We start from the raw sequence: 140,633 nt of genomic DNA, 5'->3' as shown, positions 1-140,633 counted from the left end.
ACAAGGTAATGACAGGGGAAAGTGACAGATTATGCCTCCGTGTTGCTCCATCATGCTCCAGTCTGGTGAAGAATGGAGGTAGCTAAACATCAGTGCCTCTGGGAAAATCCTTTGTATGTTTTTTTTTTTTTGTCCTTGTGTTGGGATCTATATGAACAGTATGTAAGGATGTTCTGACAGGAGATGATGGAATAGGGATAGGGCAGATGGATGGCTTCTCAGTAGATAGTAGCCTAACTATGTTTTTCAGCTTCAGTGACCACATATAACTTCCTCCTCTTGGTGACATTGTTTTTGTTGAACTGTACTATTTCCTCACTCTTGGTGATTGGGAACATTGTTGGTATTCTGGTTCTCTCCTTATTCATTGTCTGAGCATGATTGTCATCATTACTGGCCCCGCTAGCTAAATGATCACAGGCTTAGCAACAGCACTCATAGATGCTCAGCTGTTTAGCAAAAGCATTGAAGTTATTGATATTGTCCCTAATGTAGTGAGGGACAATTGGGCAGGGGGGATGATGTGTGTGCTCACCTCTGAATTTAAATAAGGCCTCAGCGTATAAGTAATTGCTTTTGTGTGATTCATACCAGCATCATGCATTCGGCTGACGTGAGTGAAATGCAGTTGATTTAGCCTCGCTTAATTCAGAGCGTGGTGTGTTATACCTTGAGGATTTACACTGCTCATTTCTCCAGGAGCTAGTCTCTAGTTATTTACTATACCTCAGTGAGTGTGTTGGAGATGATAGAGGGGATGTTGAAGGGGTTAGTTTTATATTACTTTATGTTACGCATGCCCAAAATCTGAGCAGAGCTTTGAATGTGTCATCCATCATAAATATTTAAATCTGTGAATGTCTTGTTTTCATTCATTTCCTCCTTCTTCCTATTGAAACTACATTACTTTACAGATTTATTAGCTGTATCTTGGACTGTGGGTCCTAACCTTTAGCATCTCCTACTGGCATCAGATTGATCTTGTGTTTTTCTTTTACCTTTCCCAAATGCAGCTGATTCTTGACCTTTCTTCATAGTAGCTAAACAATTTTACAACTTATCAACAGTCAAAGCACAAGTAAAGCTATTAACAATGATGGGTCCATTCAAACAAATATCCCACTAAAATGTACCAAATAACATGTTATTAGTTACATCTGTGCATCTCCAAAATGTCTACGGTAAAATGCTTTTTGCCACTTGAGTGCTTGAGTGTTGACATTTTACCTTGCAGCTTTAAGTTTCACTCTGCAGTACAGCAAAACGGTGTAGTGCCTCTTCAATGGTCCACACCAAGTTTGAATACCACTGAAGAGATACTTTTTTTTGTATAATTACCCTTAACCCCGTGTCCTCAGACATGAAACTGGGCAGGAATGTGGCTCGAACCTTCCTGGATTATTACAAACTCAACAACCTTATCAAGGACAACAGACCAACTCACATTGAAAGGTAAAGCATGTGTCATGAATAAATACTTGATTAAACTAAAAGGATTATCTAAAATAACTGAACTCTTTTGCATGTTATTGAAGGAGTTGTTGTTTTGAAATTCCTTGAACTTTGTGCAACGATCTCAGTCATTTTTTGTGAATATGTTTTTGTCTCCAGCTCTGAGCTGATGCCCCAGACAGGCAATGGAAAGGGCAATGGCGCTGGCAGAGACGCAGTGGACAGAGAGAGGGAGAAGAGCCAGAGTGTCAGGCACTAGACAGAGAGACGGACAGACGGACACAGACTGAGCATGTATAAAATGCAGAGCACCGTGGCAGGCGAATCCTTCACACTTCATTGCCTTTAGAAGCTCCACATCTCCCTGGTTATAAAGCCTTATATTCACAGATTTGTAACAGTGTGGCCACTGGCACTTGAAGGACTGAAATCAGAACAAGTTTCCTCCTGGGTTATTTAATGACTATGAAATATGGACTATTGAATGGCAAGAGGAGACAGACTGGTTACTCATCTAAATTCCAGCTTTTTTGTTGTTGTGTTGATACAGTTGTAAAAAAAAAAAAAAAAATGCATGCTTTCTTGCATGACTTGGATGATGTTATTATCTCTGTTGGTATTACTATTAATTAGTCATTAAACACTTCATCACTTAGTCATAATGTTGTACCTGTTGCTCTATAGCAATAATGTGACTATTAATGATTGCCTTAAATGAGATATCTACAATTAGTTATCAAATGGGCCTGCTGAGCACAGGCACAGCGACGTGACATGTCGGGGGAGACATACAACAACCACAAAGAGAAAATGACCTTGAAGAAATGTATTCACATGATGACGCAAAATTAACATCAAGAAATGTAAAATAACCACCAACAGACAATCTTTTTGTTGTCTGAATTGCCAGTCAGATAGATTTCTAAAAGAACCACAAAGGCACCAAAGAATCATGAAAACAATCATAAACAGACAAAACCATGAGGAAACAACACTATGGGGAAGTCCTTTGTGGCTGCTCAGCCCAGGGCCATCCAGACAACCTGAATTCATACAACTGTGGTGGTTACATTCAAGGTTTTATGATGTTGGTTTTAGCTCTGGACTGGTCTCCATATTTCAGATACACGCTTGTCTTTTTCTGAACTAAACTGACATAGGCTACACCTGTCGTAAGGAGGTGGAAAACATATCTTTAATGTGGAAAAGTTACATATTATAACTTTACATGAAAAAAGAAAGACATTTTTTATTTTCTCAAAAGCTTATGTGCTGCAGGCAGAAACCTCTCTGTGTGTGTGTGTGTGTGTGTGTGTGTGTGTGTGTGTGTGTGTGTGTGTGTGTGTGTTTTGATTTGCTACTTGTTGGTCACGTGACTCCACATCCTGTGTGACTGTTGCTGTTTGGCAACTATGACAACGAAGTTTGAAAGTTGGATGAATGGCCTCTGTGAAGAAAAAACTCTCCTCTTCTGCTGAAGTTCATCACAAGTCTCTGAGATGTGTCGTGTACGTGGATATTAAGGCAGTAAGTCTGACTTCATGATGACGCTAGTCGCCCCGACGCTAACTAAACGCAAAAAACGCACAAAGCGACGTAACGTTACAGTTAACTTAGCTAACGTACAGTAACGTTAGCTAGCGGGCTGAAACACTTCCTCCCTGGAGAAACTACACAACTTCTGCATGTTAACATGAAGCTAGCGCTCCTCATAGGTTGGTCCTGTGTTTTAAACTAACTAAGCACCACGTTGTTGTGTTTTAATGTAAAACACGTATCATTAATGTTTCGTTTTAAACTCGTGCAAAAGCCGTTTTGTTTTGAAACAACTTTAGCAGCTTAGTTTTACTCTTCCTGCACAGGTCACTTGTCCCGGAGTACTTCTGTCCAACAACAACGATGTCTACCTCAGTGTGTGTATCCTGGGCCAGTACAGGAAGACTCCCTGTTTGGCCCCAGTCTTTCCTTTATTCTTCCACCACAAAATGGTCTTTGTCAAGGTGAGAGTGACAGTTTATCACAGAAATCAGAGATGCCTCCCCAGCTGGGACACAAGCTGGATCAGTCCCATCTGCTGGGATGGCTAGTCTGTGTTTTGTACAATGTCAAGAAGGGATGCTTATTGTACTTTATCTTCATGCCTTCATGTCACAATCCTCCGGGGGCTGTAACATCTATTCATTTTATTATTATCTGCACTATAATCTGCACCAGATTAATCACAAAAATCATCTTCCCAATCTTTCCTTCTCTTTTTTTTCTATGTAAATTCTCGTGCATATGTTTATGGTTTTTGTTCTTGCTTAGTTGCATTTGCATTCACTTGGGGCAGCTTTCTTTTATAATTACTTGTCTCTTTTTGAGTAGCAAGAAGCTACTTAAGCAACAGAGCAGATTTTTGCAATACACACACGATTGAACAAGACTACCCCAGCTCCTGATAAAAGATACCTACCTCTCCTCGGGGAGAATGGCAGAGTTAGATACTGGGCTGTCTGTGTCATGTTGTTATAAGTATTGATTTGTCTGTACTCTGCCTGTTTTACCAGACTTTCCCTGGCGTAGTTGACCCTGCTGATGTAGCTGACCTCCTCGAAGGTAAACGGCCATCTGGGATTTGCTTCCTCATCTCTTAGTCCTGAATTCTCTGCTATGCAAGCTTATAGGCTATTAGCTGTGATACTGATCATTAGCTCCCAGTCAATTTGTGCTTTCCTTCCTCTTAGCTGACACAACATCTTTTGAGCTGATTCAGTTGGTGCCTCCAGGTATGCTTTCTGATGATGCCATATGGGCATGTTAAGTCCCTGCTGTATCCAGTCATTACACTGCAAAAACAGGATTTCTGTGTGTGTGCGTGTGTTCCTGTTTACTGCCTCTTTGTGTATGGTTTTCAGAGGGTGAGATCCTAGCCACGATGGAGGAAAGCAGCCGAGATTTCCTGTACCCTGGTCCCAGACTGTGTTTCAGAGAAGGAGCTGCAGACAGAGAAATACTTATGAAGAGATCCTCTTCCTTTCCTGTAGGCTATTTTCCATTTATTCCTCCTATTTCTTTCCTCCTTTTAATATTTCAGCCAATATTCAATAAACCTCTGAGAATTACACTTGAATGCTCTAAAAAGTCAACTCAGGAGAAAAACATCTTAAACTGTGAGCAGTATGATACATTTATTAACATTTATTAACATTTATCACTTCTTTTTACTGTTTAATACAAACGTAACTTCAAAGATCAGCGAAGTAATCACATAATACATTTCATGTATGCTCAGAGTAGGAGCAGCCAATCAAAAATATGGATTCACCCCACCTCTGCTTTATTGTATTTTTTTTTATTTTTTTTTTTTAAGTAAAACACATACAATTTGAGATTTTAAGTGTTCATTTGTGTGAAATCCCTAATATCTGCAATGGTACTAAATGTGAAATTGAACAATGGCCACAACAATTCTGTTGCAAGACTGTTGGTAGAGAAGGTACGCCAGATAAATTGTATAATAAGGAGAATTTAGTACCACACTGACAAGTGCAGAAAATGAAGATGCATGGAAAGTGACTGTAAACAAAATCAATTCCATATTTATTCTTGTTGTTTGCGCCCCTGATAAATGCAAAACAGAAAAAGGACAGAGTGGTGTTCTATTCCTCAAATGCAAATAATAGGCTAAAACTACTCTGTTCTTAATTACACTGCCTCAGCTAACGTATTATTTATTATGATTAATGATATTTTGCACAATTACACTGAAAACAGAGGTGTTTGCCTTCTGTGTCTGCACTGCTGTTACTGTATGTACAACAGAATCTGGTCTCTGCCAGCATTAGAGAGTATTTTTAAATTTAATGAACAGCTTTTATTCTTGAAGTTTCAAAGGAGTAAATGTGTGGATTCTGGAGTCTCTGCCTGAGTGATGTAAACCTTGTCATTAGAGGATGAGTGACTCTGTATAGCCTTTACTTTGTTGTTCCCATAGACACTAGGCTACAGGGGCACCATCTGTGTATGCCTCCTCCAATCAGACTCCAAGTGGACCAGAAAGTTGTACGATAAGAACAACTACACGTCTGTTTGTTGTGACCACAGCTGCCCATGTGTGTGTGAGTTTAATTGAGGCTTAACACATGTCGCAAATGTACCTGGGCTACTGTGCACAGCTGAGTCTGCGAGGTTATTCCTGTGGTAATATTACATGTGTCATTCACACACTGAATAAGGTTGTTGCTCTAAGTCAGTCTCCTCCCAATCTCAGTGGCTCTTATGTCTGTGCACATGACGGACATGTACTACCAAGATAACCAATTCAAAAGCACCATGTCTTAGACAAAGTGAAGTCATTTCTCCAGGATAGATGGCATTTTCCTTCCTTCTCATCTGTCATCTGTCTTTCCTATACAGCCAGAAAAACTAAACCGAAAACCTCCTCTTTTTTCAATCACCGCAACTCCTCTTATATCATCTTTTTCCCTCTCTGCCTTCTCCCCTCTTCATTGTTTCATCTCTCTGTGGCTGTGGGTTGCTTTTCTTTCTCCCCCTTGTCCTCTGAGGCACTAACTGACATATTTAAATGTCTTTAAACACTATTCCCCTCACCGCTGCTTTTATATGTTTGTGTTTGAGGCCTACATAGCAATTTAGATGTCTCTCTCCAAATGCCATATTATTTAAACATCACTGGAGCCTTTCTCTTTTCTTCAATTTGTTTTTTCACGGCAGACCTCGATTGAAGAGTTGTGGTTGTAAATTGATGTTTCAAGCAGCTCTGTTATCTGTCCTTTTGTCTTCATCTCCTTGTTCAAGGTGTTGTGTTTGGTCCTATTGTCTCTCTCCCTCTAGGGAATCTCTCCTAAAGTGGAGTTTACCACAACGTCAGTCATCGAGGAGAGTGATGGAAGAGACAGCCGACCTGCATCGCCTGTAAGATTGATTGATCTTTTATCACTCACACGCACACACACAGTTTACAGTTTTTATGCCTCTGTGCCATTGATAGTCAGAGGCATATGAGTTTAGGTTGCCCATCCATCCATCCATCCATCCATCCATCCATCCATCCATCCATCCATCCATCCATCCATCCCACTGTTGTAAATGTGATATTTTAGTATCAACTTGCACAAATGTTCACTTGGACTCAAGGATGAAATGATGCAATGATGAGATTTGGGCGGTCAAAGTTCAAAGATCACTGTGACCTCACAAAAAATGATTTTGGCCATAACTCACAAAGTCGTATACAAATCCTGAATTTGACACCAGTATCCACTAGGGATAAAATGATAATGTGATGACAGTTAACTTCACAATGTCACCATAGTGTTTTTAGAACAACCTCTTGCCATTTGTAACTCAGGTAAGGGAGACTGTTGTCCATGCACACATATGTTGTGCTTTGTGTTTGTTGTTGGTTTACTTGAAAACATCTGTTGTTGATCTGTAAAGTGCTTTGGAAGAAGTCAACCTTTTATAGATAAATGTTGCAGTGCGTTCATGGCCATTAGAGCAGCTTTGCTTCAATCTAAACAGTTAAAATCCATTAGATTGCCACTTATAGATCAAGCGAAGAGTGTGTTTATCATCTTTCCTGACAGTTGAAAATGTGTTGAAAATACATCACGGCCACATGCTGCTCAGCATCTCTCTAAGTGTTGACCACTGTTCCAGCAGCGAGGACTATTCTCTAGAGCGCTCTAATGAGTGGTATCGCTCACCATCAAATTTGTCTGTTTCCACCATACGTACCCACCTTCTATTGTTGCCATGGCTACTGCATCTATCCATCCATACTGGCAGTGTTTCAAGGATATCTGTTCTCTCCTTGTGAATATAATTACATGGAGGCAGATCTGTGTGGCTGATAGCGAGACTTCTCTCACATCCCCGACTAGCTGGGAGTTGACACCATTTTTGTCACACAACCAGTCACTCGGTCAGGCAGTCAGGTGTTTTTTTTTACATTAACTATCCAGACGATGGGTCACTTCTATCTCTTCCACTGTGTCTTTGAGAATTTGAAAGGGTAACTGTGGTCTGCTGCATGAAATCACATATTAGGTTTTAAGAGATTTATTTCATTCTGACTCTTTCTCCCTCTTCCCTTGCGTGAATATTTCATGTTTTACGTTCCCATTCGCATTTGCTGTTTTGAACACAGAGCTGAAACAGTTTGATGATTAATCTATAAGTCAGTCATCACAATGAAAACAATGAAAACACTTTTGAACAAATGAGTAATACTAGTTTTGCAAACACAAAATACCCCACTTTAGCTTTTCAGTTGTGAAAATTGATTGACTTAATAATACACTTGTGATATTTTATTTATGCACTGTTTTTATGGACAAAAGAGCAAGTTTGCAGACACTAATAGGGCAGACTACCGTGTGTGAGTGCTCGTGTGTTGAACTGAAGAGACTGTTATTTTAAAAAAACAGAATAAAGAAAGGTCCCGTTAGTAACATATGATCCATCACACAGCAGTTGGCATGTTGTGCCCAAAAACACTACCATGGATTTCCCAGGTGCAGTAACCTAAGCTAAGCTATTTGTTTAAATGGGATGTCATTGACAGCGAAGAAGATTGTCAGAGTGTTCTGCTGGCCCCTCGGGGGATGTCTGGATCAGAGCACTACTGTGGCTGTCAGGAGAATTTCTCCATTTTTGCTTTCCTAATGGCTCCTCAGCATAGGCATCTGCCTGCCTGCCCACAAACCATGGCTTGTTTTAATAGATTTAGAAGGATGGCAACTTCGAAAAAAAAAGAAAAACCCCTTTGAAACTCTAGTGGTGATATACACAAAGCTTTATTCTTTCCCACCCAATTTCTTATGCCTCTGTCTTCTGTTAGCTGCCATCATTCTCATTTAAATTGCTAGTTTTTAAGCCTTCACCACTCAGGAAAAGTGACTTCCTGTCATGTTCACCCACCAGAGAAGAGACGACAAGAGCAGAGCTGAGGGAAGTCTGAGATGGTGGAGGTTGTGTGTGAACGAGGGGCAAACTTGTCTTAATTCCATTAAATAAGACCATTCTCAAATGGCAGCCTCAATGAGGATTTATTCATAATTTAGTTTCTCTTAAAAATAGTTCTAATGTTGTGTGATTTCCTTAATTAGCATTTAGATTATCTTTGTTTTACAGCCAGGTAATGCCTCTCTATAATATTAGACTGGAGATGGCCATCAAATGCAATTAACATTTTATCTTAACTTATTTATCCCCGGTTGGCATTACCCGCAGGAAGAGGGATATTGCATCGGAGAATGATGTTAGTGGCCATTAGAGTTATTGAAGTAATCCTGCAGAGGTTGTCTCCATGGCAGTGTCGACTGCGAGAGCCGATGTTGTTGTAACACTTAAGCTGGATGATTTAGCTAATGGTTTAATGGTTTTGTCCAGGGAGAACAAGTCTGTGTTGAGAGTGAGAGCGGCAGCCTTAATTGCTAAAATGGCTGATGTTTCTGTAAAGGCAACAACACCGTGGTCTGCAGAGAAATCTGAATTGCAGAGAAGAATGTTACGTGTCACTTCAAAATGGAGGCATGAGAGTAACTTGGACATGTTTGAACAACACGTGAACATCTCCCTCTGTCTCTGTTTCTCTTATATTCTGTCCTCATGTCCTCAGAGCTGTCTCTCTCCAGTGAAGCCATCTTTAACCCCATCCCGACAGAATTCAGCGAAAAAGCCTTCACCGTCCAGCAGGCATTTTTCCAGAATAGACGACGGTTACTGTATCTCTTTGAGAGGTGGAAAGCTAAACACTGAGGCTCACATCACAGACTTGGCACCATTGTCATCATCATCCAGACGCTCTCCTTCTTCATCTTCGTCTGGCTCCAGTCCCCAGAAAAACAAGAGGGAGAGGAAACGTGCTTCTCCCAGGGCGTCTGTAGACTCTGGCTACCAGCAGCCCACAGTTTCCTCAAGGGCACGAGCCCTGTCCCCTTACACTCACCGCAAGATGTGCCAGCTTTCAGAGGACGCCAGGCAGAGGCTCAGCCACCTCCAGCTGGGGCCTCACTACTTCAGGAAGGAGACAGAGAGTCAACCTCCCTTCTTGGTTAGTAACATTCGATATATTCTTTCAAACTCAAGACTAAAAACAAGTGGTGTGGCAGGTTGTTTGTTGCCAGCAGCGCGCGAGTTTAGTGGATTGTGGGTTATGACATTAATGGGATCCTGAATTGATGCAGTTCAAACCTCAGTGGGAGCTTCCCCAAATTTAACTTAATCTATTGGGCAGATTAAGTGGAGGGCATAATAGGAGCAGTGCTAATCTTTTTACCTGAGCTGTTAATGCATTTTGACGTCATGAAATGTTTCACCATGTGCACATTTAATATGGCCTATTATCCTCGCGGAGCGGCTCGAGTGTTCCTTAATAGCACACACACAACCTGTATTTAGGCGGGTTATTTGTTAAGGCTTTAATTATGACCGTATCACTGTTATGAGATATTTGCATATAAAAGGGGTGATTTTCTGATCACACAGCCTTGGGGAATAATATACAGTCGATGGACAAGAACAACACAGCCTCTAGTCCTCTGCTCCTCCCTCCCCCTGCTCCCCACTGTATTCCTGCTTCTTCATTTACATCAAATCTAATCCTGAGGTATGAATATCAAAATCCACTTGCATGCTGTTATTAAAAGAAATGATTAGGTACTGAGTTGTTTGTTTCTGTCACACACATGAATGGAATTTACTAGAATACAACAGGCGTTTTATTAAAGTGAGGAGCATGCTTTTCCCGCTCGGGTTTTCCAGGGGGAATCTTCTGTCGACAATTAACCCTGGTAATTGAGAGTCAAGCTGCAATTAACAAATAGATACCTAATGAAGTAGCTTAGCCCCATGGTGAATGCATTATCAGTGCACGTTTCAGAGCCTCAGCTTCTGGTTTGTGGTTTGTGCGTAGAGGAAAGCACTTTCCCACAGATAACCTGAGTTGTGTCTGAGATACTGTATGTGCTTACTCCGTAAAAATCATGTCTTTGTCTCCTCCGGGCCTCATTTTCTCTGTGAAATGCTGAAATCTGCCATTGTGTTTTTCATTCAAAACAATATAACAGACGATGTAGTCTGTTTTAATCATGGCAATTTAAACTAGGACACTGTCAATTATACTGTTTAACCTCAACTGACTTTTTGTCTGTGGTGTTTTCATACCAGGTCCCTCGTTGCGATAGTGTTTCTGGGATGCAGACTCCCTCCTCCTCTCTCCACAATGGCAGCATGCATCGATGCTCTTTTAGCTCCTCAGCTGATCAAACAGGTATTTTCAGCTAAAAAAAAACAAATGCAGCTAAAGCCATGTTTTACTTAAGTATCCACATGATAATATCACATGAAGTGTTTCTGGATGAATCGTTTTCAGGTTTCAATTGTTCAGTGTCACTAAAACTAACTTGTCTTTGTTGAATTAGATTCTTCTCTCCTGGGTAGCTACAGACCAAGAACAGACAGAGTAAGTCTAATTACAACGTGTCGAACCAGAAAATACAATGATCTACTGTTTTGATCAGTAGCATAGAGTCATTGAATGGGGATTTGCTGCCACAACAAAGTGCGTCTTTACTTTGAGTCAAATAATTTACAAATTCTACAAACTAGACTTGCGGAGTGTTTTTGTGTGTCAGAAAAAACAATTCTAGTATCATTCTAGCTTACTGTGGAAATATTTTTTATTTCCTAAATATTGCAAAACATATTTCAGTGCAAAACTAATGGAAGTAGTTAGACCTTGATGTAATGAAGTCCTTACCTAACGCTGTTGTTCTGTGACCTCTCCCAGGTGAAGCCAGGTTCTAATAAGGTCCAGTCGTCTCTAGAGACTCAGTCCAGACGTGGAGCGCGGACCAGAGGCCCCACGATAGGTTCTGCTCGTGCACAGACAGACTCCATAGGTCCTCTCAATCTCAGCAACCATTCCCTCAGGGAAAGGTAAAAACCCATCTCTTAGGTCTGAGCTTCAAAATGCTCCAACGACTGTTGAATCTTTTAAACTTGGTAAAACTAATGATTACAGGGTCTTTACTCCGTAAAGGTTTGCAGAGAGTTGCTCTTTGGGTTCTTAAATTGGGCTGACAAACAAGTATCTGTTGATGTCCTGACAATGGACGACAATGAAAACAATGGATGCTTGTCTATAAGCTTGTGTCTCTACACGTGGTAGCTGTACATTTGTACGGCGCTGTCAGGATCACCTCTGAGCAACACCAGTTGATTTTCTTCAGACTCACGCCAAAGAAGGGGGAAACATAATCCTCTTTTTGTGTTGTTTGCCATGAATTTATCCTGATCCATCTGTGTAAATCATTGATGTTTGCTCAAAAGATCTTAAAAGCAAAAGAGACACCTGTATGAGTTTCAGATTACTGTGTACGGCAAATACATGGCGATCCCATGAGACGTTAGTCATACACTGTCACCGCTTCGTGTGCACGTGTGTGTGTGCGCTCATACACATCCAATCTTTAATTTTGATCACACTCGACAGGCAGGATGAATTCCCCTCCACCTCTTAAATTACAGAAGCTGATGTCTTGTCATGTTTGTTCATTACTAAGAGAGAGAAGGCAGAGAGAAGGGAAAACAAAGAGGAAAATGGTATTGATTTGTGTTTCAGCTCGAGTCTGATGCATTTGACCCGATGCACGCTTTAATACATTCAGAGAAACCTTGTCATCGATCATGGCAGCTGCGAGTTGAACACACCGATGGGACTGATATTCCGTTTTGTTTGTTTGTTTGTTTCGGCTCTCCTTCCCCCCCCTTCCCTTCTGCTCAGTCCATAAGCAAACATTAAAATCAATAGGCAATCTTAAATTGCAAAGTAAATTGTAGGAAATGAATGATACTTTTCTCTCAATTGAAAACGCGACAGGAGTTGCAGGGTGGGAGATTAGAGTGGGCCTTTGTAGATTCCCTCCGACAGGGAGAGGGGCACGTCTTACCACAAATCTTTGATCTATAAAGAAAATGACAGATGCCAGTGGCAACGTTTGCCCCCTAAGCCCCGAAGTCTCAGTCTATTCATGTCTCTGGTTGATTTGTCCTTGATGACTTTTTGAAGCAGGTAGTGAGTTTATGTGATTACAGATGAAAAGCTTCTATCTCCACACTGCCGGCCTGGCCAAGACACCAGTCAGTCATCACCCCTCCACTCACAACAAATAGACAGAAGTGAACAGTAATAAATTGCGGTATTGCCTCTCATCCACGTCTGCCTGTCAGTGCAATCTGTTATTTCAAAACTGCCTTTGGCCAACTCGCAGGCACATTTATATTGTATTGATGAAGCACATTTATGCCTGTAGGTCAAAAGGACGGCCGGTTCTGTCAGTTGTGAAATTACTTTTTGCACAAAGGGGCTGAATGTACAGCAACGTTTTATGTGGTGGGAACATTGATGTCAATGTTCAGGTATTTTAAGATTTTGTTGTTGAGCACAGCACACGCTGAAGCATGTGGCATGTCAGTGTCCTGGTAGCTGCAGCTTTGCAGCACCTCACTGTGTCTTATGTGAGGTTACAGCACAGACTAGTGGACAAAGGGAATAACTATGACATCTTCAAAGGAAGTCTGGCAGTGGTTGTATTATGTTTAAAGGTTAAACTTTATTGACAAGGTTGATTGGCAGACCTTTTTTTTAATTCAATGGTTCCAGCCTCTTTTATGTGCAGTTTTTTTTTTTTTTGCTTTTCTATACATATGTGTCCTGGATTGATAATTAGTGTTAGAGATGTGATAGGCATTTTCACTATTTTCTGACATATTAACCCAAGTCGTGTCTACCTGCAATAATCTGAAATAATCCAGTAATCCTTAAGAAAATGTTGAAAAAAGAATAATCACAACTCATGTAAGAGAACTTTATATATTTACTTTTCTATATTTGTATAATGACCTTTGACCCCACAGATCATGTGAGGCCTTATGGGGGTCTAGATCCCTGGGCTTGATTAATCAAGACATTAAAACGTAGTTGTGTGGTACATGAAGATGTATGTGAAGCAGATTCAGATAATGGGGTTTAATTGATTAATTGATTTGCAGTGCACTGTCTCTTGGTCTTTGTTTTCTTCAGGCTCCAGACCAGTCGGACCCACTGGGAGGAGATCCACAGCCGCGTGCAGAGAATCCTGCGGACACACAGAACCACTTTGGACCACAGAGTGACCTTTGACCTTTGAACTTCTGATGTAAACATAACCAAATCATTTTCAGTGGCACTGTTAAAGGCTGCACTAACCTGTTGACTTGTATTGCACACACTCATCAAGACAATACCACACCTTAATCTTAAAGCTTTATCATTCAGCGAGTCGGACCATTTCACACGTGTAATTCATTCATCTTAATTTAATATTCATTTACATTTCATATCTTCCCAGACACCTGCGGAGCCAGGTTTTGTCATCATTACCTCTTTGAAAAGACAGGAGATTTTCAGGAGTTATATTCAAACGCATATCAGCACAGCTTCCCTCCCACCCATCAGCTGGGCTGCGTTTTAAAACGGCCCGACGGTGACACGGATCTGAGACGTTGTCTAATTTCTCTAAAGCCATGTGTGAAATTGGCTCAGCAATAAAGAAGCAACATTTTGTGTGTATGTGTGTGCGTACTGAGTGTGGATGTAAGCTGCAGCTGTTAAGGGCTCATCTTCCACAACACAAAAGAGAAACAAGAAGGTAGCCAAGAGCCACAGTTGGGAGCCAAGCTAAAAGAGACTGAGGAGATTTAAGCGAGAAAAGAAGAACAAATGTAAAATCCTGAATGAAAGCAGGAAACACAAAGAAATTTATCCTTAAACATACATTAAGACAGTCCCTCAGATCCAAAGTGTTACACTGAAATGTCTTTAATATTTAAAATCAAAACTGTATTTTGAGTATGTGCATGTGCTCTTGACATGGGAGTTGTCAGCTCTTTATGATAAACACGTAATCTCTTAGACAGTGTTTCATTTAAGCGTAGTAGCTTACATCTTTTATTGCTGCTAATTAAATGAAGCGCAGCCACAGTATTAGCTCTCCAGAGATTAATTTTAAATTATACTAAATGAAGAAATGTATTGTGCTTTACAGGAGGCAATTGGTAACACAGCAAATGATCATCTGATTTCCTTCAGTGCAGTGGGTACAATTTAACTACATGTGCAGCAAGAATATAATTAAGAGTCAAACTAAAGCCCTTGTGTATTCCTCTCTTTGGCCCATATTGACCAAAGTCCATCTTTACACAGAGCTGGGAGGAAAACTGTCCCTTCTCTCACTGAGTCAGCTTGTGCCACATCGAGTTACAGAGCAAAACATTGAGATTTTCCCAGAAACTCCGACCACTGTCCAATCTGTAACAGAATCTGGTAAAAATCATATGAAATTATAATGATATACAAAAGATGTATCTTCAAACATCCGATCCTCTGTAAATGTGTTTACAGAGACATTTCTCTTCTTAGCAGAAAGTTTTAATAATCCTGCTTCTGTATTAGCATCTTTAACACCAGACCACAGTTTGCATTTTTAAAACTCATATTTAGGCATATTTAAAAATTATTCAATTAAAAATTGTGTATAAATTGAGTTTGCCTTTTAAATATTATTTGTAGTGATAGTTATAAAAATTAACCCAGCTATTTTATAACCATTCATATAAAGTCATGTCTGAACATGCTGTCCTAATTTCAACTAGTGTAACCTTCAGTTCATCCTTCGCTCATTCTGCGTTATCTTTACACTCATTTTGTTTCCTGTATTTCAGCCAAAGCTTATTAAACAATCACTTTTTAAAAACTCTGGTTCTCCCTCATTTCTGTGCTTGTTTTTTAACAATTATGAATAACAGTGTGTAAAAATGTTTACAAAAGTGACGTTGACATGGTGTGAACTCATCATCTTTGTATAACACATTCTAATAATAAATCTTTTTTCTCATGTTACCTGGTCATTTCAGACCCATTACAAACATCGTTGCCAGCCAAGAAAAAATATTTAATTCTTTGATGCATGTATTATTTTTGAATGACAGATTACTGCACAGCAAAACAGAGGTGTATGTGATTAAAAATCAGTTTTAGTTGTAAATAGAAGCAGCAAGTACACCATATTTACTAATAACTGTACAAAATAAGACTTTTTTTTTACATCACTCTTACTGAATCCACTCGACTCCTATCATCATTTTCAAACATGAAACAGACAGCTCCTTCATGCAGACAAACTCAATCCACCTTTAAAGATGAAGAGGAATGATTGAAAGGGATTCAGTAAAGCTTGTTATCTAGTCCCAAAATATGATTGATGCTCTCTGATCATCAACAACAACCCAGCCCCTTGTTGAAGAGCTGGAGTTGATACCAGTGTCTGAAAATCCACAAAGTCTTCAGATTTACTTCTTATGGAATTTATTCTTCTTCTTGTTCCTCTTGCCAGCTCCCTTCGCCGCTCTCTCTGCCTGAATGTTCTGGTATTTCTTTTTGTTGTTGCTGGTAAGAAAAGATGAAAATAGATGTTATATTTGATTGTTCCTCAGATCCTTTGAATCCACTTTAAAAAATGCGGTGTCGGTGTGTTATACAACATATTTCTATATTGATGCCACAACAGTGTAAAACTTTATAATAAACAGATCCAGGCCCCTTCTCTGAAACAAACCACACTAATGATGCAGTACATCCACACACTAGATACACCTGACATTATACTGCAGACCAAACTAACAACAACACTGTGTTGCTCACACAGCCCAAGCTCAAGCTGCTGTACTGTTACACCGTGTCCTCTGACCTGTCAGATTCAGTGACATGGTGAGGAAATTCAACTGTGCAAGTTGACACTGGTTAGAAAAACAGTGATGGTAAAAATATTTCAAGCATGTAACACTTAACAGTACAGTGACACTGGTGCCCTGTATATCACTGTCACATTTCTCAACATTTCACCTGTAAATGTTTCAATCTCTTCACTTCACTTTTTGATCTATAATCTTTCAGGATCAATATTGAGGATTGACCCAATAGACATGAGCAGTATCTGTCTCGTTATTTGCTTCGACAGCTAAATATGATCAAAGTGTTAATGCAGACCATATATGTGCTGCTCTTTGGTCCACTTATACTCGTGTTGCTAACCTATGTGCTATGTGGTAAATTATTACTTAAAACAGGAGCTTTCATTTGAAGCGAGAGACAAATTGAGAGGCAAAACCTTCCTGAGTGTCTTCGATGTCCAGTGGACATGGAAACCTCGGCAGAGATGTGGCGTGATCAGCTGCATGTGTTGGTGTTTGTGCGACTCCACTTACTGTCTGAACTCAGCATCAGCCAGCAGCTCCTCCACCATGGTTCTCTTCCTCGCCTTCTTGGGAATGCGAGAATGATAAAAGTCCACTGGATTGTCCACCACTGTGCCAACCTGGTTCGAAATACACAAACATACATGAAGAAGAAACAAGACAAATTCAGGAGGATGGCAGATAATATTTTTGCCATTTCTGCAGTTTTTAATATACAAATATCTGCTGAAAAGTTTAATTTGAACATTGAAAAATAAAGATTTAGAACCATGTCTCCAAATATGAAGATTTGTGTGTGTGTGTGTTTTTTTTCCTGACCTGAAAATACTTGGGAAAACCATCTCGGTCGTTCTTCTTGTAGAACCTCTTTGGGTCCATGGAGCCTCTCATCTTCAGGACTTGGAGGTCTCCTTTCAGCTCCTGAGTGACCTCGGGGGCCTTCATATTAAACCAACCGTCTCCTGTTGATTTGGCCCTCTCTTCCTGTGAAACACAACCACTTCAGTCATTTCAAATTCTTTTTAAAATATTATGGTTGCACAGACTTGGGATATAAACTGCCAGGGTTATTAAGTATTGATGCGTACATGTTGGGCAGTATAACTGATTTCACAGACGATTTATGATAGCAGTGATTAACAGAACAGCTATAAAACCAGAGCGTTACAGCGCAGAACTTACTCTGCGTTTCTGTTTTAGGGCTTGCTTGGATTCGCTGTATGGAGGCACCGCATCCTTCTTTTCAAAGTCAGGTCCAATCACACTTTTCTTCATCACCTGGGAACCACAAGAGAAACTTTCATCAAATGCAAAGACACCAAACTCTGTCAACACTTCACTGCTTAGAAATAAAAGGACAAAGTCAAAATGAATTGGGAGGCAACCCATAAATAACAGTCTCAGGTGTTATTGGATTTACAAAAGTAACTAATTACAGTTCATTATTAATTCTGCATCACCAATCACCTTCAAGGGGAAAAACAGAAATCAATCACATATTTACCTCATCTTGGATCTTCTTTTCCTTTAGTTTCTGCAGCGAGCTGGAGACAGGTTTTGATTTGCTGCCATCAAAATTGATGTATAAACCCCCGAGCTCCTTCACTCTGATGCCGGGGTCAATGCGGCTGGACATCTCTTTCCTGAAACAAATTGGCACAGAGAAAATTCCTCAGGAGGAGCAGTCATGTCTCATTTCTCACCTCGGCACGCCGTTATAATAATGAAATATAATGATGGTGTGTCTGAGGAGTGTGGGTGCACTGTCTGTATGAACTCAGCATTTAACCAGAAGATTGGCATTTTCCTTTTTGTCATCAAACCCATAAAAAGCCCCCAAACAACAAATGAACTTCCTCCTACTAGCAAATGTTGTCTGTGTATCTTGAGTTTTTCTCTTATTCCTCTGTGCTATGGAGTTCCTCTAAAAAACATTTACAAAAAATGAAATTTCATTGTGACCTGTTTTTAAAGATGTAATTGTTTATGATAATGGATTTAGCTGAGAGCCGAGAGCCACAGACTTAAAAGCGACAACAAGTATTAGGAGACATCAGTTCTCTGTTGGTTTTGGTCTTTTGGAGGATTTGCTGAAAGACAAAATACACTTATTCACTTTCCTACCAAGAATCTGATAAGAAGACACCATTTTCCTGTTTATCCCTTGAATATGTAATTAAGGGCTTTTATGAGAATATGTGGTTTTGTGTGGGACTATTTCTTGGCCGAGCGCAGAGTTTTCTTGAACTTTTACCAGCAGAGAATCCAGGAGGTTATTGTGATATATAAGCACGAGTTTGTGAGCTTAAATGTGATCTAGGTTTGTTTGAATTTGTTGTGCCAATCAGCTTCTGGTTGGATCTGAACACTCTGACAGGTGTGAGTGGTGTTGATCTTCTCATCTTACTCCCAGTTAAAAAAGAATTAAAAAGAAAAAGAAAACAAGCTGGGAAAGTCTATTCATGAAACGTTAAACTATTCCCCTCAGCAGGACATTGCTTACAGACTGTTGCAGACTCGACAGTAACATTATACGTGTGTGTGTGTGTTCCTGGGCGAATGAACCAATCGCAGGCCGTCACCTTCTCATACACTTACAGCTGAGGATTTCGGCTCCAGAAGAGGAGATTTGCATCATCGTCGTCGTCGTCGTCCCCTTCCTCATCCACAAACTCGTCTTCGTCCTCCTCCTGTTCAGCCTCTTTCCTCTTGGCCTCCTCCTCCTCCTCCTCCTGCTCGGCCGGTCTCTCCCTGTAGTAATCTTCATCGGCCTCTTCTCCCGGTCGTGTGTCAATCATAAAGAGTCCGTCAACTGGAACAGCTGCTGCTCCTGACTTCTTAGAAGGCCCTCCTCTTTCCTCCTCCTCCTCCTCCTCCTCTTCTTCCTCATCCACATTGCTCTCTTCATCCTCATCATCGCTGCTGTCCAGAAGGCTTATCACTTTTGTTTTGCTGACGATGACATCTTTAGGTTCCTGTTCGGACTCAGAATCCACCGTGATCTTGTGTTGCTGGCTGGATGTCACCTGTATGGACTTGACCTGGTGGACCTCGCCGGAGCCCACCGCCTGCTGAGCGTCCGTGTTCAGGGGGATGACTTCTATTTTTTCCTCCACGCTGGGCTGGGTTTCCATGACTGCATCCTCATCCTCAGCTTTGTCTTCCTGTGGTGAGGGGGCGTCCACGTCAGCCACCTCCATCGCCTCACCCTTCTCCTCGGTGATTTCAGGGGCCTTCTCACATACTGTTACTGTAACTGATTGGCAAGGCTTTAATGGCTCTGCTGGCGGGATCCCTTCCTGCATCACTTCCATCTCTGAGGTGTCCTCGTCTTTATTTTCAGCAGACTGCTCCTCCTGCTGGTCCCTGACCATCACTGCAGGCTCACTGACGACTACATCCTCTTCCACCGCTTTTGTATCGGCCTCTTTTGATGTGAGATCAGCATTATTCACATCCTCTTTTTCTTCTAATGTTTGGCTCTGTTGTTCCTCCACCAGTGTGCAGTCTGCATCCTCAGCGATCACTGTGCTCTCTAACCTAGAGTCATTCAATGACCTGTCGTCTTCAGGCGGCTCTCCTGATTTTTCTAGAACGACGTAAAGGTCTTTGACCGCAGAGCCTCGACTGCTGTTCCACGAGCCTGTGCGGCTGCTGCAGGGAGTTCCTCTGGCTCTCGTGGAGCAGGGGCTGCCCATCGGGGAATGCACGTCTGTTAGATCAGAGTCTGAGTCCATGGGTTTGGGACCTGTGGGCTGGGCCTTGCCCCGTCTGCGAGTAGCTATACTGTAAGTGGGCCCGGACTCAAATCCTTCAGACTCACAAGATGGGGGCTCGCTGCCTTCCACACCGGCCGATGCCTTCTTTCGTGTCGACCTCGTCTGTCGAGTGGTCGGAGCAGGGGAGCCGGAGCGCTCAGAGGACTCGTCTAAGTGTATGGGGATGGGATTCGTTTGCCTTCTGGATTTGGCAGCTCTGCGGGTGGTGGACTTAGAAACTTCAGCTCCTGAGACACCGGATACGCAGCTGTCAGCGTCTGAGACCTCAGAGTCCTCCGTTTGTTTGGCAGAAGATCTGGTGCGAGTTTTTCTCTGACTTCTGGTGACTCTCTTGGTTTCGGACACCACAGGGGTGCAGGACTCTGTCTCCGGCACCTGGTCCACTTTGACGTCTTCAGCCCCAGTACTAACTTGGTCAGACGTTTTAGGCGCGGTCTTCCTCCTCGTGCTGCGGCGACTAGCCTGGCCAGCTCTGGATGCAGATACTGCAGAAGAGCATGACTCCACCTCAGATATCTCCTCATCTTCCTGACTGCTTGCCACAGGGGGCTGTCTCCTCCTACCTCTGGTGCGTGTCACTGGTGGCTCCTTGTCGGACAGCGCAGAGCAGCAGGACTCCAGATCCGATACGTCTCCTTCGTGGGTAGAGCCCACCGGTGTGCAGGGCTGCTCTGGACTGTGCAGTCTGGAAGCTCTGGCGCATCTTTTTAACAAGGGGGTCTGTGGAGATCCTGGAGCTTCTCCCTCGCTTTTCTCAAGCAGGCTGCTGGCCTCCGTGAGGACCTGAGGGGCAGCGTTGTCTGCCTCTTTAGCAGAGCTCCTGGTTCTCCGACCAGTGGAAGGAGTGGCCTGTGTGGCAGAAAGAAGATAAAGTCAGTGAGGAGGGTGGTTCAAGAGCAAAATGTATCTCAAAGTCCAGGGCTGCCTTTTTCTTTTCTTCCCCCCCTCCAATACCAACAGAGACCAAACTGACAGTGTATTACTGAATACTGGGGACTATCCGCTGTTTTCCAATATACATATCATGTGTTTTTTTTTAGCAAAACCAAGTAGAAGCCAAGTCATACTGTGGGGCCATGAACTACTTTACTAGTGATAGCAGACTGCTGGATAAGATCTTAACTTAACATTGGCAGACTGGCTGCATGCAATACAAGTTTTTATTTATTACAATCTCATATTAGACTAAATAACAGCCTATATAACTTATATAATACATTTTTTTTCCTTACATATTAATTACTCTGCACAGTGCATTCAGATTGTCTGAACCTGTCTTTATAAGTTCGTCCATCTGCATGTTTCTGCAACAGCTCTGACGACCCATAACCCTCACAACTATACAAGAACCCGGTTTTGCCCTTTTAGTTTAATGCCTGTTGACTTAGAAGACAAAACAAAAAGTAAAAACAGTGGCCTACACTAAATCTCAAATATCTGTAGTTCGGTCACAGTTACTGTTTCAGTAGATATTAGAGGAGGCTTGCTCTTGATTTTACAACAGGTGTGAAGGTAAACACATAACTCTAAATAGAAACTTTCGTCAGTTTGCAACAGGATCTGAAAACGTCTCATCTGATTTTAGTGGCTGTTTAAAAAGTCAATGAACATAACGTTAGTGCGAGCACAGCTGAGTCAAGAAGAGTTTATCCTGAGATTCACTTTATCTCGAGATGAGCAGCTGCATTTCAGCTTGTTAATTAGACTTTAATATATAGTTTTGTCTCCATTAAACAAAAACACCAACATCAACAACACCCAAACATTTACAAACTCTGCTCTGCTCAGAGTTTGGCTCATCCTGTCCACGTGTGCCCACTCGCCACGCAGCTGCCACGTGACAGGCTTCATTCACCTCGGACTGAACCTTTATACAATCCCTCAACTTCAACACATCTAATTGTCCAATGTCTTTCTCACGTACCGGGACATCGGAGGACTGGTCGGGGTCTGTTTTCTCTGGATAAGTCACGCGTACCCCTCTCCTGGTGGCCACCATCTTGTTCGCTGCTGCCGCTGTTGCTGCTGCGCTCTCACTTCCGGTGTGAAGGCTAGACTCGACTAATCGATTCCACTCACCGAAATGATACAGGCCTGAGCAGTCGAGCGCAGAGCTGTGATTTATCAGTATATTCAGTATCAAAATGTTAGATTGTTATTTACGGCGTTATATTATATTTATATTTACGTTGCACCTCTGTCTATATATGTAGGACCCCAGGAAGAATAGTCGCTGCTGAGGCAGTGACTAATGGGGATCCATAATAATAAACTAAACTAAACTCACAGTGGACAGTGTCTGCAAAGAGATGCAAAATGTTCGCAGACACTGAAGAAAGAAAAACAAGATGACATCCCTCCAAGGATACACTGAATACACAAAATTTCACATACTGTCCAGGTTTTAAAACAAATTGCACCAGTTTTAAAGTAAAGTGAACATGTATTTAATCATTTTAATAAAGCCAATTCATGATATACAGATATATGACAACATTAAATATGTTTACAGTACAACAGAAAATTTGTCTTCATGAGATGGACCCTGTCTGGAAAAACAAGCACGGTTCATAAATAAAAACTTCTTCCTCAGAGTAAACGATTTCTCTTATCTCCTTGCCACAGTGAGTTTTCAGTGTTATAATAACAACATATATGACAACATCTGCCTTATATTTTTGTTAATCTCAAAATATTGCTGTATTTTCAAATGAATCTCATGAGCATGGGGGGAATATTTCATTGCATCGTCGAAAAGAGCTCATGGTTAGAAAAAAAGCATGATAAAATAAAGTTATATACTCACAAAGTTTTACCAGTTAAAGTCTAATTCAATCTGCATCATAAAATAAACATCTCATACGTAGTTGGGTTTGAGTTAGTGCATCATTTTCTCAATTGTGGAATGCAAATGTTATTATATACAGCAGGGACAACTGAAACTGAGTAATATCAAACTTTTTTCATAGAACATGGGTTTGATTTCACCTTTCAAAATGTTTGGAATAATTCAGAACTAAAAACAAGACACTTCTAACTTTTTCTTTTGCTTTACCTGTCACAATCTTTTCACTCGATCCTACATGTTTAAAGCTTGATTCACACAAACACAGTGAAGACGAAGCAGGTATGAGGATAGAAGGTTTCGAAGATGAGAGGCACTTCACATCAGAACAAGGTTAAGGAACCTTCACACAGGATCAGAGTTAAGAACAGCCGCTAGAGTACTGATTAACGGATGATCAACCTCCACACTGGTCATGGTGAGAGCTGCCGTCTGTGAAACTCACAATTTCACAGTTTTTTCTCTCAAAACTGACACTGGGGTTGATCTTGCATGTTCATTTCCTATTTTGATCTCACTGAGATGATGGCAATGAATCCTGCATTTGTTAGACTAAACAAATCAAACATGAAGATGAAACCCTGCCTGTAAAGATAAAACAATTACTTCAAGACTCATTTTGATTGGCAGCATCCAGTATTCAAAGCTGTTACTTTGCATGTTGTGTATGTGAATGGAAAAAAGGAGGAAAATGGCTTCATCCCTGTGTCTTCTTCTCTGATGAGGTGTGCTAGGGGGCTGCCTTCCGTGCGCTGACAAGGTAGCCCTTAGACTTGATGATGCCCCTGCTCTTGACAATAATGGAGTAGCGCAGGACCCACTCCAGCCTCCAGTCAGCCATTTTCAGGTCCTGTGTTCCCTCCTGCATCGCCTCCTGGAAGGTGGCTGCTGACATCAGCTCTGAGGGCAGAGGCAGAGGGAATGTGAACTAGGCACCTTTTCCTTTGCCCCTAAAATGAAAACCACTGATGCTGCAACTAACCCTCACAAGGATGCATTCATTATTTATTAATCTATCATTTATTTTATTCTATTTCATTTATTTATTAAAAAAAAAAAATGGACAGAAAAAGCTTTTAAATGCTAAGGCTGTTGTTTTTCCTGTAATATTCGATAATACTGTTGTTATCAAAACAGTTTCTATGTATCTTTGCTCCTAAAACTCAACGGTATAAAGTAAATCTTAATTTGGATACTTGCATCTTTTTTAAAAGTATGCAAAGCCACGCAAATGTTACTAAAACTGGAATAACCATGGATTAATACAAATTAGAGTACTAGTAAGGATTATTATTAATAGGCAATGAGAATGACTCAAAAAAGTAGAATCCATTGTTGGTTTTGGTGTTTTGTGAATCCCAAACAGCACATCAAGCTTATTCTTATTGTGTAACCAAGAGTTAAGAGTGCTTGATCTGAGAGACACACTCAACAATGTAATTATAATAAGGTGCAGGTCTGAATTGATACCAAAAATCCACTGAACCAATCTGACTGGCAGAAGAAGTTTCATTTACCCTTGGGATCATTGTGTGTGAGTAGCTGGATGTCAAACTCCTTAGCGAAGGCTGTCAGGTCCGGAGGCATCACGCAGCAGGAGGCCAGGTTTACCTGGTTGCTGCTGGGCTTCACCTGGTCCAAGAGGGGGAACATGGTCAGTGACTGGCATCAACACAGAAAACAGCCCTGAGACAACAGAGAAGCTGCCATCCTGCCATAATGTCAGCAGTCAACATCAGTGCTACCTCTGATACACAAGTTTCCCACTGACCTGAGCCCAGTTGTAGAGCTGCTCCAGCAGATCTTTGTCCAGGTCAGAGGTGCCGATGGCAGCAATCCGCTGGCTCCTAACCAGAGTCTCCAGCTCCTCCCAGGCTGGCTGAAGGTGAGCCAGAGTTTGGCTGTCACCCTCCTGGAGTCCAGGTGGTGCTATAATAACAGAGTCGAGCTGGGACACTGCCAGTGTCTGGCAGGCTGGTGAAGAGACACAAACAGAGCTGTAGCACGTGTAGAGATCAAATCAAAATAAGCTTCACATCAGTTGTGATTTTAAAAAAGGTAGATTAATCTTAACTCACCCATTTCCACTGCGTCTCTGATTGAGGACTGAACCGACTCACAGAGGAAGAGCTTGACTGAAAGAACAAAGCAACCATAAACATCTCGTCCCCCACATATTGTCATTGTTTTTAAATAATTTATTACTCATTACTCACTTAATACATTTATTTATTCTTCATTCAACCAGTCATTAAGAAGGGCTGTGTTCAATCGGCCAAGGACTGAATTTTCTTTACAAATGATTTGGTGAGAGGTCCTTTGAGAAGGTGAGGTAAATAAAAGAAAACTTCTGTGACTCTAAGGTTAACAGATAATTTCCAGTAATTCACACATTTATCCAGTGTACACCAAAGTTCTGTTTGACTGGGAATAGTAAATATTTATTCAACTAACTAAAAAAACGTTCCACTGTAGACTTCATATTCCTTTTACAAACTCCAAGAAAGCAGTACTGACCTGAAACCTTCACCTCCTCCCTCTCCTCAGGTGTGATAGCATCTGTTTCCTGGGGAATGGAGCAGTCCAGTGTATCTGGAAACTCCTAATGGACAGGGACAACACTTTAACTAGGAGTACCGGTATATGTAATATAAACACCCATCCGTATAGCTATACTTAAAAGTGAAGAGTAAACTTCGACAGGAGAGAGCCACAATGCTTGAATGATAAGTGGCATCTGCTGTGCTAGGGGGAGCATCGGTGCCACAGAAAATCAGCTCCCATTTTAAATCTCATGAAGACAGAAGAGTTTTCTCCCCCTCACAGGCTGCAATATATTGCAATCCAAGTCTGAAACGCTCCCTTTGGTGCTGTTGTCACTGTCTGGTACAACCATTTAAGTGATATAGACATGTAACTACCTCTGAGCTGGTAAAGTTTCTGTTGTGACTTCAACATAACAGGGGCTGTGCATATTTAGACATGATACAAATGTGTTAAATATTAATCAGACTTGAATAATGCTGTGCATGTCTGACAGAGGATTAGTACAGCAGGACACACACACTCAAACATGTTGAACTTTTTTTTTTTCCCTGCAGGGGATGTGTCTTATAAGCTTTGTATTTTCAAGTATTTAAGACCCCTGAGTTCAAACCTCCCCCATCCCTCTGTGAATCCAGTGGGCGTGGTGATAGAAGCTGAAGCAGATTAGCTGAGCCTAGCAAAAACAGCCGGAGCAGGGGTGTGTTCAGCAGAAACGATCGGCCACTACATTGGATCCTGCAGCCTTTTAAAATTTGAGTTCAAGATTTTCAAAACATTTTAGTGCGATGAAAGCAAATTCTCCTATGGCTTCCATTGTATAGAAATCATACCACAGCTAATGGACAAAAAACTTTTCTGAGTACTTTTTTTTTCCTTTTACCCCCACCCTCACCTACCAGCCAGCCCTACAGACAGACGCACATTTGGAATGGCGCCTTTGGCAACCAGCACTGCATGAACATTCATCATGACAGCTTCTTTTCAGTCAGCCTAAAGGCATCCTTTGATGTCCATCTCTATAGTCATTTCATTTTCCTAAGCACTGGAATCCTTCTGCCCGACAGCGTTGAAGCACGTTGTTGTGTAACTGCAGGTCTGGCCACAACTGTCGATGCAAATACTATTGTGTTCATTTCTCACCATGATAACGACATATATGCAAAACTGGGAGACACCATGTTTTTTTACTATTTGGAGAGACTGGATTAGGTGAATTACTGCACTCCCACGAAAAGAAACCAGCAGTTGCTGCATGAAAACATCAAGATAACTATAAATGTTTCCCCACCTTGAGTGGCTCCTTTGTTGTGGAAAACCAGTCAGTCAGTGTGGCTTGAATGCAGTCTTGAAGCTGGAAAACAAATAGAAAAACATGACGTCAAATTAAAATCCAGTTGAAACACCCCTGAAACTCAGTCGAGGCCGAGAGCTTTTTATTCACAGCAAATTCCACACTAGCATCTTGTGTGTCTTAGTGCATTATAAACAATGAAATCAGTTAGATGTACCGGTAATAATAATTCATAATGTTGGTTTTACATCATGACTCCAAGTGTGGAACCAGGCGGGAAGTTAAGACAAGTTTAAGCACCAGTGAAAGTTAGAAACTATTTATGAAAGGATAAGAATAGGGTGTGTGTGTCAGTAGTTTAAGAGGTGTGTTAAAGCAGAAGTAAGCGATCCGGTCGTTTTGGCTAATGCTGCGTTCCAGGCAGGCTTTTGAAACCGTAAATTACAGCTTCAAGTCAAGACTTACGACTTTGTAGCGTTCCAGGCAACCCACTCGTGTTTTTCTGACCTGTTTTACCTGTGAAAGTCACTATAACAGCCACTCGTAACTTCCGACCCGTGAACTCGTACCAGATCTAACTGGTACGACTTCACAGGTCGGAAAAACACGAGTTACGGGTTGCCATGAACGCACCATAACGTCTTGTCAGCCGATGGAGTTAGCAGCCCCCGCCCTCGTCATGGACGTCACCACATTCAGGCGCATCCCTTGGCTGCACACACAGCCCTTCATGCCGTTCTCTCTCCTCATTGGATAAAACTTGTAGGATACAAGGAAAGTTTTCTCCTCGGCTCAGAGCAGAGCAGAGGGACTGAAAGACCCGTGTTTCAGTCCAAACACTCTATGTAAGTGATTGCTGTCGGAAGATATAACTATTTAAGACTTATATTAACACAAATATATCACTTACTTCTGCTTTAAGGCGGAAATACAAATAGTATGGAGCCATATAATTAATGACAATACAGAGTTATCTTCCCTAAGGCTGATTTATTTTAACTTGAATGGTAGACATTGGCTGACATTGCATAATGTGTTATTTATGGTATAATTACATGTTTCAAATATCTGATAGTTTAATTACGTCCTTGAAAAGGAGGAAGAACTGCAAGAGGAGATGAATGTATGTTATAACCATGTCTCAAACTGTTTCTACATGAATCTAATTACAGTCTATTAGAAGAATTTAAATGGTGTGTATAATCTCTAAAGCAGTTGTCAAAAAAGTGGCATATCTGACCAGCTCCTCCCAGGAAAAAGGCGGGTCACCTGCATATGACGAATGCAAACATATATTCAGTCAGATGTTTTGATAAACCAGTTATATTAACTATGCAGTTTTACTGTTTAATATTACTGCGTTAATACTGAATATTACTGAAGCTATGTGTCAGCTGAGAGACAATGAGGTCATTTTAAATGAAAAAAGTTTTACTTTTAATGCCAAACTTGTTTAACTCAATAACGTGGACTGTATTTTGAGAGGTGGCTCGTCGACACCGTCATGGTTAAGACGGAAAACCAACACGGTGTCAGTGCAGCACCTGACTGCAGGTGATGTAGATCACCTGTCCCGGTCTGGTTTCATGTCAATAGCCTCAAACAATCACTCATCACCGGCTACTGTCTGTGAACCAGTCGCCTCAGGCTGGACCATAAAGTTACTTCATACCTTTCTACACATTAACACGACACACTTGGACTGCTGAGCTAGTCCACTTTAGCTTAGATACACTTCTTCTCCAACTACAAACCTCGACAATGTATCATAATAATTGAAATATGTCGTATAAAAAATAATTCCCGACTTTTTCCCCATCTTTGAAAAATGACTGATAACGATACAACTCATTACTCACATTTTATTATCAGTTAACACACACTGATATCACTTGCTGGTTAAATATTCAGCCAGGTAGCCTCACATTAACTTGTAGGCTAAGCTAATAAGCTACCACGGTGAGTGAACTGAGAAGTAGCCGTGTTTACGTGTGTCGGACGCGGGCTCACCTCCTCGCTGGGAGAGCCGGGACATTTCTTTTTCAGCCGGCTGCGGTTCACTAGGTTCCCGGTGTGGAGCCGGAGCGTCTTGGCGTGGCTCAACAACATCTTCGCCTCGGTGCTGCTGGCGGTGTCGGTGTTTTGAGGATCCATGTGCTTCCCCCCCCCTCAGTAGCTAGCTCTCAAGTTGCTAAGTTACAGTGTCTGGTGAGATGGAAATATGTGGCCGCAGAGCAGGTGCTTCGGTCTGTCGCTGACCTGTCCCGCTGTGACCACCGGTCCGCTACCGTCTAATATAGCTGCTACTACTGTACAACCCCCGCAACTATTACAAAAAATGATGTAGTCAGGATGACTTGCACTCGGTGTTGACTTGACTTGCTGGTTTGGTTGGTGGTGGTTGCTTAGTGGCTGTTATGAAGGCAAGCCGGCCGGTGACGCCCACATGGAGGTGTCGGTGATTGTCCGGTAAAACCTGGTCAGGATTTACGTGTAGTCACGGACCGACCGTATCCACGCAACTGGACGGGATCACTGGACGGGATCTGCACACTGCGGCGCTACCTGTTCTGGCCGCTAGATGGAGCCGCAGTGCTTCTATTAATTCACTTCTTTTTAGAGCTGAGCTGTTACCTAAACCAAACCAGCTACTGACTATTGTAAAAGCAAAGCAAAACAAAACAAAAAACATCAGCAAACACTCCTCACATGTTTCCAGGTAAATAAAGTGAATTATTTTTATTGATTCTTTTATTATGTATGGGCATTTTTCATAAAGGCTAGTTACTACAGTCTGGGGGTGTGGACTGAATGACCTCCCCACCCAGTTAGTCATTACAGTAACTCATGCTGAGGCAGCAAAACATGTTTAAAACTCCCAGAACTTTCTGTCAAATTCTAGTCAAGATCTTAGTTTTTTCCCCCAAAGATATGTCAGGTGCCTTTTGGGAACAGATGTTGAACTATTTTCCTAGGAACCAGTATAGAAATAGAAACAAAGTCTGGGCTGCAACTGTAATAAAGCTATATAAAAGAATAATTGGAAAGGAGTCAGTTTCCATAATGACTAGTGTTGTTCTTGGTATAGCCCACTTAAAGTAAATGTGTTGTTGAATGTGTTTTTATAGTATGTTATTAATACTTTAATTCAAGTAACAAAACTGAATGCTTCTTCCATCCCATTCCAATGAACATGTAGACGAGATCACAATACACAAAAATTAATTGACAAACTATAGTATAGGCTAGTATAATTTAACAGCAGCATAAGAAGTGATAATGACCTCCAGCCCACTAAATGTACAATATTCTGTAGCCTACCTTACTCAAGAAACATTTTGAATACAAGGGTTTTAACGTCAAACAAAGTTGGATCATGATACTGGTATTTTTGCTTAAGGAAAGAATCTTAAAAGTTCCACAAGGCAGACAGGCGTAATAACGTTGTATTCTTTATTCAGAGGCTGTTTAACATAGTTTTCTTCAATTAAATAGAACTACACTGAACATATTATGACATGTCATAGATAAAGCACAAGAGTGAATGATCTTTCGAACAATGGCTGAGTTCCAAAAAGCAGGAGTCCTATATTGAGGGTGCCACTGCTGGTATTGACATGCAAAGTCATCATTAGTAGGCTATTAGTTACACATGTGTTTAATGGAGTTTTAATGCTCCAATTAAATCTACATTTAAGATGACAGCACGCCAGGCTTTCTTTGCCAAGAGCTATAAGAACTGCACGAACATTTTCAAATAACTAAAAAAACAATTTCTTTAACTTGGCTTTTAACCAATCGTCCCTTTTCTCCTATTTTTTGCTGTTAATGTTGTCATTGATTGTTCTCTACTGGCCTGATCTCCCTGCCTTCCCTCCTACCAGAAGCTGCCTTCATCACATTCTGTGCTATAAACTGTTTTCTTACATCTATTGCACATCTGTACGTCCTGGGTGAGGGATCCCTTCTCTGTTGCTCACCCGGTTTTTCCAATTTTCCCTGTTAAAAGGGTTTTCCATGGAGTTTTTCCTCAGTTGATGTGAGGGTCCAAGGGCAGAGGATGTTGTTATGATGCCATGTTAAGCCCTTTGAGACAAACTGTTTGTAAAAAAACGGGCTATACAAATAAAATTGCCTTGCCTTGCCTACTGTTTTTCCATTCTCTATTTCAATTTCCCTTCAACTTGTGTAATTAAGGACTCACTTTGCTACTTTTTTTTTTTACATGTAGGCCTATGCTTTAGTTACCAAAAAATATTACCCAAAGAAGGTGGGCTAATAGTTCCCAGACACCATCATTTTGTTCCAGGTTTTTCTAGTTGACAATGTTTCTCCAATAAATTTTCACAGGTGTGAGAACTGCTGTGAAGTACATGTGTGCTAAAAGGGACAGGATGTTATTTAAGTTATATACAAGTTTGTGTTTGCATTTGCTGGTCAGTGCTTGTGAAGAACACTTTGACCTCGTATAACTTTCATTTTGTTTTTGGGTGTTCCAGTTGTGTTTTGTTGTTCGTGCATTTTGAGGGGGTCTTCCTGTTTCAGAATGACATTGCCCTGTTAACAAAATAGGTCAGTGAACAAATGTTTTCCCAGACTGCAGTGGAAAATTTTGCCAAGTCTGAACCTCAGTCCCATTCAGTATCTTTACGGACTGGAACTGGCTGCAGCCCTGACCTTGTCACCTACAATTAGTACCTGACCTCACTAATGCTCTTGTGGGTGAATGGCAGGAAATTCCAGCTGATAGGTTTCCAAATCTTGAAGAAGTTGTCTTTACTTGAAGAGTATTTGTCCTGTCATTAAGTGTCAAGTATTAATGTCCAACAAAGCAAGTATGTATGATGTCCCTGCAGTGACTTGATTGGTGTCAGGTCAAATATTGAAAGTGAGCAGTGTTGTGAACCAGTGCAGATAAGTGTGTCTACCAAAAGCCAAATATTTTTAAGATGTTTGTGTAAATATTGAAGGATCTATTGATGTTATGGAGATTAATGTGTGACACATTTTATGGCCCCCAAACAATTTCTTCGGAAAACACTTACAACACTGAGGTTATGTCCTGTGTGTGTGTGTTTTTGCCAGGAATTTGGAGACTTTAGTAAAAACAGGAGGTATTTATGTTTTACAGGTATTTTATTGGCAGATTCCAACCTTTTAGATCCAGCATAATGTTGATTAGGATAAAACAAAATGTGTAGAATATATAGATAAAAGGTTCACAACAAAACATATAACTTGCAATATGAAGTCACTTTTTTGTGACTTGTCTTTTTGATAGGAGACATGAGGAATGTCACCCCACAGTAAACTGCATTCACAATTTTAATGTTTCTTCATTTCTGGCTATGACCATGATTTTTCATTCAGTCATTAAGTCCATGGGCTGGAAACCCCCTCACTTAAGGTGTTATCTTAGCCCCCCAAAACCATGAGGAATCACTCACTAACATGTCAAGCTTATTTGGAGAGTGAAATCACTTTAGAAAACATCTTGTGAGTCTTTCCGGGAACATGATCCTTCCTTTAACCAACCTCAGGCTGTTGTTTTTTTTTGCTTGGAGCTTGTTTCAAGTGTCTTTTTTTTTTTTTTACACAAATTCCCATTTCTGAAAAAAGCTCAGAAAATGTTCAAAGGTTTGTTTACTCCCCACCAACCCCACTGCTGCTATTCTAACCAAATACAAAATAAAACTAATATACTTATCAGTTACATAGTTTCATATTTATATGCACTGCAGTCGTGCACAACCAATATTAATTAGTTAAAAAAAGCTAAAAACAGCTGCAGAGGAAACCAATACTGCACTGATCTTGCTCATTAAATGTAACTTATACATAACAGACGGTCAATAAACTGTGCCTGGGAGGGTGTCACATATCTGAACAACTTTAGTGTGTGTTTTCCCACAGCTGTGGAAGACACAGACAAACATAAGAACATCATGTTTCAGTGGCTTCAGTTGAGTTCATGTGTTGGTTTTTGATATTGCCCTTTGTCTCAGTTGCAGTATTATTCCCATGTCCCTCATCAAAACACACCATTGGTGCATGTTGTATCAGTCATCGACTCGAGCAATGAACAACCCCAGGCAGATAGCCCGTAGGGGATAGAGATCATGAGATGCTTGTGTTTCATTTGCCACATGGGACAGTGTGAATTTGTACACTGTGTTGAGGAGGTGTGGTAGGACAGGGTGTTGGGGGGAGGGCAGATTTCACATGCTCACTATAAGAGTGCAGAGCCACCTCAAGCTGCACTGGATAAAGACTTTTCCTCCCAGGACACCCAACTGAATGTGAAGAGGTAAGTTTCTCAGCATGCTCCCTCATTTTATTCTTGATGCTTTTGTAATGCTGATTTAACAGACATGCTGCAGTGCTCTCCAACTATACCGAGTTAAATAATGTGACAGAAATAGGTGCATTGAGGGGAGTCAGTCAGTCATAATTCATCACAAACTCGCCTGGTTTCAGTAAAGCAACACTCAGAGCGCTTGAGATGAAACAGCTGCACACAGCTGGGTAACAAGAAATTTAATGTTTTTAATGATGGGTCAAAGAGAAAAACCTTTTTCTTTCACAAGATCACAGATGGGGGATTTGTGATGAAAAACATTAACAACAGCCAAAGTTTATAAGGCAGCGGGGGGCAAGGCTGTCTGCTGCCAAATTTTGGTCGGTTTTTGATTTAATCTGTTTGTTTCTGTGCAGCGAGCCACACAACAAGAACAGCAACAGCAGCAGAAGCCATGAAGTTTCAAGCTTTTTTCTTCCTTCTGCTCCTCAGCAGCATGTGCCTGAGTCTAGCACAAGGTAAGAGTATCAGATTGGATGTGATACCACAACTATGATATTGTAACTGCAGAATGTGAATTTAACTTCTTTACAATACTGTGCAGGCAAAACTTTGAGCTTTTTTGTTTGTTTGTTTTTTGGTGAAACATGAGAGTATCATGCATTTCCAAATGGTGTTTTATAATCCTCATTCCTTTTTATGTTTTTGCAAAACCCCTTCTGTCAGTGAGGCAGATTGTTCTGTTGAAAAAAACATTCACCACAACACTTCATACCAAAATGTAATCTTTTTAGGCTTGCTGCCAGAGACCGCTTTCATGTGGTTACCTTGTGATATGTTTGAATATCACAAAAGAACATACACAGCTAAGTGTACAGATGCTGATTTTCATCAGCCACTCACACCACAATTGGGGGATTTTGAATCGTGGACGAGCTGCATGAACACCAGAGTAAAACGATCAAATTCTTAATCAGTACATCTGTACCTCATCAGGTGCTGATACCAACTGATTTTTTTATTTTATTTTTTCAGTCTAAACTGTGAAACACTCCACTGGCCTTTTTACACTCTGGATAATCATTGCACCTTGTAGCTAAGCTCACTGCTGACTTATTGGCACCATTACAGCCACATTTTTTAGTCATGAGAAAGTCAAGATTACAAGTTAGGATAAGATAGACTTTATTTTCCCCATAGGAAATTAGTCTTAGACCATTCAGTGAACAATAGTAAAAAAAAAAAAAAAAAAAAACCACATACATCTATGTTCCAAGGAACAATTAGTCATTCATGATAGATGGTAAATAACAACCCTTTAACCCAAAACTGAACTGAAATTATTACAGTAGCCTAATCAGGGCTTAGTTATATACAAATCCTCACAGTGTAATTTCCCAACATGAAGGTGTAAATCTGTTTCAAAGTATAGTAATAATCTCAATGCATGTGAACATTATATAAGCCTAAAATGTCTAGTGAAAACCACAACCAGCAGTGCCAATGAGGCAGAGATGGTGAAGATGAGCCAAAGTGACGCGTTAGAAAGAATGAAAGAGGAGAAGTTGGTTTGCAAAATACTAAATTTCAGTTCCTACAATGAATTTCAACTTGGAGATAAGGAAGACAGGAGATGTTGCAGTAATAATTTTATGATAGATTATTGAATTAACAGTGATTTGTGAGATCCATGATTGTGATTTTCTCATAACTTTGAATAATAGTCCACACATATTACAAATATTTGACAACATTAAGATTTAACAGTGTTCATTCTCGTACATAGACAATAGACATAAAAACTGAGGTCAAATGGAGCTATAATGTTTACTTTACACTAAGCAGAGTGTACACATGTATCTCTAATAGTGACACTTTAAAGAGGGGGGAGTTTTTCCCCTCCAACTCTCACTAACTTTATCACTCCCACAGGATCCTACGGTAACTGCTGCCTCGGCTATGTTCGAGGGATGAAAAAGAACGCAGAGAAAAACATCGTAAGTTACAGGATTCAGGAAACAGATGGCGATTGCAACATCAGAGCGGTTGTGTAAGTAACAAATGCTATGCCCTTCATTTTTGGCATTTACTGAGTACTGTGTTTACACATTGTTTGATACTTCCCACTGTAAAAAATTGGCAAAGACTAATGGAAAAACAAAGAGCCTGATGAATGTGGTTGAATCAAAGTTATAGACAGCATGTTTACAGTAGGATGACTTTTAACTGGTTGATTTGGGTATACTTACACGTTTTTTGCATTAAGCCTGACACACTTTTGATTGGTATGTGCAGGTTTCAGATGAAGAGGAGGGGTGGAAAAAAGAGATTACCCCAGACTGTCTGCGCTAATCCACACCAAACTTGGGTCCAGGAACTGATGAGAGCTGTGGATGAGCGTGCGACAAAATAGGTAAAAAGGCGCAACATACTTACACAATGACTTGCACTTGCACTTTAGAAACTGGCACTTTATACCAGGCACTTTACAGATCACATGCACTTTATGTATAGGTATGAATGTGTATATGATTGTGAACCACTGTATAATTCTTGTGTATTTCTGTCTGTTTGTGTGTTACCTGCCAAGGGACTACGGATGCAAATTAGCAAATTGCTAACTCTGACGCATTTACATTTGTGCACACGTACGAATGTTCATTAATGTGTATTGTCCCTTTTAAATAAATAAATAAATAAATAAATAAATAAAATAAATAAATGACATAGGCCTGCTTTAACTGTTTAACCCCTCACTGACCGTGTAAATCCTCCATCATCAAACTGTCTTTGTAGGCAACACAAAGGAGAGACCGAAGAGAAGAATGGGAGAGGAGAGCGGCTGTTTGACCTCCCTCTCATGCATCATATATCACCTGTAACCACATGGATTGTGTTTCAGTAGATTAGGAATTTCCTGTTACTGACAGAGAATGTAAATCATGTACACAGTTCACCAAAAACATGTAGCTACTTCACCATATGTTAAAAACACTATTGCAAAACCCACTTAAATGAGCCAACTCTATGTTACTGTTATGTGATGTTTAGAGCCACCAAGGAATGAGCCACTATCTGGCAGCTTTGAAATGTTTGTGTGGATGTGTAAGTGTGTATGAGATGTATATGTTACACATATGGGGTCAAGATGAGAGAGATTTTTGTAGCTATATAGAACAGATTTCCATATTTTTGTATACTGCACTCTGTGTTTTTATCAAATAAAGAAACAACAATACAAAGACTCTGGGTTCAATTTTAGTTCATCAGAAAAAACATTCAATGTCAAGATGTTTTAAATCATTTCTGTCCAAGCTTGGTCAACACAAGGTTTTACAGCATATTAACGAAAACAAACAGGTCTGTATTTATTCCGGTGATCTCTCAGTCAGTTTACATTTAGCATCAACTCAAGCCAATAACTGAAAACATGATAACAGCTGTGAACACTTCAAAACCTGGCTCAAGCAGCAGTTGATCAACAACTCATAAACACAAACCTGAAATTTCATATGTTGGATGATGACAATGATGGCAAAGGGTTGATGTGACAGTTGTGACAGATCCAGTCAAACACGGCTAGCTAGATTAAAGGTCGACAATTCACAAAACAAGTCTAAAAGTATCAGTCATATTTTCATATGCAGATTTTGTTCTCTTGCTGATACTGGCTGTAAACAATTTGTCCCTCCAGTGAATGAAGTAATGGTGGGACGAAATCCACAGACCAAATTCAGCTATGAAATGTTACAGTTTATATGAAGAGATTATAAGGCTTCTGCAGCATCAGTTTCTCAAATAAAGTGAATAACTCCTTGTTTGTTTTGTTTGAAGTTCCGTCTTTGTGTTTTACCAGACAGTGTCTCCTTGTTGAGCTGCTTGGAGTTTCATGCTAAAAGAACGTGGACTTTGGAAGACACCCGCTCAAGGTCTAAACTTTTCAATGCAGGTTTTCTTCGCGGACTGGAGAAATTGTTATAACAAAGTGATGTTGTTTATTCTACTAGTAGTTGTTGGTGGAGAAGAAGTTCTTTAAAATCTGTCGCCATTGAAATCCAGTTCAGTACACACAGGACACCATATTGTGGATGGCAGCCTCCTTGTCATTTCTGTATATCAAACATAACTTTATTTAGAAAAATGAACCATGTAAGAACATGCAGGGCCCCTCATTGGGAAGAGGTTTCAAGATTACATAACAGTGCAGGTGCCAGGTAATAGATTTGTAGGTATTGACACGATGTGAATTCAGCCATGGAGCTTTTGGGAATGAGAAATCACTCACCAAAGACATCACGTATTTAATGCTGAATAGAGGGATTGTGAAATGTCTTCAAACAAACATAACCAAGAAGGTGAGGGCTTCATAGTGGCCTAGGGGTAAAGACATGTACAATCTCAACCACACTGTCCCTGGTTTAAAGCCAGCTGTCAGTTTTTCTTGTAAGTTGTCCCCTTATCTTACTCTTCACATTTCCACTTCGACTCTCAGCTGAATTATAGACAAAAATGCATGAAAAGTAAGAAAGAAACCAAACCTCTGCTGCCCTTTACTCTGTTGAAATTTACTTAACTTGGTTGTAATGTCTTACAGCTGTGAGTAAGGACTCTGTTTCCTTTGAGCATTGCACTGGGACAATGGAGTACATCAGCAGCACAAAATTATTTGGCTTTTTCAGTATACTGTACTTGTTTTTGTAACTCTCCCCATGTGAAAGCACACAAAACCTGCTAAGAATTATGAGTATTTAGGGTGGATTTCACACACAGCAAGATAATCTGTCTGCCATGTTAGCGTGTCACGAAACCAAGACCAGAACTACTAGGAATGAATTTAAGATTTCAAAACTTTGGACTCCTTTGGACACATTGTACACAACTATACACACAGTTTGTATTTAATAAAACTATTCAAGAATGGAAAGCACAACAAGTCTCCAGACTGTGCATTGTGCCCGTCTGCATGTTTAGAAACAGAAAAAAAGAGTTGATGTGGCATTCACTGGTACGCCTACTGGAAAGAAGAGAAGAAGACACCAGGCCAGAAAAAGCAAAATACAGTCATCACATTAACAAAGCACTCAACAATTACCAGAGTGGTGCAGTTGACCCAGTTGTTACAGTTCTTATTAATGACCCAGTTGCAACAAAGATTAATACAATATAGACGATGACGGAAGCCCTCGGGTTGTTTCTTTCATTCTCACCGCTGACTCACCCAAAGTTTTGTGCTAGTCCTAGAACTAGAAATATGAATGGTTGCACTGTGTGTGCTGCATTCCCAAAAGCACATTTACACATTTACAATTCGTTATGCGAGAGTTAACAGGGATGTGTTAGATCCCGCTCCAATTTCTTCTTTCTTTCTACGGAACATTACGCATTTACAGTGACTTGCAGCGTCGCCAGCTACTGACTGGAAACAAGACAACAAGAAGAAAAAAAAAGGAGTCATGCACTGTCAAATGTAAAAAAAAAATTGGGCCAGTGTTTGTGTCTAAGATCCTGATGTTATCAAATTTGAATCCACATCTGAGGGTGAAATGGTTTGGGATAACAATCTTTCGAACACTGGTAATCTAATCTAATCTATAATCGCTTGGATTCAAAGAGAGGGGTTAGCAGAGTAGTGGATCATAAACTGCTGTACACACAATTAAATATATTTTACTTTTTATTTTATTTTATCAGTAAATTCCCAACAGTGAATAAGAGATCAGTAAATAAACAGTGCATATTGGCACAGAGATGCCTGTGCATCAGAGCGATGTGAAAGGAAAAGCACAGAGAGCTTCTCTTCTTCAGGTGACTGAAAACGTCAGTGCAGGGCATTGTAAGAATGTGTATGCAAAAAGTCCATCAACAGCTAAATAGAGGGGATTATCATAGTAGGGTTGCAGCACATATCCATCTTGTTACATAGATGAATGTGTAGCGGATGTGCACTCACTCCACCCATAAAAGACGTGCTAACCAACCTGCCAAGTGGTTGTCAACCTCTTGGCGAAGAGGTTAGCATCGTCGCCTCCGGTGCGGGAGGTCGTGGGATCGAACCCCACCTAGGGCAGGCCGTGAGAAACACAACGCAGAGGGCCAGATATGACATCGGCTACAAATGCACTTACAATACAAGAGCTACGTGGTGCATAAATGCAGACATGTGGGAAGAAGTGATAGGATCAAGTTAGTCATTCTGTGAGGGGCCACTGAATGGTCTGATGAAAGTCTCATCTCAACACAGTTGAACACCTGTGGGAGAATTTGGCCAATGTGCTGCAGACTGCTCTACACCATCATGAAAACCCAGAATGTGCTAATATCTTTAGGAGGACTGGTTTTGCCACTTGAGATAGAGTTCAGAGACAGAGTCAAGGGGGAAGTGAAGCTGTTCTGGCAGTACATGGAGACCCAGCACCTCACTAAGACACTTTGTATTGTTTTTATCTGAAAAATGTGTGTGTGTATTTGTGTATAACATATGAAAGGAAAATGTCTTAATATGGTAGGGTGCTGCTCTTTCGCAACCATCTCTGCCCTGTTTTTATGAACTGGTCTGTGCTACATCCCGAGCTCAAGGCTGCTCTTTCACTGCCAAATGTAATTACTCACAAATGCTTTGGCAGTAAATCATTTGGCTTGGCATGGCATTTCCAGGGGTGTATGGAAAGGTACAGATAAAGATAAAATATATTTTGTATGAAAAAGTGTTTTAGATAGTCATAGATTGATGCATTATTTCACTCAACAGTTTTTTTTAACTGGCAGGATTTTGTGAGTGAATCAAAGATACAAACAACAACCACACAGCAAACAGCAGATTCTACACAAATCAAGTTTTTTTTTCCTCTGGACCTAGATTCAGGCTTTAAAGCAGAAGTAAGCGATCCGGTCGTTTTGGCTAACTTACTGTCAGCCGATGGAGTTAGCAGTCCCCGCCCTCGTCCCTACGTCACCACATTCACGCGCATCCCTTGGCTGCACACACAGAGAGGACCGCCCCTTTATGCCGTTCTCTCTCCTCATTGGATAAAGGTTGTAGGATACAAGGAAAGTTTTCTCCTCGGCTTACAGCAGAGCAGAGTGACTGACAGACCCGTGTTTCAGACCAAACACTCTATGTAAGTGATTGCTGTCGGAAGATATAACTATTTAAGACTTATATTAACACAAACATCCGGCCGTTTTGGCTAACTTTTTGTCAGCCGATGGAGTTAGCAGTCCCCGCCCTCGTGATGGATCTATTGGTCCTTGTCCCTACGTCACCACATTCACGCGCATCCCTTGGCTGCACACACAGCCCTTCATGCCGTTCTCTCTCCTCATTGGATAAAGGTTGTAGGATACAAGGAAGTATACAAGAAGTTTTCTCCTCTGCTTACAGCAGAGCAGAGTGACTGACAGACCCGTGTTTCGGACCAAACACTCTATGTAAGTGATTGCTGTTGGAAGATATAACTATTTAAGACTTATATTAACACAAACATTCCGCTTACTTCTGCTTTAAAGTAACATTGCAGAGTTTTTCGACCTTAAAATAATGTTTCCAGACTCATTGCAATGGTAGAAAAATGGTTAATAGGATGAATGGTGCTGCCGCTGCAGCCTGAGCCAGGTCGCGTCGGCTTAAACTGCACTATAACTTCCCTGCACGGGTACGAAACACCGCCCCCCCTCCTCCCCCTTCCCCTCTGCGTCGAGGGAGAGACGTGGTGGGTAAAAGCGAAACTTATGGTTCCCCTCCAGTCGTTGTCGCCATCGTCGCCGCCGCCGCCGCCAATACATTTTTCCATTTTTATAAATTAAAAAGTGAGAGAAAAGGAAAACAAAACAAAAAACATAACACAATGAAAAACATCAAAAACTAAACAAGCATGAAACTAACACAAAAAAACAATAAATGATGTGTTGCATATATAATAAACACATAAATTAGTTAAGAAGAAAGAGAAAAAAACAAAGAAAAAACAGGGTGGTGGTGTGCAGACGTCGTAAATCTCAGTAGTCCAGAGGGAGGAGAGATACAGTTTATAGGCAGTTGAGGAGCAGGCGTACACAGTGTTTCTCAACCTTGGGGTCGGGACCCCACGTGGGGTCGCCTGGAATTCAAATGGGGTCACCTGAAATGGCTAGTAATTGATGAAAGAAATTACTGATAAAAATATTTTTTTGAAAACTAATTATTATTCTTTATAAAATTATGATTAAAAACACCACATACAAGCTTAAACAATACTTTCACTTTCTTGAAAAATCAAATAAAGTTCAAATAAAATGCAGCATATAAAAATATCTGAGCTGGCACATCTTGGTTGACAGCAGGTTGGGAACCACTGCTATGAGCCATAGACTGTATGAGCTCAAACTCAACCTTAAAGGTATACTGTGTAAGAATTACTCCCATCTAGCGTTGCGGTTGTAGGCTATATCTATATTGCAAGCAACTCAATCGTATTTTTCATGCTGCATTCACGTGAAATTGGGTAGGCGACAGCCGCTGCACGTAACTGCATAAACAAGCCTCTATGTAAACAAGTGGTCCGTCAGCACGAGGCAAAACAATACACGTGATAATATGTTGTCATGGCGATGTCGTATTGTTGACCTGACCCACATTTTACCGGCTTTCTCTCCACTTCTGTGACTAAAATGACATCTGGTTTGTTACCGACGGCCGTCTGCCCGACTGCAGGTGAATGCAGCATCAGTGTAACGCTCCATTCCTCCTCACTGCGTTACCGCGGTGACTTTTCACAGACACCACCTCGACCTGAGCCGACAGCTCCGGTGTCTCCGGTGAGTTTCCGTGGTTTCCTACCGTCACACTGCCACTGAACGTAAAAACATGGCGACACGACATGGCAGCCAGCACATAGATGTGTTATATAGATCCATGAGCCAGCACCGAGCTTACCCGATAGATATGAATGGCAAATTCAGAGCGTACCGGAATACTTCAGTTTGTTGTCTTTAAAAGTTCTCTGGAAAGAGGGTAGCCTACGTATCATATTAACTATTTCTCTCCATAAGAGCTGTTCCTCATTACAGTTTTCCAGAAGATTAGAGGCAGCTCCCTCCAAAGAAATTGTCTTTTCCAGATGGTCAGCATTTTTCCAATTAGTAGCGATGAGTCTTTTGGCCGTCATACATCCAGTTGTTATAATTTGTTTGTGATATTTGGACCAAGATCCCGAGGCCATATAGTTCAATAGACAAATAATCAATATTCAATATTGACAAATAATTCCACCCAGGAACTGTGTTACACTTTCCCAAAAGGATTTTATTTTTGGACAGGCCCATACCATATGAAAAAATGTACCTTTTTCTTGTTGACAGTGCCAACATCGGTCAGGATGGCAGCCATAAGAAAACTTATCCTCGGTAGGATATTCATTTTTATAGTGTCTATTCGGCCCCAGATAGTTAGTAGAAGGCTTTTCCACCTTTCAATATCTACCTTGATGTCATTAATAAGGTTTTTCAAATAAAATGGGGCAATATCTTGAGGGTCCGATTTCAAGGTTAAACCCAGATAACGCATTCCCTCAGGAGACCATTTGAATGGCAAACCAGGGTAAGACTTTACTTGAAGGTATCGTCATAAGAGCGACATGACACTGTCATAAGAGTGACATGACACAGTCATGAACGTGTCATAAACATTATGTCAATGTCATAACATTGTCATTAAGTGTCATTCGGTTTTTGTAGGGTTAGGTTTAGGGTTAGGGTTAACCGAATGACACTTAAAGCAGAAGTAAGTGGAATATTTGTGTTAATATAAGTCTTAAATAGTTATATCTTCCGACGGCAATCACATACATAGAGTGTTTGGTCTGAAACACGGGTCTGTCAGTCACTCTGCTCTGCTGTAAGCCGAGGAGAAAACTTTTCTTGTATCCTACAAGCTTTATCCAATGAGGAGAGAGAACAGCATGAAGGGCTGTGTGTGCAGCCAAGGGATGCGCGTGAATGTGGTGACGTAGGGACGAGGACCAATAGATCCATGACGAGGGCGGGGGCTGCTAACTCCATCGGCTGACAAGAAGTTAGCCAAAACGGCCGGATCGCTTACTTCTGCTATAATGACAACGTTGACATAATGTTTATGACACGTTAATGACTGTGTCAATGTCACTCTTATGACAGTGTCATGTCGCTCTTATGACGATACCTTCAAGTAAACTGTTACCCAAACCAGTAAAATGTGACTTAAGATTTATCCCAGTTCACCTTATAACCCGAGATGGAGCCAAAATCTTCCACTGTCTCCAGAATATGTTTAAGGGAGGTGGATGGGTCAGATACTGTCAATAATATGTAATCTGCAAAAAGACTTAGTTTTATTTCTGTTACAGGGGCTGGGACACATTTAATATTCTAGTTATTTCTAATTGAAATGGCCAAGGGTTCCAATAATAAAATAAAAAGCAAAGGGCTTAAATTACACCCTTGCGGGGTCCCACAATTAAGCAGAAATTGATTAGAAATTATATTGTTTGTAATAATCTTGGCTTTTGGTTGTGAATAATCAAAGAAATATACTTAATGAAATTGGGACCAAAACCAAATTTAGACAAAGTTTTGAAAAGATAAGGCCATTCAATGCGGTCGAATGCCTTTTCGGTGTCCAACGGTACCGCAATGGCTGGAGTGACCGATGAGTTTGCATAGTGCATTATATGAAGTAACCTCCGCATTTTGTCCGCAATTTGCCTTGATTTTACAAATCCAATTTGATCTATGTGGATAAGTTTAGAAATGATTCCCTCTGATCTTCTTGCCAGGATTTTAGCATACATTTTTCTCTCAGAATTAAGGAGAGAAATAGAGTGGTAGCCTGCACATTGCAAAGGATCCTTGTTTGGCTTAAGCAGGACTGTGATAAGGGAAACTTGGGAAGAACCTGGTAAGTGACCTATTCCGTTAGCTTCATTAAACACCCTTTCCAGTTTATCCACTAACAATGAGGAAAAGGTTTTATAAAAATGTATACTATAGCCATCTTCCTCTGGAGCGCGATCGCTAGCCATATTGTTGATGGCAATCTGTATTTCAGACTGTGTTATTGGTCTTTCAAGGTCCTCTTTGTTTTCATTTGTTAAGGCAGGCATTTCTATACTGCCAAAAAATCTATCCAGGTCTTCTAAAGAGGGTTTAACCTCTAAAGAATAGAGAGATTCATAATATCCCTTAAATCTTTTATTAATATCTACAGGAGTTTTTAATATTTCACCATTTTCTGATTTAATGGCAGGAATGAGACGATGAAGCCGATATGCCAGTAATTTCCCGGCTTTATCACCATATTCAAAATATTTTGATTTCAAACGATACAAATCAAATTCTGTTTTTTTGTTCATTAAATTTTTAACTTCAAATTTAGCCTTCTGTGCATGTTCAATGAACCTAATCAACAAATCATACTAATAAACTTTACACCACCAGATAGAGTTAAATGATTTATCTAAAGCCACTTTCTTGATTGATGATGATTCAGCTCCCTCTCGCAATGTGTTTTCCCAAGAAGAAGTTGCAGGGCATTGCTGTCGTTGAACTTTCCTGTCAATGTGTTGTTTAACTTTCACTTTTGAGGTAACAATGAAAATTGTTTTGCATAAGTGAAAATGATAACGAGCTTTTCACACCACAGATATTGAGCAAGAGCAGGATTCCTAAATAAACAACATGTCAAGACTCCTCTTTGGCACCCGTATAGGGACTGCACTGATACTTTTCGATGTCTGTTCCTGCCCACACAATGTGAATTTATTCCTGTGTGAACAAGCTGTTTGATGAGAGTTGAACATTTTATTGCAAAATTGCACAAAGCTTATCAGAGCCTCAGCAGGGACACTCAGCACAGACTCTTGGCACTAAACTGCAAAGTGAGAGTAACAGAGTGATTCCTGGATTAGTGACTGTTGTATCCTCAGGGGAAAGTCACATGTGAAGGGGGAAGAGGAGCTGAGTTTGACTTTGTCAGATTGGAACAGATAAAGTGTCTGTTTCAGTGAAATTCTTTGTTAAACATTTCATAATTCTGCAGAATCCGCAGTTCCACAAATGCACTATATTTTGCAAACTGTGCTTGACATGACTCCAAAATCTCTGCTCACTCGCTTGAGTGTCAAACCTTAGGACTCATGAGGAAGCAGAGAATCAAACAAAGACTGAGTACGAATCTCTATAAATGGTTAAAATCTTGGCTGGAGTTGTACATGCAACAGACAGAAACAATATTATTGTTGTCCTGTAACAACATGCCTCCTGCTGGAGGGATAGAGCAAGAGGATACCATCTATGAGGAGATCTCAAAGGAAACAGTTCAGTATGATTGTTTTAGAACACTTTTATTATGACTAATGAATTTGGCCTTATGGATCACTACAATTGTTACATAGTGGCAGTGAATTCGGACCAGTATTCATGAAGCAATTATGAAAGTTCTGTCTCAAAACATAAGCACAGTATTCAAAGTAGAGTTGAACAAAATTACATTAATTTATGCAAAACATGAAACAGTCTCCAGACTTCTTCTTTATGGTCACACTCATGAAATGTCTATTTTATGTAGAAAGCTTTTAAATAAATGAAGGCATTTTAGGCGACCGCTGGTTTAAAACACCCAACAAACATTTAAGACGACCGAAGACTGGTTTTAAATTTTGTTTATAATTCTGGCTTCATGTGACCATAATTTAGTTTTATGCCTAATGTAATTTTTTTTCACCCTCATAGTCTCATGTTTCATTTCTGTCGGGCCAAGGATGTTTTCAGTGTCTCACCAGGATTACCTGTGGCCTTGGATTAGCTCAGTATGTTCTGACTAAGAGGGATTGTAAGATGCTGATGTCCATGCAGTGACTGATGAATGTTTTACGTCAGTAAGCTTGTTGTTGGTGATATAATCAGAACAGAAAGCCATAGCTAATTACTTACAAGAGGTGCCCTAGTCGGTGTGCTATATATGTGGGACAGAAGAACCCTCAACTTCCATGCATGCATCATTTCAGTCCAGTATTGCACAGCTGCCACAGCTGAAGCAATGCAGTTATTTGTCTTTACAGAACAACACAGACAGCAGAGGGATTGTGTTTGTCAACAGGTGTTGCAGACCACTTCTTTAGGCTCCTATACTCATCAGGTTGAAGCGCTGAATAACCTACAGCCTCCACTGACCTCCTCTTCTGGACCCGGTGGAGGAGGATGCGGTAGATTCCCGTCAGCGGGCTCTTACAGTCTAAACAGGAATTGTTTTGGAAATGGACTGTCACGATGCCCAGATCAGACAGCAAACTCTTCACTTCCTGCTCCTCCACACAAAGAGTCTGGCCGGCCTGGGCAAAGTGGGCCGGGGACATGGGAAGCAAGACATATGGAGGAGGGTACTCGATCCCCCTCAGCCAAGCACTGTCTGTAATCTGAGTGAGAGAGGAGCGGTCGATAGGCACAGGCCGCAGCATGCCCTTAATGACCATCTGACACGGCTCGGGCACAAACGCAGGGATGCTGTAAGCCCCCTGGAGGATGCAGCGCTTCAGCCTCCCCAGGGTGTCCCCGAAAAAGGGCATAGTGGCCGTCACGATGAAGTACAGGAGGATACCTAAAGCCCAAATATCAGAGTAGCGCCCAATGTAGCCTTTTTCCTTGAACAGCTCAGGAGCTGCATAAGGTGGAGAGCCACAGAAGTTGGTCAGGAGTTCATTAGGGCTAGTCTCTGTGCTGAAGCCAAAATCTCCGACCTTGATGCAGTAGCAGGTGGTGTAGAAGATGTTTTCAGCTTTAAGGTCTCGGTGGACGATGTTGTGGTCATGCTGAAATAGGAAAAAAAAATAAAAAATCAGCAAGGGCTCTGCTTTGACATTTACTTTAAGGCAAACAAACAGCTGACAGTCTGAAAAGAAAGGACCAACAGTAATGAGTTTCACTTCTACAGTTTTGGACTTGCTCTTATTCGATAAATGAAACTTACAGAAATTAATTGGATCCTGCATTTAGTTCTTAATCCATTTTGGAAAATCACTAAAAATATTTGCTATATACTTCTACTATACTTTTGAATTACAGAGGCAAATATTGCAGGTTATAGTTACCAGAAACTTTTCAAATTAAGACTTTATTAAAAAGGCACACTGTTTCTAAAACACAAACAATTGTTAATGATCAAAACAAGTTGTTCTGTACTCTTTACAGAAAAAGGGTCTGGTTTGTACCTTTATATGATCACATGCATATCAGTAATATTTGTGTGAACTTCTCAGATGGTGTAATGCAAAAAAAGGTAAATTATCAATATTTCAGAATTGAGGTTAAATAAACCCGAGGGTGGAAACTATTGAGCCAAACCGCCTAACTGTTCGTATGTAATCAAAACCGACTCTGTGGACATGAGGCACTGATGTGTGTACCGATCATGGTTAGCAGAGAGGGTGAAGCTCACCATGTGTTTTACAGCAGAGATGACTTGTGCAAAGACCAGCTTGGTTTCCAAGTCGTTAAGCTTCCCCCTGGTGGTGATTCGAGAGAACAGGTCTCCACCGCTGCCGTACTCCATCACCAGATACAGTTTCCGGCTGGTCTCGATCACCTCGTAAAGGCGCACTATGTTGGGGTGGCACAGCTTCTCCATGCAGCTGATTTCAGACGCAGTTATGGGCTGGTTCTTCTTCTCCAGACGCAGCTTGTCCATGACTTTAACAGCTACTCTCTCTGAGACAGAAGAGGTGGGGGAGGCTTAGATGTCAGTGGTGGACTTAGAGAGGGTCTGATAAAGGTCAAAACAGGGGCACAGACATGCTTAAGAGATTTAATCACACGGGAAAATAGGGAGATGTTTGCCATTGCTACATATGAGAAGAAGATAAAAGAATTAACTGGGCAACTAATTTAATTGGAAGATTGTTGCAGCATTATTCGTAGGTATGACAAAAATGTGGCTAAGAATCAAGAGCCCTCCTTGAACAAGTCAGAGCACAGACATGGGTGTAATTTTTAATAGAAAATCAATTCACTGCGGGGGTCAGGTAAGATCTAGGTTGATCTGAAAGTCTTATTCAGGGGATCAGTTATTGTCTTCTTACATGAACATTATTCACAAACCTGCAATAATATTTATCTACAACGACTATACCCTTAAGGCCAGACTTGTGCACAACAGAGAAGGTTACAGTGTGACAAATCCAGACTTTATATTCAAGTTAAGCATGAACCAGAAAACATGAACATGTACCAAACTCAAATAACTCAAGGGTTCTGACCTTTCGTCAAGGCATGGATGCCCAGCCTGACCGTAGAGAAGTTGCCCTGACCGACCTCTCCACGCAGCTCATAGAAGCCAACCCTTCGACCTAGTATCAGGTCGTTGACGATCTTCTCGTTGTGGGCCATGTCATAGACAACCCTCTCAAACGGTGACTGCCTCATTCTCTCTGCTTCGGTCAGCTGTGGTAAGGCACTGACAGCAGCAGGGGCCAACGGCTGGGTTGTCTTCTCTAATTTCTGAGCCTCATCTTTGGATTTTCTGCTTGTTTTCTGCTTTGGCCATAGACGCGTTTTGATGGCTAGGGAGGAAATTAAAGAGGTTGACATCAGTCAGCAATATGACAGCCTTTTCAGAGGTCAACATAAATAAGGCGTGCAACACTGTTGTGCGAAACAAGAGAAAAAAATGTACTGTACTTGAAAATCATCCCGTCTTTTATCTCCGCTCTGCACCAGCATCAACCAGCTTAACTCTTACAAAAGTCATTGTACAGACAGTGTTACCTTGCTGTGCACAGGACATTGATAATGAGATTGACCTTAACTCGCTTTGCCCTGAATGAGGTAAAACGTCTGACCTCTTTTACATCAGCCTTGACCTGCATCTTCATTTTCAAGTAGCTGGTGTTAAAGCAGAAGTAAGTGATATTTTTGTGTTAATATAAGTCTTAAATAGTTCTATCTTCCAACAGCAATCACTTATATAGAGTGTTTGGTCTGAAACACGGGTCTCTCAGTCCCTCTGCTCTGCTCTGAGCCGAGGAGAAAACTTTTCTCGTATCCTACAAGTTTTATCCAATGAGGAGAGAGAACGGCATGAAGGGCTGTGTGTGCAGCCAAGGGATGCGCCTGAATGTGGTGACGTAGGGACGAGGACGTTATGGTGCGTTCAAGGCAACTCGTGTTTTTCCCACCTGTGAAGTCGTACCAGTTTGATCTGGTACGAGTTCACGGGTCGGAAGTTACGAGTGGCCGTTGTAGTGACTTTCACGGGTAAAACAGGTCGGAAAAACACGAGTGGGTTGCCTGGAACGCTACAAAGTCGTAAGTCGTGACTTGAAGCTGTAATTTACGGTTTCAAAAGCCTGCCTGGAACGCAGCATTAGCCCAAACGACCGGATCACTTACTTCTGCTTTAACTATAAAGAGAATAAAGAGATGGAAGTAAACAATAACTAAAAAAGAAATATTTAAACTGATTTATATCAATGAATATCTACTAATATTATATTTTGTTTCATGCAGCACTCCCTTGTATGAATGAGCTGCCATTATTATTGTTTGCAAGATGCAGTAGCTCTGCATTTGTATTTCAGTCGACAGAGACTGGAAATGCCTTCACTGTGGGGTCGATGTTGTGACTAGAGTCTTATTAGTTTTGTAGGTCTGGACAGATTGCTGATATATTTGAGGCTTTGTTAAATCAATTTAACTATGTAGTCTATGTTTTCTTATTTAATGGACAAAAGCAGGATGTGTCGAGCTTTCCTGTTTTTTTTCTGTTCCTGTTCTTTGGACACAGTTTTCCAGAATCAGCACATTTCTTTTAAAGAGTAGCCAAACTATTCATTTTCTTCCAAGCAGGACAGTATTCTTGTAAACTGTACACCCAGTTTCTTTGTTCTTTAGAGGAAGCATTTATTTTATAGTTACTGTATTACACAAAGAGCAACGGATGATCAGGTCAGATGTCAAACTGTTTATACAATGCTTGCTGTGTGGTGTCTCACAAGTAGCCTCTGAGCACATAATAATAATGAATAAAAACTGTAATCATTTTTCAACTGAAATGGAAGGTAAAAAATAATAATACATGTATAGATATTGTGGCTCCTCTTGGTCGTTGTGGGTTAAATTTAGATGACTGTTCTCAAATGTCCGGGATTACCTGCCTCTTTTAGATACAGTATTAGTGGGTCACTTCTGAACGCAGAAGGCTATTTATACCTGTAGCTACCAACAGAGAAGATGATTAACCTCAACACTGGGGTCACTTTGAAATTTGCCGAACAAACAACACTTCTTTCTCTCTCTCTTTATGGTATTATCTTATTATCTTTATGTTTTATTCCAATTATTTTGTTCTTCTTTGCATTGTATTTGTTGACATTTAATTTGATTATTTATTTTTAATAGATATGTATCACTGCATTATAAAACATAAGAAAACTTCCTTCAGCAGCTGCAAATGGCAGCATTGATAATGTACATACAAACAGACAGTGCTACATGAAAAGTAATCACCAAAAGTGAAGTGATTCACAACAATTTTACTTACTTACTAGCTACTTACAAACACAACGTAAACAGACTTGCATTACAACAAATGTAGAAATGTACGGGTAATTATCTTGCAAACAATTCTACTTGGTTTAATTAGTTACCTGCATGTGCATCTGTATGTGTTTTATAAAATGTTGTTACTTTTCCAAGCATATTAGTAAATATTTATAAATGAGAAAAGTTGTTTGGTAGCCAATCAGCCACTTTAAAGTCACAGTATAAACATTCTTTTTCTTTTAAAGGTAAAAACTTACAGGGAAATTAATAAAACAGCCATTTTAAGAATTAATTTGTATCAGGTATTATTTATTATGTTATTCATGCCTAATAAATCACCTATGTATATCTTAGATTAAGGTCAGAAACTTACATAAAGACATAATCGAACCTATACAGCATGACCTATTAACCACTAATAAAGCCCCTATTTACCATTGTTAAACTCCTTAAACAAAATCTTAATATACCTGAACTTTCTGCAGACTACAGAGACAGAAGTTTTTTTGTCAATAAAAGAATATAATTTACCTGGAAGCTGCGGCTCCTTCATGTCTGTCCCTCAGGCTGTAACACCTGACTGTGACTGGACATGTGAATGGAGTGGCAGAACTAAATCACTCCTCACAATCCTATTAACTCAGTGTATTAGTGGACTGCTCACTATAGGTTCCCTGACACACACTGAAATGATGGAAACGCTGCATACACACTTTAAAGAATAAACCAACCACACCACATATTCATAGAGATGATGAATCTGATGATAAGTATGCATGGAGGTTAAGTTGGGTTTTTTATGACAAATTTCTTTATTATTACATAAAACTGTAATATCTAAATATTTCCACTGATATTTTCTAAAATGTTTGGCATCTACTTGACATCTTTTGTTTCCCCTTTCCAGTCCTTGTAGAAAACAGTCATAAACTCATTATCATGAATTGCCTGGAAATTTAATAATAATTGAAGTGTTAAACATGTAAACATTAGGCCTATAAGTTGAATGCAGGAAGTTGTCTAAGTTGTGAGATAAATAGGTAATTTTACTCAATTTAGGTTATGTCAATGGTGCACAAAAAACTCTTTCTCTCCACTGCCCCCTGTGGCATCAAACTGCTTAAATTAGATAGTTTCTGTAGTAGTTGTTATTGTCTGCAGATGTTTTGCATGGCATTGAGTCCAGAAGGTGCAACTCTTTCACTGTTGGTCAATCCTGTGTACGTCCTGCACATATTGACTTTGACTTTGTAGGCTGTTTCAAGTGTTCATTGTTCTGATAAGTTTGTTTTAAGTAGCCTATATTATTACATGCTTTAAAAGTGGGTAGAATATCATGATTGACATTGACTATTGGCTGAGACATGTGAATGTAACAACCCAATAAATGACTTTGACTTTGAACCTTGATACTGTTGCATCACCCATGCATCACTGCATTTTGGACCTTAGCCTATAACCTGGTGAGATGTAAAATAGGCCTTTTGTTATTATATGATATCAGTATTATAGTATCATACAGTATTATAGGGTTAGGTATCTATTTCGATGATTCAATTTAGTTACATGCATCCAACAGGAGTCACTCAAAGTGACACAGCAATCTCCCTTGGAGTTATTTTAGCATTTTAGCATCTTCCAGCTCACTTGTTTTAGGTTCTTTGCCCAATTTATCTGCTGTAGGCTACAGGCTATAGCTGGCCAGCAGCAAACGCCAGACAGACACAGTTAATTAGCAGTAACTTCAGCTTGTCTTTCAGGGGTTGGTGCCTGAGCCAAAAGTTAGATTGGATTGGATTGGCACGTAGTGGATTTACATGTAGTGGTTGGCCAGAACAACTAGACCCAACTCCAAAATTAAGGATGACGTTGTTGCTCCATGTTCTGCAGGATGTTTAAACAAGCACAACCACAGCCATAGGCTATAAGTGTTGATACTAGATAATAGGCTATGATATCAGTATATAGTATAGGCTACTCTACTTGATTTCGACTCAAAAATTGACAAAAAAGAAAAAAAAAAGTTAGGGCAATGGTGCAATTTTATTCCCTGTATGAAATTTGACACACTTCAATAATACCGTAGTCATTGAAATAAGGAGGTTTTTTTTAATCCACTTTCTTATTTTCAAAATGAACAGTCATCTTTTATAGTAGCCTATATGTTTGCATTAGACCAGAGCCAGTCTACGACAATACAACTCAATATTAGAAATTCTCTGATTAAACCAACTTCTACACTTTGGGCGGTAACGTGTTTTGATTGACGGTAGCTCGAGCCATTAGACAGGGTGCCATTCGCAGCTTGTCCAATCAGTGACGAGGATCAGTTGGCGGGAGAGGAAAAGGCCGGCCGTCGGTGTGACTGACCAATCAGCGCAGTCCTCTCGCTGAGAGGCCGGAAACGCATGCTGGCGCGCTGCTTGCTGCTACCGATGTTGTCATGTGCGACATGTAGCTGGACAACGGTTGAGATTTGTGTGTCTGTGTCTTTTTAATATAGCGCTTGTTGTGTGAAGAAAAGAAAAAAACAACAGTATAACGGGAGAATGGCTGCAGCAGTGGTAACGCCTGTCACCCCCACGGATCTCGAGCCCGACCGGTGTGGGAGCGAGGAGGAGAGCCGCGGGGCCGAGGCGGAGGAGGAGAGCAGCCAGCAGCAGACAGGCCCCGCCGCCGCCGGGAGCCACAGCCGGCTGTCCAAACTCCCGCTGGCCCGCATCAAGGCGCTCATGAAGACCGACCCGGACGTGTCCCTCGCCAGCCAGGAGTCCGTCTTCATCATCGCCAAAGCCACGGTAAATGTCCTGCAGCAATACTACAGACCGGTGTGTGTCTGGTGGTAGCCTACTATTCAGTATGAGACAAAGGTAGTTAAGTAGGCTACAATATAGGTGTATATCTGCAGACTGCAGGCAGGCTGAGGTAAAAATAAGTCAGTAAACTCATAAACTCCACCAAGCATCTAAAGATCAACTGCAACTACTGAAGGTCCATTTACGCTCATCCCTGCATCTTTATCAGTAGAAATACAGCCATTTATTAAGCTATTGTTAGTCAGCCATAGGGAGTATAAATATACACAATGTTACTAAAGCAATTATTACCTTTCTGGCATGTTTACACTTTTCTTTTGTTATCTTAAAATGCTCCTAATCTAAGCAGTTTGATGTGTACTTTTATTTTTTGGCCAGCCACAAGGGGCAGTGGAGAGAGAGAGTTTTTTGTGCATCTTGACATGCGTCATTGACATACCTTAAATTGAGTAAAACCTCACAACTTAGACAACTTCCTGCATTCAACTTATAATGTTTACATGCCTAACACTTCAGTTATTTACTTGATTTTCAAATTTTTGTGCTGTGCTGTGTGAAATGCCAGAAAGGTAAGAATAGCCTTTAGTAGTGCGCCTTTAACTATTTTCTGACTTTCCTACACAGAGCAAATTATCATTTGCTTGTGATCAATCAATATCAGAAATAACTATTCATGCAACCTCAGATATTTGAATTTCTAACTTTCTTTATGTAAAGATTGAATGTAGAGACAAGTGAATCATATAAGTTGTTTGTCATAATTGGTAAACAAAAAGCACAGATATAGGCACCCTTTTCTTTTCAGTGCATTTGTGCTCACAAAGCAAAACATTCAAGTTTGCTTGTTTCTGAGTTAGTTTTTGTTTTAGATGATAGAATAATGAAGTTTATGTTTCTGTCCTCCAGGAGTTGTTTGTTGAGATGATTGCCAAAGATGCCCTCGTGTACGCCCAGCAAGGGAAGAGGAAAACTTTGCAAAGAAAAGACTTGGGTAAGCACTGTTAACTATATAGGCTAAAGATTCTGCCACTTGTAAATTCATACAGGGTGGCTGTGCTTTTCAAAGAAGGTTCATTATGGAAATGTTCAGCTGGCAGGTAACAATTATTTGACACTAAAGCTGGTACAGTGGTAATTGTTGTAATATCCTATTGTTCCACAGGTGAGTACTGATACCTTGCATGTTAACACATCTATGGTATTTATTTATTAGCTCTCCTGTATGATCATCTGTAACCTAAACGACCTGTAAATCTTGTATTTGCTGTTCTCATCGGTCTCAGTCAAATAATGCCCCTTTTTCGCCTCCACAGACAACGCAATAGAGGCCATAGATGAATTTGCATTTCTTGAAGGTAAGACTACTCCTCAAAGTTCATTAGCATCATCCGACAATGCACGCATGTTCACATTATGAGTTATGACTTCAAATCTAGGTGACAGTGGGAGGAAACCAGGGTACTGTCATCTTACAAGTCAGAAGTCTGATCTGACTTAGGCTTTTACAATGTTCATGAATAAAACTGATGAAGACAACACAATATAGACGCCTCTCACACACATATTGACAGATCAGTGATCCTGTCTTGCACATATACACTTGGGCACCAAAAAGCAAGGAAAAGGAGAAGGTTTCAAGGGGACTAACTTTATTTGTTTTTGGAAACAAATAAAGTCATAAATTTGTCTTTTTTTAAAATAAATGGACCCACCTAGTCTACAGCATGAATTAATGAATGAACTAATGAAAATATATTTAAAGGGACAACGAGGAGTTTGTATTTGGTTATAAAAAAGTCTCACATTAATGTGGATGAATCTACGCTACCCACACTTGTTAATGGCTCAATTTTCGATAAATATATCGTTTTGTCTCTATCCTTATTTTGTTATTATAATTAGTGGTGGAAATGCTGGGCGAGCCGACCAGCGTGTCCTTACTTTCGGTTTCGCGGACACTGCCTGGCGAGTCATGATAATAACGCCGCCGAATCGCCGTTTATGTTCGGAACTACGGCAGTATCTGATCGTCTTTGAACCTCTGACTTTCATTCTTGATGAATGAAAACATTCTGGGCAAGACGTCCGTCTTGCGCCGGTCCAAGAGTTTCACAGTGCGCGTGTGAAAACACTTTGCTTTCCAAAACTCCTCGTTGTCCCTTTAACTCGAACCAGGAATTGTGGGAATTACGTTAAACCAAAAACCAAACCAAAATTGCTATAATTGTATTTTATTCACGGCATATGATATGTTCAATGGAATACCCTTATTCCCTCCCCTATTTACCATGCACATGCAGATGTCTACACATATACTTGACTTGATTGACTGAATTTGGTACCAGTGCACACTGTACTAATTCTTCTTTATTTTCTTTGTAGGCACTCTTGATTAAAGGTTGCTTCAGACCAATTGAATATCTGCAACCATCCAAGAATCTTTCAGTCATATTTGATGTTTATAAATACTTTTCTACAATGTGCCTGTAAGATATTTCGTACTAATGACATCATTGTGGATGTGTATATTATTTGTAAATATTTGTGAAATACTATTGTACAATGGAATAAATTTAAGTTTTAAACCCTTTCTTTTAGAATTTAAGTTTTTTTTAAATCTTCAACAGTTGTCATACAATCTGAATTTCTGGTATATGATCAGTGTTAGGGCTCGAGGGTGATTGGTCATGTGTGTCGAGTTACATTACATTCATGCATAAAGAAAACAATTAATCTAAATATTAATCTATCAGATAGAGATTTTATTTACAATGTGCCCTGAAGACCTTCTGTCCAAAGCAAAATAACGCTGTTGAATTGAATCTCCATGACAACACGGATCTAACGCATGGTAAATGGTAATGGTAAATGGTCTTGTATTTATATAGCGCTTTACTATACCTGTAACGATACCCAAAGCGCTTTACAGGACATCACATTCACCCATTCACACACACATTCACACACTGATGGCGGAAGCTGCCATGCAAGGCGCGAACCACGACCCATCAGGAGCAAGGTGGGTAAGGTGTCTTGCCCAAGGACACTACGGCAGCAACCAGGACAGAGCGGGATTCGAACCGCCAACCCTCTGATCATTGGACGACCCGCTCTACCACCTGAACCACTGCCGCCCCTCTGCCGCATGATATGGTTTTACATTAAATGTATGAAGGACGATAATGAAAACAATCGTTCTGTGACTTCAGTTCACCACCACACCGTCTGTGTCGCCAATTCTCCTTTTCCTACAGACTATAGGCATGGGTGAGAGTTTTTTTTTTTTTTGAGAGTTTTCATAGGAGTGCGCACATTCTCCTGTCAAGTTTGTTTTTTATACATCACAACCATTGCGTGGAAAGTGACGAGGGCTTCATTTATCAAAAAGGGTGTAAAACTACTAAAACTCGATGTATGCCGAAAATGGCTTACACCCAAAATATTTACACCCTTTTCAGATCTATCAAACTGTGCGTACGCACAGCTGTGCGAAATTTCCATTGATAAATCACACCTGACCCTGAGAAGTGTGGACATGAACACGCCTCATATCCCGCCCTTTACATGCCCAAACACAATCATATTATGGTCAATGCAAATTAGTACTGCCACCGCCACTACTTCAAAAAATCTTAGCGGAAACACTGTTCTTTTAAATGTGTACAGTACATGCTCTTCCTCTCTCTCTCGCACACTGCAATTCTGACTCAGCACCTGCGTCGCCAATTCCTCCTGTCTTCAAAAAGCGTGTAAATCACGGTACGCCATGGTCAGAATGGGTGTAAATGTCTACACTTTTTCCCTTCAGGTTTTGGCTTAATAGATCCCAAATTTGGCGGAGAAAAGTGCGTATGCACAAAATGGGGGAGAAATTATGTTAAAAAAAAAGGTGGATCCACAATGATAAATGAGTCCCTAGAAATGCGCAAAACTTAATATCGAAATAAACTGGTAATGGAAACACCTACATTTTGAAAAAAAAACTCTCAAATATTGCTATAACGTTTTTACGCTCTAATGAGGTGGTTTTTCAGACATATCGATATAAACGTGTATCGCAAAAGTGTAATGGAAACACTTTTTTCGCATTTATGCGTCACTGGAGTTGTGTGTGTCCACAACTATGTTGGTTTATGTGACTGGAAGGGACAAATGAACGGCATGTTTTTTGGCATGCATTGCTGACCTGGGCATTGTTTCTCAATAAATTATAAAAACCTTTCATATCGTTCCCCTTTTCCATGCATGGTTGAAGGAGATTGGCTCGCATCCATGCTCCCACTCCCTCCTGCACCGAAAGGTCCCCTCCATGTTACATAAACCAACCCCAGTGTGTGGACACAACCACCATAATATTGTTGTCAGCACCTCATTAACGCAGGTGTCCCTTATTTGTGGCCACTGCCAGCGCCACACGGGCTTTGCCTTTCAGCAATCAAGCGCTGCCTTCGTCTTTGTTAAAAACAATAACAGCAGCAGCTGTAGGCAGCTGAGATCGCTGTACTGTCACCATGGAAACTTAAAACCCTTACGTCCAGCTTCCTCAAAGTGAAGTCTCGCAGGACGAGAATTATGGGATATCGCGAGACTAGATTACGGCTCATTCGCTAAACATCTTTCAATGGAAACAACCGCATATAGCAATTGTACTTTTGCGAAAATTTCGGAAATACCGCTTTTATTTTGTGAAAATCTGCAATGGAAACCCAGCTGTTAACCTCTGCAGTGCATTAAAGCCACTGCCCATGGTGCTGATACTGGGACCTCCAGGGAAGCAGTAACTGTCCAAGGTACTGACCTGTGATGTCAACCTATACAGTTGATTGTAATCTTAACTGACTGGAGCTTCTTGGCTAAAGTGATTTTATGTTTGGACAATTGACAGCAATTCTCTCTCCTCTGTAATTAATATTCTTAACATTGGCTATAGGATCTTAACATTTAAACATCTATTAGGTTTAAAACTTGTAAGCTAATTTTGGTTTGGATCTTCAGTAGGCTACCATAGAATAGAAAGCACATCCGCTCATAAAAAATAGGTATAACACTGATTTTTTTCATTTCATGGGCAGATGAGTCCTCTGGGTGGGCAATACCCACCCCAGCCCACCCTTAGACACGCCCCTGGCCAGGCTAATACTAAATTGGCTAATATTTTTTCAACACAAATTAGATATAGATCCCTGACATTTGGAGATTTAAAAACCATGATACTGCATTATGATGCATTATGCAGCTGAATAAAACTAAATGACCATTGTATTGGCAGAGTAATTTTAGGTTTTAGATGGATGATTTATTTATTTGGCATGTCATATCACTTCTTTCCCTCACTTATACCAAACAGTGTATCTCTTCCTAAAGTGATCAATTCATAAATATTAACACTGCTGCATCAGTACACTTTGGACATGTACAGAGTACAAGACAAGGCTGTGGTGAAATAACGGAGGTTAAATATCTTTCTCAACACGGTGACACTGAGAAAATCACAGAGTTTGCATTAGGAATGTATCTGAATCTCTGAAGACCTGAGATGTGTGTTGTTCTTCCTGGCAGCATTTGTTAAACACTTCCAAAGTGTTCAGTTTCACACTCTAGGAACAGTCAAGACCCCTTGAGTTTTTGCAGTGGAGATTTTCAAAATAAATGCCTGAGTGTGTTTAAGCTGATTTTCTGGGTTTAGTGTTTCGAGGAGTAATGAAACAGAGCTGTGAGAAGCACAGATGTTTGGTTTCAGAAGAACACCAGTCAACTCCCTGCAGAGGAATGCCTGACTGGCAAGAGGGAACATGGATTGCTCTTTTCTAATAAAATATAATCACATATTGAAGGATTGGACATTATTTTATTTCCACAGTCAATAAGGACATTCCATTAAGAAAATCTCATGTGAAAAGAAAATGTAGTCCCCCCCCCCACGCCCCCACCCCCGAGCAGAACATGAACAAGGACTGTGGGACTGGCTGGACTGGGTCCTCCTGCATATTGATAGAAATATGGCTAGCTATGAGAAGCTGAGATTGATTCTGTGGCTTTGTTGATGAAAATTAGGCTTAATTGCTCATTTTACTTTTATTTTAAAAGTAAAAACGGACATTTTACTTTTATTTAGAAGTAAAACATAGTTACAAAAGAAAGACATTTACAGTAAAACTGCAGGTGTAAATTTATTTCTCTCTACACACTGCTGTTTTTTGTTTGTAGTTATGGTTATGGTTTAACATGCTGGTAATATTTACCAGCATGTTAAAGAAAATTCTATTTTTCTAAGTTAGATCAGAAGACCAATCGCATGCTCATATCTATACTCTAAATAGAAAGCTGAAAGCCAGCGGGAAGTTTTCCTATCCTAATGACAGGAAATAGGTGGAAACAGCTAGCCCAGCTCTGCCCAAAGGGTACAAACTGGTGTACAATCATGATAGCTCTCTCAGATAGATCTCTTACTTAGGCGCAGCAGTGCTTTGAGCTAAATGCTAATACCAGTGTGCCAACATGCTGACAATGACAATGGTAATGTGATGTTTGCCCAATATTCCCCAAAACGTCCCACATAGGCTACTCAATTAATAAGCAAACCTAGTTTGCTTATTAGCATTAGCGAGAAAGTAGAGCTGATCGAGGCTGATGGGAAATGTTGGTACCAAAATTTATGACAATCCATATACAGCTGTTGAGTTGCATCACTTAAAAACATCACAAAAGTGTAAACCTCATGGTAGCGCTAGAGGAAAAGTCAGGGAATCACCGAAGTCATCAATACACACTGAACCTGAATGCACCATATTTAATGGCAGGCTGTCCATCCAATATATACATAGACCAAAGTGGACAGAAATCAAAGGGAACTGTTCCTTTAATTTGAGTATTTTGTACAGCTCGTTGTCTGTTGTTTCATTCTGTTTTCCTTGTTTCAAAGATTATACAAAGTATTTACCCCCTGCAATTTATCTCTTGGAAATCCCTCTCAGGTACAGTAAAATCTCTGGCTGCATGTCCAGAGCAGTTCACTAAGCCCCCCAACATCTCCAGGAGGCCATACCATCCATGTATACTGTACAGGTCGGGCTCTACACCCCCTCAAGGGTGAAGACATTAGCCTTTCAGCTCAAATGATCTTTGCTGTTGCCTTTATTTATTGATTATTTATTTACTTTCTGAATGATTGTGAGTTGGCACACCTTGACAGGAGATATTTTAATCGTTGCAAAGATATGCAGAAAATGCATCTGGCTCACAAGCAGACCTGTAGTCATGTGGAAGGTATGTTTTTTCAGCTGAGATTCCAACCTGATTTCTTGGGTCAAATTCTTCAACACTTAACCCCACCCCCAACACACACACACACACACACACACACACACACACACACACACACACACATATACATATTTTTACCCTAACCTCACCCCTCAGTGCACAGACTGCATATTTTCACATCCAGTGCTCTGATATGTATGCCCATAAGGAACATATTGATTCTGTGTTGTCTGAATATGTCTCATTTTTCCACCAAGTGTTTCACGAGCCAAAGAATAATTTGTTCAATGTTAAGATCTGTTGAACCACAGGAACTCAGACAGGCCGAAATTGATCTATCTGTACAAAAAATGTCCATTACATGCAGCACATTAGTGTCCAAAGCAATACTTTTCTGTATGAGAGGTGACTCATGGCTCCAGACCTGCCCTGCTGTGTCTACTTTAGTTTATCCCCAAAAGTACAGTATGCCCAAATCATTTAGGGTAATGAAGTGTGACATGTTGTTTTAATTTACAAGATCCATTTCAGTACTTTATGTAACTTTGGAAAGACTGGATGTTTCTACTCATCATTTCAGCAAGATCATTTAATAAGTAAGTTAGATAAAAGAACCAGTATAAGAAATGAATGGTGAGTCCCTGTCTCTTTGTTTGGTTGTTGATGCATGTGTCTTGGTTCTGCTTCCAGATAACTGGCCAAACATGAAAGAACATGGCACTGTATCAGAAGTCTCCCAGCATATCTACAATGGAATATGATAGCAGAAACATTTTCGGTTATCTAACCCAGCAACTATAAATGTCAGACTTTGGTGTCAATCCAAGAGGAATAACTTGAGGGAAGATACAAGTTTCTCCACAATGCAGCAGCAGCAGCGGTCTTAGTAGATCAGAATGAAATTCAGCTGCAAGACATGATATACTGACACTGACATTTAAGGATGGAGTCATCCCCAGTGTTGGCTAATTAGTAGTTACCCAAGAGGAAATAAAAAACTTTTGAACCAACTACTGATGTGTCCATGTCTGTAACAAAAACAACTCTAAGAAAGTAAATAATGGTAATAATAATAATTTAAGACATCAAGGAATTAGGCCTGAGGTATGTAAATTGTAACCTTCCTATACATACAGGCAAAAAATGTCACAAAATTTTAAATACTAATGAAAATACTATGTTTTTTTGTGGAGATTCAAATTTTATTTGTCATGTAGCTACACACATCATGCACAGTAAAGGGGTATAGTTAAATGTTTTATGCGCAAACTACAATTTAACAGAACAGAATACAATAATATTTCACTTAATACTTTTATGAAAAGCAGGATTTTCTGATAAGTTTTTCATCACCCCAGATGAGGAGGTCGTGGTGATGGAAATGTGTTGGACTGCAGTGGGATACAACAGTGCATCACTGCAGCAAGCAGGTGTCTAAATTGCTCTCAAATGGTCTTTGAATAGGTCATTGCAATAAAATAAGATTAATAAACATCTTTACATTCAGTGGATGATGAATTCTATGCATTATCAGAACTACCAAGGAAATTGTTTTGTGTGGGTCATAATGAAGTTTTGATGAATCAAGACAAGTACTATTGCTATACATTTGGGGAATTTGGGTGATGAGCAGTACTCCAAACAAAAGGCAACAGTTGTTTTCCAGCCTGGGATCAAGTAGTATCTTATCTCATTATCTTATCTTAACACAGTCCAAGACTTTTTCCAAGAGATTTTTTTCCATTACAGTGCTGGTTTAAAGGAATACTGTATGTTTCTTAAACATATGCAGACACGCCAGTTTCCCTGGTTTCTATCATTAAAATCAGGCCATGGTGCTGCTTTTTGTTAAAATCATGCCTAATGAATGTAGATGCTTGACTCAGATAAAGCTTATTCTAGTGTTGGAAATTTGATCATGATTTATGGGCCAGTAGGGACAGGCCCATAGAAATACCAATGGCTTATATTTCAAACATTAGTATCACTTTATTGATGACTGAAAATGATTCAAACCCTTAAAAAGAAAACTGCTATATAGGCTTCACTTAGGCTACCAGACTTCCAAGTTTGTTTATGCCCCAAATCTTTATTTATGTATTTATTTATTTTATCTTAACTTGTGTGAAGAAACTTTATCAGAATACACATACAGCGGTGTGTCATCAGCCAAGGCAGGTAATGCTGTTTTGACAATAACTTAAAGGAGCATAAAGACTTAAAACAGAAAGATGCTGAGGACAACATCTTGTGTCATTTTTAAAACAAGGTGATAAAGAGAGAAAAAAGAGCCCCTATAAAATACAATATATAGTAGCCTTGTATGAAATCAAGAGACAACTTAAATAGAGCAAATGGGTTGTAAGAAGATTTTCTTATCTTCCCTGATATTTTGTTGGATGCTGAAAACACACTTAAAGGTTAGTTTAGTTTAGTAGTAGTAGTAGTAGTGGTTTAGCAGTAACAGCACATATCTACATCTGGGATTCATTTTAACCATGATTCATTTATACCAAATCTATTCTAGATTTTCCTCTTCAGGTTTAAATTAAATTAATCTAAGCCATTTATCACTGTTTCTAGGTGAGCTTGGTATTTTGTGTGAAATCCAGCGCAGAACATCCAGAGACACAAGTGAGACACGCCCACTCTTCAGTCTAAGAGTTTCCACAACTGCATTATACAGCTGCATACCAGGGTTAATTGAATATTATTTGGAGATAAATTGCTATTCTAATGCCAAATCAGGGCTGATGCAAAAGCTACAGGGTGATTCCTTATTGGTTTCACCCATTAAATCTGCCTCAGTCCTGCCAGAGAAAATGCACTGAGAACAAGAGAGGAGGTGGGATGAAAGAGGAATTTAAAGCCACAAATGAGACAAATGAGGCTTGGCATTTTGAGTGAGGCAACAAGCAGGGAGAAATGAGTGAGAGGTGAGATGAGTGTGAAAGAGAAGGAGAATGAGGGAGGGAGTTAAGTTGAGCGTGAGAATGACTGAAAATGGAATAACAGAGGGTGGGAGGGAAAGACGGTAAGACAGAAAAAGAGAGGTGGTGGAAGTGAGTGAGTGAGAGATGGGCAGGGAGGTATAAAGAGAGGGAGGGAGTAATATAAGAGAGGCAGCCATAGAGGGAGAGGTGACAGAGTAGATTATCCTCCTCTCCTCTCCTCCTCTCTGCCAGCCTCATCATGGTCATGCTGCAGATGTTGACTGTTATTTCTCTGACTGTTATCCTCCTGGCATCTGTGGAAGGTAGGACATGGCTACACTTACTTTGTACGTGTGTGTATGTGTGTGGCATGGCTTGCACACACCCTGCAGGTGGACAATGTAGCAGGAGAGCGATGGCGAAGACAGAAAAAGGAGAGAACAGGGAAAGAGGGATAGCAGCAGCAGGAGCAGCAGGGAGGGAGGCATGGATGTAAACACAGGGGCAGAACGCAGGAGGACGAGCATCTGAAATCCCACAACACAGGCAGCAACTGTGTCAGCGCTCAGTCTGTGTGATGGTGTCACCTTGTCTGTTTTGGGTTTTTTTTTCTTAAATGTTGTGAAAGCGCTGGAAGTGCAGTGATGTGCCTGAGGATGGATTCTACATCATCTGTGGCATAACAAAGCAGCACTGTCCTATTTAACAGCTCTTATTGCTCCTGCTGCCTCACACCACACTTTAATTTGTTTACCCAATTGCTTTGGATGAAAAAGGCATCATGGCACACCCTCCAATACACACACACATACATACACACACACTCTCCTCACTTTCCGTCTCTCTTTCATTTCATTGGCATGATAATATGTTTTGCTGCACAATGGGATGCCATTGTAATTCCTTTGGCATTCTTGTGTGTCTATATGTGTGTCCATATGTGAGTGTGTATATGTAACCAGATGGCATGTGCACATTCTGCAGAACAGATAACATTTTTATTTCCAGTATGCAAAAGCTTCCAAAACATATCGCCTCAGTCTTTGCTGACACCAGATTACTGACTTCAGAGAGCTTAGAAATCATCATCCTGTGAAGTAAATATGCCTCTAAAATGTGTCTGTATTTGAATACAATTTCTCATAGGGTCGTTTTATGGATCGAGTTTTAAAGTTTTGTGGCTGCGATGTTGCTCATTTGAACTCCGATATGACCTTGTTAGCTAAAATGAAAGGTATTAAATAAGAGGCACTATACCCCAATGTAACTAACTGAGTTTGACAACAAAGAAATTCAGTGTCATTTTGTCAGTTTCTTTTCCCCTGATGTTCTCTGACTCTCTTTCTCTGTGTTTGTCTCTGTTGTTTCCCAGGTAAAGGCGTGCAGATGCAGAGAGATGTCCAGTGCTGCATGTTGTACTCCCAGGGCAAGGTGCGTACCAAAGATGTGTTGCGGTTTGAGGTGCAGACGGAGGGGCCCGACTGCAGTATACAAGCCATCATGCAAGTATTTCAACTATCCACTCCTGGAGCTAAAGAGCACACAGCAAACTGCAGGCATGGAAAATATGCCTCTCGTTAGAGGAGGGCAGAGCCGGGCTGAGAGGCATTGTCATCTTTCCAGGTCATGTTGTTATGGCAGGGCTCTGAGCTGTAATTGCCAGGGAAGTAAGAAAGGAAATATGTGGGAATAACAAGCCATCTGAAAATACCTTCCAAGCCAGCTGAGCCCTGCCGCAGCCAGTCAGTCAGAACAGCAGGGTTTAGTTAAGTAAACCATTCTGCATTGTGATACCTATTGTTTCCAGCGGGGAGAAATCCGATGTAGCTGGGGAATGAAGAGCTTTGCTTTTTCATGTGGTCCAGTTAACAAAAACATGGGATTCTTATAGATACAAGAGTTTCGTTTGGTCCTCTGTATTTCATTGTTACCAACCTCTTCTTTTCAACTTTTGATGACAGTTTGACTTTGTGATTCCTTTGGTTTCCTATCTGACAGTAGAGCAGCCCTGCACATTACTGCCGAATCACTGGTTTTGCCATTGTTGCGTTTCTAGTGTACAGCAGATTTAGATCCCACAAAGTTCAGCAGAATCTCCCTGTATTCTCTAATGAGCATCATATTATTTTTGTAGTCTTTACACAAAGAAGGCAGTAAAATGTGCAGACCCCAGGGACCGGAAGGTGAAGAGGTTGCTGAGAAAACTCCTGCAGAGACAGAGAACCAAGGCCCACCGAACCATGTGGCTCCTTCCTCATGACAACCTGCCTGTCATGTCAGAGGTCAGACACAAGCCCTCCAATAATCTAGCAACACACTGTGCATCAAATATGCCATAAGGAGTATCTCTTAATCTCATTTTCTTGTTACCTGAGAAAAGATTAATATAGCTTGCTCTCTTGTGATCAGCAGGACAAGAAAGATAACTGGGCCATTCTCAATGTGGAGTGATGGGGTGCAGAAAAACTCATAGTCATAAGTAAGTCTTTAAACATTCGTTGATAGTTATGCAAGTCCAGTACATTGTGTAAAATATGTAGATACATTTTTTTTTAAATCCCCTGTCGAATGTCTCATGATTTATTATTGTGTTCTCCCCACTTTTCTACAGGCCAAGTAAACTTTCAGCAGCTCGCCTTAACATGGCGAAGCTTGTTGATTCTCCAGTCGTCTCGTGTCTCTCTCCGTCTACACTATCTGTCTCCCTGGGACAAGACCTGGGCAGCAATACATATTTAAATGGCTTTAGATATTTAAATATGAACTGTGCTTGAAATATTCCCAAACACGTGGCTGGAACAGTTTCAACAGAGGAGTATTTACTTGTAAGATAAGTTGAATTGATTTTTTCCTTTTCTTTTTCTAATGGCTCATACTGTTATTTGCTGGGTGCTGCCTGGAAGTGTCTCCCTCTACAAAAACAAAACTAGGCTACTTGTGGCTGATGTAAAATCATTGAAAAAGTTGTAGTTCAACAAATGATAAATGAGCAGTGGTATTATTATTGTATATCAGCAAGATACTCTATGCTTATTTGTGACTTGTATACCGTCAGTAATGTGTAATGACACTTCACAGAGTAAACCAGATGGGGTTTCGTCTCAGTGCACTGAGCGTGCAGAATAGTGGGGAACTAATACTGATTTGCACCTCATTTTGTACAATCAAGGTCTTAGTCATAGTTGAAAGATCCTTGTTCAGGCTTTGACCTTCTGTATCTGACTGTTAGACGGGTGAAATCAAAGTGGGATCAAAATGAAGATTTCACCTAACTCTGTTACTTAAAAAGCAAATGTTCCTTATATTTATCCACTTTGTATATTGACTGTTTGTAACTCCAGTATGTAACCTGAGTCAGTCTTTTCAGATTAGGCCATCAGACATTTCCATATCTATTTGCAGTTTACATTTGTCTTTTTTCACCAATAGTCTGTCACTTAACTATGCCAAAGTATTCATGACTCAGTGTACATGGCAAGGCTGTTAAAACTTTGAGGGCTCAATTGTGTGTGAAACACGCACAAGTATTGTAGAAGAATGCACTGTATGTTAAAACACAGTATCTCAATTTTATAAATTAATCTGAAATTATAATTTCAACTGCCTCATTGTCTTTTTCTGGTCTTTCTGGTATTGTGTTTGTGTGCTTGTCCTTCTTACTACACACTGTAATTTGCCATGGTACACATTGGCTCATTCTAAAATATTATTATTATTATTATTATTATTTTTATTACATAATATTTATATTCTCCTCCTCTTGTATGACTGTTGACTCTTCTTCGGGTATCTGTATGTCCCCTAAAGTCTGGTACAAATGTACTTTTGGATGCAAGGATGAAGTGATTAGATTTTGGTGGTCAAAGGTCAAGGCCCAGTGATCTCATAAAACCTGTTTTTGTCCGTAACTCAAAAATTCACACATTAATGATGGCACGACTTTAACGTCTAAAGAATAAAATGAATTAAGTGATGATATTTCCAAAAGGTCAAAGGTCAACTTCGCTGTGACATTCTCCTGTTCTGCCTTATTGGATTATTCTGCCATAATTCAATGCAACTCAGAGAGGGGAGATTGTAACCACATCTCCTGGATCTTGGCTGGCTGGCAGAGGCATACAACCACAAGGTGATATAGTTTTTGTAACTGTTTCATAAGTGTTGTTCAGTATATTAAGTTTGTATTCATGATTTACATAGGGCTCTAAACTTTGTCTTCTTAAAGTTAATACTATGTCAGGGTTATTTTCAACTTTCAGTTGATGATATGGGTCTGTTTTAAAATAATTTTGAAACTAAGGCCAATGTCTGACATTACAAATTACCCCCTGCTAATAAAATGTATCAAGAGGCATACAAGATCAGGCTTGACCTTTATAGTAATTATCTATTCACATTCCAATCAAATCGTTTTAACAGAAATAGCACGGCCATTATTACTGTTCACATAATGATTTGACCCTTGTTTGCCTCTGAGAGGACGGTTTCTGGCCGGGAGAATATCATCCACCAGGGGTAGCCACAAACACAATAATGAGAATCACAGTTTAATTCCTGAGCCATTTATTTGTCACATTTCTCATAAGCTGTCCATCAAAAAGGTTGAGCTGCTCTTCCTTGAAAAATAACATTTTTACTGAAATAACATCAAGCATCGAAACTAAAGTCAAACATCTTAATGAGCATAAAAGTGGCACAAGGTCACAAAGCTTTCAATTAAACTGTTTACACTTTTTTTTACTCTCATAATTATTCACAAGACTTTCCTCTATAACAGTCAACACCAAAGAGCATAAAGCAACTGTACATTCAATTCCTCAAGGCATTCACGATTCACAGTACCTTTTCACAAAACGATGAAAATAATTATCAAAATATAACAAAATCCAATTTTACTTGACAGTTTAATGCAGAAAACACAGACAGGCAGGTGTAATGGCGTTATGATGTTAACGCAAACTGTTATTATTAACAATAATGGTCTTGAAACTTCTCTTGTCAGTAAATAAAATAAAAAAAAGATTTGGTAAAGTAAGATGATGAGAAAACCACCGGAAAGTGAAAAAAAGAAGAACTTTTAACTGAGAAAAAAGGAATAAAAGTCAATCATTACCTTACTTTATTTGCTTATCTTTCCCTATTGTAGTTAGTATAACACAATATTCAATGAGTAAAAAAAAAAGAAAAAATAACAGTTATAATAAATACCAAAGTAACACTGCAAGTATTACATATTAGTATGTAGCATTACAGTCCTGTGCCAATAAAAGATATAGCACCAAAGAAATACAAGAAATACTTATAAAAAGTTCTGAGAGAAAAAAACATTCTACCAATTCACTTGAAATAGATAAGTATACACTCTCCTTCGCACCATAATCCAGTGTTTTGTGCAAGCAAACTTAAACAAAATTAGACTTAAGTTGAGCAGACTTAAATATGGGCTCTAAACTAACAATTGATTGACATATTTACATCCTGCTGATATGTTCCATCGAGTGTTAAGAGCTGTAGAAGGTCCACATCTAAAAGTCCTGTCAGAGGTAGTCATGATGATTTGAGTGTGACAAAAAAAATAGGTATTTGCAATGTTGTATCAGGTCATGCAACATAAATAGCAAGGTGATTTACATATTCACAAAATGAGAAATATGGCGGTGCTTCTTTCTAACAATACTGTGTAGTCTAACACTGACGCTGGTAGAAAGTAGGAAGTGTTGTAATTCTCTAACTTGAAAACTTGATGAACCTGAAAATAATTTTAGAAACAACTTTCAGCTTCATTTCACATGTACTGGCACTGATTGTTAACAGTGGATATGTAACTGTTCTTTAACAGCATGTGGACTTATTTCCTGTCACCAAGCAGCCCCAGACCAGGCCTTGTTTGCCTCGTTACCTAGACAACATTTTCTGTTTAAGGGTCAGAAGGGTTTGGGACACTCTGCGAACCCCTCAGCACTGGCTGTGTTGACCCAAAACTATTTTTTTTTCTCTAAAACCACCCCTGCACCGTTGCAGCTAGCTAAAGTGCTTTTGGTACACAAAGCCCCTTTGAGTGTGGTTTATTTTTTCACATTGTGGTCTCACTGTTGTGGTGGTTGAGAGTGTCGTTTTCCTGGCAGATAAGCTGGTAGGGCTTCTCGTTCTCCTCGATAACAGAGTTGCGCCCCTCAGCATCCTGATTTTGTAGCTCTCCACGGGAAAGGTGCTCCACGATGCCAGCCCCGAGTGAGTCACCCAGCACGTTGGTGGTGGTACGCAAACGGTCCCTGGGGTAATGAAAAGGAGAAAGAAATTCAGTCAAAAACAGACAGAAAATTGAGAAATACTGGGAATTTTTATTTTTTTATGCAATGAAAGCAGGCAGTTTAAAATTTGAAAATGTGCCCGTAAACACAGGCTCTCTGAGCTGTCACTCTGCATTATGCATCAGTAACCTTTGTTGTGGTGGGACCTCTGGTCTCTCTGAAGCTTCACTATGACATTTAGGCTGGCAGAGCCACACAACAGTACACAGACCAATCCCCATCACGCTGACATTTAGTGGGAACTCACAAGAACCAATCCACAGCGATGATCAGTGTTATGTCCTCTGTGGGCAGTCCCACCGATGTCAATACGATCACCATGGTAACCAGGCCAGCCTGAGGGATGCCTGCTGCTCCGATGCTGGCAGCAGTTGCTGTGATACTGAGTGGGCGGTGGGAGGGATGGAGAGGAGAGTGAAGACATTTCATAAAGGGAAACAAACAGCACATGTGCACTCCTGGTGGGAGTAGTAGAGTGACAATGACATGTGACGAATTATAAAATCAAATTATGTAAATTTACTCCCCTCTCCACTGAGATGGTTACAGGATATGTTTTGGTAATTATAGGAAGTTTTAGACATGTTCTCAAGAGCAATGTAACAACATATTCTAGGAGTACAATCTGTATGACTCTTCCATTTACATCTCTTGATGACAAGCCTGATCAGGCGACTCATCGAGTGCAACAGAGAGAGATGTGGGTCAAAAAGCTATTTTCGACACAATCAGTGTAATATAAAATCAAATTGAAAAGTGTGGTAATACAATAATATAAATGAGCACCAAAGTGCAAACTAATTTAATCTGCAGTCCCTACGCAGATGGTCTGAATAAAGGAAATTGGACTTAAAATAGTTACTGAAATAGGTTCAAAAGAGGCAACTTTTAGCCTAAATGTTTTAAGCGTTCAGTGTTGATTTGCATACCTGACCCTGTGCTCCCTGAGAGCAGCAGCAGTCTGAAACAACTGAACTGAAAAAACAGTCTTAAAAATATCTTCCCCTGGTCTGAAATCAGTGTAGTTTGACAGGTGTGTTTGTAAGTGTTACCTGATGGTGAGGATCTGGCCAAAGTTTAGGTCCATGTCGTTGACTTGAGCAATAAAGATGGCTGCCACGGCCTCATAGAGGGCAGTGCCATCCATGTTAATGGTGGCGCCTACAGGGAGGACAAAGCGTGTCACTCTTTTGTCCACATGGTTATTCTCCTCCAGACAGCGGAAGGTGATGGGCAGCGTGGCAGAGCTGGAAGAAGCAGGGATCAATTATCCAGGAAATGCAATAAGTTTATACAACATAGCAAGATCATTTTTTAATTGAAGTATCAGGGACTATATTTAAATAACTTTTTTTAAATACAATTCATGATATCTTTGATGTATATATACTGTCTGATATTTTATGGAACAAAGCATCAAAATACAGAAAGTAGCACAAATACAAATGTTTGTTTTGAGTTATGGATTTTGCGCTTTTGTTGCCATCTCTCAGTCAGAATTGCACATACCCACACTGAGTGTGTGTTTTTGGAGTGGCTTTGACAGCTGCTTTTCTGTATAGGATAATTGTGTTATTATGTTATATGTACTATATACTGTTGTGCTATATTTTATCAAATTGTGTCGTACCATATATATCATAATGTCTGATGTTTCACATTATACCGTATTGTATCGTATTGTATGATACTATATTGTATTATATCATATTATATTGTATCCTATTTCATCAGACTGTGTTATATCGTACCGTATCATATTGCATCATATTGACAGAGTATGAGACTCACCTGGATGAGGTCCCCAGAGCTGTGATGAGTGCCTGCAACAGACCACCAATAAAGGTGTAGGGATTCCTCCTGGTCACCAGGAAGTACAGCAGCGGCAGGACAAAGAGGCCATGAATGAGGAGACCCACAATGACTGAGACAGTGTACATCCCCAGCTGACTGCCCATCTCCGCCAGGTCCTTCATCTCCACAATCTTCCCTGCAATGAGAAACAGGATACCCAGGGGAGCGTACCTGGTAGAGAGATTTAGATGAGATGAATGAGTATGGAGGAAGATAGATATGAACATACAGACCCACTGAGTATCTTATGTTAGAAACCAAAACAACTACCCTATGTTTTATGGGCAGAAAGGTGTATACTTGAAAGAAAAAATGAACTAGGAACATCTCTAAGAAATCTGTTTCACTTGCTGAGCTGGAACTGAGTCTTTACTGACCATATGATGATGGCCACAAGCCTCATGATGGCTTCATTCAGACAGTCAAAGAAGTCCCTGAGGGCCTGGCCCTGCTGCTTCATGTTGCCAATGACGAGACCAAAGCACATGGAGAAAACCACCAGACCCAGAGCATTGACTCCATTAGAGGAGCCAGACACAGGGACCGTCTCCTCCACTGTCTCCTGTTGTGGAAAAGGGTAGCAGCGTACAGATTTACCCATGTCTCACCTCACTTTGATACACTTTTTACCACAAGCTTTAACTAATCATGTCCTTACTTCAGTGGACACTACTGCCACTCACCTGTATGGTGTGCAGCACCCTGCTGAGATTGACGCTCAGGTTAGACTCTGTCACATTGGTAGAGTCAGTGACGTTCAGGCTCACTGTCACATTCCTCGTATGAACAGTCTTCTTATACACAGTTTTATACTGTAAAAGAAAGCAAACAATTTGACATGGATGGAAAGTCTGTGAAAGTCATGTGAAGGAAATGTGATCTCACAGTGTCTGTGTGATGTGTGTCTTTACACGCTTTTCTGTCTTTGATGTTTCCTCATTGTGGTTGAGTTAGACTATGTAAGTGATGATGAGATGTGAGGTACAAGCAGTTCTTTGTTACAAAAGAAAATGAAGCTAGAGAAAAGATGGCCTCACCTGCTTGAAACAAGCCTCTACCAGATTTGGAGGGAACATGTTCCTGAGATAAAAAATGAAACAAGACCAAATGAGTCATGCAGGTCATGACCTGTGAACCATAATACTATGCTGTGTTAATCAATAACCATTTCATAACCTCAAAGAGTAATCGTGAAGAGTTTGTCTTGTCTTTTCTTTCACTGGACAGAGCGTATGTTGTAGGCTTTGTCTGGCTTAGCTGGATAGGTAAGTTTCATCACTATGGAGTGTCAGATCAGGACACTGTGTCGCACTTTGGCTTTATTGAATGAATAGGTACACACAATCTATGGTTTCCCCTTTTCGTGATCCGTGAGCGTCCTTAATATACAAATCTTTAAAAGGAGGAAGATCAGTTTGTGAAATATGATTAGTAACTTTCTTCCCAAAAACTTAGGTTAAAGACAAGAACTCTATTTATATTTGTAAATTTGTAAATATAAAGTGTTATGCACCAGGTTGCTTCATACAGCTTCATATTTAACATGAACATGAGAGTGGTAAAAGTCTTCCAATTCAATTTCAAGCATTTCACACACATTGAATTAATTCAACAGCTAAATACAGTATTATTTCACAAATCTGTACAGTTTCCAAGCAGTTGTCACCTGATGAGATCCAGAAAAGCATCAGCGGCCTGAACAGGTTCAATGTTTCCACTCTTGGAAACAGGACTGTCTCTGCTGCCTTTCCCCGGCCGGATTATCATCACAATGACGATGCCGATGAACACAGCGATGAGAGTGGTCACCATATAGTAGATCACTGCACGCATACCCATTTTACCGGATGCTTTGCTGTCCAAAGAGGAGATACCTGAGACAGAGTACATTCAATTTAGACTTTAATCAGTTCTCACTGCAAGTTTAGATTTTGTTATCACCCCGTCTAAAGTTGTAAGATAAACAATATGTGTGTTAAACTACACTTGTTATCGACTTGAATCACAAAATTTGGCTGAAATAGAACAAAGACGTGTGAGCCAGAAAGTCCGCAAATGAAAGTCAGGTGTTGTTTTCAGGTCTGGCCTGTAATCTACTGTAATCTACACTCTGAGAGCATTAAGTGAATTTGTTCTGCAGTTCAAAGCTAACCTGTGACCAGACTGGAGACGATGAGAGGCAGCACCAGCATCTGTAGCATTCTCATTAGGAGCTCCCCTGGAAAGGCAAAGTACTTGATCTCCCTCAGGGACAGGTTGAGGGGGCGTAGAGCAAAGCCCAGGATTACACCTAAATAAATTTGCACGCACACATAGGGTTAGTATAACACACACACACACACACACACACACACACACAAATTATGCAAGAACACAATAGCACAAATGTACAAAAGTCATATTACTAAGTCACTCACCCAGAGCCACGGCAGCAACAGTGAGGAGAACAAACAGGTTCCTCTTGAAGAAACCTTTGACACTGTCCCTGCTGACGGAGCTCATCCTCTCCTTCATGCTGCTGGCTCTCCTCTCCATTGCCCTGCGTAAACGTCTCCTTAAGTCCCCTCTCTCTGGCACCGGGGGTTTATCCGCGTCCTCGTTTAGGAAAAGGCTCGCACTGTTGGGGGGCTTCTCGTTCATAATCAGCTCCAGCACCTGGTCTAGGAGGCAGGTCTCGTGGGAAACTAGAAAAGGGAGAGGATGACATAGAGAGAGATAATTTGTTACACATTATAATTACTCACAGAATCATTCAAAACTCATTAAAACATATGGATTGTCTCCATGACATGAATAGTGACCTACAGTGATATTGTGAACAGAAAACATCAAATAATGGTACAGACAGATAGATTCCCTAACTATTAAGTAACTATGATATTACTGTATTAACTGACTGTACTATAGTGCTAAATAAATATTTACTCTGACAGTTTGTCTTGATATTTAATGGAGAAGAGCTGCACCAACACTAAAACTACAAAACAGTAGCCTATGTAGTCTTACCGTGTTTCCTCCTGCTGAAAACTGTAGCAGACTGTGTGGAGCACGTGGCGGTTGGTCCCACTTCTCCTTATCTATCTAGGCTAAAGCGTTTCCTCTGAATTACCCTCTGTAAACAGACTTGAAGCCCCACACTTCAAGAACAACACGGCCAAACCTCTTTCTCCGCTTCTCCTTCACATTCAATGCAATCGCTCTGAGCTCCAACACCTTTATATTTTTACTTTTCTCTGGGGATAAACACTTTAGCATATGATCTCCAAAGACTTCTATTCTGTTTACATCCCTCTTGTCTATTGATTTTCTTTTGTCTATTGTTCTGAGGTTCACATCTATCTATTACACACAGTAACCCATTGTTGCACATGTTGTGGGATGACCCTGGATAATCAAGGCCATTATTTAGCTCGGTGTCAGATGCAGAATAATCAGCTCTCACACCGCACTGTTCACACTTACTGCCTACGTGTGTGTGTGTGTGTGTGTGTGTGTGTGTGTGTGTGTGTAATTGAAGAGGAAACATCTGATCAAATATGCCATGCAGTCACAATGTTTTACAACAAGCCTGGGGGAATCGGAGAGCGCTGCTGATCCTGTTTCACCATTCATTTGCTGTGAGTGCTGAATGGATATGAGTGGATGAAGAGGCACTACCAGTGTCTACAGACCTACATTAGCAGTGAAATGGACAACCTCTATGATAACACACAGTTTATGTCATGTTCTGTGTGCAACTCAGCTTCACACAACCTAATACACAAAACACTGTAGATATCTAAAAAAAAAAGCCTTGGTGAAGTAATTACACTGTCAGCTGCCCAAATCAAATTAAACTAATTAATATGACAAGGTTTTTTTTTGTTTTTTTAATGATCAATCTTTCAATAATCCATGTTTTTGAGCCAAACACAGTACAGTCAGCCTCCCTGGGCAGAAATGTACACATTCACAAATGTGTCTTTGCTTTTGTTGCTCTTCCCACTTTAAAAAGCCCCAAAAGCATCGACGATCGATGGAGGCCAGGTATTCACTTTTTTTTTTCTTTTAAAAACTCTTGTGTGATTTTTGCAGCATTTTGGGTCATTGGCATGTTTGAAAATGTCTCTCCTGCCAAACATCATGAGACTCATTCAGTATTTGGGTTGAAAAACTTGCCATCTATAATGGTCATCTCAGCACACTCCCAATAAGCACTGTGCTGTCAATGTGGCGGTCCTGGCCGGGTCAACGTCAAAAAATGCTGGACCCCAGCTGATCCAGACTATTTTGTTTTTGGTTTCATCTGACCAAAAAAATGTGCTGCCAATATTCATCAGGCCTCTTTTCATGTTCTTTGGCAGTGCAGTCTGGCAGCGTTTGTGCCGTTTTATGGGCAGTGACTTTCATCTTGGAGGCTGTTTGACGCTGACTTCATGCAACATCCTTTGCTCCTTCCGATCAGTCACTGAAAAATCAGTGTCCACAGAAAGTCCTCAAGCCAAGTCTAAAACACTTACCGTCTGTTTTTCAGTGTAAGGCTACATAAATAGTGAATCGTGCATGACAGGCACAGTACTGTGTGTGCGTTGGTGTTTCAGCTCATGTTCATTTGCTACTAATGTACCTGCTCAAATCTGTGGGAAGTCTCTTTGTTACTTATTGAGGTATTTCTTTACCACGTGAAACCAAATCCTGCAACCTAAATGTCTTTTTAATATTGTTTTATAATAAATAATAAAAAGTTTGCTTTCCTTTGAAATATAGAAATGCTTAAAGAATAAAATAGAATAGGAGTACACCCACTGTATTACCATGTGCTTGAGCTGCGTAACCATTAGGATAATTTAATGTTTTATTATGTTTGGCACTGAGTTTCAGTGACCTCCCGTCCTAGTCAGGCTACAATCAGCGCTCTTCTGTCTGACAACCCAAAAATCCACCTTTGGTTGAGCAGCAAACAAGTGATAAACATTTAAACATTAAGCTAAAAGCAAAGAGATTAGGCTCCCTATTAGTATTGGAGAACATCACTCACCATGAGATGGTCAGTGGACATTTTATACAGATAATGGGTAATGAAAGACATTATCACATACTATTTCTGTGCTGAACACTAATAGATATTATAAATTGCACTGTCTTCAGAGCTGGTAGGGGAGCATGCAGCGTGTAGAGCAGAGCATAGTTCACATCTCAGTGGAAAATCACTTCAGACTAGCATGTTAAAACACACTGTGCCACAGGGATCCTATTTCTAGCTATTGCATATTCCTTAATACTGCTTTATAGTTCTTTTAAAAGTATTTTTTACACCACAATAAAGCCAGTCTTTAATTTTCCAGAGGTCAAATGCTTATTCAATATCAATACACAAACCATTTTAACCAATCCAGTAAATCATGATCAAAATCAAAAAGAGAGTCTGCTGTTGTAACTGTAAATGTGGCAAAATTCAAACTTTCTGTCCTGATTGATTATAATATCCATTATTCTCCTCCTGATGACACAAGAGTCAACTTTGCAAAGTTCAACGAGGTGCTCACTGGTTACTCACCACTCATGGTTTACAGTGGGTCTCAAACAGTCCAAGCAAAGTCAGTCAACACTTTCAGCTTCACAAGAGTAGACAAGAGATTCAGAGTGGGAGCGAGTGTCCAGAGGTGAGTGGTACAGTGACAGGACGTCTCACTGCTCGGCTCTCATAAGCAGACAGACATGAAAAGGCCTCTCATATGGTCTGACCTTCTCACACCTACACACAAACACACGTAGTACACACACGTGTGTGTGCACATGCACACCGTCCAGCCCACCTTTCATACTATGTGACAGCTTAGATCCATCCATCGATCCTCTAATCTAACTTTCCACCCTCAACTAAATTACTTTACGCTATAGTTGTACTTTGAACACTGAAACACTGCACAGGGACCTATTCATGCAACTGTACACCAAACAGTATGACATGGTAATGTGCACAACACAACATCAAGACCAGCTCCAGGCCAGCTATAGTATAGCTCTGGTATTTCTAATCATTCACAATTTTCTTGGGTCAAACCATCGTTGGTTGTTTCAGGGAGGCAAGTAACTACTAAAATGGCTTATTCCCCATAAAGTACATGCAACAAAAAACACCAAAGACATAAATATTGAAATTGTTAACAACGGGTGGGGGGTTGCCATCTGGAATAGGCCACAAATGGCAGCTTCATACCAACAGCCTACACCCAGATGGTCAGACTACGCCTAAGCTGATGTACACCACATGTAGCTGCACACAATAGTGGCTGCAGAGATACCCACTAGTGACCACAACAACTAACAATCTGCAAGTGTTACCAGTGGGGATTGTGAGGTGACATTATAGGTTTTATTAAGATTTTTAACAGTTAGGGTTTAGGGTTAGCAGCACATACCTAACACAACCAAACCACTGAAAACCCTGTGCTCACCACAGTCCACACACTACACTGCAAATTACACAAGCACAACATCTCTATGAGTGTAGTCTCCTTTTCTAAGTTACCAGGATGTACAGCTATGGAAGTAAAGCAAAGTTTGATGTTAAGATCCAGACCTATAGTGGAGGCACCTGTCGAGGTCCTGGACAAACATGCTGGCACCACTCACCATTTCACAGAAATCAATGGGTTCACAGTGAGCATGTTAAGAAAGATTCAGTTTTATGCAAATGTCCTCTGGACTGATGGGAGCAACCACCTGGCAACAACCAATTGCCCTTGTTTCTTTTCTTTCCGGGAAACAATAACACATGATGGTATTTCAAGGAAAACCAAGAAAAAGCTTCCCAGTTGTCCAATACAGTTTACTGAAAAACACATTACTCAAGAATTAAACACCACACACACACACACACACACACACACACTAAGTGTATCACAAAATAATAGTTTAGTATTGGATAAAAATAAACTTTAACCCGCATGTCAGAATGTATGCATTTCTGGAGATTTTGTCGAGATTAAACCAGAACTCTTCTGTTTTTTTTAATGCACTCACTCAAAAAGAGCTCCAAGATACATAAATAAATGTCAAAAGTGTTGTAACTAATAACAAAATCACTAAAGCACACCTTTAATTTAGGATAATACTGACCCCGTAAGTATCAGAATCATAGATAGATAGATAGATAGATAGATAGATAGATAGATAGATAGATAGATAGATAGATAGATAGATAGATAGATAGATAGATAGATAGATAGATAGATAGATAGATAGATAGAAAGAAAATTAATAAATAAAGTCTTATACCCTGTTTGTGCCTTTGAATGAGTCAAGCTGTCATGAACAGGTCTTCTCCTCCGCTGCTGTTGGGTGTTTCTTAGGATGCTGCAAAAACAATTAAAACTTCACAATCTTGAACACAACTTTAGCTCAAAGCGTGTCAGACTCCAGTAAGTAGGCTAAGTAATAATATAATTGATTAGCATGTTAGCCGGCTACAAAAAAAAAAGTTAATCACAGAGAAAAACCTTTCTTCCTTCCTACCTCAGTCCGTTCAGGATGCTTTTCACAGCGTCATGTGGATGTCTTCCTCTCCACGAAGCACCCGATAATGAACTAGTGTTGCCCACACACTGTATCTCAGCTCAACATCTTCACTGTTATCGCCTTTTTTTCTTTTCTTTTTTTTTTTACTATCAAGCGGTTCGTCCATGAAGCCCGCGGCGGATAGGAGCGCCTGGGAGGTCTGCGTGGGAGGAGGAGGAAGGAGAAGAGGAGGAGAGGTTAAGGACCCTTCAAGAGAGAGAGAGAGAAAAAAAAAAAGAAAATAAAGATAAACCACCTGCTGCTTGTTCACAAAAATGATAGTGTGCAACACGCTCAGGTAAATAATACACTTGCCTTTTAGTTCATCTCACAAGTAGCTAAATAAATATAGGCTCTCACGTGTTTTTATAAATATAAATTTTATGACAACATGAACAACTCCATGACAATTTAGGCTACTTATTAAACACTTGAGTTTTGGGTCCTGGAGGAACCAGCAGTAGCCTATAACACACAGCAGCCATTGCTATGACAACATGCATCTGCTCATTGCCCAGGGTCTGCTGCTGAGCCACTCTGGGGAACTCATGTAGTTGTAACCCTTTGGCATCCAGCAGCTACCCAACTCTCCACACTCACACCCACTCATCAAAATCACGTTCACAAGGAATACATTGATATGCATGTAGCCTGCCACAAACTGGAAGAAAAAAACACCCCTATAATTGTGTTCTTGTTTTTTTTCTTTAACCAACACAGTTATATTCAAAATGTCACTGTTATAATAACATGAAAAGAAGAACTGCTCAATAGGTAACATTTAACATCATCATGGTAAGGTAATGTTCTTGTTGGCTTTGGGGGATTTCCTTGGTAAAGGAAGTTTCTGTGAAGACTTAATAGTAAGGGCATTTTAGCAGACATTTGACCAATCTGGGAACTAAATCCTTACCAAGAAATTTCTTCACAATTGTCTTTAGGAACGTGTGTAATATCATGTCTTAAAATGTTGAAATTCAACTCCCGTGGGAAACCCCCTAAAAAACTACTCAAAGTTGGGGTACCCGTAACTGGATTTTTGAACATTCCGTAATGTTAAATTTGGCCTTTAGTAACTTGTGAGGGGTCAAACTAGGGGTTTTTCATGATTCTGAGTTGATCGCAAACATTAGTTTTACGCCCAAAACACTCCTTGGTGGAGAAAAAAACAGCCACACCCACTTTTCTTGTTCATTGGAACCCCCATCACCACCACCAATAGAATGTATTACAGAGAAGCCATTCCTTATCATTGCAGAGGTTGTCTTACATAATACTACTAAATACTCAATATAATATAATTTTTATTCTACCCTTTTTTCTATTTATACAGACCCTCCAGGATTTTGTGGTGTCGCTAAATTTATTAAAAAAGTTATTATAAATGTAATTTATTATGCAGATCGGTAGCAAGCAGCGAGAGAGAAAAGACAGTGGACATGCACCAGATTTCACATACCAGCAACAACTGAAACAAGTTTGTTCGAATTGAAGATAGGAAAAGCACAAAAAATACACAGTGGTGCTACATTGATTGCAAACATAATAATGTTAATCTGCACACACACTGAGCATCAATCTCGGTCGTTTTTGAAGAATGGAAAAAGATGTTGCAGTGTGTCACAAACTTGTTCATTCCAGCTTGGACCTACTGCTTGGTCATGACCGTATGGTAGCTGTTAGCTGGTAGTGTATTATGGGATTTGTAATGTGAGTAATGTGAATGCTATATTGGTGGGTCATTATTAACATAATATTTTTCTTAAAGGCCATATAAAAGTGTATCGCAGGACAGATCTCCCCCAGGTTTTTGACATGAGATTGACGTGTGTGCTAGATTAATGTCCAACAATGTAAAAAGGTAGAATATAAATTATATTAAGTATTCAGTAGAAATAGTAGAAGTTTTTTGTGACATTAAAGAAAACCTCTGTCATGCAGGAATAGCTGATCTCTAATGTATTCTATTGAGTATAGTAGATCACCGCCTAAACCTAACTGCAAAAATCCTCATGAAGACAATAGGCCTACACCATGTTATCCTAGTTTGATAGCTAATGGGGCAGTCAGCTAGCATTTAGGAAAATAAAATGGTCAGGTGGTCATCAGATTCAGTCGTACATAGGAGTTGGCTAACTAACCATATTATTTACTGTTAGCCAACTATTAACCATTTTGGTAAGACTTTGACTCCTATCTCTATAATGCATTATAACCATACTTATAATGAGTTATAATGTGGTTATAGCATTGTACTATAATTATAAACATTCATAAATGATCATAATACTTTATAACAATAATCATAACACACTATAAAGCATTTTATTGTGACTTATAAGATCAGGTATTATAATACGTTATAATTGTTAGTAACTCACTGACAATGCCCACATCGATAATACATTATAAATATAGTTATAATGTGTTATAATTGGCTTATAAACGTGTATAACCATCATTATAAATACTCATAAATGATCATAAGGCTTTATAACATTTAGCATAACACATCATAGAGCATTTTATAATGGCTTAAGGTCAAGTATTATAATAGAGTTATAATGCTCTATGATGTGTTATGCTAAATGTTATAAAGCCTTATGATCATTTATGAGTATTTATAATGATGGTTATACACGTTTATAAGCCAATTATAACACATTATAACTATATTTATAATGCATTATAAATGTGGGCATTGTCAGCGAGTTACTAACAATTATAACGTATTATAATACCTGACCTTATTAGTCTTGATAAAATGCTTTATAGTGTGTTATGATTATTGTTATAAAGCATTATGATCATTCATGAGTGTTTATAACTATAGTTATATAGTGCTATAACTGCATTATAACTCATAAGTATGATAATAATGCATTATAGAGATAGGCATCAAATAAAGTGTTACCACAATTTTTAAGTTTCTTATGCATGTTATCAACGCAATGACATGACATATTTCAAGTTCTTAAAAAAAGATGTAGATAACACATATCAGGTGTAAAAAGTAGTATGTCTGTCAATGATCAAAGGTTGTAAATGGCTTCAACATGTCTAGCACTAGCTAACTCCAAAATTCTTCACATTTAATGCTAACCAACTACAACCACCAAACAATACTTAGGCCGATTTACCATGGCAATAAATAAAAAGTAGAAGAAAGCAACATTTTAATGTAGCTACATTTACCCAATAGTAAGAAATGTGTGTGTGTGTGTGTGTGTGTGTGTGTGTGTAGGTGTGTGTGTGTGTAGGTGTGTGTGTGTGTGTGTGTGTGTATGTTTCCGTTTTTATCTGGTGTGCACCTGATGTCTTTCCTTCTCTCTCGCTCCCGATCCGCATAAAACTTAATGTTATATGAAAACAATAACTAGTAATAAAAACACAGACGTGCAAAATAAACGTAATGGAAACACTGTGGTCACAGCTGACCACAGCTAGCCACAGCGGTCTATGACAGCAAATTTGCTGAAAAGTTGCAGTGGCAAGGCCAAAGAATTCATGATTGAATTAGTTGAAATCGTGACATGACATCATAAAATCCTGGAGGGTCTGTATAATGTCCTATAAAAAAAAGGGTGGAATAAAAGTTATATTATATTGAGTATTTAGTAGTATTATGTAACACAGCCTCTGCAATGATAAGGAATGGCTTCTCTGTAATACATTCTATTGGTGGTGGTGATGGGGGTTCCAATGAACAGGAAAAGTGGGTGTGGCTGTTTTTTTCTCCACCAAGGAGTGTTTTGGGCGTAAAACTAATGTTTGCGATCAACTCAGAATCATGAAAAACCCCTAGTTTGACCCCTCACAAGATACTTCAGGCCAAATTTAACATTACGGAATGTTCAAAAATCCAGTTACGGGTACCCCAACTTTGAGTAGTTTTTTAGGGGGTTTCCCACGGGAGTTGAATTTCAACATTTTAAGACATGATATTACACACGTTCCTAAAGACAATTGTGAAGAAATTTCTTGGTAAGGATTTAGTTCCCAGATTTCCATATGTTGCCCTTACTATAAGGGACTTCTCACTCACATTGGCTTAAAAGTTTAGACTGAAAGTTCATTATTGTCCTTGTGAACATCAATCTACCATAAACACGCTCCTTGTCTTCTGAGCTAAGATGGACTGGAAGTCCATGCTCAGAAAAAAAAATGTCCATAACAATTGAGTAAAGATGGATGATGTGAATGTAAGCCCCAGAACAGCTGCTAAATGAGTTGAACCTTCATGCATATTTTAGAACAAGAAGATGCACAATACTGAAGATATTTAAAGAAAACATAGGTGTAGGAGCTACACTATCTTGACCCTGTTCAATGTACAAATGCACCCTGAAAATATGAAGGACTTTGGTTAATGCAGTAACTTTCATTTCCATATCCCAAATTCTACAAATGCTTGGGTGGGTCTTCAGAACATCACCAAAAGCCCTCAAGGAAGAGGGCATTAATTGTCTTAGTTTGACAGTTCTGTCAGTTTTGTTGCAGCACTTTCAGTCTGTTTTTGTTTGTTTTGTTATGTTTTTTTTTTAACTCCTCTACTCCATTACATAAAAATAACTTCGACAAAGTGACTTTGCATCTTGTTCTTCAATTTTACATCTCTAGTAGCTTTGAATCTGAGATCTTGACTTGAAATGATGATGTTACAAGATTTGATTCATACATTGGCGGACATGTTGTTGAAAAGACAGAATCACGGACGGAGTCTGAGGTTAATGACCTTCACGATTAATAATTTCCCTATACATTAAAAACAGCCATTTATTAATCCTATGAGGATGAATCTGATGCTGTGGACTTCCCTCTGGTTCCAATCTGGTGCAGGACCAAAGTGATAGGAACAGATTGCATTACCATGGCAACACATTATCCTACCATAACGTGGGAGGCATGGATCATGTATGATCCATGTTTAGATAGTATAATTACTCACCCGCCCGCAGGAGGGAACATTTATCTCTGTGTAGCTCTTGCATTATTATGATACAACTAGTTAATTTTGTCTGCTGTGAATTTAGATATCACCCGTATTTTTACGTGTTTACACAATGGTTTACTAGGCTAATAGTCCAGTCATTTTAGGCCAAAAAAGGGGTCAACGTTAAACAAATTGCAACAGAAGCAACCTCAACTGGTTTTGTATCCTCAACATGTCCTGAGTGTGGGAAAGAAAGCCCCGAAGAATCCCATTAGGGGAAAGTTTAGAAAAACACCCAAACATATCCCATTTATACGCATATACATTTTTTTTTCACGTGAGTAGGGTAAAATTTTTAACCTTTAGATATCTCCATGAAAATTACTGAGTTGATTACTTACATTAAGACAAACAAAAAATGTATTACAAGTTTTTTGAAATTCTTTGTTAACATGAGCAAATTTGCATAAATCTGCATACATTTGCATAAATTGCACCGTTTTGACGGCACATGTATATATGAAGTTGCTGTGGTGGTACCGGCATGAAAATTGTAATGAGTTGACTCCATCGGTCAACCGACAAGTTGACCACTTTAAATTTCAAGATGACTGCAATTTTTCAAGACAGCCACATCCTTAGTAGAGCAGGTATGACATGAGCCAACAGTGCATAATCCAATTACATATGGCTAATTTGCATACATACAGCACCTGATCTAAACATTGGGTAGAGCAGGTGAAAATGTCTTGTTCAATCTTGTTAACATATAATATGTTAACAAGATTGAACAAGACATTTTTTAACTGTAATATGATATTACAGTTAAAAACCTTAAGGAATGGAACCAAAGGCTACCCATGAGCATTAATAGAGACGGAGCGTGTCATACCTGCTCTACTAAGGATGTGGCTGTCTTGAAAAATTGCAGTCATCTTGAAATTTAAAGTGGTCAACTTGTCGGTTGACCGATGGAGTCAACTCATTACAATTTTCATGCCGGTACCACCACAGCAACTTCATATATACATGTGCCGTCAAAACGGTGCAATTTATGCAAATGTATGCAGATTTATGCAAATTTGCTCATGTTAACAAAGAATTTCAAAAAACTTGTAATACATTTTTTGTTTGTCTTAATGTAAGTAATCAACTCAGTAATTTTCATGGAGATATCTAAAGGTTAAAAATTTTACCCTATTCATGTGAAAAAAATGTTTTATATGCGTATAAATGGGATATGTTTGGGTGTTTTTCTAAACTTTCCCCTAATGGGATTCTTCGGGGCTTTTTTTCCCTCACTCAGAACATGCTGAGGATACAAAACCAGTTGAGTTTGCTTCTGTTGCAATTTGTTTAACGTTGACTCCTTTTTTGGCCTAAAATGACTAGTTCAGTCATTTTATGTCATAAAATGACTAGTTATGTCATAAAATGACTAGTTCAGTCATTTTAAGTTCAGTCATTAGTTCAGTCATAAAATGACTAGTTCAGTCATTTTATGAGAAAAGGTTGCTCCCACTTATAGCTGTCCATTAGTTACCTAGCAACATGATGTGTTAATGTAGTGGTATTGGTGAGAGTGAAGTCACACTGTGAGGCTAAGCACTAGGATTAGGTTTATGCAACCACTTTATTGTCTTGCAACATTGTATAATAGTATGATGATGCCCAGGCAAGTGGAATGGAGCCTGCTTCCCTTTGTCCCAGGAATAGAAATAACACGCACACACATGTGCACGCTCAGTTTCCTCATCAATTATTTCTCAAAGGGGGGATTTTAGCTCAGTGTTGCCCTAAATCGACCCTCTCCCATGATGTGACATGGACCAGGTGTTATTTTGGGACTTGAAAAAGCATTACACAGCAAATTCAGCTGAACTGGCTTTGTCCCTCATAAAATCAAAAACATACTGGTTGTACATGACTCTACACTATATCATCAGCCATTATGCCACCATTAACTAGTGTGGTCTCTACACCTACAGTAAAGTTGGATGAAAAAGAAAATTAATGATAATCACTTTTACTGCTTTTCATGAACAAAGGATATTGGTACAATGTTCCCAAAATCAAAATGAACAAAGTAGATGAAAATCAAACTATTTAAACAATCAAGCCTATTTCTGTTACATTTGCCTTCTGTAACCAGTTATTCTCATTTTGAAGCTTCTTGGACTTTTATTCCCCAGGTCCTGAGTTCAAAGGCCAGTGATTGGTTGCAGGCGCACACATATTTAAGAGATGAAAGTAGAGAAAGCTCTCTGTATCAAAATGCCTTGGTAAACACAGAAAGGTCAGGGAATAGATTCTCTGCTTTGAAATGTCAGCTGATTACTCTATAACTGGCAACATGAAGCTATTTGAAGGGTTTGTAAGATAAAAAAAAAAGGCTTTGCAGTGTGAAGGGGAGAGGGGTCAAAAATAGAGTTGTACTTGTATTGATCATATCAAACTGGCGCTTCATCAATAAAAGGCAGAGAGGCAGGTTTCATTTTCAGTCATTTTATATGTAAGATAAACAACTAGGTCAATCTGTATGCAGTCAAATGCTGTACATTTGTGTTTTGTACAAAATCGCGAGACAAACAAATAGAAAATACTGTAAGTGATTTATCATACATCCCATTCATTTCTAAATGCACCCTGTACCACTGTAGCTATTGTTGAACGCCCAAGGGACCAACAGTATCTTCTGAGGGTCCTGAAATGATAGAAGGATTACATTGAAAATAAAAATACCACATATTTCTATCAAACAAAATGATGTCCAGTCCTATAATTGTTAAATTATATCATTGCAAAATGAACTTTTTAGGTGCTTGATTTTTTTAAATCCTAAAAGAAAAAGAGTCCCCACTAAGGCCATGATCTCTGAGGAGGGGGTATGACTTCATTTTCAGGACTCACAAGCCAAAAGGTTTGGAAATCAGAGTTGCTGAGTATCAAAAAATCATATAATGTTGAATGTTAAATTGACTGCGACATTGTAATACTTTGACACCCTACAAAACAGTACAAGGCATCTTTTTGGCAGACTGTACCTTTAACATTCATTTATCGTCTTGTCCGCACAATGTTGCCTCTCTATTGCTTCATGACTCTACAAGAATTTTTTTTAACGGCTATTTCATTTTGGAATGAAAACTTAATTTAACTCACAATCTTGATCATTAGAAAACAGTGAAATAAACATAACAATAGAGCCAACGACATCTCCCAGTAATACCAATGCACTGTTCTGTAATATGTTAAAACAAGAATATTGGTAATCAGTTATCTGCAATGTTAAGTAGTACATGAATCATTGTTGTGTTGCAGAGCCCACAGAGGAATGGTTAAATGGAAAATAGAAATAAATAGGTGTTAAAGCGTGGTGGTTTTAGCGTGAACTCTCCCCTACTACATTCACTCCTACTGGCTTCAGGTTTATAGTTTCAACTTGGACCTTTGGTCACTGACAATGAACAAGTTCAAAACATTTCACAGCTTGACACAATCTGAATGTAGATGATTCCAGTGTGACACTAGTGGGTCTGAACCTGACAAAAAGTGATTAACTGTGGATATACACTGAACATTGGTATGACACGTGTCAACTGTAGGTGGGCCAAGCTTATTGGATGTTGTTTATATGGGACTTGGAAGACTTGATGAGATTTCATAGATACAGAGAGAGGCTGTTACTTTACCACACATGTCATCAACATCAACAACAAATGAGACAAATTAAATATGTATGAGAAAAAGGATAATTAGTGTGACAGACAATAGTATTATACAAAAATGCATTCTGGTAAAAAATCATGTAATTGTGCCCTATTATTTTTGCTTTGGCATTTTATGCTGTAATCTTGATTTGGTGGATTACAGAAAAATATACTGTTTGATTTAAATAGGATGAGCATTCAAAACAGCAACAAATCTTTGATTTTTCCAGTCCATGACATCTATCTTTGGTCAGTTCAAGGCAAATAGGATAATAGATGTTGTTAACAAAGATACCCAACACCTTGCCTTATGAGAGACTACAGCTGCAACAACAACAAAAAACTTGGGAATAAATCAAGAATGTTCTACTACATAATAAAAAAAAATGGATGCTTAGTAGAGAGATATACAAACAATATTTAATGAAATGTCTTCAAAAAATTCCGTAGTCCACGGTTGTTCAAATAAACTGGAATTACACTGGATATTGTAATTGCTACTAAAACTATTAATCTCCTTTGTTAGTCTATTAGTCAAAATGGATAAGGTGATTTTTTTCAGCTCTTGTCTTTCTGTAAAAATGTTGGCAAGTCTGTTTTTTATGCTGCTATAAACTGGACATCAAGAGTGGGTTTAAAGACTATTGAGTAAAGTCTTCATTTAAAAAAGTCCCAAATTTACTTTTATTGCAAGTTACTTATGGTTGCACTTCAAAAAATAAAATAAAGGACATATCTTTGAGATGAGTTGGAGTGTGAACTGAAAGGAAGACTGATGACTGATAAAAATACGGGGGGTTTGACTGATGCAGTCTATGTGGTGTTTTTGCATTTATATGGGTATAAAGGCCACGGGGCAACTACCATCTGAGTTTGTGGTTCAGTAAATGAGTGTGTTCACTCTTGCCGATTGTGTCATTGCACTATTTGGGATGACCGCCCTTTGAATTATTGACAGCATCCTCCAGTGACTTTCTGGTTACCAGTAGTCGCACTACATCTTCCTTCTTCTTTGTTAGTCTTTTCCGCGCCTGGTCGTGGGTCACCATGGTCATATCCCAGCCGTTCACCTTGGAAGAAGAGAAGAGTTTTGTTTGGCAAACCATGAAACCACTAAACTTGTGACTATGAGTGACAGTAGGAGGGTGAGCAGCACTGTTCCTGGTGCACACCTCCAAATAAAACACTCTAGTGTGCATGTAGTGCCATCTTGTGGATCTGTGGATTTTACAACCCACCTGCATAATTTTGTCTCCCATCATCAAGCCTGCCACATCTGCTGGTCCTCCTGGTGTGATCCTGGTGACATAGATACCCTACAGACAACAACAACAAATTCAATACTTATACAGTTGTACAGTATCTCAAATGCAGTCTATTCACCTCAAACAATACAGTAGGATATACAAGATGGCCTCAAACAAATATGAGGGATATCAATTAACACATAAACAAAGTAAATACAAAAAGGAAATTTCAGCAGGTAATGGTTGTAATGGCAACAGTTCATTCAAGCTATATTTTAGTGGCCTATTATTGATCAATATTCGCAATTATACTAATACAATTAGTTTAAAGCATCTGTTGCATAAACCAGTTACAACTAGGACTGCATCTAATAATTTGATTTTTTTAAATTGCAAATAACAAATTAATTTCAATAAAATGTCACAAAATAGAGAAAAATGTCCATCACATTTGTTAGACCCATAGGTAATGAAGCTGACTGTTGAAAGCCTGAGCCACCAAATGATTGGCCTTTTTCTTAAAAAAGTAGGCTATCTGTTAATAAAAAACGATTAGCCAATAGATTGGACAACTATTTTATCGTTATAGGAAACAGACACTTAAACAAACAAAGCAGAAGTCCATTCTTTTTTTTAGGTTAAATGTTGATCTGTGGTGTGGAGGAGAAAATGGCACAAGTGCATCTAAACTCAAATCCCCATGGGACAGATACATACATATAAGAAGAACACATAAAGGAAATTGGGAGAGGTACATGGGTGGAAGCTATAGTTACTAGTGCTCTGTACCATGGTGGTATAGCCTAGTATGTATTGGCGTATTTCTATATCTCCTGCTCACGTAGTTAAATACAGCAGGTAAGAGGTGACTTTGTATCAACCTGCAGTATTCATTTCTATGACCTCAGCTTGATGGGTCTGGTTTGTTCCCACCTCAGGCTACAGGTAATGTGTTCAGGCCTGTTTCTCAAGTATATCTCATCATAATGCTGCTGCAACATTGTTCCACAGAAATCCAAGGAAAACACAATTCCTAGTATCAATTTGTCAGCTGCGCAGAGCAGAAATATTCCCCACTTAAGTTTTGGAGCAAACCCTTCTAACTAGTCAGAGAAGGGCAACGTCAGGATGTGAGCTCACAGCAGTAAGTCAGTATGTAAACATGCACCTGGTTTTGTTCTCCTCTAATTCTAAATGATTCTACCTGAATCTCCCTGTGGGGATAAATAAAGGTTTCAATCAATCAATAACCTCAGGGTGGTGTCTACTGCTGGACGGCATCCATATTTATCTGACACAGCAAACAGGACAGGCTGCCTGTACTAGTCTCGTGCTAGAGTTGGTATGAACTGAAGAGCTTTGTGGCTTAAAATTTTATATATCTTTTTAATTGTAAAGTTTTGATGGGTGTAAATATGGTATGAGTCTTTACCATGTGATTTTGCACCAGAGTCGTCACACATGAATAATACCTTGATAATATTAACTTTGCCCCCATCAGCCACCTGTGGCTATAACGTATTAATATTAATAATATTAAATAATAATATTGGTTTGGATATTAACATCAATATCCAAATTGATAATAACAATGTCAAACAGTAGAAACATGCACCACCATGTGTTGCAACTTACTTTGTCGGCCTTGTCCTCAGAGAAAGGGTTCTGACCAGGGTCTTGGTCGATCCCTCCACCAATGCTGAAGCCCAGGATCAGACTCTCTCCATGCCGCAACTTTTGGATCTCAATTCGTTGCTGTTTCACAACAGAAAAACTTGATCAGGTCCCATCCAACAGAGACTAACCAGTCAAATCAAAAACACACATTGCAGTGACAAGTGCCATACTGAGGGGAAGGGTGGGTACCAGATTGTGGTTCACTGATAACGTTCCTCTGTGTCGTAAATCTGAACCGACGCTGGCCCACAACTGCTGCATGAGTCAACATCGTCTCTACACACAGTTGCTAAGTAAAAACTTGTTTTTCCAGAGCTGCATACTGGATGTTCTGATACTGGCTTATCTCTGTAAGTAACACTTTCTGTAACTAGTTGATTTCTGTTGCAATTTAAAAAAAAAAAAGTTTGTAAAATAATCCCAAAGTACAGGAGAACTGAAAATGTGGTTAAAGAACAAAATAAAACACTTGAAAACTAAGTCATACTCTAGCTAGCCAATCCTGTGAGGCAACGATGCATTGGTTTACCCACCACAGACATAGGCTATTTAACTAGATTTCAGTGCATGACTAATGGTGAACTCCAGAGTCTGGTCTCTAGTATTTGAAGTCCATCCACACTGAGGCGCAGACATTTCAATAGCACAGCAGCCCTGCCCTTGACACTGACAAGCAGCTGCAGGCTCGTGAAACCAGATGGACTGACAGTAGGACTCATCGCTGCACTCCCGAACACAAAGGCTGCTTGTGTGTAGTGATGATGAATAACCAGACAGTCTCTCGGTGGTGTGGCTGATACGAGGAAGTCTGAGGATGTCTGGGACTCTGTTTGCTAAGTGAGAGTCAGTCAGTCAGTAGCTACTTGCTGGCACTACAACACATTTCTATGTCCTGGTCAAAAATGTTTAAAGAGCTGACTGGTAAACCCTCTATAACTCTACCCTGGTAATTAGAGTAAATATGGAGGGTATCACCTTTATAGCAATACTTCAGTCTATTTCTATACATGTGCATGAAGAAGGGGCAGTGATTGAACAGCTGGTGGAGATTAAGCTGACATGCTAAGAATTTGCTGCATGAATGATACTTCAGTATCTCAGGGGTGTGTGACTGTCAAATCATCTGTGATCTCTGACAGACGTTCTTTGGATACTTTATAGACAAACACATTCATCAATTAATTAAAAAACACACACTGATTCATAATAAAGACAATCAATCTAAGTTTGTAGTGAAACTGAACCGGGGCTTGATTTGCTCCCCAGCCCTCGCTCTCATCTGGCCTGGCATCTATAGACTACCACTTCTTCGGACAGATAACTCCCAACTGTGATAATACCTGTAGCATTTGAAGGCAGCACGAAAATGTAGTAGTAGCCTACTATTATCTGTAACTCTGGTCCACTAGTAGGACACTGGTGACCATGTTGGAGTTAGGACATCAGCATGTCCTAATTAACAGTCAACTACAAAATGTAAGCTATGTTTTATGTCTCGTTTCAAGCTCCTATTTCGTGATGCACTCGTTGTCTTTTTTAAAAAAACAGAGTGAAAAGTATATTACTATAGCCAGCTAATGACAAAGCAGAAGTTAACACGAGTTAGTTAGTTCAATGTGTTGCCACATTTAACGTTAACGCCCTGAGCTCACGCCTGAACAATAGACTCAGCCCCACTCCCAAACTTACCACCACCGCGGTCACTGGTTGTCCCGGGATGAAGGCCATGCTGTAGCTGAGATGTCCGGGCTTAAATGTAACGTAAAATCTCGTTGTTGAAGTCAGATGAAAGGTTTTCGACGTTGGGACAACTTCCTACATGTCTACAAGAGGAGCAGCGGGATTGATACCTGGCTGGCTGGACAACAACGGCTTCCCACATGACGTCACCCCGCCTCCCCAGCGGATCGGCCCCGCGCGTTTTGTCTCACCGGCGTAACCGGGGAGGGCGGTGTTAAGCTGTTGGCAGTACACCCGTTTGCTCTGTGAAGCAACGTGTTACAAATCAAACTGTCCAAGGGTCCCGGGACAAGGCTGGGTGTTTCCCTTAAAAGGGAATGGCCTCTGGTGCCATAGATATGTAGTTATGATCCTGCATAGTTCATAAAATCAGAGCTCCACTGGTTCCACTGAAGATATCAACACTATGCTTTGCTTGAGTAGTGGATTTAGTGAGTAAAAAAGTTCTGTCAACTAATCCTGACAAATTTCTCGCTGAAAAAAAAGGGAAAATCTCTGAAAATGCAAATATTTTTTTATTCAGACCGTGTCTTCAACCTCACTAACAATGTTTACTCTTTTTGTAGGCTATAAGCAGTGGGGCGTGTTAAGTGTCTACACCATAATGGACAACATTTATCATAATGTTTGATGTTCCAAAGCTCCCAGGTAGGCTACATGCCTTAAAAATATTTTTTGTCAACTCGGGGAACTTCATTCTGCATCATAGCATAGTACTACTATAGGCAGTGAAGGTCAAGCATTACAGTATAAGTAACAAGAACAAAAACTTTTTAGATTATTATGGAAACTGTAAGTAAGTATTTGGTGTGCAGTTTGAAGTGCTTTTAGCGTTTCGTTTTAGGCTCTAAGTTTATATTATTGTTGTAAATATTGTAGTTTTTAACCAGATAAATACAGTTAATGATTCCTTTGCATATTGAAATGAAATGATCAGATTACTAAATGTGATTTAATAAAAATGTAAAAGTCAACTTGGAACTTCTACTATGACATATGGTATAAGTCAAAGCTGAACTGATTTCCTGCCACTAGATGGTAGGCTACTGTAGTTAATAAGACAAGTATTTTCTGCAATGGACTGTTCTGTTTCTGTGGACTGTTTTGACAGCCGTGATCAAGACTGAAGTAGCTACAGATTAATGTTTGGTTACAGCATACAATTTATTAATAAAAACAAAAAAGGAATTCTTCTCATTCTTATCGGCTAATGATTTTGAGCTATTGTTTCCAAACATTTACTCTAATCTGAGGCCGATAGATATTTCCATGTAATTAAGGCTCCCAGCAGAATTCAAAGCCATGTCATCACAGGCAACATCAGCAAACATGTCACCAAAGCCTTTTTTTTAATTTATTTTTTTTTTACATTTTTACCAAAGTCAGAAAATGCAAATGTCTGAGTGAGAAGTGAAGTGAAGAAAAAAATGCAGAACTAAACAGAAGTACAACAGAAACAGGAAACATGTAAATGCTCAGTATGGTTGAATAAAGTGGTTTCTCCTGAAGCCTACAGTGGACAATATGTACTATGAAACAAAGGACTGCAAAACCGTCATAATAACATTACAATCCAATACAGGTATATTTTCAAAGTGCTTTATTAACTCATATGGCTACATTACATGCTTTATATATTATGAGGTTATCATTACTATTGTTATTATTAAAAATCATACAACAAATATATCAGACAATGTAGCTATCACATTATCTAGGTAATTCATAATCCTCGTCTCCAGATGTTGTATGCACATGACAACATACGTAATTTTCCGTGAAATGTTGAAATGATGTGTCCAAAAGGAATGTGAATGTAAACTTAAAACACCTGTGAGGTTCCACTTTTACTTGCCAGACAAGTTTGACCAGTAAATTCTTTTTTTCTCCAGCTTCCCTGTCACAAAACTGATAACAAATCTTCATCTAGTGCTACATTCAGTGTGTGTCTGCTATATTCAAAGCAGTTGACTTACTGTGTCATTTCTGATTTCCATACACTGTATGAAACCAGTGACATTAGAAGAGATAAAGACCTATAAAGACTTTGATAAAACTTCCTCTTGCAGCTTTCTCATGTTACATAACCATGCAGATGGGGACCAACTTTTAGCCTGAATTTTAAAGCCTATCCAGTGAAGGGGGCAGAAAATAAGCTTCAGCCAGAAGCATTGTTGCACTGCTTCTTCTTAAGTAACTATGTTAATCAATACTCTCCTGATTGAAATAATGAATAAATAAAGTAAAAATATATCATCATAAGTCCCATTACTAATTACTGGAGAGTGGTTTAATCTATTTTATAATTTTAATCTTAACTTTGTGAGTAACTGCATTAAGATACACATATTCAGGTATGTACCAGAAAAGGTAAGGTAGTTTGCACAATGTACACATTGCAAGGTCTCTGAAGTTTAAAGGAATTGTTTAACATTTTGAGAAACACACCTTTTCCCTTTCTTGCTTTGAAAAGATACCACTTTTGTTTCTGTATGGTACATATGAAGCTATAGCCAGCAGACAGTCAGCTTATCTTAGCACAAACACTGACAACTAGCTTTGTCAACCTCTGTCCTGGTAGCCTTGTTGTTACTATGAGGTCAGCAAACATCCAGCTACCTCAACGCTTCCTGACGAGATACAGTCCAGCTATTTAACTTTAATGCGAAGGTTGAAACATGCATTATTTATCTTTTCTGGCGTTTCAATATTCAGTGTGCAGACTACCTCTCCTTTTATTGTATGCTGCTTTTCTGTCTTGGACCTACCTACTTGGAGTTGGGCATGCACATTATACATAGTGTATGGTTTGACCAAGTTATTTAACATAGATTCAGACAATCCACGATATGCTATTGGTTATGTTTGTCTAAGGGAGGAGATGTGTATCAGTAGCCTGGTGCAAAAGGAGGGGGTGGCAGGTACTCCTGTGGTAACACGCCATCACTCAGCGACACATTATGATGAACATAGGAAAATGGCGCACTACTGATGGTCTCCTCCTGTGTGATCTCCTGGTACTCATTCTCTGCGATTCCACCCTTGGCCTCCACATCGACCTCCGTGTACATATGCTCCTGCGATGTGCTTCTCTTCTTTTGGAATTTCTTCTTCAGGTTCTTTAGGTTGCTGACAACTGACGGCTTCACTTCAGTGGCCATGGCTGTGGAGGGACCCTGAGGTGCGGAGACTGTTCTGATACAAGCTTGGTTCTGCTTCGGTGGAGGCAGACAAGTCCGAGCTGGGACTTCAGGAGGCTGGTTGGATGGAGGGTTGTCGGCTGAATACATCTTCCTAGGCTGTGGCATAGGCTTGAGGTCATAAAGAAGGGGCATACAGAATAGAAATCTGTTAGAAAATAAAAGCACTCCTTACATGTGAATGTTAAAGCCACTGAGAATGTAGTTTCAAACCTTATGTTACTATGAAAAAATCATGACTAAATAAGAACCACTCAAGCTAAAGTTAAGAATAAGACAATAACAGATGATAGCTAGATGTTTAACAATAACCAAGACAATGAGACAATCACCGAAAATACCTAAATTTCTCACATTACAACACTGATGTTTTCTGGGCTTTTAAATCTTCACTTCGTAGAAAATTTACAAAGAACACTTGATTTCAACAAATTTAGGCACTATGAATAAAAATCCTTTGTACCAAGAATTAAGCTAAAAAAAAATCATTATTCCCTCAGTAACAGGAATCTAGTGCCAATAATAAATGTTATAAAGTCAGTATTACTTTGGCTGGGAGTGGGGAGGCCATGTGTGGATATTCTTCTTTCAAATTTGGGTAAAGCCTGTTTGGCTGGCTGCTTGGAAACTGGGCCGGGGAGTTGAAGAGGTTGGTTGGCCGATAAGGAAGGGCAGGTGGGATGCCATCCACTTGTGATTCTGGGAGGCTCCTGTTGAGTTGCTGAGTTGAGTTGTTTTGTGGCAAACTGGCGTTGGGTTTTGGATGTCTTTGGGGAAACAGAAGTTCAGCGTAGTCGGTCCTGTCATTTGAGGACTTGCGTAACAGAGGGAAAAAGAGACAGAACATGATCCATTTTGTGATTGTTTTGGTGTGCATGTGGTGAGCAAATAAGCAAATATTGTGGTATCAGAAAGTAAAGGAGACTTTGTTTCCACTCTAAATGCGTGCACAGTGAGTGTACTGTGAGCAATTTTGAAGCACAGATGGTCTATTGTTGATGATAACTGATGCAGCTGAACTTCAAATTCTTAACTTAAACATAAAACTGAAGGTGAGTGCAAGAAATACAATAATGGCCTACTAACTGCAATGTAGTGAGTAACTAGCAACCAGAATGCAGGTATGGTAATAAAGACATTTCCCTACCTGTCCACAAGCAACAGTCAGAAACTCAGTGAAAGGCATGATGGGATTTCTACGATGAAAGTCCACAAGATCCTGCAGAGACCGGTGACGCCTGTTTTCCCCCACTATGATGTATTGGCCATCTTCCGATGCGTCGATCATAAAATGCCTGCAGCGGTCATCAGTGCTGAGGAATCGAAACAAGAGTGAAATGGACTTTGAACTGTTTGGCTGAGTGTATAAAATTAATACCATTAATTCTACACAAACATTTACCGATATGAGAGAGTGTAGCCAATCCTGGTCTCACTGACTCTGATAAGGAAGTATCCGGTAGGCTTAGGCATGAGCAGTTCCTCTGCCGTCCTGCACAAATAATTAACATGCTCAAATTTCCACAGACAAAGGCCCATTCCACACATGTGTTTTAATCTGTAAATGAATTACCAGTTTTACGTGGGATTGTATAAACTAAATGGAATTAGTTGTCTGTAATAATCACTGTAGAAATCTGTCAGCTATGAAGCAGCTTCAACACATTATCAATACGGTGCACTACAGTCATACAATCAAATAGTAAACTGACGGAGCACACTTTAGCTATAGCAACCCATATATTACAATGTTATGAATGTGCACGGGGTGTGAAGGAAGAATGAATGTGTTAGAGCTAAATTTATGCTCCCATTAAGTACCAGAAGGGTAAAGTTCACCTCTTGAGATGTTACTTCAATGACTGAAAACAAACATTTGTTGCTAATGTGGTTTTGAGTTTTCACCACCACTCAAAGGGACAGGCTACATGCTACACACAGCATGTGGGTTGAGAGTCGAGACAATTTTGACTCCTGTGGTCATGTGGTTATCAAGCACTTCCTGACAAGTTTTAATTACTTCCTGAAAATGCTTTATATTCAAGATTTTTACCTGTTTTGTTTAGGCAAGTAGAAATCTGAATCTGTATTTTATGGCTTGTCTTTGTGAAGTACTTGTACATACCGTAGCTGCACATATGAAGTTTTACCATTGTTTTTGATATGACACTGAGGTTAATTGTTCAGTAGAGAAAAAAACATCAACACATATTATAGATATAAAATTCTGACATTAAAAAAAAACAACAGCATAGAATAACAACAACATAACATGAAAACATAAAATGATGTTACATTCCTCTTACTTCCTGGAAATGATCCCATGAAACCATTCTGGCACTATACCGTTCCTGATCACAGTCCGGAGCTGGGACTCTTTGAACCAGGTGAAAGCATCTTGTTGTCCTTGCAATGACTGACTCCACTCCATCATCTGGGGAAACAGCTCATTTAATCTTCTGTCTTTTGTAAAAAAAAAAATTAAAAAAAGACTGTGCACAAAGACCTGCAAAAGTATTATTCACATTTCACTGTCCATACACAAATACATTCATTGCATACTGCACATAGTGAACATATCTAGCATGAGCTGCCAGTAAAAGCCTTGTGTGGACTGATGTGGCTCCAACACTGTTCCTTATCTCTACTTTCTAAAGTAGAGCGATACCAAAAAAGAACATAATAAACATATTTTTTCATTTTCTCAAACTTAAACATTACATTTAAAGACTGTAGTTTGAGCATTCTAACTAGTAAAACTGATAAGCGCTGCTTACAGAAATCGTACTCACCTTTCCTGGCAGCTTGCTTGATAAAAATGACACAGCAGATCACTCACGCACCTGACAACACCTGTTTGGGGGCGGAGTTAAAACCACACAGAATAGATGTATTATACAACTCCACCCACTTAAAAAAAACGTCTATACAAAAGATAAACAATTGCCGTCTGTTATGTTGTCATATATAGTGAATATATATGGGAGTGTAGCCTGTACCCAGGTGAATCGACAGGCTTCAATTCTGCCTTCTTCAGCCATCATTACACTCCATTACTGTAAATTAGTATCAGTCCATTCAGCTGCAGACTTCAGAGGAAGTGGCAGGAAGTGCAGTTTAATGAGACTGTTGGTGTTGTCAAGTTGGATTCTAATATATAATGCAATGCAACACAGTATCATAAAATATATTTCTGTTTTATGATGTATCTATGTATGATGTTTGTGTGTGTGTTGACTGTCTGGTGATTTAATACTATGCTAATGCTGATGTTTACATGTCCTAAAGCACCTTTGCAGCAACTTCCATCTGCTGTTCTAATCAAATAGGAACCTCTCACAAACAGGAACTATCTCAACAAAAAGGTTCATGGTCTTTGGTCTCATTGTTGTTGCTGACATATTAACTATTCAATGAATCAGGTCACTGAAAATTCCTAGTTGAAGGCCACTTTGAGGAAAGTACAGAACCAAACTGGTAAGTTTCCCTCCCACTTGAGGCCTGTCTGTGTAAAATAATAACTGAAAGGTCAAAGTCTTTCTGGCATGGTTTCTCTTCATGCTGCTGTGTGGGGAGGAAATACTTTTGGGGTCCCTTCTTCGTTTATATACAAAGAATACACACACAATACTGCCTGATACCAAATTTCAAACCACTATAGGTGACTACAGTCAGTTTTATGCGTCATGCCATCAGCTGCGGCTGCTCTGGGTGGTGTGCAAAGTTGTAATGAAATATAGTGCAGGCAGCAACAGGTGCAGGCCTCGGACCAGAAGGTGGTTGTATTGATACATGTCTTCGGTGTTGTGTCATGTCTGGTTTTGTTAAAATACACAACTGGCGGTCAGTGAATGCTTTTACTACAAGGGGAGTGTATGGGCAGATTAGGATTTGAACACCCCCCCACCCCTTTCTACCAGAAATACTTATGTCTCTCAAGATCCCCCCATCATGACAACGTAGCTTCCTGTGTTTCAGCAGGCAGTGCTAAATGCAAAACAGTTGCACATCACAGGCCAAAAATAAAGATGAACCAGTGTGCAAAGGAGCAAATTAAATACAAGACAGAACTGCAGGTTACAGACATTCAGTGATCACTCTTTGGATAATGACATAATTTGTATAGAATGGGCATAAAACTTTGAATGACAATCAAAATATAAATCTAGATACACAACAGATACAATTTGGATTTGTAATGAAAAGTAAAATTTTGATTATTAAAAAAAATCATGCAAATGTTTCTTGGACATGAATTTCTATGGGAAATGGACTATGGGCATTTGCTTAATGCCACCATTGTTACCAATGCCATGGTTTGTTTGTTTGTTAGCCAGCAGGATTACGCAAAAAATACTGAAGCAGTTTGCATGAAACCTGGTGCAAAAAAGATCAGATGTGTGGCAGAGTAGGACCTGTTACAGTTTGGTATGGATCAAGTCCAGAGGCCTGAATTTTAGAGATATTTTAATTAGTACCTGTCTTGATGTTTGATTATAAGGGGATTAAAAGATCAAACATTATCAAAACATGTTTTAGTTAACCATGTGATATATCACATATTTAATACACAAAAATTGTATATGGTGCAAATACAATAAGTTGACTTAACATTTTTAAGAATCTCATTTTTAATAAATCATCAAAGTACACTTATCTACAAAAGGTGTAGATCAATAAGATTTATGAAACTACAGTACAATCATTGTAGATCTTATTTACAATTGCTGAATTATTTTTTGTTTATTCCCCATGAAATCTATCAAGCATCAGCAATGAAATCCAAATTTGGTTAAGGACTGCTGAAGATGTGCTGACTGAGGAGTGGCAGATTTAAAATGGGAGATAATTACAATTGGCTCCAATCAAAAGAAAAGCAGAGATCATTTTACACACTGAATTTACGCCAAACTCAACCCCAAAAACTGCATTTTTTTTCCATCTTGGAGAGCCTGATAGGCCATTCAAAGATGACAATGATGATTTCAATCCACAGGTTAATGCAGTCCATGCAGTTGCAGACCCATTTCAGCAGAACCAGAAATAATTTGCACTCACTTTTCAATCAATTTCAAATAATTCTTGCACCTACACAGCTCAATGTAACCAAATACAATAGAATTTGGAGAGACAGCAGAAAAATAACAGTAAGAATCCTATGCACATTTCTAGTCTCAAATAAAGCTTGTGAAGTCAAATGTGCAAAGCTTTTTGAGGTTTTCTACGCACCCAGAATGCATAGTTCAGACGGCCATGATACTGGGCCAAAGGAGAACAGGGGAGATATCTGGGAAGAGGTGTGTGTGTGTGTGTGTGGGGGGGGCACAAGAGAAAAAAAAAAGGTCGAGAGAATGTGGGGTCAGGGCATCTGGGGTTCCCAAAAGCATGAATAGAGGTGAAAGTGTATAAAAAGCTGGGGGGAAAAACATATCAATGAATGGGAATGTTGTTATGAGGAAAACATCTTTAAATCTTAGGCCATGTCAGTGCTCAGATGTTTTCAGGAATCCCAGAAAGGGTACAAGGAGACGTTGTGCATGGATATTCTTTGCTTTCAGTTAAGACTTGCAACAAACTCAACAAACGTTAAGAACTTTTCTTTACAGAAAGAACAAAGAAAAAGTGCATAATCAACAAGAACATAAAAGGGCACTTTGTCATTTGGTGCTATGTTTTGTTTCACTCCATAAATACTGCTACAGCACAGCCCCTATCCAAGGCCCAGAAATCAGTTGTATACATGTTCCCCCATAGGAACTGACAATAAGAAGTATGAATGTATAAAACAATGATTTCATCGTTGTGGTTCCTTCTAGGCCACTGCTGCGTAACTGCATTGCCTCCAGGTGACAAGAGTTAGGTATTGCTAGTCCAACTATACAAGTGCATGAGATAATTGTCTTCCTCAACCCTAAACACACCTTGTTTCCCTAACAACAAACTGCAATACCTAAAAGTGAGGAAAGCAACTACTTAAGGAATCTGTGTGCCATTAAAACAAGTATATGTTGTTGTCAAGAACCCAGCCTTACTGCAACCATTTGAATACTTAAGACAGACAAAATCTGGACTCTACATACACTACATTGCACATTAAAGTGTTCACAAGAGGAGAGAATGGAATGTTTCAGCCTAAGAAATCAACGGAAAGACGAGTGGAAAAGGTGGACAGAGGACATGTAAACTCCAATGCTGATATGATAAGTAAAATGCACTGGCACTACTGTTTCATAATCAATAATACATATTTACATGTTACTTTTAACTAATGTGGATATACAGAAATCTTGGCCACCCAGCTCTTATACATGTTGTATAATTTTTTTTTTTTTAAACTGCACTCAACTAGGATTGTACTCTGCACACCTTTGAGACCTACAGTAGGTTGCATTATTCAACAGGTTGACTATATAAAAATCAGGAAGCCCATTGGACTAATAAGCTTATTCTGGAAGTATATTTTGGGCTACTTGGGGAATGGATTGAATAAATAAGACTTCATCATGTGACAAGTGAAAAAAAACACCTAGGCATCAGACATTATCGTAAGATGATAACCCAAAGGCAAGGAACAAGGAGTTTGATCACTCTCTGTGTCTCACAAGGAGGAAGTCTTTAAAAAGTCAATAAGATTTAAGGAATTAAGTAGAAAAATTAATGGATAGAACTAAGGACCAGCTGTTAAAAAAGAAAAAAAAAAAGATATTTAGCATGTAACAGAGGCCACAATAGTTAGATCCACAGGTGCCAAAGGAAGACTGGTAAACCAAGGTAGCAATAAATTTATGTTGTTCGTAGTACATAAACACAGGACAAACCAGAAAGAGGAGGAAGACAAGTGGAGGAGGATAAAAGAGAGAGATCTGAGTGTGCTCTGTCCAGTTCTGTCCAGTGGGGGACACAGTTAAGGCGATGGTGGATGCCGACGCTACCGTTTCTTCACAGGAGCGTGCAGCGGAAGAAACTGCTCTTCTTGGGCTGTTCAGTAATCTTTACTCCTTGACTGCTGCCCTGCGGGTTGTTGCCCTCCTAAAATACACACACATGACAAACCACAAGTATGAAAACGGCGAAAAAACACCATTACATGACATAATCCAGACACCACAGGCTGCGTACAACACTGCCAGGCGTCTCGCAGTTAAGTTTCCACTGTTGGACATTCTTACCAGCTTCTTGTCCATTTTTGCTTTGATGTCTCTGGCGAGGGTGAGGAAGGCCTGCAGATGAAAGAGGTAAACAAATTAAACTACAACAATGGAGGTGACTGGAGGTGAACCAGTGGTTCTGGACAAGGAAGGTTATGGGTTCAAATATAAGCAACAAAACCTATTTTATATATCCTTAATCATCAAAAATGATATTGCAAAAATGAACATGATAATAAACATGATCTGAGGTCTCAGTAAATGAAACAATTTAATTGGATTTTGTTTGTTAAGTGGACCTAAGACAACTGATTAGCTGACTGCAGCTTTCAGGAAACAAGGATAACTCAAAATAAGGAGCATCAGTCTACTGAGATTGTGTTCTATTTTGCTTTACAGTCTGCAGCTATTGAGTAGTGGTCTATTCTTCAACTGTTCTATATAAATAGGTAAAAACTTCTTCTAATCCCTCCTGTGCTGTGGATTACTCAAAGTCTATTCGTGCTAAACATGCAGACCAAATGACCAAGTGCTCTTAACAATACTTTCAACTGTGAATGGACAAGGGCAGAAAAAGGGTGAACTCACATTCTCAACATTGATGTTTGCCTTTGCACTGGTCTCCATGAACTTGATCCCGTACTCCAGTGCCAGCTGACGGCAGGAAGACAGAGACAGACCGAGTGTCAGTACAGATATTACATAACATCGGTGAGAGAGCAAGGTTCGGCGTTTCCAAAGTTCTCAGCACACTTATTTCTCATCAGTTCATCTCTCTATACCTTTTCTCCTCTTTCTTTGGACACCTGTCGCTTGTCATTGACATCACATTTGTTCCCAAGGACCATCCTCTCCACATCTGCTGAGGCATGCTGTGGGTGAGGCATTGGTGAACAGACAGGAAAATTGAAAAGTAAAATGAGTTTGATTTGTGTATCTGTAAATAATAATCTCAAACTAAAACACACATTTGTACACAGTAAAGGTGAATAGCAACCTTTGTGTATTGGTTAGCATGTACACCTATAACCACAAACATTTTCCTAATATGAAATACTTTACCTCTTCTATATTCCTTATCCAGTTTTTGATGTTGTCAAAGGACTTCTCGTTGGTAATGTCATACACTAACATGATGCCCTGGAGAGTTCATAGAGAAGAAGACTTCAGACAACTGAGCAGCCAAACACAGTGAAATCATTTCTCACTCGTTAATCAATTGTCTAATGTTGTTTTCTGCTGTTCCTGCTGACATGTATTAGTGATAGATTACATAATTGTATAGCATCAAGTGAAAGCAAAACACTAGAAGTCAAAGTCAACAAGGATCAATTAGGTGCCCGAGTTAAAAGCCATGCAGGCATCCAGTTAAACTTGAATTAAAGGAGGGGTTAACAAAAATACCACAATAATGATTAAACCGTGTGCACCACTGACTTCCCAGACGGGTGTGGCTCTGGCACCTCTGAGTCGAAGTGCGCTGGTGTGAGATGACCACTACACTTGGGTCCCGAAGATAATGGGCTGCAAGGCTAATGAGGCAACTTACCATGGCTCCTCTGTAGTAGGCTGTTGTGATGGTCCTGAACCTCTCCTGTCCTGCCGTATCCCTACACAAAATAACATACTTTTGAACATCACAAAATACTTTAAAGTTGCGTATTGTCACACAGCTAAATCCAACTCCAAAAGATCTTTGTTAAAAATTGAAAACCAGCAACTTTGAGGACTGTATGGAAAAGGACTTTCACAGACGTTGCTCTGATGCTCATGAAGTCACAGGGTCTCATTTATTCATTCAACACGTATTTAAAAAACATTGCCTAGATATTTCTTTAGACTAGTAGAATACACCTTTGACAGCACCAGACTGGTTTGCACTTAATTAAATCATGAAATAAACCAAACATCGATTTTCTCATATCTGGTTGGACAAAAAGTGAGCACATCCCCAAAGTCATTTTTATAGTACATACAGTGATTACTACTGATGACAGCTACAAAATTGTCACATGATGAGTTTAAATTGTCTAAATAGAGCAAAATATACAAATAAAACAAACACTAGGATGTGGGTGTTATCAAAGGAGGACACAAAAGTGATACCAAATTGCTGATACTGTCATGCTAATGTTATCGTGATTTGTTAAAAACATTCAATTTTTGCTCTGGTGTACATAATCATTCAGATTCAGCTCACAGTCAGTTCCCTGTCTATTCACCAACATGAATGTAGTGCATGCATAATTTCAATGATGCAGTCCCTGAAATGTTTTTGTTTTTACAGAGCTCATCTAGCAGCAACAGTTTGTTGTGCATTGTTTGTTACACTGGGGGGTGTTTCTATATGGGGCACACAATATAGTAAAGGCACCTCCCAATGTACAGAAATCTTCCTATATAATCCTCATGAGAGTGGGAGTTACAGCTGGCCTGCTGCATTACACAATTATAGTTTCACTGTTAAGTTAATACACTGGAAAATTAGTGTTACTTGTCCTCCATCTCTGAATGTTTCAGTGAAGCTGTGACATTAAACGCATGACGGGACTTTCTTACCATATCTGTAGTTTGATCTTCTTCCCATCTAATTCTATTGTTCTGATCTTGAAGTCAATACCTGCAAAAACACATTATTCACCCACGTTAGGAACAACAAACACTGAGGATGATTGTGTTGCCATGAGGATGATGTTATCACTGTTGCCAGTGTAAGTGTCTATAGTGGTTGTCGAGGTCATTAATACTTTCTGTGACGTTGGCTAAGAAAGTGCAAAGTACAGGCAGCTGGTCATATGAAAGAGAAAATGACACTGCCCCTTGTCGCTAGCTCACTCACAGACTTTGTAGCTCCTTAGCTCAACTCGCCATGATTAATGTGAGTCTAATGTTCACGTAGCGGCTTGTTTGTGGGGATAGCAAACATTCAGGTACTTTCTCAGCACCGGTGTGAGTTAAAATAGCACTGATAGTTGTGGAAAAGCCCCTCTGACAAGGCTGCTTCCTGACTAGCCTGTAGCACAACATGAACGCTAGCCAGAAAACTTAGCAACAAATTAGCCCGACGGGATGGGCTGCTCCTGAAGACACTTCATCGTTCAAGACATTTCAGCAAAAATGTTGACTTTTCCTTACCTATAGTAGAGATAAACGTTGAGTTGAAGGCATCTTCTGAAAATCTGAATAGCACGCAGGTCTTTCCGACGCCTGAATCGCCGATTAAAAGTAGTTTAAACAAGTAATCGTAAGTCTTCGCCATGTTATTAGCTAGCTTACTACTGCGGATATCCCGCCCGGTGTGGAGACAGAGACGTCACTGCGGCGAGCTGCCGTGTGGTCAAATCAACTGCCACTCTGCGCTGCCGTCGTGTTCCGGAAGTCGGGCGCTTCCGCGGTGGGTGTGCTCGTTTTCATGTAAATGGTCACCCGGACTATTATGGTACACGCTTTTAATTAACGGAAAGCCATACACCATATCGAGTTTTTTTTTCTTTTCTTTGCCACGAAATGGGATGAAATGTTCATTTTTGTCATTTGTACCGATTACATTATCAATGCTGCAAGATGACGTTAGTTTCACCTGCAGAAAGTTGATGTTAAAACTTTATCACACATTCAGACCCATGGCCACTCACACCTCCTCAGGAAGTAGCCTCGCATCACATCACCAGGCTCTCTTCAGAGAGGCTCAGGAAGTCATTTGGCTAAACTTGCGGTTTAAATAACAAATAACACACCAGCAATACCAGCTTATATATGTTGGATCGGACATAATAGGTTTTGTTTGGTGCAGGATGGTACAGAGCAGACCCCATCATCATTAATTGAAGTAGTTGAAAAGTCATCTGCCATCTATCTATCTATCTATCTATCTATCTATCTATCTATCTATCTATCTATCTATCTATCTATCTATCTATCTATCTATCTATCTATCTATCTATCTATCTATCTATCTATCTATCTATCTATCTATCTATCTATCTATCTATGGATCAAGTCCAGAGGCCTGAATTTTTCTTTTGGATTAATGTCCTCATCATTGTGAGATATTTTAATAAGTAGGCTATGTGTCTTGATGTTTGATTATAAGGGGATTAAAAGATCAAACATTATCAAAACATGTTTTAGTTAACCATGTGATATATCACATATTTAATACACACAAATTGTATATGGTGCAAATAAGTTGACTTAACATTTTTAAGAATCTCATTTTTATTGTTAAATTTGTTAAAGTTGACAGTGTAGCCCTGTGGCTCCTCCCCCGACCCCGCCTACTCCGTGTCCTGACTGTAGGCTACTTGATGATCAACATTCATCAACAAACCCTCTGACTGAGACTTTGTTCAGACGATCTTCTTCAAATCACGCTTTACTTGGTTGTTTTCATCTTGGACGAGAGGTTGAGACTGATTAGAGCAAAATGCCTGTAAGTGGACATTATTATATGTGATGTATATGTGATTTTTCTAGTTCTAGTTTGACAGAAAGCTGCTGGAATAGATATAAACTATTAAACCTTATGTTATAAAGTAAAGATGTATTTGTCAGTTGTGGGATGTAGCCTATGTATAGTGGGACCAAGGTTATTTAATAAACAATTGCCAACAGTCAGTGCACAGGTAGAGCTGTCTGTTATGAAGATGCTCGGACTTGCCTGGACATGTCTGTGTACCTGCTCTAACCAGCTGTTCATTTATCTGACAGTAGGGGGCATTAGGGCATAACCAATTCAATTCAACAATACAACTGTCCTGTATGAATATGTGAATAAAATGAAGTTATTCACACTGTTTTAAATGACAAATGTTGAAATCGTGATGTGCTCTCCACTGCAGTTGGCTAAGGATCTGATGCAGCCCAGCTTCACAGAGGAGAGGAGACGACACAAGAAGAAGAGGCTGGTGCAGAGCCCCAACTCTTACTTCATGGATGTTAAATGCATAGGTAATAACTGTGCACCACCTGTGCCCCACACATCTCATTTTATCACAAATGATTTTGTGATTTATTAATTTTTTTTCTTTTAAATGCTCTTCAGGCTGTTATAAGATCACCACTATCTTCAGCCATGCCCAGACAGTGGTGCCTTGTGGGGGCTGCTCTCTCATCCTCTGTCAGCCAAAAGGAGGGAAATGCAGACTAACTGCTGGTGAGAAAAGTGTATGATATATATAATATAATATTCATTTCAATTTTACAATGAAATACTGATATATGTATTTTTTTTTTTAACTTTTGCTTATCTAGGCTGCGCCTTCAGACGGAAATATTCCTGAGGAGAAATCGACCTGGACATTCATCACAGGCAGTTATGTGAACCATGGATAACTGAGTATGGGTCTACACTCCATGATTAAAAGTGTGGCTGTTTGCACCCTTCAGGAAATATTCTTGGCAGAGAAATTGCCTCCATCTGTATCTGTATGATGGAGCGTTAAATTTGATTCCCTTTGTTGGGTTTAATGGGATGGAGCAGGGCTCTATGAGTTTTGATTGACATATGCTCAGATTTTATTGTAGGCCTAAGTATGTCATAATGATGCCATAAAGCACTTGATGTAGAGTATTGTTAATAATGTTTTGTAGTCATCATAATGCACAAAAAACAAAGGAGTCATAATTTCTGTAAAACATTTATTAGATTGACATAGAGGGGGGTGATGAATGAAATATTCCAAAATGGCCTCGATTAAATGTGAGGCGCTTTTCTTGGCCCTGGCACCAGATGAAATCATGATGACCATCACAAAAAAAATAAATTTTTAAAAGAATTTATTGTCCGTCTTATGTGTGTTCTTTGGTCTTTGAGAGTTCCCCTGGCAAAAAATAAGTGGTGAAAATGAAACAAACCCCCCCTCCCAAAAAAGGAAAAAAAAAAAAAAAAATCAAACAATACAACTTCTCAAATACCTAACATTATTCTACTATATACAATAAGTATCCATGGTTGGCGAAACCTAACTGAGCTTCCAGTGGTTTGGGGTTTAGCTCACTCATGTTATACAATATATTGTAAATCTAGTAAGTTTTGGCTACATTATGGCATGTTGTTGGCAATGATGCAGAAGGTGGAGATCAGGTAATGCTTAAGGAAAGGTAGTACAGATCAGATATTCACCTCATGGCCTAGATACTGTACATACTCAGCTCTCAGTTTCTGCACAGTCTCCCACAAGACAAAGAGAAGAATAATGATGATGCACAAAATAATCTGCGCAGCTACGCAGCTTGAACATGTCAGCTTCAGGATGATCAGCCAGAGGAGGCGTTACTTTGTAAGTAAATGTAGAAGCCTACTGTGACTGAGCAACATGTGCCTTGCTTTATTTATTTATTCATGAATAAAACCTTTCCATTAAGGACACCTGCATCTTGCTGTATAGAGACAGATTCAGGACACTGCTGAGACACAAGAGCCGAATGTCCGTCAACTTGTAGCCTGCTCAGGCGTTACAGCATGATCGGAAAAACAACTGTTGAATGACTTCATATCACCACTGGGTGGCACTTCAGAGCCAAAAGTAGACTGAGAGAAACCCAATACCATCTGTAGCCTGTGTATTAATATAATCAGACAGAGGCTTAATGTATGTGCACATAAAATGTAAAATTGAGCCGGTGTGAGTGGTTGAATGACCAAATCTGTTTCTTTGGGTGTATTAATTGCCAGTTCTTACAAAATGAGTGGTCAAAAATTATTTCTGTAATCACAGCTCGAGATTAAAAAAAAAAAAAAAAAAAAAAAGTGATGGTTTCAAAATGACCTCCCATCTTAAGAAGAAGAAGAAAAAAAAAGTTGTGCCTTAGAAAAAAAAAACATCAAGGGACAAGCATTAAGTTAATCCCCTTTTATGTGGGGGAATAAAGATTTTACAGCTCGAAATGTGGAATGGAGTCGAACATTTAATGGAATGTTACATGACGATCTCATCCTCTCCAGTTTCCTCTCTGTGTGTTTATAAGCTGTTCAGTTCCTGCAGGGTCTGGTCCAGGACTTGGTGCATGCCCAGATTCTCCTCTTTGGCATGTGATAATTTCTCTGGAGACGGGAAGAAAAGTGACATGGTGAACCCTCGACGGTCAGGGAATAACACTGCCATCACTAACATACTGTCATGCTAATTCATTCTGCTTTATAGCATACCGTAAAATACTGCACAGAGAACTGTTTTACTGGAAAGACGTTTTGCATAACTACTTTGGTTAAGTTGTGCTGCATGCAAAGAAAAATCAACCACACTGCAGTGTCTTCCATGCAAGATCTACTGACTGACTAAGATACTGTTAGTAAAACACCGTGTATGGACTTCTTAGAGGACTTGTGTACAATACCGTGGAGTCAGTCATTGTATTGTATTAGATGCTACCTTGTTGATATCAGCATGACTTTATGGATATACCTGGCTTTATAAGATCAGGAACTACCAAAAAATTGTTAGATTTAGATTTTCTTTTTAAAGGGGAGGGGTCTAAGGGGTTTGGAAGTTGCATTAATTCACACCAAAACCAGAGGAGCTCACCTTGTGTATCTGCTAATCAGATGGACAATGTAAAGTGACAACTAATTGCACAACATACAACTATAGATTCAAATGTACTATTCTAGTTAACATCAAGCTACTATATGCTAGCATGGCGAATCAAGAACAGAGACATGAGCTGCAAAGTAGGAAAGAAAAAGATGTTTTAATTACTTCTTTTGCATAGTAAGCCGGAGTGAAGGCACATATAACCCACAGAGAAGACAATGAGTCCAAACATTCAGAGGAAGACAGGAAAAGGGAAGTGAAAGGCACAGAGCAACGGAGAAGTCAGAGCATCTACAGAGATGTCATGTCATTGAGGGCATGGTCCAGCTCCTCACTAATGGCCTTGTACTTCAGCTTCTGAGCGTACAATTCATCTGGAGGTCAGAGGGCGACAGGAAGTGCAGGCAGGTGTCAAGGACAGCAGCGACACAAACAAGCCGAAAAGCAGGACAAGAATGAGAGACAGATGGAGGGAAAAGGAGCAGAGGGAGGAAGGAGAAGACAAAAACAAAATAGGTCAGGCTTTTTAAAGATGCAGAAATGGCTTGGAAGAAAGAATGATGCACATCTAATTATGTGTGCAGTTCTTTTGCTGGGTGAACTCCGAATGTAATTCCATAAACTCAGCTGCCTGTGGTCCAACAACTAAATAGTGCAGATCTAAAAACAGTCTGTCCTCTCTGCAACATGGCTGACATGCAGTAGTTGTCCTTCAGAAACAAGGGTATTTTATAAGCTTGTCTTAGGTAAGGACTTTCCATAGGTTTGGCAGGGAACCCTTTCCTTTCCGCTGATATTTCCAGTGATGATGAAATAGGACACCCCTTCTGGGATCCATGTTAAACTGAACTATATCATTGTGTGTTCCTGCAGTAAGATGTTGGCCCTATTATGATTAGCTCGCCTCTGGCCTACAGAAAACTCTGCAAAACTATCTGATTCTGGTGCATCAACAATCAAATATCCTAATTTATTGACAATAAACGTAACCTTGGGCCTTACACGGCTAACTTTATTATATCTGTCTTTGTGTCAAGTTGGTGCAAAGTGGAGCAAATCACCCAACATTTTTTTTCTACAAAGAGTGTTGCTCTCCTACCTTCCAGGTCATCAATGGATTTTTCCAGTTTGGCCACTGTCCTCTCTGCAAACTCTGCACGGGTTTCAGCCTGAGAGGAAAACACACAGGATGTCACACAGTGCTCAGGAGCATAAACATGACATAGTTACCTTTAGGTTTTGAATGCATGAACATATTAAGATGATAAAATGAATTATAAGAAGCTAAAATCACCAGATAAACGAAAAAATAACCAATCCATGTGTAGAAAAAATGGGCTTGACGGAAGTTGATTATTTTTAGTTAATTCTGTCTTTTAAAAAAATGTATACAGGAAATGAGGATAGGAAATGTAGGGAGATGACATGCAGTAAAGGCCCCAGGTCAGGTTATTCATTTGGAATACACAATTTCACATTATCAAAAAAAAGCATCTTAATAAATGTGTGGCATATTTTTGTTTTACTGTAAACACATTACCGTAAATACATGCAGTACACGCTTTCTTTATGAAATCTTTCTGATTCTCACCTCCTTCAGTTTGTCAGTCAGAACTTTGATCTCCTCCTCGTACTTGTCCTCTTTTTCCGAGTACTGTTGACACACACAAATAAATCATTTGATCTAATTAGAGGCGGAGACACAAATACATGCTCACACATGCTTTCACCGCTCGCTCACTATCATCCAAAGATAATAATCATAACTGAGTTAAAGAGCCGCTCCCTTTCAGGAATTATATGTAAAAATGGAGGCTGTTGCACAAAAACAGGGTGAGGTGTTGGTCTGGCCCGGGAACAAGTTTGGCGGTGATGCCAACCATAGCAGGCCTGACCGAACAAAGCCAGGGCAGATTTGCTAAAGAAGAGCAGTCATGTGGCGAGTCTGGCCTGCTGTCATGTTGCCTGTCTGTGCCCGGAGAGGAATGTACTGCAGGTTTCTCTACCAGCTGCTAGTACACAAATGCTAAAACCGATTATGTGGCCATTAACTCTAAATAACAGTGGTTCTGTGGTTAATTTGTCATGCACTATTACAAACATATCTATAAACAGTGAAGGAGGTTCAATCTTTCACCCCTGAAGCATTCCGGTTTTCATCTAAACAACCTGAGGGGAAACTAAAAGGCTAGGTTTGTAAGTACGGCCTGTTGATACACAACTATCATGAAGGTAGATTGAAACAATACTTTGGCGATGTGGTGTCCCTCCGCACTGACTATAATTACTGACCACTGAGCAACGAGAGCAGCCCAAATGATAGGTTATGGGGAGGCGGAAATGAGCACATACTAGTTTCCAGACCTGGTGTTCAGAATATACTGTTGTATATATTTAGGTTGTTTGTTTGTGTGTGTTTGTGAAGAAGAATGAAAACAACCCAGTGTGTAAGCTTTGTCTTAACTTCATGCATTGTGCAAAAAGATGTCTTACCACTGATGCACACTGAATAAAAAAAACACTGGCTTTGGGCAGAGAGAATTATTGCCAGAGTCAGTGAATGCCTCATAACTTGGTAGACTAGTGGGTTTTCCTCATATGTGGCTAGTCCTGCACGCAGGGCTGACATAATGTTTTTCTTGCATATTACTGGGTAGAAAATGAAAGTTTGCTGGGGTATGGTGCATGTTTCACTGTGTGGAAACCCCCCCTCCCCTCCCTTGACAGAAATATTAATTCACAACATGACCCTCACCTTCTCAGACTGGGCTTCTAGGGACTTTAGGTTGTTGGTCACATTTTTCAGCTCCTCCTCCAGATCACTGGCTTTACTGTGGAGATAAACATGGACAAATGTTTGGTTTTAATGGATGAAAAATGCTTGAGGGGAAGTGTGTATATTTATTTATGTTATTTTTACCATTCTGAGAGCTCGGCCCTCTCCTCAGCTCTCTCCAGCTCTCCTTCCAGGATCACCAGCTTACGAGCCACCTGGGGTGAAAAATTTGAGGTTTTTTAGGAAACATTTTTTGGACTAAAAATGTCAGTCTAGTTAAAGCAGATATCATCGGCACGGCCGTATCGGCTAATGCTGTGTTCAAGGCAGGCTTTTGAAACCGTAAGTTACAGCTTCAAGTCACAACTACGACTTGGTAGCGTTCCAGGTAACCCGTAGCTCGTGTTTTTACCGTCCTGTTGTCTGTGAAAGTTCCCTATAACGGCCACTCGTAACTTCCGACCCGTGAACTCGTACCAGATCGAACTGGTATGACTTCACAGGAAGGAAAAACACAAAGTACGAGTTTCCTTGAACGCACCATGAGTTAGCAGCCCCCGCCCTTGTCAGGCATCAATTGGTCCTCGTGCTACGTCACCACATTCACGCGCATCCCTTGGCTGCACACACAGCCCTTCATGCCGTTCTCTCCCCTCATTGGATAACACTTGTATCCCACAAGGAAAATTTTCTCCTCGGGTTACAGCAGAGCAGAGTGACGGAGAGACTCGTGTTTAGGCTGAAATACTTCATGTAAGTGATTGCTGACGGAAAATAGGACTATTTAGGACTTATATTAACAAAAACATTCCACTGATATCTGCTTTAAGTGCACCTCATTTTAGGGGATGTCGGTTTTTCTTGCTCACCTCCTCATATTTACGGTCAGCCTCCTCTGCGATGTGTTTGGCCTCCTTCAGCTGCATCTCCTGGATCTCCATCTTCTCCTCGTCCTTCATTGCTCGGTTCTCGATCACCTTCATGCCTCTGAATGAACAAGAGGGAGAAGTCAATGACTCCACACAGACATACAAGTAGGCACTCACATTGTTTATTTTGTCAAAGATGGGCGGTTGCGATGAAATATGTAAAACACCATCTCACATGTAATAAATTGCGGTAATCAAAATTCCCATCCAGATTAGTTGAAATTAAACCACATGTCTAAAAGTCCATCCACGGTGGATGCTGGTGTAAGGTGACCTGTACTGACCTCTCGCTCTCATCTGCAGCCTTCTCTGCCTCCTCCAATTTTTGCAGTGCTGTGGCCAGCCTCTCCTGGGCTCGGTCCAACTCCTCCTCCACCAGCTGGATCCTACGGTTCAGAGCTGCTACATCACCCTCCGCCTGAAGGAGAGAGAGAGAGGGGGGGGGAGAAAAGGGGAGGAGAGAGAATTTCAGTCATTCATTCATTCAGCTTTAAATCATCCAAACTGATCTTCCCATCCTCCCCCTGTTGTCCTCCTTAAAACAGGAAGAGAGGGGAAGAGAGTCACAAAGAGGGCATTTGGGGGGCAAGAGAAAAATCTTGTAGCCAGACAGAAACTATGAACAGAAGGAGGAACAGCCTGACAGAGAAGATGAACACCAACCTGTAGACTGTTTGCCCAGCACAAACTGTTAAACTTGAGCACACAAATCACTGCGCTACTGTTTTATTAAGCAAAGTCCACTCGAAGGAATTAAAGAAATGCTTTCAACTAGTTTAAGTTTCTTCTTCTTAATGTCTGCTAATGTCTCTGCAGGAGCATGGTGAAGGAGAGTGAGGAAAATAAGAGATCAAAGTCAGTCTGGGAGTCACAGGGAGCACGTCAGTGAGTCTCCACTAAATGATAGGATCAAAAGACTCCATCAACAACAACTAGAAACTTTTAATAAACCTTTAATGATACAGACTTTCTCCCAAATGTGTGTGTGTAAAAGAAATACACAAAAATTGAAATCAAATGTTATAACATCACATTCAAAAGTAGTTAATGAGGAGAACAGCAACATCAGTGGTTTTTTTTATGTTAATTTAATGCGCTTCTTCTTTAGAAATCAGTTACCAGAAGCTATACAGATGCTTTTGTTGGAAAAGAGGCAGCTACAAAAAATATTCAACGCCATCCCTCCTCGGGATTCTACAGGAAATCTGACTGCAAGTGCATGAAAATATATTCACTTCCAGCTGGGGGTCCTCGGAGGATCTTATACAGAGGCAGAGCCTACCTGTAATAAAAGGCCTCTGATGAAACACAAGAACTAACTGCTGAGTCTGGCTGCAGGGTGTAATCCTTCTTAATGTCTGAAGATCGCTGGACTTTAGATCTCAATGAAATGCTTGCAAAAACTCAATTTCCGGGGGACTGTGAATGTAGAACTGGGGCAAAGTGGGGATGACAAATGGGCTTCTTCTCATCTGCCCTTGGTAAACAAAGGCAGAGAGAGGAAAAAGAAAGCAAACAGACAAAAAATACAGGCATTTCCTCTCTGCTGGCCAGGGAGTTTATCCAGCCACTACCTCCTAGGGAGCCACATTCAAAGTGAAAACCAGCCCAGCTCTGTTTTCATACAAAAGTCACAACACAAAGAGACTTAAGTTTACGACCAGAAAGCACGACATAACTGCACAAAGTGGTGTTACAATGGTGAACCATTCAGTCAATGCCCAGAGTGCTCACGCAAAGTTTACTCCCTATTCCTAAAATGAAGCAGCTGAGGATTTCTTCAAAACCGGCATTATTCTGTGCACAGTTGCGAGGCAGCAGCAGTTAGTAGGTCAGTGACTCATTAGCTAGCCAGTCAGTCCAGAAGTCAGATCAACAGTCAGTTTACAGGTGGGGGAGTCACTCTGGTACACAATTGGCAATAAACCCACTGAAAACTGCAAAAAGGACCGCCATTGAGAAGCAGAGAGTCCGTTGGAAAAGAGTTAGGTCTGTTTTAAATAGACGCCCATCTAGGCCTCTCTCCCATTCTGTCGTGGACTCAATATTTCAGGAAATGAAGGAATGGTTTCCTGCTTGTTGGCAGCTGGCACTGGCCGCTGTCTAATTTTTTGCATTTTCTCCATGTCATTTTCATGTCATGTTAGACTGCTGACTGGCCAGTCAGTCTTTCCACCCCCACCCACCCCCCTCTCTCTCTCTCTCTCTCTCTCTCACTCACCCACCCCTCCCTTAATTCTTTCTCGCCCTCTCCCAGGTCCTGCCCTACTACACCCAGAGCTGCCAGGGAAGGCCGCTGATATGAGACAGGAAATGTCTGTTGAACTAGCGTTGACGTGTCTTAAAACAACCAGCATTTGACATAGGAAAACCTAACCCAACACCGAATGAATAAAAAGTCATAAATCGGTCGAAAGCAGCTTGAAATCTCATCAGCGATGTCCTCTGCGCAGGTCTGCGTCTGTCAACACTAGATCTGGCTGGTGAGAAACGATGAACAGAATTAAACCAGACCCTGAAATAACAGATATAGTTACTTCCTGAGTCCTGTGAGTGAAGCAATATGCTGTGAAGAATACCGTCTGCACACAAACAAACATCCTATTCATGAGCTTTAGGTCAGCTACACTGGCACATCAGATTCTGTAATGCACTTCCAGATGCGCGCACACACACACAAACTCTGCAAACATGCAAACAGACACTCTTATTCTGTCAATCTCTGCCTCACACACACACAGACTCACATAATTACCAGTTAGCAACCAGCTAGTTTCCTGCCAGTAAAATGTTTGTTGTTAAGCAACACACAAACACAGAAACTAAGGTCTGAGCTCATGGTGGTCATGTACTATCTATGCTCACAATCAAATGTGTGCTACCTGGTTTTATCTGGCATCAGATTTTCACAATCACTGTGGGGGGGGGGATTCCCTTATCGACAAAGACAGACTGGTGTCACGTTTAAAAAAAAAAAGGGTGGGTACAGTTAGTACAGAGCATGCTCTCATGCCTCTAATTCACTGAGCCATGACCAAAGAAGACTAGAGCTCTTCCTGTGAATCTCGAAGGTGCTGCTGAAAATACTCCCTCCCTCTGCAGCTTCAGAAAATCAGTTAACCAGTGTTAAAAGGACAGAAATGTTGTTTTAAAAGTATTCTCAGCTCTTGTCCAGAAAATAATCAAAGCTACTGTAATGTTAAGGAGGGGATGAGAACTACTAAATGGAGCCACTTGACTACAAGAATAGATACAAGCGTGACTTTATAAATGAGGATCTTGAAAAAGGTGACAGGAAGTCAGCAGCCCGACATCCTTTCATTTCCTCCCTTTGACTGTTCTTTCTTTCAGAGCCGGTATATTCTCTCTCTCTCTCTCTCTCTCTCTCTGGCCATGCCTCTTCCTTTAGCACCCACTTTGCATTCCCCGGCTGCCAGGGACACACAACTCCCTTATATGGTAAAACAAACTATGGAGAAGGTTTGTGTTGGAGTATCAGTATGATTGTGGCAGTGAGCACACACACACACACACACACACACACACACACACACACACACACTAAGAAGTAAAAGATACTGGAGCTGCTGTGTTATCAAGCTAGTTGTAATATGTAACACCAGAGCTTTCTAACAGGTAAATGGTATTCCATTAATTGATGGCTACTTAATAGTTACTCTTGACCAGCCTTGGTAAATAACATTTTCTTTGTCTCATACCACCATAAAGACTGGAGACATGGGGAAGCAGTAGCAACCTCTCAGGATCATGTATCAACAGATATGTTGCTGGATTCATCTGTACAAAAATCAAAGTGTAAAATGGACAGAATGGAGGTTGTGGTATGACCTAACATAAAATTCCTATCATCGTTTGTAAAACCACACTGTCATTTTCTAAAAACTTGATATAACTTGTAGATTGTGAGCTTTAGAGGTCACTATACTGAGACATGCTAGCTGTTTCCTCTGTGTTTCCTGCCTTTATTCTAAGATAAGCTACAGCTGGCTTCTGGCTGCAGGTTCATATTTACTGTGCATACAAGAGAGCAAAAGTGCACTTCCAAATATGTCGAGCTATTTCTTTAACATGAGCCATTTTCAGCTACACTATGGTGAAATACAGGACCCGTCATTATAATGTGCTATTTAACTGACCTCTCTGTCACTGCTGGACTACTTACAGTAATGTTCGGTTGCTTCTCCACACAGTAAACAGTCCACAATGTGACTTGAAGATACAGCACAGCCCTAGTGGGACTGGCTTAAGACATACCTGAGTGTATTACATGTATTAGAGACAAGATCAAGGACAAGTGAAAGAGGAATCTAATTACTGGCTGATTCCAGGGCAGTGGGCTAATGAGCTGCACAATGCTGTTGGGGTTCAGGGGAAGTTATTCCTGACACTTCTGCTCGCTACTTTCAATGTGAATGTGTGTCTGTCAGAGTGTGTAATCTTTTCCCATACAGGTCTGGCATGCAAAGACGTCTGCATCCAGCACAAGCAAGGCTGTCATGAAGTATGATATGTAAAAAAGAAGGTCATTAAACTTCCAGACAAGCATCACAATGAGTTCTTTCTCTGTGCGAAATGTAGTCTGTTTGCATTTTTCTGCAGTATTATGACCTCTACGTTGGTCTTCAGCTTGTTTGAGGCTTGAAAGCACCAGCATAGTAAAACTGATATGTCTTACACTGACAGGGACTGAAACCAGTTTGTCAAATGACATACAGGAATCTACAAAGTACGTCAGGTAGTAAACATTTCAGTGTTCAGACAGTTCACATTAATCTTAATTATATTTTTTTTTAGAAAAAACAGAAAAGGTGTTAAATTGTGTGGTCACTGGACAAATAGAGGGCAGGGGATTTAACTACCCACAGGTCAAGTAAACATCCTTCCAATAAAAGTTTATACGGTTCTTTCAGGCTAAATGAATTCCATTTCCACTCTCCAGCACTAGTACGAACTTGCTAACAGATGCAGCCATCCTAAAACCGTCTCACTGAGGTTTGCATGCATTCACAAACAAATGTGTTGGATTTGAGATGGTTCACACACTTCTCTGTGCTGCTCATTTCCACTCTCTGAACGCTACTTAATGACATTATAGCTAATTTAGCTGTCATAGCGCAGACTGTGCAAATATATTCTGCTCCTCGCTGGAGCTACAACCCACAACCTTGGCCAGCGAAGCCACAAGCCAGTAACATGGAAGTGTTCCCCTGAATGCCAACGACTGCCAAAAAGTGTCCACATGTGGCAGTTATATCTGGAAAGTTGAGCTATTCCCAGGGAGAAGGTCCAAAGAAAACAGTGACACCAGGAAGTAATTCTTTCCACCCAACTGTTTGACTGTTGGAGGAGAAAACTTTCAAGCTCGCTGAGCACACAAGTCAGCAAACAGATGATACCTTCAAGTTGGTTTTGACAACTTGGTATGCACTATTTATAAATCACAACCTGTAATTACCTATAATGAGATGTAGGCTAAGCAGTGTAAAATGAGTACAGCTGTTAGGTGTGTAGAACAACTTCATTGTGTCTTTCGAAGACAAACTTAAAGTGAACTTTTGTGGAGAAACTTTTTTTGTAACAAAGTTCCACTAAACTTGTACACCACTTATTGAAATGATCCTTAACTACTTTAGAAACATAAAGTCCACCTCACACTAATCTTCCTGTTGATCAGGGCTGGAGCTCAGGGACAGGAAGTGCTTGGAGTAGAAGCACAGGAAGTGCTGGAGCAGAGTCGGCAGACAACATCCTGGGAGGGACAGTCTTCCCGAAGCTTGTGCTTTGGAGAAGGTTAGAGTCCCACTTCCCTTTTTAATCCGCTTTTAGACGTGGCTTGGTAAACCGCAAACTGTATTTCTGCAGTTATGTTGTTAACACTAAACATCACTATGGAAACTGTCATGTTGTCTGATGACAACACGAGCACAGATAGAAAAGGAAATACATACTTTTAGGCTTATGATTCTGTGCTTTAAATGTTTTATTTCTGTTGTTTAATGAATCATGTTTTCAGGTATTCTATGTATGTTTATCACACATGTGAAATCATCATTTAAACATCATTTAAACTTAAAAAGCAGGTAATTTGGTTTTTCTGTGTTATTGACAAGGCTCTCGGGGCTGTGAAAGAAGTACAAATGATCTTTGGCCTGATTCTCACCTCTGAACCTTCAACCACCATGCAATATAACTCTATGACTGCTGTGAGCACTATGAAAAGTGAACAGCTCATTGAGAATAATTGCCGTAAATAAAACACATCTAAGCAGGTCAAACAAGTGTTTGAAGACTAGGCTATGTCATGTCTTTGTAATCTGACAGAGCCTTTAAGCGTTACTGAGCAGCTGAGTAGCGTCTCAAGAGGCGTTAAAACCACTTTCGAAATAACACAAAACAATTACTTTGCATTTTTTTGTAAGAGATGCAGCCAAGTGTTGTTTTTTCTGTTACTGCTGCATTTTCAAACAATGATTCATTACCTTAACACACTCAGCAAGATTCCTGTTTTGATCTCCCCATGATCCTATGAAAGAGTTTTTGTGCCAAGGAATAACTCCAGGTTGGCCTAATTGTTCACATATGGGACCACAGCAACGCTGACACACAAACACAGCGCTCTGTTTTACTTTGAGCACACACAGAGCGAGATGTGTGACAGCTGAAGCTGCTTTAACACATCAGGGCTTATAGGGGCAGTTTCATACCATTATGTGTAGCATTAACAAGCAGTACACACATCTTTAATACATTTATAAGATGTTATAATGTTGTTTTATGTAAGTATAAGGTCTTTAAAAAAACATATTGATGGAGTTGTGGACAACTTTAACTCTGAAGCATCTGGATACAGGATACTGATATATGAAGAGATGACAAGTGACTTATACAATGTCCTTATACATGCTTTGCATTTGGTAATATACAATTTGGTATGTGCTGCTTATAAATGATAAATCAGGGCAGTTATATTTAAGTGTTACTATTGGTGACTTAACACCTAAAAGGTGATGTCTGCTAAACTTTGTAGCATGCTTCAAAAATGGTGTGTACATCACTTTAAGAACAGTCTAATGTTGAAATCACTGTTGACTACAAACATGAAGGTGTTACTACAGTACATGTAGTGTTACCTTCAGCCTTACATGTGACAGGAAATGACACAATAACCTCATACACCACCAGAGAGCAACTTGAGGTGTGTAACTTACTATCCCATCTACTGTCCCCACTTTAATGCTCCTGATTTAGTTCATGGCCGCAGGTAAGACAGATATATTCAGATATATGATTGAAGAAGAAGAAAACATCCCATTAGTCAAGTTAAGTCAAGTTAAGTCAAGTTACACATTGTAAGTATTTCAAAATAATGATTAGTGTGTTACAGATGTCAGTATACATGATGACATCAGAATGATTATGCATAAGCTGAGCGAACGCCCAGTTGTCAAATTGAAAAGGTGCCATGTTACCTAATAGGCAGCCTGTAACAAAGGGGGTTAGTGGTGCAGCAGGCCTGCTCCTTTCATCATCTCAGCTGCCATATCTTTACAGCCACACCTTCCCCTCCCACTCTCCTTGAATCTTTCTACTTCTGTCCTGTCATTAACCAGCTACTATGCAAAGGACATGGCACCGTGTGCCATAAAGCAACATGTGAAACGAGTCAAGACTGTTACCTATCTGTGCTACTAAGCAGTTTTCCTCCACCAGTCTCAGCCTTTTCTCTATGAGGCCGTAAAACTCGGATGTGGGTAGAGTCAAGAGACAGACAGGTGACTGAGCTGGGCGCAGGCTCAGAAGACGCAGATGAGTCACTTACAACACATCTATGAGTGTCGTTTGTGAAATGACACATTTGTGGAACTTCAGTAATGACTTGTGGTAATCACCGCCATGGTTGTGCAACGGCTACTGATAATAAGTGCTGAAATGTAAACACTTAACGGTGCTGCAACTATGGTTATTTATCCATTCATTATCCAGTCATTCACAACTTGGTCTTGGTCTTGGGGTGCGCCCAAGTAGCAAAAGGAAATGTCCATCAAACTTCCTCAAGCCCACAGTGACGTCTTCAAACCAACAACCAACAAATATTTTGTCAAACCAACAACCAACAGATATTCAGTTGGAACAGAAGCTGGAACCAGTTATTTCTGTGCCATTGTGGCTTAAAATAAATCTCAAGTGATTATTAACTAATGGCCATAATTGTTGCCTATAAATCTTCAGTTAACCCACTAATCAATTCAATGACTAATTGTTTCAGCTCGAGTTTGAGAGGGCGTTTTTTTAGTAGTACGGGCCTTTGACTTCCTAATAACAGGGTAAGCATACTGTGCCCTCTATTTTCCTATCGTCTGTGAGGCACAGTGGTTAGACCCTCAAGCATACAGCTGCTGCTGGCAAACCTCCAGCCTGCTGAAGTGCCACTGAGCAAGTCATCAAGAGTGTGAAAAGTCAATTTGACTAGAGGGGGAAAAAAAGATATCAGCCTATTAATCTGAATGCTGGCAGCTCTAACAGCTGAATAGTAGTTAGAATAATAAAATAAGCAAAGGCATGATTTGGATCTATAAAAACTCATTTTCTCATTGAGTCTAATAGTTAAATTCAATTTTGCACAAAAGGTCCAATGCTGCTGTCTACGTGGTAGTGCACATTATTCTCAGCAGTTTTTACAGCGGCCTGTAACTTCAGTGCGCATGCGCACAGACCTGCAGGAATCCAAACTTCTTCTTTTTTTCATTACAGACCAACGCCTTGCATTGTGGCACAATCACGCCCGCGAATGAATCAATGACATGAGCCACATACTTTTCACAGGCTGTGAGTTGAATGTGAAGAAGTTAACACGAGTTTAACGAGCCAGAGAAACGACACAGAGGGCGATTATAGAACAGGAAGAGAGGGAGAGAGAGACAGAGCTAGGAGGAGAAGAAATAAAAGAGAGGGTTTGATTGTCTCACTTTCTCTCGGAGCTCCCGTTCACCGTCCAGCTCTCTCTGTAGGACCTGAGCCCGGTCCTCTGCCTCGTCGGCCTGCTGCTGCAAACACTGAATCTTCCTCTTCACAGCATCCAGAGAGTTCATACCTGCCATCCTGACTGTTTGTTACTTAATTTAAGACTACACGTAAAAAAATACACCTATATAAGACACACACCCAGTTAAGACTGCTTTGGGATTGTGCAAAAATAACGCCTCCTATTTGTTTGGTCTATTCAGAGTAATACTATGATCAAGAAAAGAAAACGACTTTGATCGTTGTTCCTTTTTTAAAAAAAGAAGAAAATGGATCTCCGTCCGGGGCCAAAGTCTTTGGGAATGTAAAGGATTCGTTCAAGTGCAACAAAAAGTTATATAACCAGGAAGTAAGAGTGTCCAGGTGTTGTCCCAATGTTTCTCCTGGGCAGCGGGAATGTAAAGTTCATGAGCAGCGTTGGAAAGTTGTCCCCAGCAATGTGGCAGCTTTTTGGTCCGGACGCTTTGAGTTTGAGGAGGAGGTTTGGTGAAGCTGCGCGGTGAGGAGAGCGGAGAGCGGAGAGCGCCAGACTGTGCCGGGAGGAGGAGGAGGAGGAGGAGGAGAGAAAGAGAGAGAAAGATGGTCGGGACGGGATGAGGTCAGAGGGGGCGGGGCGTGAGCGTGCGCGTATGTCTCTGTGTGTGTTTGTGTGTGTGTTGAAGCTGATCACTGACTTGCAATGGGGAAAAAAGGAGGAAAATACTTTCAGTATTGTAAAGGTGCAGTCCTCACAGTTTCGATATTACACACTGAGATAAACTTAAAGTGTCCACCTTGCACAACAATATGATATAAATATTTCTCCATTCAGGCTGTTTCATGTTCTAAAGTGAGAGTGAGGATTTTGGGTTGCAAAAATGAATCTCTGTTCCTTTTCTTGGCTTTTCTAAAAATATTTTGTCTATTTCCAGGCCAAATACTGGAAATATGTGTGTGTGTGTGTGTGTGTGGGGGGGTTATAGCTGAATATAATTTAAATATAAAGGGGTAAATTCATATCTTGGTTAAACCAACCAAGAGCTTATATTTCTTTAATCACTATCAAAGGAAACCTTGACAGAAATGTTTTTATGTAAACAAAATTACAATGTAGCGATATCTGATTTTTCAAAATCTAAAATACCAATATTATGGCAACAGTGTATTCAAGTCCAGGAGGATTTGGACGTTGGAGACTATAGAATTTTGTTGTGTGCATGCTTGTCAATGAATCTTTTGACTATTGGGTCATGCAGTAAAACATTTTTTTAAAGAAAACTCGACAGAATGTGTCTTTTGTATTTAATATAGACCGTTTATGTTTTTATTTGTATCTCAGCTTTTTGCCAAAGTTAAGCACCATCTCAACCTTTGATGACTCAGGTAAATGGGGTCTCGACTTAGACTCTTGTTTGGTGACTTGAGAGGTGAGATATGAAACTTATATTTAGTATTAAAAAAAAAACATTAGTCAGGTAAGTGACTAATTTACCTGACAAAATAACAACAAAAAGCTTGTTATTCTGGCTGTGATGAATGCTTATGTGCGTTTTCTCATTATTACAGTATTATCATTTCTTAATGGGGTTAAAAAAATAGTCCTCTTAAATTCATCCAGGTGAGTTTTCTTAAACTGTTGTTATTTCAAGCATTGTAAGAATGCATAACCTGTTTTCCAGGCATATGTCTCGTGAGGTCATTATTTCAGTGTCCAGGATTTTTACATTTGAGGAATGAATAAATGAAACATTATAGCTACACATCTCAACATGCCCCAAACTGACCAATATGTCCAGGAACTATGTTTATTAACCTCTGGGGAAACCCGCTGTCATTGATCTTCACGTTTACAATTCATTCATCATACATTTTTCTATTTTGAGGAACTGTGTCAGAGTTTGTTTTGGAGTAGGTAAACAAAGATCATCTATTCCTGCCCACAGATGATGACCATTGTGTGTGTGTGTAAATCAGATTTATGCTCCATCTTTCATGCTTCAGCCCTGCCCGTGTTTACCCTCATTGTTCCCTGTAATCGGCCCTGGGACATGGATGTGGTGGACGGCGAGGGGGGACGGGCCAGCGGGCCAGCAGATCTAAGTTCAGGTTCAGCTCAAATTCAGTCCGGCTGTTCATCTGTTGATTGAGTCTCTGATTTACCCCTTGCACCGGAAAAGCTAGAAGCATTGATTTCATTAGACACAGGAGTGTGGGGCTTTCTGTTTGCCTTGGCTACATTCCTCACATACCAGAGCCCCCCCACCCCCCCACCCCTCCTGCCTGCTTGCCTGCTCTCTGCTTTCTCTGCCGGTCCAGCCACTACAGTCAGGCCAGCCTTCCCCGAAAACAGTAACTGTTGCTGTGGTGAAAGTCGTTATCAACACCTGCATTACGTCTACATGGTGCCACCTTCATCCTTTATATCCTGTGTGCTAATACTGTGGCCCAAAGACAGACGCTTTGTCCAACCAGTGGAGCCGGCAGTGAACTGTGATGACCTAAATATCAGCACCACTAGCCCATGTAGAGGTTGTTCTTTGTGAATCATAGCTAGGCTACTTGCTTGTTGGGGTCTTTGGCTCACTGTTCTGCTTTCCCAGCCCCCTCCAGGTTTCCAATCTCTGCTCTCTGTGTGAATTCAGTTGTGTAATGACTTGACTGCTGCCTCTAATAAGTGACATGTGGAGGGGAATTCATGGACGTGCATCAGAACAGCTTTACTAGCTGGAAAAGTTGGTGTCAATTCGAGGGACTTCTCTGTAAACAGGTTGTAGTGAAGGTCTATTCTTGACTAAACTTTCTATCTACTCCAGCACACACAGGAGTGGAAGCTACACCTACTCTCAAACCTCATAACTTCAACAACTACGTTTTTTCCAGGGGCCCACTTGACCCACTTTGCATGTGAGGTTTCTCAGAACTATTCTCAGAGTTTATTTAATCACCATGTGAGGATAATCCAGCGTGTCTCAGCCTTCGACTGTGTCTTTATGTCAGACAACTTCCCTTCCCTTTGTGTGTAGTACAACACTGCATTTCCCAGGGATATCCTCCACAATGCTCAAACAATACCACATCTTGGTGGAAGCTGCATGGGGGAGGTTTTTTTTTTTATGCTTACTCTTTCTCTGTTTTTTTTGTAATCTCATTGGAATGACTTACTGGATTTTATCTGGGGTTATTATAAATGTAATTTCACTGACAAACGCTCTCTTTCAATCTCTCTCTCTCTCTCTCTCTCTCTCTCTCTCTCTTTCTCTTTCTCTTCCACACACACAAACACAGACACATACAAGCAATCACACATTGATGTGCACACATGAAGCCACCTCTGACACTGCTGCGATTTGCGGTTTTGCAAACAATCTAAAAAATGATATTTTTTCCTCAGATGGCAGCTGATTAGTCTCAGAAGAGCTGTCTTTTTACTGAAATGAATGATCTGTTTACACACAAATACTGTATTCTCAAACACTTGACAACTTGTTTGGATCTGAATGAGACGACACAGTCATCTCAGGCACAGTGGTGGGAAAAATAATAGAAGTAGAAGTTAAACTACTAATCCAACAGCAGACAATGAGTCCATTACAGGTAACAGTCCTGAACTACTCTGATATTTAGTTTTCAGGCCAACATGCATGTGAAAAAGCCATTTGCTACATTAGCTGCTCCTAGCATAACACAGTTGAATTGCATTGTGGGTAGGCGTAATGTACGCACCAAGTTTGACAGGGAATGCCTTGAATAAACAGATGATATCTCAGGTTCAGCCGATTGATTTTAGATTCTCTTGAATCTGATGAGTGCAATGCTAAATCAGTGGACAACTCTTCAATATATGAAAATATGTTAAAGTGAATATATTCATAGCATCAAAAGTAGGCTACTCACTTTCCACCTAAGTGCACACATGCATTTTATCGGGGGATTACATAATATAGTGGAGCGATATTGTGATAGATTAAATGAATAACAATGCATGGTCGTGTAAAAAGTAGGCTATAATATTTCCTTTTGAAATGTAGCAGGGCAGTAGCATAAGATGAGAACGAAGAAAGAAAGTCTAAAATTAGGGCAAATTTATAAATGCATGAAAAGCAAAAGATAAAAGGCAAACTGGAATTTCGGACTAAAGGTTTGAAGATGGTTAAGTTAACAGTGATGATGATGATGATGATGATGATGATGATGATGATGATGATGATGATGATGGTTACAGTTTATCCGTGTGCTCATCTTTCAGGAGTGGCTGCACAGGAATGTAACAGTCTCTGAAGTGCTCCAAACGTTTCACAGTGGATCAAAGTAAACTCACAGCTGGTGCTGGCTTAGAAATTGTCCAGCTGTGGAATAATGGGCCCTAGTTTTTGGTAATGCTATGGCAACGTGTGTGTGTGTGTGTGTGTGTGTGTGTGTGTGTGTGTGTGTGTGTGCGTGCGTGCGTGCGTGCGTGTGCGTCAAAGTTGGAAAAAGGAGGTAATTAATGGTAAGAGCAGCAGCCTCTCAATAATATCCAGACACTTGCTAAGGATTCAAAGGAAATTATCACATGACTACATTATTATCACATTACGGATCGTTTCATGTCACAGTTTCAGTCAAGTGAGGTGAAACTCAGTTGACCCGACCCCCTGTGTGTGCATATGTACAAGTGTGGCCCTTCACTCACATCTGCAGCTGTCTTCTCAGACAGTTCCAGTTTCTCCTGAGCTTCTTTCAGGCCCTCAGAGAATTTGTCCAGTTCATCCTCTGTCTGCTTCATCTTCTTCTGGAGATCCATCAGTTCGTCCTCCAGCTACAACATGAAACATGGTCAGTCCACAGTACACAGTAGCCTACACACTGTCTTTGTTCAGAGTCTCCACCTGGCTCATTTCTTCATTTATTCCTACAATCTATTCTACTCATTTAACACTGTTTTCATTCAGCTGAAACAGGCTGATGATAATGACAAGCAAGGAATTGGCATTTCACTGCTTATGGTTTGTTTGTAGTGTGTTTTCAGTGTGTTTGTATTTTGGCCCAGTCCAGTGGGGTGGCACTAAAGCCAAGGTGTTTCAATTCCAGCTACTGATAAAGCAGCTGTGGCTGATTTGGGAGTCTAATTCTGTTTATGATGTTTGGGAACGTTTAAATGCTAATGGTTTACTATCAGTCTCTCATGACAAGAACCCCAGTATGCAGAGCCTAATCCTCTCTCTCTCTCTCTTTCGCACACACACACACACACACACACACACACATGCATACACACTCACAGGGCTAAGTGTCCCCCCTAATCAGTGTTCCCCTCTGAGCCCACGAAGCACTTCTGATAATCCCACTGAATTCCACACTGTCATTCTGTCCTGGTGTCTAAAAATACAGCTGTTATCAGTCAGAACAACCAGGCGCCTGGGTCCATGGGCATACTGTTTGTGTGTATGCATGTCTATGTCTATATGTGTGTGTTCAAGCTCCCATCTGTATGGCTGCATGTAACCATTTGCATTTTTATCATACGTGTGTGTTGACTCCTGTGTGACGGACGCACCAGTCAAATTGGCTTTATGACAGACGTGCACTCAGACAGTTGCTCCATTAACTCTCTTTAAACTGGCCCCGGAGGGACGGATGTCATCACTTCTCTCCTCCCTAAAGACCAAATCCTGACCCTGGGTGGTCTCCTGACCTGAACTGGCCAGTAGCTTACCTCCATACAAAGGTGTGGGGTTTACTCTTGGTGCTCTCACTATAAACAGCTTTAATACCGACCTATTGTTCCCAAATGCAGCTCTTTCAGTTTTGCTGTGTGTTACTTGTGCTTTGTGTGTGGTGTGTACTTGGCTCAGGTGGCATCTTCTCATCAGTTTTGCGCAGCAATGATGAAACGTTGCTGGGATGGTTGGGTTTGTTTTTGTCATTTGATAATGTATTTTAGTTATAACTCGACATAATTATCTAACACAAATCAATCAATTTTTTAAGGGCTTATCTTTAGTGCGTTGCCTGGCCTTTTAAGGAGTGGCGGGGGTGTGTGTGTGTGTGTGTGTCTGGTGTGTGTTTGTGTTTCACATACTGTCACAAACATTTGTTAAATTTACCAACCAGATCCCACAATGGGAAAAAATCCAACAAAGTCCCTCTGTGGAGCACATCTTAGTAGGACTCTGATACTACTCGAGTGAAACCGTGAATTAGCTGTGAGGAATGTAGTATAAATAAATGTGAGAAGTGTTTACACAGTTCCTTTAAAGGTATTTCTGGTATGGTATCACTGTGGTAAGAACTGGATAAATCGAAAAGCCTTAAAGGGAAAGCATGCAGACTTGTTTTACAACTCATATTTTCTTTTACATAGAACATTTTTTTATTTTACAATAGCCAATGATTGTAAACACTTTCACCAAAATCTTTTACATTGTGTTTGTTTGACCAATATTCTTATACCTACATTTTATTTTTTCTCTATTTCATTTGACATTTTGCTTCTTCATGCCTGTTCATAAGGAGAACTTGTACACTGACACTGTAACGGCCCTCATCACTGACTCATCTCCATCCGTCTGTCCTGCTCTTTCATCCTCACCTGTTTGCATTTGTCCTCTGCTGCCTTCTTGTCCGTCTCTGCCTGCTCTGCCCGGTCGATGGCGTTCTCCTTGTCCAGTTTCAGCATCTGCATCTTCTTCTTGATGGCCTCCATGGTGACTGTTGGGTTGTATTTTCCTCTCTGAGATGGTTAAAAAAGCAGCAGCTTCAAAAGCTCAAGTCTTATGTGTCCCGTGTCTTGTTGCGGTGAGATACAGGAGGTTCAGCACCGGCGAGAGCTGAGGTCCAACAAAGCTGCAGAGAAGCAGAGAGAGATAGAGACAGACAGAAAGGGAGAGACAGAGGGAGTGAGACAGAGAGAGCTGTGAACAGAGATGGAGAGTTGAGCCCTATATGGGTAGTTATTTAAACTGCAATAGAACCTGCCTCCAGTCTCTAATCACCCCTCTCGCCTCCTCCCATGCTCTCACCCTCCCTCCTTCTACCTATCCTTTCTCTCTCCATCTTCTCCCTCTCTGCACTTCCATCCCTCCACTCACCACTCTGCGTCCACTCCATCCTTGACTCCCTGACTATCACTCTCTCAGGCACACACTCCACCCTATCAAACCATCCATCCAAGCTCTCTCAGAGAGGAATGGTCTGGCCGTTCCACTCCACTCCACTCACTAATCTCCTTATTTGGGTTGTGCAGTGTTTTCACAGAAAGAAAGACTGGAGATCAAACAGGAGAGAGAGAGGAGCGCAGGGCCTGTTTCCACATTTAACCTCCTGTCAGTGGGCACATGGGTGCAGCACCTCACACCTTTACTGTAAGATAGTGTGTACTAGACAATAAGCGAGAGAGAGAGAGAGAGAGAGAAAGAGACGCAGTGAGATGCAAAGTAAGGGGAGGGAGATCTGAGGGATAAATAAGGATGGAGAAAGAGAGAGAAGGAGTTTCCATGTTGTAATCACACTGTCAAAATATTAGCATTAAAGCTGACCGTGTTACGCTGCCTAAGTCCAATGTTATGTCAAGGAGACTTTAATTGGTTATTGCACAGTGAAAAAATAAACAGAGGCCATGGTGTGGTTGAAAAGTAAAACACAAAAATAGCTGCCATGGAAAACACATGACAAATATCTAAACATTACATGAAATTAGTAATATTGAAACTGAGATTAATTTGTGTCACTCAGCTGTGATGCTCAACGGGGCAGTGTGATGGTGCCTGAGCTTCCTCTATCATGTCATCACCAAACTGCTTTGGGTTTATGGGTATATGATGATGTAATTCAGCTGCATGTGTGGTTGTTTCAAGAACAAATGTCAATGGCAGCAGGAAAAAAAACTGTGTCAGATGTTGGAAATTTTGTTTGATGAGGACTTTATACTAATGAATAATTGAAAATGTCCCTATAATCTCAGTAACTAGTTTGTAAAAAGCAAACGCGTAGTGACGTGAAAAGCTCCACTTGGAGAACACCTATGTTTCATAGTTAGTTTACTAAACCACTGGAGAAGCTGCAGTGTAACTAAGCTAACTAGTATAACGACTCTGGTAAATCCAAAGTCTATTTATGGATCAAAACAACAAGCTCTCAAATACTTCTGATGTTTGCCAAAGGGAGTTTTCCCAATGGTGTCATATCAGCTCCTCATATCTTCTCTCCTCTTACTGTAGTCCTTTACTGAAATGTGCTTATCAGTAAGACAGTGTAATCTGTTACTGAACACCTTCACCATCATTTGCTGAGGTGAGCAACATGTGATGTGGAGGAGCAGAAAAACTGATCCCTAACTGAGATGCTCCTCCTCCTGTGGAACAGGAACAGGAAGTATCAGCCAGAGGGAGAAAAAACACACAGGATGAAGAGACAAATGTTTTCTGGACAGACAGGTGATCTTAGTGGAACAGCTTGTGGTTCATAATCAACTGTTAGTTGGTGTCTGGCAGCCTTTCAACTGTGACTGCAGCTTGAACAACAATGTAGTTATGTGGGGAGGAAGGGCTTTGTATTGTTGTTGTTTGGCTGCCGCAGCCTCAGTGTGCTTCACAATGAAAACAAGAGCAATGGCTTCAGTCCACAGTGTACTGTCAGGATGAGGCGGACGAGTACAAATGTTGTAAAATGTCTCTGCCACAGCGAAACTCCCTGTTGCAAACATCAGCAGTATTTGAGAGCTAAAGTTTCTGTGTATTGTTGTGTTGATCCATACACTGATTTTTGATTTACCAGATTAGTTAGACTGGTGAAGTGCAGCTGCCAAGACACTAAAAGCCAGTGGTTAGTGGGTGGGTTATTCAGTTTTTCTTGACACTGGGATACTGAACCAGATTTAGGGATCTGAAAAAAGCCAGCTGGATTTTATATTAGACTCTTTACCGCCTGTTTTCTATCTGCCTGAGTTAAGCACAAACATTTCTAGTCATTTTTATTATGTCAAAGTCCCATATTTTCCCTTTAACACTTTGACATCATGTGCCATTAAATATATGATTTAGATGAGGAAAAAAAAATCCCACAATAAAATCCCTTCATGGGAAATTTTAAATAAACACAGAATACGACTTTATGCAACAAAATAAGTGAACTGACAGCTTGGACATAAAGACCATTGAAAACATCTCCTCCATTGAAAATGTAAAGTGCACTAGCAGCAGCTCTCTGCTCTGTGAAGCTGCAGCTGTAAGCCTCCTGGACACTCTCACCGTATGAACGTTGCCATCTTCCACACAGCCTCTCAGCAAGTAATTCAAGAGTGTAATTGAGTGTTTTCAATATCCTCCCCTGATGTTCCAAGTATGCTTTCCCTTACTGCTGCTCGGCCACAGAAATGCTGCGGAGGGGCCCAGACTAAACATGAAGATATTTTGCAAATGCAAGTTGAGTAACCAGTGGCAGTGTATGTTTTTGATTTATGATGGAGAACAGGGCACACTGGAGAAGATGAGGAAGAGGCAGAGAGCTGGTGTCCTGAATACAGCTGCACAGAGAGCGATCGTATAGTCAAACTGTGGCCCTCCCTGTTGAATATGAAGTCTTCTTTGCGGGCATGTATGTGTATGTGTGTGTGAACCTCTGTGGCTTTAGGGTGGATACATAGCTCATGACTCACTCACTAGACAGGACACCACCTGGACTTTGGTGACACACACACTCACAGTCGTACACACACACACTCACACCGACAGTGAGGCACATCTCCGCTGTAACTTTTTGTCTGTACAAGCAGAAGCAAATGTTTCCTGTATGACTACAAGCTTCTGTGCTGCCTGAGGTGACGTCATGACACACACACACACACACACACACACACACGCCCTATTCACAGGTATTTCACAGATGTTTAGATCACAACTAACCAATGAGCAGTGAGTCTGCATGTCTGAACTACACTGTGCTTTGGGGCAAGGGAGGGACGTCACTGGTGGTATCTCTGGTGGGGGTGAAATCACAAACACACACACACAGGCTATACGAGAAGTGATGTCAGAAAATGCACTTGACTGTTTCACAATTTCACCTAACCCATAAAATCTGAAAATGTGCTTCGAAATGTACAAAGCCGCTGTATCAGAAGCCATTAAGACTGTAGCAAAGGGCGGAGGCTAGCAGATTTTTGACTGCTCCCTATTACTTCCACCACATTTAGATAAATACTTGTTATGTATTGGGTCTGTAATCATCAAACAATAAGTCAGTCTGCTGGCGAAGAATTGTTGTCGGGCCACCTGGACGCTTAAACCTGTAGGTCAGGTTCAGATAGAGAGAATTAAATCAGCGTGCACAAACAAGAGTCTGATTGCTCACATACGGAGAGGATCAGGGAGTGTGACGTGTTTTGCTGCATGCCACATGTCTAACTTTACTTCTCTCTTAACTCTGAATGCACTGTGGCCTGAACCAGATCAGTCTGAGACCTTAGGCGCGTCATATTTATGAAACATAAAGGCTACCATTGATTTGGATTCATTTCTCTGTGTTTTTATGTGTAAATCATGATCCACTACCAGTGAATTTCTCGTTATGCAACAGATAGTTAAGTAAGAACTTCCCAGACTGACATTTGAAGGACACGTCAGATACCTGTGGGAAGAACAGAGCAGACGGAGACAGGGACAGACAGAGAGAGATGACACACAGAGATGAATGAGGAAATTGATTCGATCATTTGTCCCTCATAATACAAATGAATCAGCTTAATTTTCTCTGTAAATTTCAACAGTACAACCTATGCCCTACAATACCTTTGAAGGTGTAGATTCGGTCTTTCAACAACCTCTGCTGCTGATGACCATTATATCATGGGCTTACTGGATCAGCCTGAAACACACAACGAGGCATTCTTATTTCTTGTTATATTATGTATATCCCTTTTTTATTATTATTATTTGTATCACATTTAACTGCATCATCGCATCACATTACATTTTACTGGTTCCTTGTGGTCTCACTTTACGTTATCAGGTTTATTGCTGTGTGGCTTTGATTGTTTTCTTGGACTTTCATGTGTTTTGCCACTGATGGTTCTTAAGTGTATTTCTCCTTTTGTTCCTGTGAGTTTCAATTTCATATCGAAGCACATAAACTCTTGTTTTTAAAGGTGCTATAAAGGTAAAGGAATCATTATTACAATTATTATGTCACATAACAGCAGCCATACAGGGACAAAAATAATATGAAATGGCTAAAGTCAACATTAAAACTTTTGAAGTTTAGCTGAACTGAGTATTAATTAAACACAGACAGACAGAAACAGAGACAGAATGACATCACACTTACACTTATGAAAGCGAGGCTGAGTTTACATAGACAAAAGGAAAAGAGATAGAGAAAGTCAGACGGGTACAGTGTGTGATAGTTATGACTCCAGCATGCTGGTGACACACCAGCAGCCGTAGCTCTGGCCTATGGTTCATCAGTGCTGCCTGGTCTTCAGTCCTTATAAGGACAACATCTCTCTGACTCAGTTACTATCTGACTGACTGAGAGGCTAACTGACACACCGACTGTTGACAGACAGGATGCTGGGAGCCGAGGCATTCCTCTGTGACTTCAGCCTCAAATGATCCCACACAGTTGTGTTCATTATCACCACTCCACACTTCTTCCCTGTTCAAAATCTCTCTCATTTTCCTCTTGTGTCCTCCCACGCTTTAATTCCTGACACCCTTTTCCTTTCTTTCCCACTTCCTTCTCCTGCTTACTGTCTTTACGTTTTGTCTCTCCCATTACCCTTTTTCCTGTGCGACCGTGTTTTCACCTCCTGTTAAGTAAGGAGGTCAGTGTAGATTGCACACACATACACACACACACACACACACACACACACACACACACATCTGGCCATGGCTGGATTTTGCCACTTTTCTGGGAGTGGAAAAAGGAAGGCGTGTATGTGTGTGTAAGTGGGAGTGACTAAAGCGGTCAGGGTGAGAGAGGATGAGGATGGGCCAGGCCTCCAGCTCCAGAGTCAGAGAGAGGAAAGCCCTCCCACAGGAAACCAGCTCTCCACTCCACATGGCCTTTTAAGGTAAAAAACTCCCCAAAACTCTTCTCACTAGGGAATACGCTAAGATATAGTCACATTTAAAGCTACAGAAAGAGACGGGGAAAAGCAGGGTGGAAGCTGTGAGTGTGGAAAGACTTTATGAAAAGTGAAGCAGTTACAAAATTCAAATACTTTTAATCAGAGACAAAACTTAAAAGGAGGAAAGTCGTCTATTTTTGTAAATCCATTATGCATTATAAGTGCAGCCATTTTCATGAGACATGGTTTGGCTGTAACTCACATTTTCATACCATTTCACTATCAGGGCGTCCGGGTCATGACTGCATCTTTATGGCAGAGACAGTGACAAGCAGCTCAGAGATGATAGACTTTCATGTCTCTCAGCTTTCAGAGTCACATTAAGAGAAGAGCAGTGTGGGAAATAGACCCCATGCATTTCCCCCTCATGGGAAAATTATCTTGAGCAATTGTAAAAACAAGATGCACCCACAGGCCAAGTCATTATGGGAAATTCTTGTGTATTGTCAAGAGGATTACACAAGTTCCAAACTTTGATGTAGGTTGTAGCTCATTTTGGTAAATTACAGACATTGTCACTCGACATTCAGGTTTGCGTGTGTGGTTGCACTGTTGATTTAATTGTTTATACTGTCAGATACATGTTACTAAGAGATGTAATTGTGTGTACAAACATTACAGTAATGTGCAATGTGAGGATACTTCCTTCATGTCTAATACGTAGAGGAAGCATTTTCTGATAAACCGGAGATGTGGATGAAGATGTGCGTGTGTGAGTGTGTATTGCCCTGACAAACATTATGTTGTGTGACTCCAGCTCCTGGTGCTGCCCCAGTGAGTCCATGACAACATGTTAACTCAACCCTTGGTTCCCTTTATTGCCTTTGCCATGTGTGTGTGTGTCTGTTTTGGCACTGCTTCATCACGCCCTCTCTTATCTGGCTTAACATTTGCCTCCTTGACATTGCTCATAGACGATGTATAAATAAAGATCCCTGTGGTTGAATGGCTGTAATGAGAGCATGTCTTCCACCAGTTATTCAGAGGGTTTATCACCTCATCACAGTCATTCATGAGAGAGAGCATGACAGGGTGAGGGGGGAAATACACTGTAGGCCTTTTCTACTGACAGTGGAGAGGCCTCTCTGGGCCGAGGACATACTAACATGGACAGGAAATTGATTAATTTTTAGATGATGAGTGAATGACTTCATGTCTCATCATAGCTCAGAATATAAATATTTGCAGAGCTTTATGTTTTTTTTTTGTAGCTTTACTTCCTGTTTATGTTGCTGTCAAGCAAGGTTTTTTTTTTAGTAACACATGTTAAAGAGATGCAAAACTAATGGGGGACTCTTGATAATTAACTGCATGAATTTGCGTTGTCACCATGAAGAAACATTCAGGCCACCATGACTCTACACTGGATCAACATCCAACCTAAGGCTACAGTACTTCACACATTAATGTGCCAACAAATGAGCTGGAATCCATGAATGTATTCAGAGGAACAGCACAAATACAAGTATCTGCATGTCGCCTTTGTATGTTGTTTGCACATATTGACATGGTCAATATGTGAGCAAACAGCATATTATTTACACATCCAGCAGACATGGAGTGGTATTATCATGTATCTGGAGTCCTATTTCTAGCCACCTGATGGATGTAAGTCCAGTATTTATTGTCTTTTTGCTTCCACCAAATTAATTCTTCTTATGTTAATCACTAACTTTATCTGCCTGTTAGTTGGTAATGGTGTAAATAGCACAAAATGTGTTTTATCTGAGTTTTTTTTTCTAAAAACAGCTACAGCAGCTGCTGCTGGAGACCAGCTTGGTGGAGCTGAAGCGAGGCAGTAAAGCTGTGGGCCATAAAACCAAAACAATTAGCTAAAACAGGCCATAAAGTGCTGTCGAGCTGAGGGGAGCTGCAGAGTTTGGCAATAATTCTCTATGAGTTGTGTCGGTGTATGCAACGCCACATCACACAAAGCCACCAGGCCCAGTGTTCGTATAAAAACATGTAGTGCAGCTTTGTAAATTTCATGCTGCAAACTGTAAACTTTGTGCATATAGAAAATGTACTTCCCTTTTTTTTGAGTAAGTACACTGTATCAAACCAGACTACATCTCAGCCTAAATGGTGAACTATCCAAGGGCAAAGCTGTAACCATTTAAACCAAACTGTATTGCTGAGGGGTTATCTAGGTGCTACACTTAGAGGGCACATGCAGGAAGAATGCATGACGTTATCCAACAGCCATTCTGCTGATATGGTGCTGAAAGCTGCCAGCACAGCCCAGCTGAGTGAACCAAGATGTGCTGCCGCTGCCAACACAGTCATGAGGGGTCAAAGGTCACTGTATGAGTGATGAGCACTATTCCTGGATTAGAAATGAAACAGAAACAAGACAAGACAGTGGGGTGGGGAAGACTGGGTGAGAAGCATTTGCTACTGCTAAATCTCACATGAACTGGACCAAATCTAACATCTGGTGCACTTCCACATTCTGAGTCAAGCTCTTTATCCAGACTCTGGTCTTTACTGTAACTCCCTCTTGGCTGAACTTCACTCTCTCCATCCCCAGCAACTCATCCTTTTACAGTGCAGCCTGCCTTGACTCCAACCTCCCCCTAAAACTCTGTTCTCACCCCCCTCCTGTGCTCCCTCCACTGGCTGCTCACATTAAAGACTTACAGTCCTGCCGGTGCAAGGGACTCCCCCCCAAAATGTGCAGACCACAGTCATGCAGCCTTCTTCTACAGCACTGTACGACCAGTTTGTGACTGCTGGCTGCCCCTTCCTGCCCTGCAGCAACCTGGACATCACCCCACCCAGCCTCGCCTGAAATGTCTTCCTCCTGGGTTTCCCAATGTGGGACTGCACTTCCCACCCACGTCAGACCAGAGGAGTAACTTCTGACTGCTGAACTTCTGCTCTACACTTTAATCTCATGCCTCTCTCTATACGGCACCATTTCCTTCCCATAAAGGACTGCACTCTGGTATACTATTTACTATTATATTCATACATTTTTTTCCCCATGCTTATTTAGCTGTAACATTTTCTTACATCTCTCTCCACTGGTCACTGTAGCGTTACACATGTTAGAACAGCTTGATATCCGTTCAACAATGAAAAACATATTACACTTGTATATAAATTACACATTGGAGGTGCAGCTGGCGAAGGAGAAAGAGAGAGAGAGAGAGAGAGAGAGAGAGAGCAATGCATGCAGAATGTGCCTGTGTGTGCGTGTGTGTGGTTGGCTGAGAACAGGTCCGTATCCCTTTAGCTCAGCCACATACTGTTGAACATATGGCTTCATTTAGAGACTGATAGAAGGAGGTCATTTGTCATCAGCAGTATAAACAAATGAGGAGACACGCACACACACACATTCTTTTATGGGATGCATATGTACTGTAATGGCTGTTACGATGTATCCTCCATTTTCCCAACCACCATCCCAGAGCATCACAAACTATTTTAGTCAAGTTTGTTTTACAACACTTCAGAACACATGCACCTTATTTTATTAGTTCAAACTCTTTGAATTGCAGCAACAGAGTCACAAACCAGCTTGTGTGTTTCTACTCTGCTGAGTCACACCCATTCTCCCTCTGTCCTTGGGAGGAAGTTTTGCTGCTTTCTCTTTGTGTAGAGGTGTCCCTCTCCTCTCCTCATTGCTCCACAGCTAAGAAGGTGCAGTCACTTGTATTACAGTAAGTTTGTGAGCAGCTCCCCCTTCTGGGATTGTAGAACAGTACAGTTACCAAGAGGAGGTGCACCAAGACAGCCCTGACTCCTAGTCCTTTGGATGTTTTTCCAAACCTGAACAAAGAATGAGTTGCTGTATGTTTACATCAGACATTTCTGGCACAAACAAGTCCAATATTAAACATGCTTGTTTAAAATCACAGTGTTTCACTTTGTGGTTGCAGTTCCGTTTGGTTGTGCCTTGTTTCCTTGATTTGACCTCCACATTTTCCCTCCTACTTCAGTAGGTAAATACATTGTTTAGTTCAAGTGCAGTTTGGTGTTTATTTTCCAGAGTCTTTTTAAGCCAGTCAGGATAAATGGTATAGGGTTGTCTGGGATTGTAACAGTTAAATGAGTAAAACAACTTTTAAAAAAGCAAATGGAAACTCACTAATGAGAAATACATACCGGTAACTCTTCATTTGACTGAGATTAACCAATTTAAGCTTTCCTCTTTAAAAAGGAAGTTGCAAATATCACTTACTTTTTTTTTTTTCTTTTTTACCATTTACACACTGTACAAACATGATAGTGGTGTTTGTTCAGAGAAACATTCATTCACAGCAACATCGCTGTGCTACTGACCTTCCTCATGCTGAATAGGGAGCACCGGGTAAAAGTGATTGACCTTTTTCATGGAAGATGTTTTGACAGGTTAATGCAACAGAAAGTTTCCTGTACACAAGTGTTTCTCTGACTATACATGATCTGTTACTCCAATCGTATGCTTGAACTGTAATATTTTCCTGTTGGTGGCGCCATAAACTGGGGTCACAGTGTTCTACGTTTTGGATTTTGAGCAAACACTTCATTTTTCTTTCATTTGTTTGTTTCATTTTTGGTGTTTATAAGATTAGACAAGAACACTTAAAAAAGCTTTGTTGTTTGTCAAGGTCTGTTTTGTCTATTTCACGTGTGTCACTCACACATGTCACAGTCAGTTGTAACCAACTGTTGCTTTGACCAGAGTTTTAATTAAAAAGTGCTGAAACCTGTCATGTGTACAACATTTAGTGATGATGGCATCTTTAAAACTGTTCTGATTGCATAGACTGTGTGGTCAAGTTAAATTACTAAAAAACTGTGTGAAAGTTGCATTCTTTTTCTTGTTTTATCAAGGTAGGGTCGAGTCTATGTGCCAGCATGCCGTACAGAAATCCTCTCTTCTGGCTCTGCAAGAGAAAACTCTCTTTACTGACGCAGTCTACTGACCAAAGTATCATTGACACTGAGCCATTTGTTCCAGATCATGTAGGCAGATGGTGTATTGCATAATGGCAAACTAAGTTTTTTTCTTCGGCAGATAACTTAAGTACACATATATCAATATTATTGCCACTGCTCTTTGCTGTGCACCACAAAACTCATGATCTTTTAATGTGGAAACATTTTAGGTATTTCCTGAAATTCTTAGAAAAATCCCTGTTTGGAGACCTTTTAGGACTGTATCCTGAAGTTAGATATTTCAACATCACCAGCTTGCATCTGCCATGTGTCAAGGTTACTGATGTTTTTTAGTATCAGTATTTTCTTTTACTTCAGAGCCATATTAAATACACTTTATCTCTATGTTAATTTAGTGGGCAGAGACTGTTCCTATCTTTACTGATAGCCCCTACAGTTGTT

At 40.2% G+C, this 140,633-nt stretch overlaps 14 protein-coding genes across 22 annotated transcripts in view; 6 read left to right on the top strand and 8 right to left on the bottom strand.

Moving 5' to 3' along the window:
* agbl4 (AGBL carboxypeptidase 4) overlaps positions 1–2,106 on the top strand; it is a 267,261-nt gene extending 265,155 nt beyond the window's left edge. Inside the window, exons 12-13 of the mRNA XM_085774255.1 lie at positions 1,359–1,452; positions 1,612–2,106. Coding sequence (XP_085630381.1) covers positions 1,359–1,452; positions 1,612–1,711 — 194 coding nt within the window. The 3' untranslated portion in view covers positions 1,712–2,106. The remainder of the gene's footprint in view (positions 1–1,358; positions 1,453–1,611) is intronic.
* A 734-nt stretch (positions 2,107–2,840) lies between these two features.
* Positions 2,841–14,066, top strand: spata6 (spermatogenesis associated 6). 2 transcript variants are annotated; one of them, XM_085774235.1, is made up of 12 exons: positions 2,841–2,979; positions 3,315–3,452; positions 4,002–4,050; positions 4,179–4,220; positions 4,350–4,474; positions 6,289–6,369; positions 8,965–8,967; positions 9,080–9,514; positions 10,630–10,732; positions 10,884–10,924; positions 11,252–11,400; positions 13,547–14,066. In XM_085774235.1, exons 1-12 carry the CDS (start codon positions 2,893–2,895, stop codon positions 13,650–13,652), a joined length of 1,359 nt encoding a protein of 452 aa, XP_085630361.1. In that variant the 5' UTR covers positions 2,841–2,892; the 3' UTR covers positions 13,653–14,066. The 2 variants fall into 2 exon arrangements, with proteins under 2 accessions (XP_085630361.1, XP_085630360.1); XM_085774234.1 differs by lacking the exons at positions 2,841–2,979; positions 3,315–3,452; positions 4,002–4,050; ... (1 more) ...; positions 4,350–4,474; positions 6,289–6,369 and having other exon boundaries at positions 8,566–9,514; positions 13,547–13,661; positions 13,854–14,066.
* Positions 14,067–15,478: 1,412 nt separating this feature from the next.
* dnttip2 (deoxynucleotidyltransferase, terminal, interacting protein 2) lies at positions 15,479–22,069 on the bottom strand. The gene is made up of 7 exons (XM_085774233.1): positions 21,961–22,069; positions 18,856–20,885; positions 17,762–17,900; positions 17,440–17,535; positions 17,077–17,241; positions 16,768–16,877; positions 15,479–15,949 (listed from the first exon to the last, which is right to left on the bottom strand). Exons 1-7 carry the CDS (start codon positions 22,033–22,035, stop codon positions 15,853–15,855), a joined length of 2,712 nt encoding a protein of 903 aa, XP_085630359.1. The 5' UTR covers positions 22,036–22,069; the 3' UTR covers positions 15,479–15,852.
* A 405-nt stretch (positions 22,070–22,474) lies between these two features.
* Positions 22,475–29,100, bottom strand: gclm (glutamate-cysteine ligase, modifier subunit). Its single transcript, XM_085774275.1, has 7 exons — positions 28,730–29,100; positions 26,717–26,779; positions 25,399–25,483; positions 24,960–25,016; positions 24,653–24,855; positions 24,399–24,513; positions 22,475–23,781 (listed from the first exon to the last, which is right to left on the bottom strand). Exons 1-7 carry the CDS (start codon positions 28,871–28,873, stop codon positions 23,612–23,614), a joined length of 837 nt encoding a protein of 278 aa, XP_085630401.1. The 5' UTR covers positions 28,874–29,100; the 3' UTR covers positions 22,475–23,611.
* Positions 29,101–32,872: 3,772 nt separating this feature from the next.
* Positions 32,873–36,261, top strand: ccl25b (chemokine (C-C motif) ligand 25b). The gene is made up of 5 exons (XM_085774232.1): positions 32,873–33,026; positions 33,434–33,535; positions 34,950–35,067; positions 35,313–35,430; positions 35,814–36,261. The coding sequence occupies exons 2-4, from the start codon at positions 33,472–33,474 to the stop codon at positions 35,428–35,430; spliced, it is 300 nt and encodes a 99-aa protein (XP_085630358.1). The 5' UTR covers positions 32,873–33,026; positions 33,434–33,471; the 3' UTR covers positions 35,814–36,261.
* A 9,093-nt stretch (positions 36,262–45,354) lies between these two features.
* LOC146988672 (serine/threonine-protein kinase NIM1) lies at positions 45,355–51,231 on the bottom strand. Its single transcript, XM_085774230.1, has 4 exons — positions 51,093–51,231; positions 48,278–48,580; positions 47,461–47,729; positions 45,355–46,834 (listed from the first exon to the last, which is right to left on the bottom strand). Exons 1-4 carry the CDS (start codon positions 51,112–51,114, stop codon positions 46,082–46,084), a joined length of 1,347 nt encoding a protein of 448 aa, XP_085630356.1. The 5' UTR covers positions 51,115–51,231; the 3' UTR covers positions 45,355–46,081.
* Positions 51,232–52,932: 1,701 nt separating this feature from the next.
* On the top strand, positions 52,933–55,968 carry pole4 (polymerase (DNA-directed), epsilon 4, accessory subunit). Its single transcript, XM_085774231.1, has 4 exons — positions 52,933–53,359; positions 54,284–54,368; positions 54,691–54,732; positions 55,760–55,968. The coding sequence occupies exons 1-4, from the start codon at positions 53,111–53,113 to the stop codon at positions 55,771–55,773; spliced, it is 390 nt and encodes a 129-aa protein (XP_085630357.1). The 5' UTR covers positions 52,933–53,110; the 3' UTR covers positions 55,774–55,968.
* Positions 55,969–63,645: 7,677 nt separating this feature from the next.
* Positions 63,646–66,937, top strand: ccl44 (chemokine (C-C motif) ligand 44). Its single transcript, XM_085774279.1, has 5 exons — positions 63,646–63,896; positions 64,946–65,075; positions 65,708–65,855; positions 65,986–66,052; positions 66,185–66,937. Exons 1-4 carry the CDS (start codon positions 63,833–63,835, stop codon positions 66,022–66,024), a joined length of 381 nt encoding a protein of 126 aa, XP_085630405.1. The 5' UTR covers positions 63,646–63,832; the 3' UTR covers positions 66,025–66,052; positions 66,185–66,937.
* Positions 66,938–68,119: 1,182 nt separating this feature from the next.
* Positions 68,120–79,366, bottom strand: slc1a6 (solute carrier family 1 member 6). 3 transcript variants are annotated; one of them, XM_085774253.1, is made up of 12 exons: positions 79,236–79,366; positions 78,999–79,076; positions 74,156–74,422; positions 73,891–74,028; positions 73,405–73,612; positions 72,776–72,818; positions 72,422–72,550; positions 72,116–72,300; positions 71,676–71,909; positions 70,937–71,131; positions 70,132–70,266; positions 69,376–69,845 (listed from the first exon to the last, which is right to left on the bottom strand). In XM_085774253.1, exons 3-12 carry the CDS (start codon positions 74,376–74,378, stop codon positions 69,647–69,649), a joined length of 1,689 nt encoding a protein of 562 aa, XP_085630379.1. In that variant the 5' UTR covers positions 74,379–74,422; positions 78,999–79,076; positions 79,236–79,366; the 3' UTR covers positions 69,376–69,646. The 3 variants fall into 3 exon arrangements, with proteins under 3 accessions (XP_085630380.1, XP_085630378.1, XP_085630379.1); XM_085774254.1 differs by lacking the exon at positions 78,999–79,076 and having other exon boundaries at positions 68,120–69,845; positions 79,236–79,341; XM_085774252.1 differs by lacking the exons at positions 78,999–79,076; positions 79,236–79,366 and adding an exon at positions 77,275–77,464 and having other exon boundaries at positions 68,120–69,845.
* Positions 79,367–86,699: 7,333 nt separating this feature from the next.
* tax1bp3 (Tax1 (human T-cell leukemia virus type I) binding protein 3) lies at positions 86,700–92,761 on the bottom strand. 2 transcript variants are annotated; one of them, XR_015035710.1, is made up of 5 exons: positions 92,534–92,761; positions 90,803–90,922; positions 89,159–89,236; positions 87,117–88,990; positions 86,700–87,082 (listed from the first exon to the last, which is right to left on the bottom strand). XR_015035710.1 is itself a non-coding variant. In XM_085774229.1 (4 exons), exons 1-4 carry the CDS (start codon positions 92,570–92,572, stop codon positions 88,844–88,846), a joined length of 384 nt encoding a protein of 127 aa, XP_085630355.1. In that variant the 5' UTR covers positions 92,573–92,761; the 3' UTR covers positions 86,700–88,843. The 2 variants fall into 2 exon arrangements, 1 of the variants encoding a protein (XP_085630355.1); XM_085774229.1 differs by having other exon boundaries at positions 86,700–88,990.
* Positions 92,762–95,452: 2,691 nt separating this feature from the next.
* Positions 95,453–98,714, bottom strand: hsh2d (hematopoietic SH2 domain containing). 2 transcript variants are annotated; one of them, XM_085774248.1, is made up of 6 exons: positions 98,577–98,714; positions 98,091–98,218; positions 97,187–97,276; positions 96,932–97,097; positions 96,332–96,598; positions 95,453–95,895 (listed from the first exon to the last, which is right to left on the bottom strand). In XM_085774248.1, exons 2-6 carry the CDS (start codon positions 98,216–98,218, stop codon positions 95,473–95,475), a joined length of 1,074 nt encoding a protein of 357 aa, XP_085630374.1. In that variant the 5' UTR covers positions 98,577–98,714; the 3' UTR covers positions 95,453–95,472. The 2 variants fall into 2 exon arrangements, with proteins under 2 accessions (XP_085630374.1, XP_085630375.1); XM_085774249.1 differs by lacking the exon at positions 98,577–98,714 and having other exon boundaries at positions 95,453–95,885; positions 96,322–96,598; positions 98,091–98,276.
* Positions 98,715–100,397: 1,683 nt separating this feature from the next.
* Positions 100,398–106,250, bottom strand: LOC146988666 (ras-related protein Rab-8A). Its single transcript, XM_085774246.1, has 8 exons — positions 106,068–106,250; positions 105,492–105,552; positions 104,482–104,542; positions 103,995–104,072; positions 103,715–103,804; positions 103,521–103,586; positions 102,954–103,004; positions 100,398–102,813 (listed from the first exon to the last, which is right to left on the bottom strand). Exons 1-8 carry the CDS (start codon positions 106,189–106,191, stop codon positions 102,724–102,726), a joined length of 621 nt encoding a protein of 206 aa, XP_085630372.1. The 5' UTR covers positions 106,192–106,250; the 3' UTR covers positions 100,398–102,723.
* Positions 106,251–107,219: 969 nt separating this feature from the next.
* LOC146988665 (small ribosomal subunit protein eS27-like) lies at positions 107,220–108,787 on the top strand. The gene is made up of 4 exons (XM_085774247.1): positions 107,220–107,364; positions 107,774–107,882; positions 107,977–108,087; positions 108,186–108,787. The coding sequence occupies exons 1-4, from the start codon at positions 107,359–107,361 to the stop codon at positions 108,212–108,214; spliced, it is 255 nt and encodes an 84-aa protein (XP_085630373.1). The 5' UTR covers positions 107,220–107,358; the 3' UTR covers positions 108,215–108,787.
* tpm4a (tropomyosin 4a) lies at positions 108,559–130,100 on the bottom strand. Of its 4 annotated transcripts, none has more exons than XM_085774243.1 (9): positions 129,765–130,100; positions 127,866–127,991; positions 114,457–114,590; positions 114,113–114,230; positions 113,388–113,458; positions 113,223–113,298; positions 112,059–112,121; positions 111,567–111,636; positions 108,559–109,977 (listed from the first exon to the last, which is right to left on the bottom strand). In XM_085774243.1, exons 1-9 carry the CDS (start codon positions 129,876–129,878, stop codon positions 109,895–109,897), a joined length of 855 nt encoding a protein of 284 aa, XP_085630369.1. In that variant the 5' UTR covers positions 129,879–130,100; the 3' UTR covers positions 108,559–109,894. The 4 variants fall into 4 exon arrangements, with proteins under 4 accessions (XP_085630369.1, XP_085630371.1, XP_085630368.1 ...); XM_085774242.1 differs by lacking the exon at positions 108,559–109,977 and adding an exon at positions 110,606–110,841; XM_085774245.1 differs by lacking the exons at positions 127,866–127,991; positions 129,765–130,100 and adding an exon at positions 123,160–123,748.
* Between the last annotated feature and the right edge of the window lie 10,533 nt (positions 130,101–140,633).

The sequence above is a fragment of the Trachurus japonicus genome, chromosome 4, assembly GCF_045865225.1.
Source record: "Trachurus japonicus isolate A0001 chromosome 4, Traja_1.0".
In the NCBI taxonomy this organism is placed as follows: domain Eukaryota; kingdom Metazoa; phylum Chordata; class Actinopteri; order Carangiformes; family Carangidae; genus Trachurus; species Trachurus japonicus.
This window is presented reverse-complemented; position numbering and strand designations above follow the sequence as displayed.

Coding starts and splice junctions, on each gene's coding strand:
- hsh2d (XM_085774248.1), bottom strand. CDS start 98,218: ATGATGGAGTGGAGTCAGTCATTGCAAGGACAACAAGATGCTTTCACC. Junction 96,599..96,931: donor TGACTGTTGCTTGTGGACAG/GTAGGGAAATGT, acceptor CTGTTACGCAAG/TCCTCAAATGACAGGACCGA. Junction 95,896..96,331: donor CCTCCCCACTCCCAGCCAAA/GTAATACTGACT, acceptor TATGACCTCAAG/CCTATGCCACAGCCTAGGAA.
- LOC146988666 (XM_085774246.1), bottom strand. CDS start 106,191: ATGGCGAAGACTTACGATTACTTGTTTAAACTACTTTTAATCGGCGAT. Junction 104,543..105,491: donor AAGATCAAACTACAGATATG/GTAAGAAAGTCC, acceptor TATTTTGTGTAG/GGATACGGCAGGACAGGAGA. Junction 103,587..103,714: donor CCAAAGAAAGAGGAGAAAAG/GTATAGAGAGAT, acceptor TCCTGCCGTCAG/CTGGCACTGGAGTACGGGAT.
- LOC146988672 (XM_085774230.1), bottom strand. CDS start 51,114: ATGAAGGAGCCGCAGCTTCCAG. Junction 47,730..48,277: donor CATCCATGCCTTGACGAAAG/GTCAGAACCCTT, acceptor CTTCTGTCTCAG/AGAGAGTAGCTGTTAAAGTC. Junction 46,835..47,460: donor TCTCTGCTGTAAAACACATG/GTGAGCTTCACC, acceptor TTCCTATTTCAG/CATGACCACAACATCGTCCA.
- ccl44 (XM_085774279.1), top strand. CDS start 63,833: ATGGTCATGCTGCAGATGTTGACTGTTATTTCTCTGACTGTTATCCTC. Junction 63,897..64,945: donor CCTCCTGGCATCTGTGGAAG/GTAGGACATGGC, acceptor GTTGTTTCCCAG/GTAAAGGCGTGCAGATGCAG. Junction 65,856..65,985: donor ACCTGCCTGTCATGTCAGAG/GTCAGACACAAG, acceptor TGTGATCAGCAG/GACAAGAAAGATAACTGGGC.
- pole4 (XM_085774231.1), top strand. CDS start 53,111: ATGGCTGCAGCAGTGGTAACGCCTGTCACCCCCACGGATCTCGAGCCC. Junction 53,360..54,283: donor TCATCATCGCCAAAGCCACG/GTAAATGTCCTG, acceptor TCTGTCCTCCAG/GAGTTGTTTGTTGAGATGAT. Junction 54,369..54,690: donor TTTGCAAAGAAAAGACTTGG/GTAAGCACTGTT, acceptor TCGCCTCCACAG/ACAACGCAATAGAGGCCATA.
- spata6 (XM_085774235.1), top strand. CDS start 2,893: ATGGCCTCTGTGAAGAAAAAACTCTCCTCTTCTGCTGAAGTTCATCAC. Junction 2,980..3,314: donor TGTACGTGGATATTAAGGCA/GTAAGTCTGACT, acceptor CTTCCTGCACAG/GTCACTTGTCCCGGAGTACT. Junction 9,515..10,629: donor AGAGTCAACCTCCCTTCTTG/GTTAGTAACATT, acceptor TTTTCATACCAG/GTCCCTCGTTGCGATAGTGT.
- slc1a6 (XM_085774252.1), bottom strand. Junction 73,613..73,890: donor CGTCTCCAGTCTGGTCACAG/GTTAGCTTTGAA, acceptor ACTCTGTCTCAG/GTATCTCCTCTTTGGACAGC. Junction 71,910..72,115: donor CTTGTGGCCATCATCATATG/GTCAGTAAAGAC, acceptor TCTCTCTACCAG/GTACGCTCCCCTGGGTATCC.
- LOC146988665 (XM_085774247.1), top strand. Junction 107,883..107,976: donor CATGGATGTTAAATGCATAG/GTAATAACTGTG, acceptor AATGCTCTTCAG/GCTGTTATAAGATCACCACT. Junction 108,088..108,185: donor GAAATGCAGACTAACTGCTG/GTGAGAAAAGTG, acceptor TTGCTTATCTAG/GCTGCGCCTTCAGACGGAAA.
- tpm4a (XM_085774243.1), bottom strand. CDS start 129,878: ATGGAGGCCATCAAGAAGAAGATGCAGATGCTGAAACTGGACAAGGAG. Junction 114,231..114,456: donor GCTGCAGATGAGAGCGAGAG/GTCAGTACAGGT, acceptor TTGTTCATTCAG/AGGCATGAAGGTGATCGAGA. Junction 111,637..112,058: donor TGACTGACAAACTGAAGGAG/GTGAGAATCAGA, acceptor TTTTCCTCTCAG/GCTGAAACCCGTGCAGAGTT.
- tax1bp3 (XM_085774229.1), bottom strand. CDS start 92,572: ATGGCCTTCATCCCGGGACAACCAGTGACCGCGGTGGTG. Junction 89,237..90,802: donor CTGAGGACAAGGCCGACAAA/GTAAGTTGCAAC, acceptor TGTTGTCTGTAG/GGTATCTATGTCACCAGGAT. Junction 88,991..89,158: donor TGGGAGACAAAATTATGCAG/GTGGGTTGTAAA, acceptor TCTTCTTCCAAG/GTGAACGGCTGGGATATGAC.
- ccl25b (XM_085774232.1), top strand. CDS start 33,472: ATGAAGTTTCAAGCTTTTTTCTTCCTTCTGCTCCTCAGCAGCATGTGC. Junction 33,536..34,949: donor GTGCCTGAGTCTAGCACAAG/GTAAGAGTATCA, acceptor TCACTCCCACAG/GATCCTACGGTAACTGCTGC. Junction 35,068..35,312: donor TGCAACATCAGAGCGGTTGT/GTAAGTAACAAA, acceptor TGGTATGTGCAG/GTTTCAGATGAAGAGGAGGG.
- gclm (XM_085774275.1), bottom strand. CDS start 28,873: ATGGATCCTCAAAACACCGACACCGCCAGCAGCACCGAGGCGAAGATG. Junction 25,484..26,716: donor CAACAAAGGAGCCACTCAAG/GTGGGGAAACAT, acceptor CCTGTCCATTAG/GAGTTTCCAGATACACTGGA. Junction 24,856..24,959: donor CAGAGACGCAGTGGAAATGG/GTGAGTTAAGAT, acceptor TCTCTTCACCAG/CCTGCCAGACACTGGCAGTG.
- dnttip2 (XM_085774233.1), bottom strand. CDS start 22,035: ATGGTGGCCACCAGGAGAGGGGTACGCGTGACTTATCCAGAGAAAACA. Junction 20,886..21,960: donor ACCAGTCCTCCGATGTCCCG/GTACGTGAGAAA, acceptor TCTGCCACACAG/GCCACTCCTTCCACTGGTCG. Junction 17,901..18,855: donor TGGAGCCGAAATCCTCAGCT/GTAAGTGTATGA, acceptor AATTTGTTTCAG/GAAAGAGATGTCCAGCCGCA.